Genomic DNA, 101173 nt, shown 5'->3' on the forward strand with positions numbered 1-101173 from the left:
GTCGTACAGGCAGATTATCAGGGTACATATCGTATGGGCACCTGCATATCATGATACAGGTTGTGACATTAGTGTATTGCTCCACCAGCACAGAGCAGAGGGAGGCTGTTCAGAGAGTATAACAGCAGAGGGAGGCTGTTCAGAGAGTATAACAGCCTTCCTTTCTCTTTCTCTTTCTCTACTCCACCAGCAGAGCAGAGGGAGGCTGTTCAGAGAGTATAAGAGCCTCCCTTTCTCTTTCACTGCTCCACCAGCACAGAGCAGAGGGAGGCTGTTCAGAGAGTTTAACAGCCTTCCTATCTCTTTCTCTTTCTCTGCTCCACCAGCAGAGCAGAGGGAGGCTGTTCAGAGAGTATAAGAGCCTCCCTTTCTGATAAGCTGTGCTTCCATGAAGACTCACTTCACTGTTAGCAGACTCTCCAACGAAGGGGGCACAATTCCTTATAATGTAAATGATGTTATACAGTACAGATTCAAAGTTATGTCAATTTTACTGGCAACAGAAAGCAAAATCTAGGGTCTCTGAGGGTGTCCTCTGGTAAAGGCACGGCCGCGTGGTGTGCAGGGTGAATCAGTAAGGGAGCGCAGGTTCTGGGTCCTGGCTGTGTGGAGTCGCTGGTCTTCACTGGGGATTCAGGAGGGTTAGGGAGGCAAAACCAGCAGGGACTGGTTCTCCTCATCGCGCTGCAGCGGACCCGACCGGCCAGGCGTCCAGCAAGCTCAGAGCGGACACCTGCAGGGCTGGCCTTTGTCCCTCCAGAGGGCGGTAGCTCGCTGGCATCCGCTCTCGAGTTCCTGGGGGTAGAAGAGGAAGCTGGCTTGGTCGTGGGGTCGGAGGACGCCCGCTGAACCTTTTCAACTGAGCTGGGCTGGGAACGGCTGCGGTGAGGGGGAAAAAATCTCCATTCTAAATTAGGGAGAAAATCAGGAGAAAACTCCTGGGGGTCAGCGTTCTGGCACTGTCAGCCTCTGGAGCTTGCTGAGGTATTTTTTTCATTTGGGTTCATGTGCGGATAGCCTTAGACAGAGAGAGGGGGCTTGGCAAAGACAAAACCGCCCCTCACAAACATGCACAGATACCCTACCTAAAAATCCACTAATCCCAAGTTATTTTTGTACTGTGGGGTTCAGCGTTGTACTGTACCCCCATAACCCCACTCAAGGAACAGCACTGGTGCAGTCGTTATTTCATCAATAAGCAGTTAAAATATCACGCAAATACTTTGAGTCAGGTTGCTGTAAAATAAAACTAGGTAACAGATCTTTTTGCTATTTCCTAGGAGAAGGGAGGAAAGCTGCTGTGATAAACTGCTGTGATAAACCGCAAAGCCGGCATTATTTCTAAACAACAAGAATAAATGGATTACAGGAATTCAACAAGAACGCATTTGGATAATGCAGCAAATATTGTGCTTTAGCTGCTTGAGCCAAACAGCAGGAATCTTGTCGTGCTGTTTTAAAATGCTGATGTTGCCTTTCTCAGGGAAACTGTAAAAAACACTAAGACTGCACTGACTTTTTGGAGGATTCTGCATGAACTTCGATTAATTAAATTTAACCTTCATAAAAGATGAACGGTAAACCATGGTAAATCTCCAGTCATTTAGCAGTTTTCCCATGCATGGCTATGTTATGCATTTACCATAGCTTACCATGGGAAAATGATCAAAATGGGCAAATTAGTGATTGTATAATTCAACTGATGTCTTTAATAGGCCACACAAGTAATTCATTTCAAATAGTAAGAGAAATGGAACACAGTTAAATGCATTACTGAACAGAAATTGAAATTCTCAGTTCGTTTTTTTTATGCAGGTGGGTATATTAAGGATAGGTTCAAATCCCACCTCAGCCACTGACTCATTGCGTGACCCTGAGCAAGTCACTTAACCTCCTTGTGCTCCGTCTTTCGGGTGAGACGTAATTGTAAGTGACTCTGCAGCTGATGCATAGTTCACACACCCTAGTCTCTGTAAATCGCTTTGGATAAAGGCGTCTGCTAAATAAACAAATAATAATAATAATAATAATATAAATGACAAATCTTACATTTTACAAATAATACATTTGCACAGACACACACACACACACATATATTACATACCACATTTAATATAGGGTACAATGTAAATTGCATGATTTCCATTACGAGAGTAGATGTTAAAATTTCATGCTGATTTGAACTCGGCTCTCGTCAAGATAAGCACCAACTAAGACGTAGCTTTACAGTAAACTAATGTGATCCATATGTGTCTCCATCCATTTACGTTTCCTTCCATATGATGATGTAGATATCCTTCTGTCTGGTGTTGATGGCTGAAGTGTAATGCTGGCTCCAGGGATCAGCTTATTTTGCCTCCCCGGCGCATCAGCACACACAACGGCTGCGATGCTGGCTCCGGGGATCAACCACAGAGCGGTCTCCCCAGCGCATCAGCATGACAACCGTCTGGATTGAGCGAAGTAGGGTACATCTCTGGGGTCTTCAAGTGGACACCTTCCATCCTCGGTAACAACATATCAATCAGTAAGGGTGTGTGTGTGAGTGTTGTATATCGCAAGTGCTTTTTCTTTTTAAATGTTCACAAAACAAAAACAACATTTTGAAAATAACATTAGCTCATGGGTGTGTTTTGATTAATACCTGTCCAGGGCTATGGCTGTCATTGAGTAGATACTGGCAAACACAGTGGCGATGGGGAAGAACAACTAAATAAGAACATAAGAACATAAGAAAGTTTACAAACGAGAGGAGGCCATTCGTCCCATCTTGCTCGTTTGGTTGTTGGTAGCTTATTGATCCCAGAATCTCATCAAGCAGCTTCTTGAAGGATCCCAGGGTGTCAGCTTCAACAACATTACTGGGGAGTTGGTTCCAGAAGCTCACAATTCTCTGTGTAAAAAAGTGCCTCCTATTTTCTGTTCTGAATGCCCCTTTATCTAATCTCCATTTGTGACCCCTGGTCCTTGTTTTTTTTTTCAGGTCGACATTGTTTAAACCTTTTTAGGATTTTGAATGCTTGAATCAGATCACCGCGTAGTCTTCTTTGTTCAAATACATAAATGAATTCATACATAAACACATTGCCATGAGATTTGCAGTCTGTATTTTATTTTAAAATAATAAAATATTGTACAGATAATCATAAGCATATCATATATATATCTACAATAAATAAATATTGTAAATAGCAAACTAGGTTAGTAACACTAAAATTGAAAGATAAAAAAACACTAACAAGTTTTTCTTGAAATACTTCTAAACAGTAAACTTCACTTTTTTTTTAAAAAAACATCCCCACAAGTCCTGTACACGCTTGACCACAAATGACAATAGAATTTACACAACACGATTTTTGCTCCAGGAAATATTCCATGAGAATTTAAATATTCGATGAGAATTTAAATATTCCATGAGAATTTAAATATTCCATGAGAATTTAAATATTCCATGAGAATTTAAACCCTGCATTTAACTAAACGAAAAATAAACAATACGAATGTAAGAATTTGAAAAAGCTGAAATAAACTTTAACTGACTCCAGTAGCAACCAGAGGCAATCAATCTCTCTCTCTCTCTCTCTCTCTCTCTCTCTCTCTCTCTCTCTCTCTCTCTCTCTCTCTCTCTCTCTCTCTCTCTCTCCCTGCCAGGCATTTTCTGCGCTCTCAGCTGGCGTATGATTGATGTAAATCAAGCGCTAGGACATTGTTATGTAAACGACACTTCAAGGCTATGCGGGATTAGTAACATTATACTGTAGACATGTAGAGGCTACATATTCAATATTCCATTATCAGTCCAGTATGAGTAGAACATTTAAAGAGCGTTTGACTAATCTTATGAGCGCCGGGTCTTAATACCGCCACTAGGGAACCAGGGAAATCACGCCTATAGCCAGTTTTCTTTTTATTGATTTGAACGTCGGCGGTATTAAGCTCCGCCACTGTTAAGATTAATTAAATAGACCACAAGAAGGTAAAAAGCTGACGTGTGTGTGTGTGTGTGTGTGTCGGTCTGTCAGTCTCTGTGAGTGCCGCGTTCTTGAGAAAGTTAGCGACAGCTGTTCGGATTGTGAACGCCGTGCTGCTGCGTCAGATACCCCGGGGCGTTTATTTATCTTCTTGACAGTTTATTTAAGTTTCGCTAACTTCAGACTAGACGTTGCAATGACACAATGTCTATTGTAGGGCTAGAAGTGTTACACGCACGACACATGAGATCGCTGAGCAACAGGATTGCTGTAGAACTGTGCAGTGTGTGCATGTTCTGCCATTAAAAACACCAACGTTGCATTTATAAAATGTTATTTTACACTGACAAGCATTATAGTGCCAGGTAGTAATACATTCTTAACGTATCAACGTATTTTTTAACGTAACGTATTTTTTTTCTGACCAAAACCCACATTTCATTCATAAAACAAACCGATGTAACATTTACACATCTATATCACTAAAAGTCTGGATGCAAATGTGTAATACAGAATTACCTGTGGATACAAGCAGATCGCTGCTGAATAACACAGATTTGAGAGAGAGCGTGATAAGGGACCGTCCTCAAAGTGCACATTTCCACACACAAGCAAGGGATCGTCTGCCAATTACCAAAATACAAGGGGATCTATGTCTTTTTTTTTAAATTCTGCACTTTTGCCATGATATACCCCTGTTCCAGGCTCTACATCACTCCCCCCCGACAAACTAAATGTCGCCCTGACATTTCCACTTACACTGCAAAACAATATCTTTGTTTCATCCAATCTAAATCATTAACAAAACTTGTACCCTGGATTTTTCTTTCTCTGTAAGCTGTAATCACCTTCCGAATGCTAGCTTTGTCAACATACTGGGTTTACTGGTCTCGATTGACATACTGATAGATAGAGCACAAAATAAGGCGCTGGATGGTATGGATAGAGCACAAACCCGGGCACATGGACTGACTGAACGGCTGGATTGTAACTCGCATAGCTTGGTATTCCCAAGCGATCATAAATCAACATGCTTTTGACTACTCATTTTGATTCCCCATCGAGATACTTTTGTGATTTTTGATCATTTATTGGTCTCAAGGAATTTAAACATAGCAGAGGGAGGCTGTTCAGAGAACATAACAGCCTTCCTTTCTCTTTCTCTTTCTCTTTCTCTTTCTGTTCTCCACCAGCACAGAGCAGAGGGAGGCTGTTCAGAGAGTATAACAGCCTTCCTTTCTCTTTTTCTGCTCCACCAGCGCAGAGCAGAGGGAGGCTGTTCAGAGAGTATAACAGCCTTCCTTTCTCTTTCTCTGCTCCACCAGCACAGAGCAAAGGGAGGCTGTTCAGAGAGTTTAACAGCCTCCCTTTCTCTTTCTCTTTCTCTTCTCCACCAGCACAGAGCAGAGGGAGGCTGTTCAGAGAGTATAAGACTTTTTTTTGTTACACTGAGTGATTTCGCAAAAAGCAATCTCTGTTCCTGACGATGTAATAATAATTGCCTTGCATGTCTTATTTACAGTGCAAGTTAATCAAACAGGGAGCATGAGTCACACCTGGGGATATTCAGTAATGGAATGAGCCTCCATCTCTGATGAGGTCAATAAACTGTGCCTCTCATGAATACTCAATTCCCTGTTAGCAGGCTATCCAACAAAGGGGACACAATTCCTTATAATGTAAATTATGTTATATATACAGTATAGATTCAAAGTCAATTTTACTGGCAGCAGAGAGCAAAGTATAGGATCCCTGAGGGTCTCCCCTGGTAAAGGCACGGCCGCGTGGTGTGCAGGGTGAGTCATGCAGTCAGGGAGCGCAGGTTCGTGTCCTGGCTGTGTGAAGTCGCTGGTCTTCGCTGATGACTCCAGAGGGTGCGTCGCATTGGCTCTGATGCTCCCCCTGGTTAGGGAGGCAAAACCGACAGGGACTGTTTCTCCGCATCGTGCTACAGCGGACCCGACCGGCCAGGCGTCCAGCGAGCTCAGAGCGGACACCTGCAGGGCTGGCCTGTGTCCTCCAGAGGGCGGTAGCTCGCTGGCATCCGCTCTCGAGTTCCTGGGGGTAGAAGAGGAAGCTGGCTTGGTCGTGGGATCGGAGGACGCCTGCTGAACCTTCAGTTCAACTGAGCTGGGCGGGGAACGGCTGCGGCGAGGGGGGGAAAATAATTGGACATTCTGAATTCGAGAGAAAATCAAGGGTAAATAATTGGGCACTCTAAATAAAAATAGATAAATAGATAAAAAATCTTAATATAACTATTTCCCTTCTTTTTCTAAACTGTTTGCTTATCTACAGGGAGTCATGTTGTGCTTTTGTATCACAATGAAAACGACACAGACTTCCATTACAATACGATATATCATGTAAAGAAAGTATCGCGATTCATTGATACACGATGGATTGTAAGACCCTTAACTGCCAGTAGAATTGATAATTAGAAACCCATAAACGGCAATTAGATCAATAATAATGAATAATAATAATAACAATAGTAATTACTACTAATACTAATTGACGGTCCTTTTTCAACCGTTTTTTCTTTCAAATCAGTTAGATGGCCGTCCTTGTTAGCATCCTCATTGATGATGCTAAATTGAAGTTTATCTACAGCCGTCAAGTGACGGTCATTCAACTATTATTTATTTCTTAGCAGACGCCCTTATCCAGGGCGACTTACAATTGTTACAAAATATCACATTATTTTTACATACAATTACATTGTTTTTTACACATTATTTTTACATACAATTACCCATTTATACAGTTGGGTTTTTTACTGGAGCAATCTAGGTAAAGTACCTTGCTCAAGGGTACAGCAGCAGTGTCCCCACACCTGGGATTGAACCCACGACCCTCCGGTCAAGAGTCCAGAGCCCTAACCACTACTCCACACTGCTGCCCTAAGACTACTAGGACTACTACTACTGCTAATGCATTAATAAAATCTAATCAAATATTTTATTGTGTCATGCAATGCGTTCTTAGTCACCGTTCATTACTGTGTCTGCGCTCAGTGTCATTTAGCATGTTTTATAAAGTCACCAGCGCATTCATGCTTCTTCTGCGACTGCCACCACCCTGAAAGTCATTCGCTTCGCTGTATTTCTTCGGTAACAACAGATCAAACTTCAGGGAGCACGTTTTTGCAATGGTGGTGCTATTAAGAGCCGCCACTGTCAATACCAATGAAATAGACTTGTACAAATGCACAGGCAGGTTTGTATGTGTATGCATGTAAGGTGGGTGGGGTGCGTGTCTGAGACCGAGGTAAGAGACTCTGCAGCAGCAGTTGTTGATGCATAGCTCACCCCCTGGTCTCTGTATGCCGCTTTGGATAAAAGCGTCTGCTAAATGACTAATTACAAGTATGTCGCCATATATGCAGCCATTAACGCGCGGGCGCTAATGGAACGGAATAGGGACGGAGTGTCTGAGTGGTGTTGCTCTCCGATCAGAGGCTCTACTGAGTACACTGCCGTTCAGAGAGACCCATTATTAAGCTGAGGAGTATTACCACGCTTTCCGATTGCAGGCGGCAGGCACAGCAAGCGGGTTAAGCACAAATAGGAGTTCGGAGAGAGTGGAGCAATTAGCCTTTCACCAATTAATAAAGAGGGGAAGAGTGTCTGGTTTGACTTTGACTTTTTCAAAAGCTCCATCAGGTACCTTTTTTTTTTTTTGGTAGGACTCATTTATTTTTTTTAAAGCCCATTTTGTTTAATTAAATCAGGTTTGCAGTTTATTAACCTTTACATCAACATTGTATTATTATTATTTTTGTTTAGAGGGGGTTTTGTTAGAAGTTCATTCTCATTTTTCAAACCTAGGAAAATGTTTAGACTCTCCTTAACTCTTTCATGCACAACAGCCTCATGGGGGACAGATAAAATAACACTCTTTTCTATTCTTTATCTATCTCTGGGTACATGTGGAAGACTAGCAAGCAAATGCATGATGACCTCATATGAGCCTGATGCCATTTTTCCCCCTATAAAGCAAAGGGCGACTTACAATTGTTACAAGATATCACATTATTTTTACATACGATTACCCATTTATACAGTTGGGTTTTGACTGGAGCAATCTAGGTAAAGTACCTTGCTCAAGGGTATAGCAGCAGTGTCCCCCACCTGGGATTGAACCCACGACCCTCCGGTCAAGAGTCCAGAGCCCTAACCACTACTCCACACTGCTGCCCTTTTATAAAAGTTTACAGAGTAAACTAAATGCAAAGTATAACCAGGGGAAAAGCAGAGGGGAAAACTGCAAAAAATACTTTGCAGAAATACAGTGGAACTTTAATAAGGGTACCTTTGAAGTCTAAGGAGATACAGAAATACCAAGGGGGCGTTCGTATGGCACCTGCAGTTCATTAAACTGTCAAGGGCTACTGCAGCCTGACAGGTTAAACTGCTCCACAGAGACTGCAGATTAAACAGTCAAGATATTGTAGAAGAGACAGCGCTCTGGGTAATGTATAGTAAGGTTGGCCGTGTTCCGGGTTTACTCCAGAGCTGAAAGAGAGCCCTGTGCTCCAGCTCCAGAGCTGAAAGAGACCCCCCTGCTCCAGCTCCAGAACTGAAAGAGACCCCCTGCTCCAGCTCCAGAGCTGAAAGAGACCCCCTGCTCCAGCTCCAGAGCTGAAAGAGACCCCCCTGCTCCAGCTCCAGAGCTGAAAGAGACCCCCTGCTCCAGCTCCAGAGCTGAAAGAGACCCCCTGCTCCAGCTCCAGAGCTGAAAGAGACCCCCCTGCTCCAGAGCTGAAAGAGACCCCCTGCGCCAGAGCTGAAAGAGACCCCTTGCTCCAGCTCCAGAGCTGAAAGAGACCCCTTGCTCCAGCTCCAGAGCTGAAAGAGACCCCTTGCTCCAGCTCCAGAGCTGAAAGAGACCCCCCTTCTCCAGCTCCAGAGCTGAAAGAGACCCCCTGCTCCAGCTCCAGAGCTGAAAGAGACCCCCTGCTCCAGCTCCAGAGCTGAAAGAGACCCCCTGCTCCAGCTCCAGAGCTGAAAGAGACCCCCCCTGCTCCAGCTCCAGAGCTGAAAGAGACCCCCTGCTCCACCTCCAGAGCTGAAAGAGACCCCCTGCTCCAGCTCCAGAGCTGAAAGAGACCCCCCTGCTCCATCTCCAGAGCTGAAAGAGACCCCTTGCTCCAGCTCCAGAGCTGAAAGAGACCCCCCTGCTCCAGAGCTGAAAGAGACCCCCTGCGCCAGAGCTGAAAGAGACCCCTTGCTCCAGCTCCAGAGCTGAAAGAGACCCCTTGCTCCAGCTCCAGAGCTGAAAGAGACCCCTTGCTCCAGCTCCAGAGCTGAAAGAGACCCCCCTTCTCCAGCTCCAGAGCTGAAAGAGACCCCCTGCTCCAGCTCCAGAGCTGAAAGAGACCCCCTGCTCCAGCTCCAGAGCTGAAAGAGACCCCCTGCTCCAGCTCCAGAGCTGAAAGAGACCCCCCCTGCTCCAGCTCCAGAGCTGAAAGAGACCCCCTGCTCCAGCTCCAGAGCTGAAAGAGACCCCCTGCTCCAGCTCCAGAGCTGAAAGAGACCCCCCTGCTCCATCTCCAGAGCTGAAAGAGACCCCTTGCTCCAGCTCCAGAGCTGAAAGAGACCCCCCTTCTCCAGCTCCAGAGCTGAAAGAGACCCCCCCTGCTCCAGCTCCAGAGCTGAAAGAGACCCCCCTGCTCCAGCTCCAGAGCTGAAAGAGACCCCCTGCTCCAGCTCCAGAGCTGAAAGAGACCCCCCTGCTCCAGCTCCAGGCTGGCTCCAGAGCTGAAAGGGACCGTTCAAACATAACAAAGTAGAAAATCCTATAATAAATAAAGAGAAACAAAAAACATTTTTTTCCTGTTAAAAGTTAGGGGTAAGGAAAATATTAAATACTAGAGAAAAGAACCTATTTATATGAGATTATTAATTGTAAATACTAACACAACATTTTAATCATAAACATTTTTTCCATTTAGTTTGACCTATTATTTTTGTAAACTCGTGTTCAATTATGGTGCCTTCTAGCAGTTACTCCCTTTGTCTGACACTGAGTGACTTTTTCCAGTTTCCCCTTCCTCAGTCCTTACTCAAGGATAGGTTACGGTTTATCAGAATGATTTTTTCAACACTTGCAGAATTCAGTCTTGTTCTCTGATCTGCGATCAGGTCCCCTGCTTTGGAGAACAGTCTTTCACTTTGCACTGATGTTGCACACAAAAGAAATGATGTGACAGCTGTGCCAAGACAATGAATCTTTGCAATATTTCCAATAATCTTTGCTGCCTACACCTTCAACTCATTGTTCTGTTTATTTATTTATTTTTTTAAGCAGACGCTTTTTATCCAAGGCGACTTACAGAGACTAGGGTGTGTGAACTATGCATCAGCTGCAGAGTCACTTACAACTACGTCTCATCCGAAAGACGGAGCACAAGGAGATTAAGTGACTCGCTCAGGGTCACACAATGAGTCAGTGGCTGAGGTGGGATTTGAACCGGGGACCTCCTGGTTACAAGTCCTTTTCTTTAACCACTGTCTTTCGGGTGAGATGTAGTTGTAAGTGACTCTGCAGCTGATGCATAGTTCACACCCTAGTCTGTAAGTCACCTTGGATAAAGGCATCTGCTAAATAAACAAATAGTAATAATAATTAAAAAGTTGTCTGGACATATAGCACACCCAGTGCACGAACAAAACCACTTACAGGAGTTTAAAACATCTCTGTCCTCCTTAAACGTCTCCCCTGAATTTAAGAGTGTGCTCAGAGTATATATATAAATAAAGAGTATGTGTGATTCTAACAAGTAATATATTAAATATGAAGGTGATGCTTAGAATTGTTTTATGCAATATAACTATGCTTAACAATACTGTAATTACGATTGAAAAGCTTTGTAAATTTTATGAAAAAAAGTTAAATGTGATGATAAAATATTCAATAACAGTGTAGTTCTATCCTTCTAAAATAAACAAAAAAGAGATAATAAACTTTAAAAAAAATCTTAATTTCAACTACAGATGAAAATGACAAATTAAATTAGCTTTTATTTTTTTTCTTAGCAGACGCCCTTATCCAGGGCGACTTACAATTGTTACAAGATATCACATTATTTTTACATCCAATTACCCATTTATACAGTTGGGTTTTTACTGGAGCAATCTAGGTAAAGTACCTTGCTCAAGGTTACAGCAGCAGTGTCCCCCACCTGGGATTGAACCCACGACCCTCCAGTCAAGAGTCCAGAGCCCTAACCACTACTCCACACTACTGCCCAGTTTTTCCAATTAATATTTATGGATCATTTTCTGTTAACAACTAGTTAATAGGGCTGAAAGTTTTTTCAGTAATCCTTTAAAACTACTTATATATCAAAAGTACTGATTATTACAGAAATAACTTTTATTGGTAAATATATAACTTGTTTCCTCTTTATAGAGACAAACACAGTGTTGTGTTGTATTTTTCAGTTGGTTTACTTTTAGTAATGTACAATGTTTAGAATCAGATTTCAGACCTTTAAAGACTTTTAAAATGTAATAAAAACATGAAAGTTTTTATGTTTCAGTTATTAAATAAATAAGCTTTAGAGACTTGTTCACAATTAATACACTAATGTAACAATACTGTAGATTGAGTATTTCAATAATCATTAAATATTCATTAAATTATAATACAATAATTAATATTTATTTCTATATAACAATATGTATTTCTCCAAACTGGGCATATTTACTACATTTAAAAAAAGATCTTTAATATAATAAAGTGAGATGGTTTGCAATTTCTCACCTAAATGAAGGTGTTTCTACAGCACAGAATGGTTGCAGATCAAGAACAGTCCACTCTAGTATAGCTTTGTCAACACCTCGTTGTTTTTCTGATAACATTTTCAAACTCCCAGAGTAGCTGAGGTTGCGATTTTTCTTTTGTTCTTGCTCCTGAAGTATTTTATTTTGTAAACATTTGAGTGATGTCTTTCCAGGTGCCTTTTCTAATTGAAAGACTTCTTACTCAGATTCTCATGGCGCAGCTTGCACTGTGTTTTGCTCTACTGCAAACGTTGGCATTTATAACATTCCACAGTTTGCTGCCTCTGTGCCTCAGCCATGTTGATATGGAGAATACTGAAGTGGTACTGATGCAAAATGTTAAACTGGAGCATCTGGGGGTGGGGCTAATGGGACTGTCCGCTCAAAAGTTGAAAAACAAGTTTCAAATCTTATTTCAAGTATTGAAGTTGTGTGTGGAGTCGGGTGATTTTTGGTTTGGTCAGAAACCTTTATTTATCTTTATTTCTGTAACAAAATCAGGTGCAGGGGGCTCAATGCCCTTTATCACACATGTCTAGAGTACCTCCTCAACCTGCTGACCCGCTATGTCCCTGCCCGCAAGCTGAGGTCCTCCGACTCTGGCCTGCTTGTTATCCCCAAGCAAAAGCGCCCCACACTTGGAGAACGCTCGTTTAGCTTCATGGCTCCGACTCTCTGGAACTCTCTCCCAGCTTTGGTGCGTGATGCTCCCACCGTCGCTCGCTTTAAATCAACTATCAAGACCCACCTGTTCTCTCTTGCTTTCCATGCTCTTTAAACCTGATATCTGCTATTAGCTGCTGTGTTGCTGCTATTTCATGTATTATGCACTTTCCACTGTATTTAATGTATTATGCATTTTTTTGTTTTTTCCCTGTATATCATGTATTATGCATTTCTCTTTATTTAAAGTATTATGGATTTTCCTGTTGTTACTGCATCTTGCATGGTGATCCACATGCTTTCACTGTGCTTTATTACACTTTGCAGTGCTTTTACTATGAGAAACATTTAGAAAGTTCAGACAAGGAACTGCCTCAGAAATCCAAGGGCCATTGTCAAGAATCTCTGTATGTTACCAAGCTGTGAAATAATTCAGCATCCCTGAAGGTATTAGAGGCTGCCTTTAATTATTAAAGAATGAGCAGACACTTCTGAAGCAATATATTTAACTTGCAAGACTCTGTCTGTCTGAATCATTGCCGTGTTCTGGCTGCCCACGTTGACCCTGCTGCACCTGACTGACACTGTTATGACGGGATATTTCTAAGTTTAGCCGTGTAAAAATAACCGGCTGAATAATTAAAGAGATCCCTGCAGGGTCCAATCGGTTGTCATCTCTGTGCATCGCGGGGCATGAAGGCAACAACACCAATAGATTAACAACTCCAGAGGACTTCTAAACAGAAACAAATTAGAGAGAGAGAGAGAGAGAGAGAGAGAGAGAGAGAGAGAGAGAGAGAGAGAGAGAGAGAGAGAATAATAGATGGGCTTCAGTGAGTTACAGGAAAATAATTCCAACTAGGGTTTCTGTGACGTCATAAACTACGAGAGCGAAGGTGGAGTTTATAAACTGTCACAGAAACCCGAGATGGAATTGTTTTCCTGTGACTCACTGAAGAAGCCCATCTGTTATTTTTTTTTATAATACATGGATACCCATGTGATGCTAGTATTAAAGAAGACGAGGTTCAGCAGTACAGTTCTGTGTTTTAATTGGCAGCTATCTGTTCAAACGGGAGCATTCCGATATCTAGGCATGTTTGTTACACCCGGCCCGACACTGACCCCGCCCCCTGCCACGCCCCCGCGCAACTGGCCCCGCCTCCGGTCCCACCCACATATGTGTGTTGCGTCTAACAATGGTACTGAAAACCAGGATCTTTTTCCAACTAGTCAGCAACTAGGTTCAATTATACAATTTAAAGACATGGTTGGAGTAAAGCCCTGGACTGGAATAGATTGAAAGAGCCACCAGTGAGTTCCACTGGCTCTCACATAAATCAGTGGTTCTCAAGCCTGGTCCTGGGACCCTCTGTGTCTGCGGGTTTTCATTCCAACTGAGCTCTCAATTACTTAACTAAACCCTTCATGGAACTGATCATTTGCTTAATTAGACCTTTTTACTTGTTTTCAGCTCTTAAACAGTTGCAGATTTTAAGTTAGCTAAAACTTTTTATAAGTAACTTGAAATCTGTAACTGTTTAAGAGCTGAAAATATCTACAATGACATATTAGCAGTGCGATAGTGCAAGGATAGTGCATCAGCTGAGGATCCAGTAACATGGTGCTGAGGTCAGGCGAGTCCAGTGCAGAGCAGGAGGGGCGGAGCAGGAGATGGTATTGAACCCCTGTATTAGTTTCTGTATCAGAAATGTTTGGAAGTTTAGAGGTTAAATGTTTCGATCCAGGAAGCTGCACAGACACATCATAAAACACAATTGGAGAACAGATTAAATTGTCTGTCCTTTCAGTCTTTGGATTAAAAAAAAAATAATAATTTCATACAATCATTTTCGACATTGGTCAAATCTAATCACAGGCTCCTTTCATTGCCGGTTGGTCTCTGAGGCATAGTACAAGATTGTATCATCAGAGAATGAATGAGCAACGATAGGAACACAATAACCTTATCAAGAGATGGATTCTTTCAGAGCTGAACCTTGATGTGCTCCCGAGAGACCGGCTCAGAGGAGAAAGATCCTCCGATAATGACAGCTTGGAAGCGGGAACGCAGAGAAGGAAGCTAACCCACTTGGTATTACATTCCATCATTTACACTGGAGCTGCCAACTTACTGCCCCCGCCATTCTGAGCTGCCTGAGAGTTATCCTCCATCGTTTGCTCAATATTATTATTATTTATTAGCAGATGCCCTTACTCAGGGCGACTTACAATTGTTACAAGATATCACATTATTTTTGCATACAATTACCCATTTATACAGTTGGGTTTTTACTGAAGCAATCTAGGTAAAGTACCTTGCTCAAGGGTACAGCAGCAGTGTCCTCCACCTGGGATTGAACCCACGACACTCCGGTCAAGAGTCCAGAGTCCTAACCACTACTCCACACTAGCAGGACTCTATATTATACTGAATCTATTCAGTCTTGAACAAAGAAGACTACGTGGTAATCTGATTCAAGCATTCAAAATCCTAAAAGGTATAGACAATGTCGACCGGGGGACTTTTTTGACCTGAAAAAAGAAACAAGGACCAGGGGTCACAAATGGAGATTAGATAAATGGGCATTCAGAACAGAAAATAGGAGGCACTTTTTTACACAGAGAATTGTGAGGGTCTGGAACCAACTCTCCAGTAATGTTGTTGAAGCTGACACCCTGGGATCCTTCAAGAAGCTGCTTGATGAGATTCTGGGATCAATAAGCTACTAACTACCAAACAAGCAAGATGGGCCGAATGGCCTCCTATCGTTTGTAAACTTTCTTATGTTCTTATGTATTATACTAGAATGGGGGGTATCTGATTGTTTAAGAGATGGCCTCTGGATCAGAGAACAGTGAAACGAAGCTGAGAGAGAGAGGAGGTCCCAGGATTGAATGGCTGGCAGGGGTTGCATCATTATAAATTTAACACAGTAAATCTGCAATGTTATTTTGCACTTTTTCCCCATGGCTATACTATGCATTTTCCATTTTATGAGGGACACAGGACATCATACGGTCCTGCGCACCGCTTTGCACAAATGCAGGCTTACAGACTCGTATGCACCGAGCATCTGGGGTCCAACATCCGCCTGTCTCGTACAAACTGATGTTTTACTTCAGTGCAGAAAAATACACTTTTGAAATTATTATTTGTTTATTTAGCAGACGACTTTACAGAGACTAGGGTGTGTGAACTATGCATCAGCTGCAGAGTCACTTACAACTACGTCTCACCCGAAAGACGGAGCACAAGGAGGTTAAGTGACTTGCGCAGGGTCACACAATGAGTCAGTGGCTGAGGTGGGATTTGAACCGGGGACCTCCTGGTTACAAGCTCATTTCTTTAACCACTGGACCACACAGCCTCGGGTTGAAGGAGCTTCTTCGCCAGTTCTTTCTACAGTGGTACACGCTCGCATTGTCAGAACCCAACGCGAAACCAAATGTCAGCCCCGCTAAAAATAGGCTTGAACATCATCTTTTTGCCCGCAGCCTGCAATCACAGACACACACATCAAGGTCACGGTGTGTTTGGATAAAAAAATGTTACACCACCTGTTTACCTTAGGCAACACGTTCCAGCCAGCCTTATTGTTTGTTGATAATGCGGCAAAATTGACGTGTCAGACCCTCGCGGGACGGGTGGTTTTCCACTGGCGAGAACCAAACCGTGAATCTCCGGCCACGCAACACATTTACCTGCAGATCAAGAAGTGTTCTTAACCAGGCATGACGCAACAGCAGCTTTCGATTCTGCAGTACTGTAATCTAACATCGGCATGTCGTAAAACACCGAAAATACAGAACCAAACAAAGGATTTCAACACGAGACGGGGGAGGACCACTGCTGTCGCGCGTGCGAATTATAATAACGAGTTGCATTTAAGTTAATTCGTTCTTCAAACTGGGATCATATTTGAACAGGGGACCTCCTGGTTACAAGCCCTTTTCTTTAACCACTGGACCACACAGCCTTCTATTGCGATCATTTCCACTCTGAAGAGTCAGTGTGCTGGAAAAAAAGCTTAACCATTAGCAATAAAGTTATTCGGTGTTGTTTTACACATGACCGACATGGTCATTAAATACAGACCCAATGCAAATCATAGCAAAACACGTATGGACATATATACCGACAGCAATGTATGTATAAATGCGTGCCGGAATATATTACATAGATATTTCTTCTTTAAAATTACAACATATTACTTTGGGAAGCATGTCTCTGCAATAGATATTACAATTCATTTATGAGCATTGAAACGAGTCGTTAAGTAATTAGCTTTATCATGATGAGGCTATAGACCGAGCTAATTGCCAATTCCACTTATCAAACCTGTGTAAACATTTCTATTAAAGGGTATTCAAGGCTACTTAGCACAAAAAAAAAACGATTTCTGACTGTGAAAGGACTGTCGGGCTTAACCAATAGAGAATCCAATTAAGGCGAGTTACAAACTTGGCTTTCATCCTGTCCATGAATAATAATAAAAAGTGTTCAAAGGGTTCAAAGCGCCAGGGTTCAAAGTACGGTTGGCATAAATTCAGAAGGTAGGGAAATGGGCCAGACAGTGGTGCGCAGGGTTTTCATTTCTGCGTTTAAAGATGTACTCTCAGACGTTCGCTGCACCATTATATCATCGCTGATTAGTCCCGTCCACACCTGGTAGAGCAAAGACAGGAAACAAATATATCTGGGTTTAGCTGCGAGTATAAGACCTTTCTCTTTCTCTTCCTCTTCTCCACCAGCACAGAGGAGAGGGAGGCTGTTCAGAGAGTATAACAGCCTCCCTTTCTGTTTCTCTGCTCCACCAGCACAGAGCAGAGGGAGGCTGATCAGAGAATATAAGAGCCTCCCTTTCTCTTTCTCTGCTCCACCAGCACAGAGCAGAGGGAGGTTGATCAGAGAATATAAGAGCCTCCCTTTCTCTTTCTCTGCTCCACCAGCACAGAGCAGAGGGAGGTTGATCAGAGAATATAAGAGCCTCCCTTTCTCTTTCTCTTCTCCTCCAGCACAGAGCAGAGGGAGGCTGATCAGAGAATATAAGAGCCTCCCTTTCTCTTCTCCACCAGCACAGAGCAGAGGGAGGCTGTTCAGAGAGTATAAGAGCCTCCCTTTCTCTTTCTCTGCTCCACCAGCACAGAGCAGAGGGAGGCTGATCAGAGAGTATAAGAGCCTCCCGTTCTTTCTCTGCTCCACCAGCACAGAGCAGAGGGAGGCTGATCAGAGAATATAAGAGCCTCCCTTTCTGTTTCTCTGCTCCACCAGCACAGAGCAGAGGGAGGCTGATCAGAGAATATAAGAGCCTCCCTTTCTCTTTCTCTTCTCCACCAGCACAGAGCAGAGGGAGGCTGTTCAGAGAGTATAAGAGCCTCCCTTTCTGTTTCTCTTCTCCACTAGCACAGAGCAGAGGGAGGCTGTTCAGAGAGTATAAGAGCCTCCCTTTCTCTTTCTCTTCTCCACCAGCACAGAGCAGAGGGAGGCTTTTCAGAGAGTATAAGAGCATCTCCTTCTCTGCTCCACCAGCACAGAGCAGAGGGAGGCTGTTCAGAGAGTATAAGAGCCTCCCTTTCTGTTTCTCTGCTCCACCAGCACAGAGCAGAGGGTGGCTGTTCAGAGAGTACAAGAGCCTCTATTTCTCTTCTCCACCAGCACAGAGGAGAAGGAGGCTGTTCAGAGAGTACAAGAGCCTCCCTTTCTCTTTCTCTGCTCCACCAGCACAGAGCAGAAGGAGGCTGTTCAGAGAGTATAAGAGCCTCTATTTCTCTTCTCCACCAGCACAGAGGAGAGGGAGGCTGTTCAGAGAGTATAAGAGCCTCCCTTTCTCTTTCTCTGCTCCACCAGCACAGAGCAGAGGGAGGCTGTTCAGAGAGTATAAGAGCTTTCTCTTTCTATGCTCCACCAGCACAGAGAAGAGGGAGGCTGTTCAGAAAGTACAAGAGCCTCCCGTTCTTTCTCTGCTCCACCAGCACAGAGCGGAGGGAGGCTGTTCAGAGATTATAAGAGCCTCCCTTTCTCTTTCTCTTCTCCACCAGCACAGAGGAGAGGGAGGCTGTTCAGAGAGTATAAGAGGTTTCTCTTTCTCTGCTCCACCAGCACAGAGCAGAGGGAGGCTGTTCAGAGAGTATAAGAGCCTCCCTTTCTGTTTCTCTGCTCCACCAGCACAGAGCGGAGGGAGGCTGTTCAGAGAGTATAAGAGCCTCCCTTTCTCTTTCTCTTCTCCACCAGCACAGAGGAGAGGGAGGCTGTTCAGAGAGTATAACAGCCTCCCTTTCTCTGCTCCACCCGCACAGAGCAGAGGGAGGCTGTTCAGAGAGTATAAGAGCCTCCCTTTCTCTTTCTCTGCTCCACCAGCACAGAGCGGAGGGAGGCTGTTCAGAGAGTATAAGAGCCTCCCTTTCTCTTTCTCTGCTCCACCAGCACAGAGCAGAGGGAGGCTGTTCAGAGAGTATAAGAGCCTCCCTTTCTCTTTCTCTTCTCCACCAGCACAGAGGAGAGGGAGGCTGTTCAGAGAGTATAACAGCCTCCCTTTCTCTGCTCCACCCGCACAGAGCAGAGGGAGGCTGTTCAGAGAGTATAAGAGCCTCCCTTTCTCTTTCTATGCTCCACCAGCACAGAGAAGAGGGAGGCTGTTCAGAAAGTACAAGAGCCTCCCGTTCTTTCTCTGCTCCACCAGCACAGAGCAGAGGGAGGCTGTTCAGAGAGTATAAGAGCCTCCCTTTCTCTTTCTCTGCTCCACCAGCGCAGAGCAGAGGGAGGCTGTTCAGAGAGTATAAGAGCTTTCTCTTTCTATGCTCCACCAGCACAGAGAAGAGGGAGGCTGTTCACAGAGTATAAGAGCCTCCCTTTCTCTTTCTCTTCTCCACCAGCACAGAGCAGAGGGAGGCTTTTCAGAGAGTATAAGAGCCTCCCTTTCTCTTGCTCTGCTCCACCAGCGCAGAGCAGAGGGAGGCTGTTCAGTAAGTAGAAGAGCCTCCCTCTCTCATTCTTAAGCTATGTCCCTGAGCAATCAGCTCTGAGATCTTTAGTCAAACAAACAATTTCCTTAAATACATACCAGAGGCTGGGATTCATTTTAACAGTTGACTTTGTGACTGAGCGCAGGTGCGACGGTGAAAAGATACGAACCATAAGATTGCCTTTCAAGTTTGAATTTGCATTTAGTTTTTTTTTCTTCTGTTTTTTTTGTTTCTGTCTGATACATCACACAGGCTTTGCAGTAATAACTAGGGATTTCTTCCTCCCTGGTTTTAAATAGACACAGGTAATAAAAGGTGTAATTTTCCACTTAACGTTTTCAATGACGGACACATGAAAATCCTAAACAGTGATTCTAATAGCCAAAGTGTCTCAATTGAGACACTGTGGCTATTAGAGGGAGGGAGGGAGCAGTTCAGTCTCCATTCCTCAAGCCTGCCCTGGACTGGACTGGAGGGAGCCCCCTTTCTCTTAAGGGGGTGAGGGAGAGAGCAGTTCAGTCTTCATGCCTCAAGCCTGCCCTGGACTGGACTGGAGGGAGCACCCTTTCTCTTAGGGGGTGAGGGAGGGAGGGAGCAGTTCAGTCTCCATGCCTCAAGCCTGCCCTGGACTGGACTGGAGGGAGCACCCTTTCTCTTAGGGGATGAGGGAAGGAGGGAGCAGTTCAGTCTCCATGCCTCAAGCCTGCCCTGGACTGGACTGGACTGGAGGGAACACCCTTTCTCTTAGGGGGGTGAGGGAGGGAGGGAGCAGTTCAGTCTCCATGCCTCAAGCCTGCCCTGGACTGGACTGGACTGGAGGGAGCTCCCTTTCTCTTCTGTCATTTTCTCTTCGAACGGCCCTCGTTGCTTTTGCACAGTGTTGGCTCTGTAACCAAGCATCAAGGAATCAATCCACCTGGAGATAATGTTCCCTCTTTATGTCTGTTGGGCAAACAGGCTGCAGATAATGGATTGCGTTCTGGATGGAGATCATCAGTCAGGTCAGCAGTCAGTCAGCCAGCCAGCCAGCTATCAGAGACACTGTTTGTCTTCCTGGCTGTTGCGTCTGGGCCATTTCTGCTGACATCGCTGCTTCCCTTCCTCCCTCTGAACACAGTATAATTTACAACCACACCATGCTAAAAGCATAGTTACAGTGCTTTATAATCACCAGAGTCTGTGCAACCAGAGCGAGGCACACATTATTATTATTATTATTATTATTATTATTATTATTATTATTATTATTATTATTATTATTATTATTATTATTATTATTATTATTATTATTATTACTATTACTTAGGGCAGCAGTGTGGAGTAGTGGTTTGGGCTCTGGACCCTTTACCGGAGGGTCGTGGGTTCAATCCCAGGTGGGGGACACTGCTGCTGTACCCTTGAGCAAGGTACTTTACCTAGATTGCTCCAGTAAAATCCCAACTGTATAAATGGGTAATTGTATGTAAAAATAATGCAATTGTATGTAAAAATAATGTGATTGTGATCTTGTAACAATTGTAAGTTGCCCTGGATAAGGATGTCTACTAATAAATAAATAAATAAATAATATTAATTACCCTTTTAGCAGACTTACAGAGACTAGGGAGTGAACTATGCACCACAACTGCTGCTGCAGAGTCACTTCCAATAGGACCTCATTTGTTTTACGTCTCATCCAAAGGACGGAGCACAAGGAGGTTCAGTGACTCGCTCAGGGTCACACACACACAGTGAGTCAGTGGCTGAGCTGGAATTTGAACCCGGGACCTCCTGGTATCAAGACCCTTTCTTTAACCAGCAGACCACCAAGCCTCTCTTTTAGTTCATTTTTAAAAGGCTGGCACGGTTATGCAGGAATTGCCTAGGAATGCCAATGGCACTGCAACTGGGCAGGCTGGCTTGATGTTAATATCCACAATGGCAAATATTTACTTTGGGTCAAAATTATCCGATTGGTTAGAACCAGTCGAGAATCTCCTGGCAGCAGTCTGTTTGGGGTTTCCTATTACCAGTACATATTCTACTGCCAGTAACAAGCCCCCAAAAGACTGCTGCCTATAGTTTAACACCATCAGGGCTGAAGAAAGAGAAATACTTCTATTGTGTTGACTTTTAGAGAAAGTGAAATGGGTGGCTATATTAAGATTTTGTTTTGTGCAGATACTGGCAGCAGCGGAATCAGCTGCCTTAGTGCCAGTAACAATCCTACAGGTAGTAACATCTGCCAAAATGTGCAATCGAACACATCAGCCACTTCGTATTTAATACCAACAAATACATACATACAACTAGGACTTGTCTAATCAAAAAGATACAACTGGTTTGCTTGAGAGTTGCAATGCAATGATCATATGCAGCACAGCTGTTATTAAGGTATTGGTTCGGAATACAAAGACATGCCACCGCGTGTAGAATTCACAAAGAAAGCAGCATTTGACCTATTTTCGCAAACAAGACCGTGCAACCACAAGCCCGTACGGCCAACATAAGAAAAAAAAAAGGTCTTTGAAAGTGTCTGATTTTTTTTTTGCCGAGGGACTGTCTCTTTAAATGACGCCAAAAGGGGGGGGGAGAGAGAGAGAGAGAGACAGCGACGCGGAAGTTTGATGAAAAAACTTTTCAACATGTTCAAATTTTAAAGGAATGTGTTTATTTATTTATTTTTATTATTGAAAACGGTCGTCGGACAACAAAACGCATCACCGCTGGCCTGGAAAACTAGCCGTACAAACTGTATTGCAATACAAACATGCCGTCCTTTTCAGAATGGAGCAATAGCATTCAGTATTATTACTTGTTAAAATTCACCTTGAATGTGTACTCCATGCTGTTTTCGGTAAGTAGGTTTTGTTTTTGTTTTTTGTAATATTTCAATTCATTGTTTGCATAGCGAGAAATACCGGAAGTTATGAAAAATAATACAATGGATTCGTCACGACGCAACTTTGGTGTCGTTAAAAAAACAAACGTTTGTATTCCAAATTTTCTGGGCATTTTTTTAATGTCGTTTTATTCTGTAGTTTCAGCGCTGATAAATAATCATTTCAGTACTGTGTGTAGCTGCATTTTAGCATCACAACAGTGTAGTTCTGTGTTCCTTAATTCATTCGTTTAATCCATGTCGTTGTGTTTCTGCTATGGTGGGATTTTAAATATTTCTGTTAGAAAATTCCCCCAGATTTTTTGTTTTTGTTTTGTTTTGTCTGATTCTATCTGTCGGTAGCTTTGTTTGGTTATTCATAAAGGGGAGGCCCATGACCATGTGCATGTTATTTTTTGTCGCCGACGGAAATTTAGTGCCAGCCTATGCAGATAGTACCGTTGGTATAATACTGGTGTTCAGTCACCCTGATTGAACAAAATTGATTTTTTTTTTTCAAATTACAATGTGCAAATATTTACAGTAGTTTACAGCACAGCTAAACACACGCATATCTAAAAGCGAATACATTTTGTTTTAATGCAAACACAAAAGGCTCTCGCTTTTCCGCTCTGGTTGTCTGGGAATGAAAGGTATATTTGTTCAACCAGGCACTTAAAATTACTGCGATGTCTGTATCTCTGTCTATCTGCTAATATTTATTCTGCAACGCAAACATTTTATTCCGTAAATAACCAACCAAGTGTGAATATCAGCACCTTGACAGGTAATTCATGGTCATAAAGCTACACTTATATATATAAACTGAGAACATTTTTTTTTTTTTTTTTTTTTTTTTACTTTTGCCATACCTGCATACCTGTCAACACTGAGTTTTCAAAATACAGGAGCATTAGTAAACTGAAATCTCATACCTGTCCACTTTTAAAAATACAAAATCGTGAAGGGGCTGGGCTGGGCTGGCGGGGGCGGGGCAAACAGGTGCGTGGCTAAGTTATGTGATCTTGCCTCCCGCGCTGAATGCATGCCTGCCACAGGACTCCCCTGGGTCCTAAACCCTGCTTGGTACAGACTGGGATTACAGTAACCACGCACCGGCCATGGATTTTGTAGACATTAAAAGTTTGCTGACATAAGGGGGTTTAACAGTAGAATAAGGGAGAAAATCTGTCCCGGGAGATGTCCGGGAGACTCCCGGTGAGTACGGGAGAGTTGACCGGTCTGCTGATTCCAGACCCTTGTGATGTCATCCTCAGGGTTAGGTGTGAGTTCCTATTTTTCAATTCCTTTTTAAAATCAGTTCCCAGTTCCAGGTTCCCCTTTGAATCAATTCCAACACATCATCGATCAAAATTGCAATTCGCTTTCTACTGTTCAAAATGAGCTTCTCACGGTGGCAACAAATGACTTTAGAAGTCGCTGTTTCTCTGTCAATTGCACTGACTTCAAGTGAATGCAGTTGAACAATTATTACAGCTCTAAAATATCAATTCCAGTTCCTTCGACACAAACACCTGTACTATACAACTTATCAACGACAACAGTGTATTTATATTGAATTGTGCAATTACAGGTGCTGTTGACAAGTCCTATACATGTTTGCTTAATAAAGCCCATGTCTTAAAAGGGACTGGGAATGAAATTGGTTCAAAGGGAATTGAAATTGGAAATTTATTTTAAAATGGAATTGGGTTAACCCCCTACCCTGCTCCCAGAGACTTTAGGGGTCTCTGGTCACAGTATTATTATGTTTATTTAGCAGACGCCTTTATCCAAGGTGACTTACAGAGACTAGGGTGTGTGAACTATGCATCAGCTGCAGAGTCACTTACAACTACGTCTCACCCGAAAGACGGAGCACAAGGAGGTCAAGTGACTTGCTCAGGGTCACACAGTGAGTCAGTGGCTGAGGTGGGATTCGAACCGGGGACCTCCTGGTAAACAGTAATAAACACTAGGCACAACAGCACTACATCCTCACATTTGTTGCAGCGTGTTTTGAAGTTCTGGATAAGGAGAGAAGCGCAGTGCAGAGCGGAGCTGGTTTTCAGCTTGGCTGATGGCGGGCTCTCTCTCTCGGGGAGCTGTGCAGTCGTTTAGGAAGCAAGAGTGGATGCAGCTGATTGAGCTGAGTTAATTTAATGGCCTGAGTGGCAATTCACTGCACTAATCCTGCTGCTGCAGGGGGCAGCTGCTGTACAGTAGCTAACGGTAGCGGTCAGTCTTCATAACGTCTTTCCTGCTTCATGAATGCACGGTCTTCTAGATCTGAAGCAGACACTAGCGCTTGATCATTTGCATACGGTACCACATGCCCATTATATCTGATATTGCCTGTGATGTCTGGCTTGTGGGAAACCCTTTGCATGAGGGAAAAAAATATTTGGGTAGTAGTGAAAATGATGGGTGGGTTATAATTTATAAAATTAATAAAATTTAAATGTTTGGCCTTGTTTCAGTAATTATGATTTGATTTGGTGATTTTTTTTTTTTTTTTTTTTTTTCAGTTCGAGGGATGTGCTGTATACCTTCATATCAATGCTGCAGCGTTTATTTTAACTTGTCTGAAATGACGGAGGCTGTGTGGTCCAGTGGCTAAAGAAAAGGGCTTGTAACCAGGAGGTCCCCGGTTCAAATCCCACCTCGGCCACTGACTCATTGTGTGACCCTGAGCAAGTCACTTAACCTCCTTGTGCTCCGTCTTTCGGGTGAGACGTTGTTGTAAGTGACTCTGCAGCTGATGCATAGTTCACACACCCTAGTCTCTGTAAGTCTCCTTGGATAAAGGCGTCTGCTAAATAAACAAATAATAGTCATAATAATAATAATTCAAGGGTGGCGTTTATTGGAAGTAGTAAAGATTTCGAGGACGGCAGCCGCCTTTGTCCAATATGTTAAATCTGTTAGAAATCTGGTAACTGAGTGCGACACAAACCAAAAGGTGACTTGTCTTAAAACGCAGCAAAGAATTACATCACCGCGGTGGTGGGGATGGGAACAGTGGAAAAGAAATCCAGGAGTGAGAGGAAGAGAGGAGGTGACAAGAAAGTGAGTGACGGAGGGATAGGGGGTAAAGGGGATGAGGAATATGTCTTTATAAAAAAAAAAGAAGCTGTATTCAGGGGTGACGTTTCTTAACAAATGCTGAAGCGTTCATTTTGAAGATATACCGCACATCCCGTGAACTTAAAAAAAAAAAATTATTTGACTAAAACCAAAAGCTGTGGGTCCACTGACGGATAGTATAGATCAGGGGTGTCTAATCCCAGTCCTGGAGGGCCATTCCTCTCCAGGTTTGTTTAATAGGTAAAATTATACAATCAACTACTTCAGAGTGGTTCTCAACCCCGGTCCTCGGGGACCCCCTGTGTCTCTTGGTTATCATTCGAACTGAGCTCTCAGTTACTTAACTAAACCCTTAATTGAACTAACAAACAGCTTAATTAGACCTGTTTAAATTGTTCTCAGCTCTGAAATAGTTGCAGATTTTAAGTTGTAATATTGTTGAAGCTGACACCCTGGGATCCTTCAAGAAGCTGCTTGATGAGATTCTGGGATCAATAAGCTACTAACAACCAAACGAGCAAGATGGGCTGAATGGCCTCCTCTCGTTTGTAAACTTTATGTTCTTATGTTCTTAAGTTACTTCATAGTTAAGATGAAATCTGCAACTGTTTAAGAGCAGAAAACAATTAAATGCCTAATTTAAGCTAATTATTAGTTCAATTAAGGGTTTAGTTAAGTAATTGGGAGCTCAGTTGGAATGAAAACCAGAAGACACGGGGTCCCCGAGGACCAGGGTCTGGTCTAGATGGAGATTTAATTGGTTCAGTTAAACAATTCAGAACAGGGTTGGAACAAAGACTTCGGAGTGGAAGGGCCAGCTTTGTCTGGTATATATGATTAGACGCAGATCTGCTCTTTGCAGAAGTCCCTGCTGCCTCGGAGCTGACATTTGAAAGCCTGTGTCTGCGCTGGCACTGACAGGCAGTGATTTAACAGCACGCCTGGGGGCAGAGTCTTCATTCCGGGCAAGAGAGCCGCAGGGCGGCAGATTCATCAGGATCAAGGTCTTCAGGTGGCTGATCAATCTTCTTATCAATTATTTAGCCGGCCTGGGACTCGGGGCTAGGAAACCAGCAGTGTGGTTCTATTTTTTTCACCTTTTTGCCAGTATGCCTGCAGTCTGTCAAAATAAGTATTCAGACGGCTTGTTACATATGCTCTTGTAGCAGGATAGCACTGTGGCCCGAGATGTTACTGTCAGGATGGGAGACTCGGCATTAGCCTTCACTCGCATATCCTCCTCAGCACCACCCCAACTAAGGGTTTTTTCCTCCCTTTTATTATTATTATTATTTCTTTATTTAGCAGACACCTTTATCCACCTTTATCCCGCCCAGTTTATGCTAAAGTGCTCCAGCCAAAAATGAAACCACCGGCCAATTAAAAAGCTGTAAACAAAATCACCTTAAAAGGAGGACAGCATGGTCACTTTAGAGAGTACAGAACTGTTGTCACTGCCCGCCAGTCTCCTTGACTGCCTGTCTGTCTGTCTGACTGACTGTTTGCCTGCCTGTCTGACTGACTGACTGACTGACTGACTGACTGTCTGTCTGTCTGTCTATCTACCTGCCTGCCTCTCTCCCTGCCTGTCTGTCTGCCTGCCTGCCTGCCTGCTTGTCTGTCTGTCTGCCTCTCTCCCTGCCTGCCTGCAGGACTCAATCTCTCCACACTGAAATCTCCAACTGCAGAATCTAAATATCCAAAAACTAATCAAATTAACCCCCGAGTTCCTTGTAGTATTAATACATAGAAAATTGGCTTTTTATTTCCAGGCATCTCATTGGCTACTACCCCTGGGCGGGGTCGGGTGGTTTCACTATGAGTTTAATAAGACTCACCTGATCTGGTTACCTCTGCACTGTGGCTAATCAAGATCACAGTAAAACCTGGAATGGATTAAAACTGCTATGCAATAGGAGTCTTAATACCAGCTTGATTAGCCCCAGTGTGTCTAGGGAACAAGCTCAGGGGTGTCTTATTGAAACGAAACCTGGAATTGGCGAAACTGCTGTGCAGTGGGAGTCTTATTGCCATCCTTGTACCTCCAAGTACAGCAGGTACCCCAGAGTGTAACCCCTAACCTGTTCCCCCCTGCAACACACCTAGTTCTGCATTTACTGACGGGATTATAAAAGTAACACAACTTTATTTGGGAGTCAGGTTCCCCTTAAGCCCCTCTCTCTCTCTCTCTCTCTCTCTCTCTCTCTCTCTCTCTCTCTCTCTCTCTCTCTCTCTCTCTCTCTCTCTCTCTCTCTCTCTCTCTCTCTCTCTCTCTCTCTCTTTAAGATAGAACGCACCCACTCGCTGAATGCTGAGGCTCCGGATTTTGGTGATTCAGGGAGAAGGAAAGACTCTTTAAAGTTTAATGCAGAGCGCAGCGCTGAGTGATTGGGGCAGAAGACGTTTTGAGAGACTGACACAGAAAAAAATAAAACTGCACGATTGATGATCACCTGGCTTATTGAAATGAAATGCTTAGAGAGAAAAAAAAACAGGATTCTGTTTCATCTTCTCAATCCTTATCATCGTTATTATTATTTGTTTATTTAGCAGACGCCTTTATCCAAGGAGACTTACAGAGACTAGGGTGTGTGAACTATGCATCAGCTGCAGAGTCACTTACAACTACCCGAAAGACGGAGCACAAGGAGGTTAAGTGACTTGCTCAGGGTCACACAATGAGTCAGTGGCCGAGGTGGGATTTGAACCGGGGACCTCCTGGTTACAAGCCCTTTTCTTTAACCACTGGACCACACAGCCTCCTCCTATATACACGTGGCCATTCCCCAATTAGCGCTTGGTTCCCTAATTCAGGAATGGCCACATTCCACCTGAATGTTGGCAGGGGCGGATTTAACCCCGTCCCTGCCAAACTGTACGATATTGATCAAAGTCTGGAATCTGGACTGGAACTTTAAAATTATTTTCTGGTTTTAAAAATAACTATCGTCAGGTTTCACGGACCCTGATCTTGGAATACCTATCGTTACCTTAACGGAAGAGGTTGTCGGAGACATTTTCCGTTTCAACTCAAAACAGTTTCGGTGGGGGGGTGATTCACAGATAGACACCACTTAGTGTCTTTTTTTTTTTTTTTAAAGAAATTCCACCTTGTTCAGTCTTGCTCAGAGACTGTGCCAAAGTTAAAATTGATAAAATATGCTGGATATCCATAAATGCATAAATACAAAATAAAAAAAAGTAATAAATTATTTAGAAGAGATATCATGGTGTAATAGGGCAGCAGTGTGGAGTAGTGGTTAGGGCTCTGGACGCTTGACCGGAGGGTCGTGTGTTCAATCCCAGGTGGGGGACACTGCTGCTGTACCCTTGAGCAGGGTACTTTACCTAGATTGCTCCAGTAAAAACCCAACTGTACAAATGGGTAATTGTATGTAAAAATAATGTGATATCTTGTAACAATTGTAAGTCGTCCTGGATAAGGGCGTCTGCTAAGAAATAAATAATAATAATAAATAAAAATAAGAGACTTCCTCCCTCCTGTGTTCATGTCGTCCCTCACATATTGATTATTTAGACCCATCCTATATCTTCTCTTTGCTACAGTGTGGAGGGGGGCGGCAGAATCTCTAAATCTCCTTGACTTCCAGTTTCACCATGAACTTGACTTTAGCAAGAACTTGGTGTGTATAAATGGGAGGTTCTTTGTGTCCGCGGAGGAGAGGGGTATTGAAAGGGTTTTTCATTATACAAATGTCACGCTGCTGGTTCTTCTAGTTTTTGGAGTGAGGATGGAGTTTGTTTCTTCCTCTCTCGTACGTGGGTTACTGCACAGGTGAAGCCCAGGGATCTTGAGGACAGACAGCTGCGATGTTTAACACTGGAGGTTTGGAGAGAGTAGGGGAGAGACCGGGAGAGAATGGGAGCTTTATTGGTGTAAGAAAGCTGAGGGAACACAACCACTTTTTTCAGAAACAGCGGCTTGAAATCTGGTTCCAGGAGACCGGGAGGTCTAGTTTTGAGGTTGCTGTATCAAACCCCAAGTCTCCCCTGGTATACCGTGCAGTGGCCTGAAACCTAGTCTCCTGAAACCAAGTTCCAAGCCTTCGCGTTCTCTCGGCTTAAGAGAAGGGGAGAAAGACACAGAAATGCATACCCAGACTGGTCCCTGATTATGAGCTGATTACATACATTCAGGCTTTCAGTGCGACTGTGCAACCGGGGAGAAATCAGTGCCTATTTAGGTTTTTATATACCTGCTTTTTTATTTTATTTATAAAAATACAAAAAATTGAAAGAAAATGCAAATTGGGGTGAAAGAAAACCGTGAGAAGTGAATTTAATGATTTTTTGTTTTTCAAAGTGTTTTGCGAATGCTGGCAGGGAGTCAATGTGCTCGGATTATGACGCCCCCCCAGTATTAGCGCCTCTTCCTGTTATCATGAAAGGTAAAGAGCTCTCGTTTTCTTTGCACTACCATTATTACAGCCGGCTGAATTAAATCATCTCGGCTAATGACAGGGTAGTTTCAAACCAAATATTGGCGCACTGCCGTGATTTACAGAAAGTAAAGCAGGCACGCTGGGAGAATGAATAATCTTTCTTTTTTTTATCTCTCAAAATGATACAGCCATCTGAAATGTCTTTAGAATATATAGCAGGCCCTGGTATTGATGTGATCCACCCATCTGCAATTTCCTTAGAATATAGTAGACCCTGATATTGACGTGCTACAGCCATCTCTTCCTTTTTTTTTATACCAAGATGAACCTGGTTCAGATTGAACTCTTTGTTAGCTTTTAAATTGATTTATTTTGAACATTGTACCCACGAGCGCTCCCGGGTGTTGTAAATGGCATTTTCCACAGCTCTGATTCTTGTAGTGGTTAAGTCCCCAGACTGTCGGCTGACGTTTGGAAATCAATAAAGGGATTATGCAGAAGAGAGAAGAGATGGGTGAAGATGGGACAAGGTTGAAGTTATTTTCACCTGGATTCCTGTAGAGACATGTTCACTGCTAAAGGATTTTTTACATCATGCGTTACACTAGCGACTCTGTCTGCTATACTTGATTGAGAAGCTGGTTAGTTTCATAGAATCCAATCCCCGTATGATTTCCTCTTGACCTGCTTGTGTTTTTCCCTGTGAACCCTTATAAAAGTTTCCCTTGGTAAAAGCATAGCGAAGTGTAATAAAGCACAGTGAAAGCATGGTAAAGCATAGGGAAGCATTATAAAGCACAGAGAGGTGTGGTAAAGCATAGGGAAGCATTGTAAAGCACAGAGAGGTCTGGTAAAGCATAGGGAAGCATTGTAAAGCACAGAGAGGTCTGGTAAAGCATAGGGAAGCATTGTAAAGCACAGAGAGGTCTGGTAAAGCACAGGGAAGCATTGTAAAGCACAGAGAGGTATGGTAAAGCATTGGGAAGCATCGTAAAGCACAGAGAGGTATGGTAAAGCATAGGGAAGCATTGTAAAGCACAGAGAGGTCTGGTAAAGCATAGGGAAGCATTGTAAAGCACGGAGAGGTCTGGTAAAGCATAGGGAAGCATCGTAAAGCACAGAGAGGTATGGTAAAGCATATTAATAAATGTAACTGTTAGTTCTGTGAACATAGCCCTTCAGATGCTTACATGATAAATGTCTTGTTCTTTTCCTACCCTCAGTGGTGATAAAGCTCCATTTTCTATGTGTTGAGCTTCATAGCAGCAGTGAAATTTCACTGCTCTGTATGGACTCGACTAACTGGACTGTCCTCAAAACAGGACGCTGGGGATATACGTTGTAAATATGCAGTCATTTTCTACACTTCTAAAAGATTGAAAACTTTAGAATAGGTAGCATATTGATTTAGAATGTATCACATTGCTGAACACAAATAAAGCTTGTGTAATGATTTTTGAAAGAAAAATGTGTTTGGTACTTAATGCACAGCATAGCGACAGCAGCTTAGAGTCTCAAGTTGCATCTTTTTTTTTTTTTTTTGTTCTTGTAATTCAGTAGAGTTTGCCTGGCCCTTCTGCATTAAAGATTGTTTAATTTTAAAGATCCAGGCTGGCTGCTTCTTAATTGCATTTCCCACATTTAACAAGACTGGCTTTGTGGGGAATAGTCCTTTTTTGCTTTTTATTTATTTATTTATTTATTTATTTATTTATTTATTAGTTTTATTTGTACCTGAAACGCAGTTTGAGGTGAGGTGAATTCCTCAGAAAGGTTGTGTTTAAGTTTCGCTTACACTATTAATAATAATAATAATAATAATAATAATAATAATAATAATAATAATAATAATAATAATAATAATAATAATAAGAAGAAGAATATTTATTTTTATTTATTTATTTAAATCTTGCAGACTTGTATAAAAGGAAAGGTGTTTTCTGTATGCAATCGTGGTCTTGCTGGGTGTCTGTTTTCTTTTAATATTGCCTAACGTTATAAAGCCTTACGTTTGTATATAACAAGGCAAAGCGTAGTAAAGCAAGGTAAGCCACGGTGACTCGCTGCTCAGTTTATCCATCTCTGATCTGAGAAGATCACAATCTCCAATACCTCTTTTGAATCCGCTTGCCTAGACCCCCTCCCGACCTTTTTGTTTTTGATCAACTAAACCCTCCTCTAAATGTACACTGCAAAGAGCTTCATGTCCATTTTAATGTCACTTATCTTTCAAGCCAAGACAAATAGTTAAGGCTGCTGATAGTCCTGAGCTGAAGACAGATTTGTATCTTCTTAACAAGCCACATGAGGAAGCAACAGCTTGCCCATTAGAGTCCCTGCCAGAGTGCTTTCTCAGTGTTTCGCAGCGTCTCAACCATCACACAGCACCGACCCTCCTTCCACAGTCGTATAACCCCTTACACCAGCTGGACTATTGTTACCTGTCCCTTGCAAAACAAATGCTGTTGATTTACCATTTTGTTATGCAGCGTTACTCGTACTATTTAAAAAGTATTGATCTATCGGCAGGTTGTTCAATCAGTCGTTAACTTGTTGATTTCAAAACAAGAAAAGCCATCCTTCGAGCACCTTTCCAGCTGAGTACTGATCAATGGCGATTAACTGGAGTAATGAGTTTTTGCACACCCCTAGTTAATATCACACAGTTTATCACACTCTAGCTGTTTGGTATTTCGTACTTCACTGAAGCGCTAGGAAAGACAACTAACAGGCATAATAAAGTGCTGATCTGAAATTCATAAGTTGCGTTTTCTTTTTTTTTTATTTCTGTGGTTCATTTCTTGGTGCTTTTGCTTGGTGTGTTTGTATTGAGGTATTACTGAGTGTTAGTTATTTGTTCATTAGTAAAATCGTTGGCCACTTTTGCAGAATAGGAACGATAACTCCACTCAAAACAGCAAGGCAGAGCAGACTTATCTTGTGCATGACCTTGTATATGAAAGAGCTACTGTACACGCAACTGTGCAGCTCCACACTAGAGATCAAACTTCTGTGCATCAGTGTAACCAACAGTTTCATAGGACGGGCCTACTGGGCAATATTACATTAAGTGCTGCTTTTAACTGCTCAGTATGTTATTGCTAAGTGGCACAATCACTTGTACAATCACTTTCTAACTAATGAGTTATTTCATAGTACCTTGTGGTAATCTAACGTCAGTATTTTGCATTTGTTTCAGTAGCGTTCGATCACGGTGCAAGTGAAAAATGTCGACTCCCAAATGGTAAATGCAGGTTTATCACTGCTAGGCTGGGAGCCAGCAACTTTACAAGCAAGGGAGGGGTAAAAACTAATACTGGCTTAAAAGGCTGTCCTGCCTGCTTTCTGTATCTTAATGCAAAATCAGTGGAGCTCAGCAATCATTTTTAGAGCTGTGCAGAACCTTCCCAGTCTTTATATAGATCGTGATGCTCCATCAAGGGCTTATGGGTAAGGAAGAGCCCAATCACGTTTTGCGTTTTTAGGTACACCAGAATAAATGAAGCGCCGCTGTACAGCTGCGGGCAAAAATGTTCACCTAGAATTTTAGGATTGAGACATTTAATAAAAACAAAATAAACTATATGAACATAATTTAGGTATTTTATTTAACGTCATGTAATCAAATAAACGATTAAATGATAACGCAAAAGTCTGCCGGAAGTCATGATAAGTAGTACAGTAGTAGTTCATGTTAGATTTCACGTTATTTGATTTTTGTCGTGCTTTTCGTTGTATGGAAAACTACAAAGTGGTGTGTAATATAGGAGGCTGTGTGGTCCAGTGGTTAAAGAAAAGGGCTTGTAACCAGGAGGTCCCCGGTTCAAATCCCACCTCAGCCACTGACTCACTGTGTGACCCTGAGCAAGTCACTTCACCTCCTTGTGCTCCGTCTTTCGGGTGAGACGTAGTTGTAAGTGACTCTGCAGCTGATGCATAGTTCACACACCCTAGTCTTTGTAAGTCGCCTTGGATAAAGGCATCTGCTAAATAAACAAATAATAATAATAATAATTCAATATGTTAACATCACATTATATCTTTGAAATGTATTTATTTTATGTTCTTTAACCATCTGTTGATGCTGTTGCTGGCAGTTTGATTGAGACATGTGTATATGCATGCACTGGTAGCGTTATTCAGGAGGATGACATTACATCCATCAATCAATCAATCAATCAATCAATATTTATTTTATATAGCGGACCACCTTTCATAGTGGACCACCATCACAAAGCGCTTTACAAGATAGTGAGGAACAATGCAAATACATTACATACAGTGAAATACAGGGCATAGTGCCTTAAATACAAACAGTAAAAAACAATGCAAGTACATTAAATACAGTCATAATACATTAAATACAAGGCTAGGATTCTAAACACTGTGGGTGCGTGTGTCATGCAGAATCATATGGATAAGATGGAGTGAAAAACGTGATATAGCAATTTAGACAACAGCTAATAACAGATATCAGGCTTAACAAATGTCCGGTTAGTAAGGTTTTTTATTTTTTGTTACAGCGCTATTTAGTAAAATAAAAAATAAAAAAATCAAATTTTATTCCCTTGTATGGGGTGGGGCGTAGAAATCAAATTTGTGGTTAAAGACCCTGAAATCAGAACCAACTCTTACCTATCATCAGAGTTGAGGTCAATTCCTGTTTTTCAATTCCAATTCCTTTTTAAAATCAATTTCCAATTTCCGTTCCTTCAAAGGGAATGAAATTGGGATTTAAATTTTAGAGACATCATAATGGTTGTGATTGTTCAAGCGCTTTCAGTTGAATTGATAAATGTGAGAAGCTCATCTGAACAGAATTCTGCTGATTTGTAGTTTTGATCACTGACGTGTTTGGAATTGATTTAAAAGGGAATCGGAATTGAGAATTGATTTAAAAAAATTAACTGGGATTGAAAACCAGGACCCCAATCCAGCCTCCCTCTTTCCAGTACCTTCTTCAAAAACAGACAGCGATTGCAAAGTGATTACTGCTCCTTTAATCACCCCTGTGCTGCAGATTGCAATCCTGACCTCCGGGGGGCTCTGTTGAGCTGCAGGGCATTGCAGTTTGGGCAGCTCAGGCAGCGCAGTAGAATGGGTGGAAGAGCCGTTTTCAAATCCAGTCATTTTAAATCAAGCTATTACCGGACCCGGTCTTTTGGGGCAATTGAGAGTTTGATGACTTCTGAGATATGAAACCAGGCTGTAATTTCGAGGGACCCCGAGCGAGCTGTGAAACATATTGGGGTCGTGGATAGTAGACTGTATATCTTTTTTATATTGCATTATGTATTCATCACTCAGCGTGTATTTAAAGTAAAGTGGAGGGGGGGTGAATCCCTGTGCAGAGACCGCTTTTGATTTTCTATCTGTCTGTTTCACCTCCTAGTTGGTGTATGTCAGACCTATTGATATTCATCGGAAATCAATTCTCCGCAACACAGTCCGCAGATGTGATCCATGCTGTTTTCATTAAAGGGTTCAGAGAAATTAGTTTTCTCCCTTTTCACTCCCTCTTTCTCTTCTCTCCTCTCTCTCTCTCTCTTCTCTCCTCTCTCTCTCTCTCTCTCTCTTGCACTCTCTCTTCTCTCTCTCTTCCCTTGCTGTATGGCTCTGTGTGTCCCTCCTCTCCTCTCTCTCTCTCTCTCTCTCTCTCTCTCTCTCTCTCTCTCTCTCTCTCTCTCTCCAAAAGGATAATTCAGTTTCTAGAGTCAGTCTTATTCTTCCTTGCATGCAAAACTCTACAGCTGTGGCCAAAGGTTTTGCATCACCCTATAGAATGAACTCATTTTGCTTCTCAAAGTCTAATTAAACCTGCTGAATAATGTTACGTTAACATACTGAATTACACGCCGCTTTGTAGTTTTCCATATACTTAACGAAAAACGGACAAAAACAAAACATTTTGAAATCTAACATGAAATACTGTACTACTGTTATTGCTTCCAGAAGACTTTTTGCGATATTATTTTGTAGTTTATTTGATTGCATGGCGTTCAATAAAATATCTAAATTATGTTCATATAGTTTAAAAAAAAAAAAAAAATGGTCTCAATCCTAAAATTCTAGGTTATGCAAAACATTTGGCCATAGCTGTACAGCAGGGGTCTCCCACCCTGGTCCTGGAGAGCCCCTATCCAGCAGGGTTTATAGGTGTCTTTACATCATCAATGGCTAAAGATCTGGAACACATCTTAATCTGGACTAATGAAGCCAATACTTGGTTCAGTTTAAGTAACTGACAAATGGTTGAAACGAAAAGCCCCAGTAACTCTCCAGGACCAGGGATGGAGACCCCTGCTATACGGTCCAGAGAAGGGAAAAGATCATAAGCAATCAAATGGCCTTGAGATAGTAATCCAGCCTACTTTGATGTAGCGTAGTAAAGTACTGGCAAGAATGGTATTAATGATCAAGACTATTTTTAACTAAACCTATTATAGTGGTTTAAAATAAGTATTGAATGTGTAAGAAACTGCAGGTCAGGGCCCTTCCACTCCTGGTCTTTGTTCCAACCCTGTTCTGAATTGTTCAACTGAACCAATTACACCTCCAGTTCATCGTCTCATTTTACCTGTTAAAACCTGGAGTGGAAACAGCCATCCAGGACCGGGATTGGACCCCCCCTGCGGTACTCTTGCTAATCCGAGGCGGTTGGGACCCAAATCTCTTCTGATTATTGGTGTGTCCAGATCTGTTCCTTCCTAAAAATACACCGTCTTCCATTGTGTTTCTGTTGCTTTCAAATTCGATTTCAGATTAATAAAATGGTATTGATAAAAATGACTAGCAGCATGCAGTGGCTTGAAAAATGACCAGGTCAAAGCAGGGATTAGGGGGGATGGTGGCCCAACTGAACATTAGATTCAGGTCATTCTAACAAGGCCAGGCTGTGTGTGTGTGTGTCTGTAGGCATGCTGTATACACTGCTATATAACAGCTATGGCCAAAAGTTTTGCATCACCTAGAATTTTAGGATTGTAATCAAAGAAACTACAAAAGGATATCGCAAAAGTCTACTGGAAGCTATAATAGTAGTATTTCATGTTATATTCTGAAATGTCACATTTTTCAATTTGTCAGTTTTGTGTTATGTGGGAAAACTACAAAGCGGTGCGTAATTCAGTATGTTAACGTAACATTATTCAGCAGGTTTCATTCAACTTCGTGAAGCAAAATTAGTTCATTCTATAGGGTGATGCAAAACTTTTGGCCATAGCTGTGTGCATATATATATATGTTTGTGTGTATATGCATATGTATATGTATATATTGAGCAGCATATACAGGGAGCCGTCAGAGGGGTTTAACAGAAGCTGTGTCTCACAAGGTGACATGACTGCCACTGCTGTTTGGTAAGATGTGTCCGCTCCCATGAAGCATTCCAGACAGATAAGTCCTTCCCTGTCATACCCTGACTCCTGCCGTCTCCGGAGCAGAATACATTACTGCGCTGTGCTGAGCTGCTCCTTCCTAGGGCAGCGCGGGAGCCTTATAATCCCCGGGTCCTGGCCTCCGCTCTGATAAAGGTGCTGATGGTGTGCTCTTGCCTGTAACCGCGTTGACAAATCGAGTGAATAAATGCATCAGACAGATGATCAGACCATGTACGTTTCTGTCGCTCCTGCTTTTGACAGAGGGCAGCAAGTCGCAGGGTGGGTTGCAGCTGCGTAAAGTGCTTTATTATTATTATTTATTTCTTAGCAGATGCCATTATTATTATTATTATTATTATTATTATTATTTTTTTTTTTTTTTATTTATTTATTTCTTAGTAGACGCCCTTATCCAGGACGACTTACAATTGTTACAAGATATCACATTATTTTTACATACAATTACGCATTTATAGAGTTGGGTTTTTAGTGGAGCAATCTAGGTAAAGTACCTTGCTCAAGGGTACAGCAGCAGTGTCCCCCACCTGGGATTGAACCCACGACCCTCCGGTCAAGAGTCCAGAGCCCTAACCACTACTCCACACTGCTGCCCATGCAAAGAGACCCACTGAGCTGCTCAACCTGCGTGGTTTTGATGCTTCTAAATCCTTCTGTTCTTCACCTGCCTGTCAGTAGAGACCCAGAGTCTGTGTGCTGACACCGGGGGCTATTTTAATGATTGTAGTGCAGCAGGAAATCGTGTCGGGTTGTCCAGTGTAAAGACAGGGCAGTGTCTGTGTAGGAAATGAAACCCCTGCTCCAAATAAACGTAAAGAGAAATAATGAACAGGAAATACGTTTTTGTGATTCGTACACTTGTATTGGGCTGAGACCAGCAGGATTGTCATACTGGCCCCCAAGGATTGTATGGAGACTTGACTGCTCCCTCCCTCACCCTCCTAAGAGAAAGGGGGCTCCCTCCAGTCCAGTCCAGTCCAGGGCAGGCTTGAGGCATGGAGACTGAACTGCTCCCTCCCTCCCTCCCTCACCCCCCTGAGAGAAAGGGTGCTCCCTCCAGTCCAGTCCAGTGCAGGGCAGGCTGGAGGCACGGAGACTGAATTGCTCCTTCCCTCCTTCCCTCATCCCCTAAGAGAAAGGGTGCTCCCTCCAGTCCAGTCCAGGGCAGGCTTGAGGCATGGAGACTGAACTGCTCCCTCCCTCCCTCCCTCTCCTAAGAGAAAGGAAGTTCCCTCAAGTCCAGTCCAGGGCAGGGCAGGCTTGAGGCATGGAGACTGAACTGCTCCCTCCCTCCCTCACCCCCCTGAGAGAAATATATATGTATATACATTATACACACAAAAAATATCAACACTTTACCAATAATAATCATAAAAAAATTCTAAGCTAGATGGTGGTTTTAAATGGAAAGATCAGAGGGTTTAAGTGTACAAGCAAGCCTCCCACAAACACACCTCTCACTGTGGGCAGACTGTCAGGGGCAGTACGGGCACGGGCACAGTCCCTGCTGCAGATATATGCATACGTGTCACTTTTATAGGCATGGGTTTTGTTTGCATATAAAACACAATTATTAAAGTCTTGTTTAAAATGTGATGCATTGGTCTGTAAAGAAAATATTATTACCCCTGTCTTGCAATCATTTTTGACAATATATTTTGGAGGTTACAAAACCATGCATCATAGCGGGAGCACTGGGTGAAATGTAGAGAGATTGTGCTTCAGTGATTAGTATTCAGTTATATGATGATTACAAAACTGCAAAGTTAACGAGCAGCACAGCAGAACTCTCCATAGGAGCAGAACTCTCCATAGGAAGTGATTTTTGGGGGCTCGTTCGAGTCCAGGCTATTCCACAGCCGACCGAGGATGGGAGGTCCCAGGGGGCGGCGCTCAATTGGCCGAGCGTTGCCCGGGGGGAGGGAGGGTTAGGTCGGCCAGGGTGTCCTCGGCTCACCAGCGACCCCTGTATTCTGGCTGAGCGCCTGCGGGCTTGCCTGTAAGCTGCCCGAGAGCTGCGTTGTCCTCCGACGCTGTAGCTCTGAGGCGGCTGCACGGTGAGTCCGCAGTGTGAAAAAAAGCGGTCGGCTGACGGCACACGCTTCGCAGGACAACGTGTGTTCGTCTTCGCCCTCCCGAGTCAGCGCAGGGGTGGTAGCGGTGAGCTGAGCTTAAAAAATAATTGGCCATTCTAAATTGGGAGAAAATAATGAAAATAATTGGCAACGACTAAATTTATAAAAGAAAAAAAAAAAAAAGAACTCTCCTTAGGAGCAGAACTCCCTGACTCCTTGTTTGCTCACCCTACCCTACTTAAGGTATTACAATGGGAATATCACAATATCCCCTGCTGTGTGTGTGTGTGTGTGTGTGTGTGTGTGTGTGTGTGTGTATAGAAAAGCAAATAACTTGATACACCTCCCCCCGTTTCTTGACAAGCTGCATGTACAGATGGAATCGGAATGAGAGCTAAATGAGACAAGCTGTGTTCTTCAGTTCCGTTTGTTTCAGTTCCAATCGCTAGCTGGAAATTCTATCAAACCCCGCAGAGAGGGCCTGCAACCCGTCACCACTGAGATAATAAGCATCTGAACAAAAATAAAATGATCAAAGAGTCCCCGAAATGCATCAGCCGCAGAAGAGATCACTCCAAGGTGTATCGGCGCGGGGGCAGGGTCGGGGCTAGCTGGTGCGGAGACTGTAACACACTCCCGCTGGGCTGCGGCTCCCTGCATTAACCCCTTCATCCCCAGAGCGTCCGGTATCCAGAACCATCGCTGTGTCACATCTAGAGTAAAAGTTACACATTCAATGACAGACTAGAATTATTTTTCAATGCCTTCAATAGAAACACTAAAAGAAAATTCAATATCAGATATTTTGAATAGAAGTCTTTTTCAATGCCTTCAATAGAAACACTAAAAGAAACTTAATAAATTCAATGACAGCCAATTTTACTAGAAGTCTTTTTCAGTGCCTTCAGACGTTTTGAAGATGTTGAAAAAGACTTCGGCTTCTCGTCAAAATGTTTGTCATTTGAATATATTTATGGTTATTTTAGTGTTTCTATTAGACATGAGAACGCATCAAGATTTGTCATTGATATCCTTTATATACCCGCCTGCATGGAAACCTCTGGGTGTGAGAATTTCAATCTCCGCTCAGTAATCGGTGATATAGAAACAGTAGGCACTTGCATGTGAAAATGATAGACCGCTTTGTGCTTTAATCAGGCATTTTAAACAACTAAAACGCCCTAATGGATATTACCATTTGTGGCTCTGTGTTCCTTTTCTCTTACTATTTTGAATGAATTGCATGTAAGTCATCAATTCCACAATCACTTTGCCTATCTTCCAAGATTTTCAGTAACAGTGATTTGATTCGATATTCACAACAAATCAAAACTACAGAAGCAATGGGCTGTTCTAACAAAATTGCACACCCTGTTGATCTTGATGCCAATCCAACTCGTTGCAATGGGTGTAGAGACAGAAGATGTTCTCCTGTTTACCTCCTTTTCATTTCTTAGAAAGGCGCTGTTGAATTTGATTAGCATTACTTGCAGCAATGTGTTTATGTAGCGCATTGCAGATTGCTACAAAATCTGCAATCTCCCAATCGGCTAAGAGGAGGCAGCTGCAGGATGAAACCAGGGACTTGAAAACCACCCATTCATCATTCCGCTCAGCAACGACACAAAACCCCAAACCGCGTTCAATCCAGCCGTAATGACTTTCCCGAAAACACTGGGAACCAATTGGGTTTTGTTTTTGCGTCCGCCAAATTAAGAGTCAATTTATTTCTTAGCAGACGCCCTTATCCAGGGCGACTTACAATTGTTACAAGATATTGCATTATTTTTACATACAATTACCCATTTATACAGTTGGCTTTTTACTGGAGCAATCTAGGTAAAGCACCTTGCTCAAGGGTACAGCAGCATTGTCTCCCCCACCTGGGATTGAACCCACGACCCTCCGGTCAAGAGTCCAGAGCCCTAACCACTACTCCACACTGCTTTGCTACTGGTTACTTTGCACAAATTGCTGAAGGCGCAGTTTTTCATCCAATCAGTGTGATTTGTGCCCCCCCTCTCGTGATTGCCAAACACTGGGTGTATTATTGTCTATAATCACTGTGCAGATGAGTATCTTGTATAGGGCTTGTAATTAAAACTCAATAACCTACTCACCTGAGCGTGTGATTATATATATATATTACGGAACAGCATACTGAAGGATTAAGGTAAAGTAATTGGGAAGGGATTTGCTGTGAAGCGAAGTGTAATGTCTAGCTTAGGTCCTATATAAAACATTACCTGCTGTCTACAATGAACAGAAGGACAGTATGCAGAGTAAAGTCTAAACCCCAAGCATAACTACCATTGATAACTGCAAAAAAAGAACCGTGGGGCTCCTGAGTGGCGCATCCAGTAAAGGCTCTCCGTGTGGAGTGCAGGATGTGCCCTATAGTCTGGATGTTGCCGGTTCGAGGCCAGGCTATTCCTTTGCCGACTGAGGACTGGAGCTCCCAGGGGGCGGTGCTCGGCCAGGGTGTCCTCGGCTCACAGTGCACCAGCGACCCCTGTGGTCTGACCGGGCGTCTGCAGGCTGCCCGAGAGCTGCGTTGTCCTCCGACGCTGTAACTCTTAGGTAGCTGCATGGTGAGTCCGCAATGTGAAAAAAAGCGGTCTGCTGACGGCACACGCTTTGGAGGACAGCGTGTGTTCATCTTCACCCCTCCCGAGTCAGCGCAGGGGTGGTAGTGGTGAGCTGAGCCTAAAAATAATTGGACATTACTAAATTGGGGGGAAAACAATAAAAATAATTGGCGACCACTAAATTAAAAAAAAAAAAAAAAGAACCATGCACTTTTTCTGTGCTTCACTTTACATGAGTCGAGTTTTTAATATTGACAGTTTATTCTTTATTATTGAGTGAAATGGCGCAGAACTACAACCAGTGTGTTTTAAGTGAAGCACAAGTGAAGTGATTAACTTTAGCAGACACATGCCTAAACTGGACTGGACTGGAGGGAGCTCCCTTTCTCTTAGGGGGTGAGGGAGGGAGGGAGGGAGCAGTTCAGTCTCCATGCCTCAAGCCTGCCCTGGCCTGGACTGGAGGGAGCTCCCTTTCTCTTAGAGAATTCCATGCCCAACCAATCCATGGCTGCTTCTTTTAAGATTGCCCGGTGCCTTTGCGCTGACTGACATATCGGTCAAATTACAGAAGTAAAAATCGAATTGGTTTCTACGGTACGGTGTTGCAATTTTAAGGACTTGATGTCCTTGAAAAATGGAATAAAATTAGCATGCAGAGGACGGAACCCAATCTGATGATCAAAATGATGCACCTGTTACCGAGTAAGTATTTGAGTCAGGATTGTTTCCCAGAAGGTTTAAAAAGAAACTTATTCCTCAACCCCATTATTAACCTCTGTGCGGGCATGTATATTTTGTATTAGTTGGAGCTCAATTATGCAGAAATATTCTATCCTGGATGTGACTCCTCTCTCAGCTGAACACTGTGATAGGATTAGTGCATACTGACTTTTAATAAGATAGTCTGCTGTAGGTGGACTCTGCATTAATTCTGCAATGTTAGCACAGGGTCTAAAATGATTTTGAATTACATTTTGACCTCAACATTCATGCCAGAGCAGAGAAGGACTTGTGGGGTCTTATGGAGGCTTGCTGGTCCAGTGGTTAACGAAAGGGGCTTTTTACCTGGTTCAATCCCAACTCAGCCACTGACTCTAGGTGATGCAAAACGTTTGGCCATAGCTGTACAATATTTAGGCACCACACCCACAATCTGTTCTAATGACTTATCAACCTCCCTTTAACGCTGTGTTAATCCAGTCTGTTACAAAGCTCTATTCAAAATGTCCGCTCTAGTGCACTGATAGCGTCAGGATTATTTCCCACATTGTCAAACAGGTAACAGCAATAACAATCCATGATGTGGTACGGAACAGAAAAGCCAGAGCATTTGTTGTTATGTTGTTTTTTTAATTTTATTTTTTTAATCGCTCTTCCTGCAGTGATTTAGAGGACAGATCTCAAACCCCAGTGCACTAGAGCGGACATTTTGAAAAGAGCTTTGAAACAGACTTTTTAAAGTTCTAAAGTGTAAAAAGTTGTCAGGATGTGAACAATGAAAACAACAATGACAGGTACATTATTTAAACAGTTGTAGCAACACGTGGGGACGGGTAACGCTGTATTTTTCAGAACCCTGCTATTTACTCTTTTAAGACTATTTAAATTGCCCCTGGTATAATTTTCTGCTAACCGTGCGCACATCTCAGCACAGGCACAGTTAATAAATATTCAGAGAGAAAAAAATAAAATAATAAAATTGCCACGGGGACGTCGCAACACATTTACAATTCGCTATGAATCTCTGTCGAACAGGGTTCATTAATAAAAGAAAGTCTTGCTTCGATCTTTGACACCTCTTAAATGTTAATGCAAGGGAAAGGGAAATTGCTTTTGGTGCCGTATCTTGGATTTGTAATCCTCTCAGTGGGGAGCAAAGGGCTGTCTTCTGCAAGCACTAGAATCTGTTTGAGAATCTCATTTGGATATGATAAGCTGATTAATAGCAACACGCTGTGAGCTGATGAATGAGCTCAGTGTCTGCAGTGCACTGTGTGCTGGTACAAAGCCTGGAAGCTGCAGTGATAGGGGTGCTGCTGATCTCTCGGAAATTATTTTAGCATCAAGGCTATAGGAGGCTGTGTGGTCCAGTGGTTAAAGAAAAGGGCTTGTAACCAGGAGGTCCCCGGTTCAAATCCCACCTCAGCCACTGACTCATTGTGTGACCCTGAGCAAGTCACTTAACCTCCTTGTGCTCTGTCTTTCGGGTGAGACGTAGTTATTAGTGACTCTGCAGCTGCTGCATAGTTCACACACCCTAGTCTCTGTAAGGTCGCCTTGGATAAAGGTGTCTGCTAAATAAACAAATAATAATAATAATCAAGCGCAGGCTGGTAATCGCCTTTTAAGAAGTCAGCAGGTGTTAAATAAACCCATTCATTAATGTGTTGATTTCAAAATGAGAAAAGCTGGCCTTCCCTCACCTTTACAACGGAATACCAATAAATTGGCAATTGGCTTCCGCATTGCGTTGTTTTAAAAGCCGATTTTGAAGTGTAAACGGCAGGGAAAAAAAGTCAGCGCCCCAGACAAGGAAAAGAAAGCAACAAAATGAACCCACGAAAAGTAATGAATTTCAGATCAGCCCAGAACAACGCTCTTTGTTCTTCCTGTTAGTCGTCATTCCTACAGATTTTATTGAAGTACAAAATACCAGCAGCTACAGTGATAAACTGCGTGGTATTAATTAGGCAATGAAAAGTCAGTTTACAGCCTCGGTACTGCAGTAAACGGGTCAGCACCGCTGATGAGAGGAACATTCGCTTCCAAGCGGCTGTTGAAACAGTGCAGAAGTTAATTTCCATTGGTCGGTTTTCCGTTGTAAAGGTGAGGGAAGGACTTTTCTTGTTTTGAAATCAACACGTTAATGAATGGATTTATTTAATACCTCTCGATTTTAAATACTTATTAAAGTATTTAAGAAGTGTGTTCAGGATTGGTAGTGTGCAATTGTACCGCATTCACACATCCTAGAAAAAGGATATGAAGACATTGAGAAAGTCCAGTCTCCATAGTTGTTAAACCACTCGATGGAAGGCAAGTAAGAACATAAGAACATAAGAAAGTTTACAAACGAGAGGAGGCCATTCAGCCCATCTTGCTCGTTTGGTTGTTAGTAGCTTATTGATCCCAGAATCTCATCAAGCAGCTTCTTGAAGGATCCCAGGGTGTCAGCTTCAACAACATTACTGGGGAGTTGGTTCCAGACCCTCACAATTCTCTGTGTAAAAAAGTGCCTCCTATTTTCTGTTCTGAATGCCCCTTTATCTAATCTCCATTTATGACCCCTGGTCCTTTTTTCTTTTTTCAAGTCAAAGAAGTCCCCCGGGTTGACATTGTCTATACCTTTTAGGATTTTGAATGTTTGAATCAGATCGCCGCGTAGTCTTCTTTGTTCAAGACTGAATAGATTCAATTATTTTAGCCTGTCTGCATACGACATGCCTTTTAAACCCGGGATAAAAAGTGCTACATTTTGAAATACTGAACAATAATACATTCAATGACAAACGTTTCGACTAGAAGGCGTTGAGAAAAAGTGGAAACGCTTGTCATTTATTTTGTGTGTCCATTGTTTGTGTTTTACTAGTTCCTTTTGTTATTTCGGTGTAAGCTATAAATGAAAGAAACAAAAGCTGATGCTTGCTACTGCCACCTGGTGAGAGCCCAGGGAAATGCAGTTGGCATTTCCTTTGTGTACAGCAGGTATCTATTGTGTTGGAGGGCAAGCTTCATTAATGGGTGAAACAGAAGAACAACAAAGTGAACGTGATCGTGTGCAAAATACAATCAATACAGACAGACCCCTACTGTGATAACAAAACAAAAAAAACATGAAAAGCAGCGAGCACACTGATTAACAAGATTTGCATTGAGCTTGGCGCAGCCGTGCCTGTGAAATGTAAAGTCTGTGGTGCTGTCTTCTCGTTTGATGACTGTATGACTCCGGGGTACATGTTTCCATGCCTTGACACAGTAATTAAATAAACCTGCAGTACTTCAAAGTAGACCAATAAATAAATGAATGCCTCAGAAACGTTTACTGGTAGACTAAGGGCTTGCCTGTTTTATTTTGAGGCCCCGGCAGCGAGACAGAGTTAATTACATATTGTTAATTTCCTCTGTGTATTGAATGCGTGTCTCTTGGATTTAGGATTGGTTTCTGATGTGTTTCTGAAGGCAATGAAAAGAGGTTAAAAAAACAACAAAAAAAAGGTGTTCTCATACACAGAAGGCGGCACTATCCAAGTGCTTGTCTACTCGGGTTAGATTCTTGTAGTTTTATCTTAGAAGTCTCATCTTGCCTTCTCGGAGCTGTTCTGCCCTTTTAGACTGCCTTTCAGCGTCCTAAAGTGTAAACATTTAAAACAAGAAAAAAAAAAAGTTAATGAAAGCGAGCAGGTTTGGAGAAGCTCGCTGTCGAAGTTCATTTCAATTTCATTTCTGGGGCGACGAGGGAAGAGGCGCAGCTCCCAGGTATCGCAAAATCTCAAAACCACTTCTGGCTGCAAAATTGTAATTAGTCTGCGAGAGGAAGTGTTCATTTGTATCGCTGCCAGGCTGCGTCAGTGTTATCTGCCAAACGGAGGACCCAGGAAATCATTCTGCTGTGTTTTTATCACCCTGTGAGACCATTGCAGGAGGCGATCTCTTGCCATGCATATGAAATAACAAAAAAAAAAACCTCTATTGAAGGAACAGTGTGTGGTGTTTTGTTAGCTAGCAAAACTGGACTAAAGCCATATTCAATACCAACATTTTGCACAAATGGCGAGAAGGCTAGTCACTTGTGTTTCTTTATTTGATCCCATTTGCATGCTTTTCCTCGGCACTAGATGTGTTGTGAACAAGGCTTTTTGTGCAACAGGTGTTGGCTGTCATTTTCCTCTCTGCTGGCTTTAATGCTAATTCTAACACACTTTTATCTTTTCTTGCTTTCTCAGTAACTCTCTTACTAATGTGTTAACGAATGTGCTTTCTTATTTGTTAATGGTTTGTCAATTTGTAGTGACTGGTTTATCCTTTTCAGCTACAGTGTGCTACCCTGCTTGCACCAGACCAGGGGCCATCTACACTTGTAATTGTGCAATATCATCACAGGGATGGAAATAAGACTCCCATTGCATCGCAGTCTGATCCGTTCCTGGTTTTACCATGAGTCTAATAAGACACACCCGAGCTTGTTACCTGACACGCTGTGGCTTAGTAAGCTAGTAGTAAAACCTGGAAGGGGTGAAACTGCTGTGCAGTAGGAGTCTTATTTCAATCCCTGCAATAATAATGCTGGTTATCCTCACAGGGATGGAAATAAGACTCCCATTGCATCGCAGTCTGATCCATTCCTGGTTTTACCATGAGTCTAAGAACACACTGAGCTTGTTACCTAGACACTGTGTCTCTAATCAAGCTCATAGTAAAACTTGGAAGGGGTGAAACTGCTATCCCTGAATATTGTCCCATCGCTCTGGTATTGCCTAGCCCTGTAGCGATACCAGCACGGGAGTTGCTGTCTGCTCTAACCCAGCGGTTTTCAACCTTTTCCAGTACCGGTGCTTCCAGCAGGGACCACCAGAGTGGCTGCTTTGATTCCCCATCAGTAGCTTTGAAAGCTCGCAACAAATACCCCCATCATAATTTCTCCTTCCTCTGTGATTCAGTGGTGCAAAGAGATTGACACATTACAACTGAGGGAGCGTTGTGGTTGAGGAATTGTATCGTCCTAGAGAACGACTGCCGGCACGTACCAGTTGCAACCCTGTCACGTACCGGTTGAAAACCAGTGCGCTAACCCGCCCCTCCCTGTGCTTCCCCTGCAGTTGCTGGGGCTGCTGGTCCTGTGTGTGGGGATCTACGCGGAGGTGGAGAGGCAGAAGAACAAGACCATGGAGGGGCTGTTCCTGGCCCCCGCTGTGCTGCTCATCCTGCTCGGTCTGGCCATGTTCAGCGTGTCTCTGGTGGGCATGCTGGGCTCTCTGCGGGACAACAGGACGCTGCTGCACATCGTGAGTGGAGCCGGGGTGCAGCCTGAGCACAGCACTGTCAAAACTGGGGTGTAGATACCGGGGTGTAGATTTGACTATGTGAAGCAAAAATGTTAATTCTATAGGGTGATGCAAAACTTTTGGCCATAGCTGTAGATTACTGGAGGGAGGCTGGGGGTGTAGGTTGGGATTGCACATGGTGTTAACAGTGCGTATTGGAAGTGTGACTGGGGTTGATATAGAGATTAAATTATAGGGGCATTGCTGTATGATATGAGTAGAGCTGGGGTGCAGATGGAGCACAAGTACAACTGGGGTGTATATACTGAAACACTGCTGCACAGCGTGAATGCTTTCTGGGGTGTAAATTAAATCTTTCCTTAATCTTGTATCATTCTTTCATAGTTCTTGCATTTGTGGTCTTCCAGATCATCCTTGATCCTAGCATGCTCCTTGCATTTCTATTGGCATGGGATATTGCAAGTACAGATGGGGTGCAGACAGAGATACTTGTTGCACATTAGGAGTAGAACTGGGCTTCCCTTCTTTCCCCCCAGTCCTTCAGCTCTAACCACTAGAGCCACACTGCTTCCCTCCCTCCCAGTCCCTCCTCAGCTCTAATCATTAGAGCCACACTGCTTCCCTCCCTCCCAGTCCCTCAGGTCTAACCACTAGAGCCACACTGCTTCCCTCTTTACCTCCCAGTCCCTCAGGTCTAACCACTAGAGCCACACTGCCTTCATCCCTCCCAGTCTCTCAGCTCTAACCAGTAGAGCCACACTGCCTCCCTCCCTCCCAGTCACAGCTCTAACCAGTAGAGCCACACTGCCTCCCTCCCTCCCAGTCCCTCAGCTGTAACCACTAGAGCCACACTGCCTCCCTTCCTCCCAGTCTCTCAGCTCTAACCAGTAGAGCCACACTGCCTCCCTCCCTCCCTCCCAGTCACAGCTCTAACCAGTAGAGCCACACTGCCTCCCTCCCTCCCAGTCCCAGCTCTAACCAGTAGAGCCACACTGCCTCCCTCCCTCCCAGTCACAGCTCTAACCAGTAGAGCCACACTGCCTCCCTTCCTCCCAGTCTCTCAGCTCTAACCAGTAGAGCCACACTGCATCCCTCCCTCCCAGTCCCAGCTCTAACCAGTAGAGCCACACTGCCTCCCTCCCTCCCAGTCCCAGCTCTAACCAGTAGAGCCACACTGCCTCCCTCCCTCCCAGTCACAGCTTTAACCAGTAGAGCCACACTGCCTCCCTCCCTCCCAGTCACAGCTCTAACCAGTAGAGCCACACTGCCTCCCTCCCTCCCAGTCTCTCAGCTCTAACCAGTAGAGCCACACTGCCTCCCTCCTTGCCTCCCATGTAACAGTATTTCTTCTGTATGATTCTCCTGACCTCCTGGATGAGTTCACAAGGTGAAAGTTTGAAATGAGAAAAGTAAGAACAAGTGAAAGTAAACAAATAAGAAGTTGCGTCCGTCCTTCCTTCCAACTCGCTGATCTTTCGAATAAAAAGAAAAAAAAACCTTGTTAAAGGCTTCAGAGTGGGAGCAGGGAGCCAGGAAATTGAAGCAGAGTCACAGGCTGCTTGTGATTAAGACGGGTGGCGGTCTGTCAGTCAGGGGGCTGTTCGAATGGAGCCACTTGGAGCATGTGTCACTCACCCGGTCACCTGACTGCTAACTCCGCACATCTCTGACGTTTTGTCAGTTCCGCCGTCAATCCCAGGGGAGCCATGCTTGGGAATCTCAGAGAAAGAGCAGCCTGAAGCTCTCCTGGCAAATTGTTTGTCACTGCGCAAACCTTCACTCAATACTGTTTTATCTTTCTGAGCTCACAAGCTCATACACAATGTTCTAAGGGGTCGATTTAATGGACTTGTACCCTGATAAGGCCTAGCTTTTCGACAGACACTTGTTTTGAATTTGCAGCAGCAGATAGCTGGAATGTTTTTACAGAGGGATTTAAAATCTGGTTTCTGTTAATCTTGCTACACTACCAACTGGCACTTTGAATAGTTAAATATGCATTGAATGGTCTGGATTGCATTGCTTTATTTGACTTATTTTGGTGTTGTGTTTTAATGTGTGTATTTAAAAAAAAAAGCTCTGTGTTCCCTCTCTCTGACTATTTTATATGAATTGCATGTGTGGCCTATTAAAGTCATCAATTAAGTTAGACAATCACTTGCCTGTTTTGACAGTTTTCCACACTGCTGCACGCGTCATCTTGGCCCGGTCACCATTTTAAATGAGAACTACTTCTTCTCAACTGTAATTTTTTTTTACCTGGTTAAAGAATTGATTTGAATAGCCGGATTTTAGAGCATTTTACAGCACTGATGCATCACCCTGGATTTCAGTACCCCTTAATTAAGCGGTTGGCACCTCTGGATTCCCCAGTGCTGTAAGATGCTCTAAAATCCAGCTGTGGCTTGTCAGGATATATATAGAGTGATCAAATCAACCCCCTAAGATACACGCCTAAGAAATACCTTGTTTGAACCCTTAGCCTTAGACATTGTATTACCTCAATCAACACAACAGAGACTAAGGGATGCATCAAATACTAAAGTTTAGTTTTGCTGAGAAGTCTTTGTCAATGTTCCTCAAAACGAAATGTTGTTCTAATTTTATTTAGCTTCATTTATTTATTTATTTATTTATTAGTTTTTTTAAATAACTTTTTATTTCCATATTCCAAATTATAGGTTCATTTTTACTGTTGATTTTTTTTGTTTTTTGGGGGGATATTATTATTATTATTATTTATTATTATTATTATTATTATTTATTTCTTAGCAGATCCCCTTATCTGGGGCGACTTACAATTCTTACAAGATATCACATTATTTTTACATACAATTACCCATTTATACAGTTGGGTTTTTACTGGAGCAATCTAGGTAAAGTACCTTGCTCAAGGGTACAGTGGCAGTGTCCCCCACCTGGGATTGAACCCACAACCCTCCGGTCAAGAGTCCAGAGCCCTAACCACTACTCCACACTGCTGTAAGAGATAACACGTCTATATAACTTTCAAAGTAAATGAAGGCAAGTGTAATAAAAAACGAATCGCTTCATCAATCCTCAGCTCATAGTGACTGAACATCCCTTTTGAAACTCTTGAGGATGGATCCTGAATAAATGTCTACTGGTGATCATAAAAAAATATGAATTATGCACACGTTATCTTCATGCAAAGGTGGAAAGGGACGTATTGTCTGCAATCACACGAGTTTGGGAACAGCAACTGAATCGTAATTGAGAATGTCTTAGTAGGGCCAGCGTTCGAGATGAAAGAAAGTTAGTTTATTCACCAGCTGTTTATGCATTTCACTTCTGGAGGCCTTTAGTTTTAGGTACTTTAAACACAGAAAGAGTGTCAAGCCCAGAGAAGACATTCCCTGTTTGCTTATGGTTAGGGTAAATTATTATTATTATTATTATTATTATTATTATTATTATTATTATTATTATTATTATTTATTTCTTAGCAGACGCCCTTATCCAGGGCGACTTACAATCGTAAGCAAATACATTTCAAGTATCACAGTACAAGTAATAATACAATTAAGAGCAAGATAAATACAATGACTTTGGTTCAAGCAAGTACAAGTGTGACACAATACAATTCAATAATACAGCAGATAAGTGTCAGTGATAGTTACATCAAGATATGATTAAATACAGAATACTACAGATTAAACACTTGGCAGATTCTGGATGAACCTTGAGGGTTTGGGGTAAGGGTAATTTGTTGTCCTTTTAATATTATTATTATTATTATTATTATTATTATTATTATTATTATTATTATTATTATTATTAATTGTTGTTGTATTCAGTTGATCCCTCGTTACTGTTTATTTCTTTGCAGTTTTTCTGTGTCCTGAGTGTGTTGCTGGCGTTGCAGACCATCGCTGTGATCATCGCTCTGCTCTTTGAGAACAACGTAAGTCAACAGGAAGTATAAAATGTGTCTGCCTTGGATGGCTGGCTCCCCTTGCACTGCTGTTTGCAGGCCTGGTTCATATCACGTCTGCTGGGGGCTGGGAACTCGCATTGCGTAGGGTTTTACGCTCCAGCAGGGTTCGAGAAGACCGGTGGCTGGGATAGTTTCTTATCATGTTTCTGGATAGCGACCCCTACTGGTCAGGAGGTCTAGATGGAGACTTCCCAGGCTGGACCTCGCCTCCAGGGTTCAGTCCCCCCAGTAATGTCCACTGCTTATTAGGTCAGTGAATGGAGGTCATGGGCTTGATCTTTGATTTGGTAGAAAAAACAGGGAGTAAAATAGTGGAAGAATTTATAAAAAAAATCAATAAACAGCTTGGGTTTTAGGAGTTCTGCCAGGTTTTATTGTTTTGTCTGACAATCGTTGCAGGGATGGAAATATATAATACACATGTTAAAAGATACAGTCAAACTTTCTCAATGCCACCCTCTGCTTATTATCAACACATTGAAATACTGGAATATTATGGGAGTCAATCACTACAAGATGATGATGATGATGATGGTTATTTATAATAATAATATCACTTGCGTAATTATCACGTTTATCAGACTGATAACTGATTTCCACCCCACTTAATATCGCAAAAATAAAAGCATGCGATTAGAAAGTTAAGTAGCTGTAGCGACTGAAGCGTTCTGACATACAAGTACATACAGAGAACACTGCGCAGTGTTATCAAGTACATACAGAGAACACTGCGCAGTGTTATCAAGTACATACAGAGAACACTGCGCAGTGTTATCAAGTACATACAGAGAACACTGCGCAGTGTTATCAAGTACATACAGAGTATACTAGTTTGATCCATTTCGGGTTTTACTGTGAGTTTAATAAAACACACATGAGCTTGTTGCCCATGCACTGGGGCTAATCAAGCACATAATAAAACCTGGAATGGGTGAAACTGATCTGGAATAGGAGTTTTATTCCCATCCCTGCATTGCCCGAGCACTAGTCTTGGATTGCTTTCAGTCTGTGAAACCAGCTGTTCCTATTTCTGAACTGGAAATTCCCGTAAAAGACTTGTTTCAAGATCCCAGACAGTACTAATTCTGGACTGCTGGGGTCTGTGGCTATTAGTTGAAGAGCCCCAACGTCTAAAATATCTGCATGTGTAATGCACTTGGAAAATGTAAGCAGGTAATTGATGCTAAGTGGGGTGACAAGCAAGGGTTAAGAGTCCTGTGCCGGTTTCAATAACAAGCCTGGCTGCCTTCAGCACTTCATCTCCCACATGTCGTTAGCAGAGTAACTCCAAAAGCATTAAGCACCAGACTTGACATTATGACTGCGATGGTTAAAAGCGCCTGGCCTGTTTGTTGAGTTCCCCTTGTAATGCGCGCTAGAGCCTGTTATCCATATTAAACTTTCCAGCACTGTCATTACCCTGCACCTTAATAATAATGAGCGCTAGTCTAAACACTCCACTCTCAGCTCTCCAGCGCTGTCATTACCCTGCACCTTAATAATAATGAGCCCTAGCCTAAACACTCCACTCTCAGCTCTCCAGCGCTGTCATTACCAGCACCTTAATAATAATGAGCGCTAGTCTACACACTCCACTCTCAGCTCTCCAGCGCTGTCATTACCAGCACCTTAATAATAATGAGCCCTAGCCTAAACACTCCACTCTCAGCTCTCCAGCACTGTCATTACCAGCACCTTAATAATAATGAGCGCTAGTCTACACACTCCACTCTCAGCTCTCCAGCGCTGTCATTACCAGCACCTTAATAATAATGAGCACTAGTCTACACACTCCACTCTCAGCTCTGCAGCGCTGTCATTACCAGCACCTTAATAATAATGAGCCCTAGCCTAAACACTCCACTCTCAGCTCTCCAGCACTGTCATTACCAGCACCTTAATAATAATGAGCGCTAGTCTACACACTCCACTCTCAGCTCTCCAGCGCTGTCATTACCAGCACCTTAATAATAATGAGCACTAGCCTAAACACTCCACTCTCAGCTCTCCAGCGCTGTCATTACCAGCACCTTAATAATAATGAGCGCTAGTCTAAACACTCCACTCTCAGCTTTGTAGCGCTGTCATTACCAGCACCTTAATAATAATGAGCACTAGTCTACACACTCCACTCTCAGCTCTCCAGCACTGTCATTACCAGCACCTTAATAATAATGAGCCATAGTCTACACACTCCACTCTCAGCTCTCCAGCGCTGTCATTACCAGCACCTTAATAATAATGAGCCATAGTCTACACACTCCACTCTCCGCTCTCCAGCGCTGTCATTACCAGCACCTTAATAATAATGAGCCCTAGTCTACACACTCCACTCTCAGCGCTGTCATTACCCTGCACCTTAATAATAATGAGCGCTAGTCTACACACTCCACTCTCAGCTCTCCAGCACTGTCATTACCAGCACCTTAATAATAATGAGCCCTAGTCTACACACTCCACTCTCAGCTCTCCAGCGCTGTCATTACCAGCAGCTTAATAATAATGAGCGCTAGTCTACACACTCCACTCTCAGCTCTGCAGCGCTGTCATTACCAGCACCTTAATAATAATGAGCCCTAGTCTACACACTCCACTCTCAGCTCTCCAGCGCTGTCATTACCAGCACCTTAATAATAATGAGCACTAGTCTACACACTTCTTAATCTAATACTGTACTAGTCACTTGGAGGTCCCACCTGTATGACACCAGACAGGTTGGGTTCTGTCCCTGTTTAAAGATGACCCTAATAAAAGCATGTCGATATGTAATAAAGCATAGTGAAAGCATCGGCAAGACATGTAGTATAATCATGAGAAAGCGATAACATTACTGTGCAGATTTAGTGCAGTAAACTTCCATAAGGGGTTGGACTGTGCTGCGGCTTTAGGCTGCTTTGCTCATTGTGGTCTGTGGACTGAGATACAGGAAATATGAAGCCCAGCTGTGCCGCTGGCTTTTCCGCTCGTGTGATTTGTGTGTATCAGTATGCAGTTTGCAGGCGCTATGTCTGGACCTGCATGGCTAGGGATACGGCATTAGAAATGAGCCACCTGCCATAGCGCTGTCAATGGGCTCTTGCATCGCATCACAGCCCTTTTAAAAGTTTACCATAGCAGAAGCAGAGCAAAGTGTAACAAAGCATTGATGGTGAAGAATGTGGATAGGATATAATGATGCATGGGCAGCCAAGACAGCACAGATTCTACTTGACAAGTCTGGACAAAACTTTTTAAGGTCCTTTTTGTTGATTTTACCTGAATCAAGTTTTCAATTCACGCAAACTCTCCTTTCTACTGTTTTTTTTTCCAAGAGAGGGTTAGAAGCTTATTCTCGATTTTTTTTCCAACCCGCTGTTTCACCCTTCAAAAACGATCCCTTAAAACAGTCTTGAAAGTTTTTGTGATCAGAGCTCCTAAAAAACCGCTGTTTTTACCGATTTTTATTTTTAGGTAACTCCCTAACCTCCAGACTAAAGCAGAAATGCTCCCAGCTTCCGAGTGGGGTGGCTTTGTTGTGCCTGTGTTTAGCAGGCTCTTCACATCTCTGGATTGCTGTCTGGAATCTCATTCGAGCAGTCCCTGCTTCCCATGGCACTTCAGACCAGCTTGTTTGCAGCATTGTCTTCCATCTCCATTTTATTTTTTAGTCATTTTAGCAGACGCTTTTATCCAAAGCGACTTACAGAGGTGAGGGGGTGAACTGAGCATCACATCTGAAGTCTCATAGGACACCACACTCTGAAAAAGAGAGTGCTGTGATCTCTCGGAAATTATTTTACATTGAGGCTATAGGAGGCTGTGTGGTCCAGTGGTTAAAGAAAAGGGCTTGTAACCAGGAGGTCCCCGGTTTAAATCCCACCTCAGCTACTGACTCATTGTGTGACCCTGAGCAAGTCACTTAACCTCCTTGTGCTCCGTCTTTCGGGTGAGACGTAGTTGTAAGTGACTCTGCAGCTGATGCATAGTTCACACACTCTAGTCTCTGTAAGTCGCCTTGGATAAAGGTGTCTGCTAAATAAACAAATAATAATAATAATCAAGCACAGGCTGGTAACACTATGTAACACAATTTTTGTTCCTGGGTAGTAAGTGCTATTTCCTAATTGCTTATGCCTCAAAAGTATAGAAAATGGCTATTATTCCCCACAAACTTTGCTTTTGTGACCAGGAGTGATATTTTGAAATGTACCTATTTCCAATGAGAAAACAGGTGAATTTGTGTCTTTTCATTCACATAAAGTCAGAAAAAAACAACATATGAATCCAAATTAACATGTATTTATACTAAAGTAATACAAAAATGACTACAAAAGATTTAGAAGTGAGTAGTTTTTCGAGATTTACGATTATACTGTAAATCACTTTCACGAATCAGCTCCGAAATGTAGTCTCCCATCATGTTCTCGTTATACTGTCCTTCATTGACAGGTCATCCAGGAGCCTCAAAGCCGTGCTGCGCCATAATGGTAACAAGTACCCGTCTCTTCCCCTGGCTCACTCGGTGCACCTCAAAGAGGATTACAACAGCATCAAGACCTTGCTGGACGCCTTGAAGTATGATGAGTACGACTGGGACCCCCGGAAGGTGCTGATGCCACCACTGCACATCAAATTGGGCCTTATGAAACAATTTGTCAGAGCTCTAGATAAGGAGTCGGCAGCCTTCAAGTACCTTCAAGACTTCTTCCCTAAGCTGTCTGAGGCAAAGGTCAAAGCCGGTGGCTTCGTCTGACCACAGATAAAGAAGATCCTGGAGTGCAATGAATTCCCCAAGAAGCTCACTAGTAAGGAGAAAGCGGCTTGGAACAGCTTTGTCGCAGTGGTTCGGGGCTTCCTGGGCAATCACAAGGCCGAAAACTATGTGGAGCTGGTTGAGACTCTGGTGAAGAACTACGGCACAATGGGCTGTAGGATGTCCCTCAAAGTCCATATCCTTGATGCTCATCTTGATAAATTCAAGGAGAACATGGGAGCGTACTCGGAGGAGCAAGGCGAGCGCTTCCACCAGGATATACTGGACTTTGAACGCCGCTACTAAGGACAGTATAACGAGAACATGATGCAAGACTACATTTGGGGGCTAATTCGTGAAAGTGATTTACAGTATAATCGTAAATCTCGAAAAACTACTCACTTCTAAATCTTTTGTAGTCATTTTTGTATTACTTTAGTATACATACATGTTAATTTGGATTCATATGTTGTTTTTTTCTGACTTTATGTGAACGAAAAGACACAAATTCGCCCGTTTTCTCATTGGAAATAGGTAAATTTCAAAATATCACTGTCCTGGTCACAAAAGCAAAGTTTGTGGGGAATAATAGCCATTTTCTATACTTTTGAGGCATAAGCAATTAGGAAATAACACTTACTACCCAGGAACCAAAAAAAAAAAAAATGTGTTACACAGTGTAATCGCCTTTTAAGAAGTCGGCAGGTGTTAAATAAACCCATTCATTAATGTGTTGGTTTCAAAACAAGAAAAGCTGTCCTTCCCTCACCTTTACAATTGTACCAGCACACTCCTAGGAGCAACTGAAGCCATTTTCTTTATTATTGCCATAATGAGTGCCCCTAGTGGTTGTTTCTAAAACCACCTCCTTCAGAAAACCAGCTGCTAGGAGTCTTTTCAGAAGCAGCTCCCGTGGTTTTAAAAAAAATTAAAAATTAAAAAATAAAACCTGGTAAGTAATGATCTGGTATAGAACTCTACAAAAAAAAAAAAAAAACCACCTAACAAAAACCAGGATATGAAACTGTAGTCATACAGTGTCGATGGTGTTTTTTTATTTGAACAGTATCGGAAGTGAATTGCTTTGCCCCTGTCTTGCTGTGTTTGGTGAGAGAGGTTTTTTTCTGCCTTGTTTGAATTTCAAAGAGCGAGGGGTCGCGTTTCATCTGTGAAGCAGCCACGACAAGCTCAAATGAAAGTCCAGACTAAAAAAATATTTATATATATTTGAAAAAAACAGTTTTTACAGACATAACAGTGGAGCACAAGCAAAGGTTTAGCTCAGTATATTAATTAAATGCAGGTTGATCTCTATTGAAAGTTGAACACAGTAAATGTTCTCTTTTCAGACGAGCTCCGTGTTTCAGAGCAGTATTCGCGAAGGGATTAAGCATTACTACGACGACCTGGACTTCAAGAACATCTTGGACTTTGTACAGGAAAAGGTTGGTGACTAAACTTTCCGACTCCCTTGTCGAAGGACCTGACTACTCTGTCCACTTCCTAAGAAATGACTACCTTACATCGTGGTACCCTCAATAGAATGGATAGTGGCACAGGGATGGGAATAAGACTCCCATTGCATAGCAGTTTGATCCATTCCTGGTTTTATCATGAGTCTAATAACACACTGAGCTTGTTACCTAGACACTGTCTCAAATCAAGATCATAGTAAAACCTGGAAGGGGTGAAACTGCTATGCAATAGGAGTCTTATTTCAATCCCTGCAATAATAACACTGGTTATCCTGGTTTTACTAGGAGCTTAAAGACACACCCAAGCTTGTTACCTACACATTGGGGCTAATCAAGCTTGTAGTAAAACCTGGAATGGGTGAAACTGCTCTGCATCAGGAGGCTTATTCCCATCCCTGTGGCACACAAGCTCACTCGTTTTTCCAGACGCCTTATCATCGAATCCAGTAAACAAAAACATTTAGAAGCGAATGCCAAAACCCAAATCATTTACCAATAGTTGAGCAGGGAATCAAATCCAATGAACTTTCGGGTCTCAAGAGGATAGCCTCTGCTGGGAGAGTTGGAGACCCCGGGGGATCTGGGTAATACACTGCATCTCTGCAAAGCAATGATGTCATGCCAAGGTCTGCTAATGGATTTTTCTAGCTGGCATTGCCACAGGTTAACGGACTGAGATTATAATGGGATCGTCTCTGGCTTTTCTCCTAAAGGTTAACAAAACAGATACAGTAGCTCCCACCAGGCAGTTTCTTGGAGGGAGAAGTTGGGGTTTAACACAATAGTCATCGCTCACAAAGAGTGACAGGAGATGATCTATTATTGTATGAGTCAGCCCTAGTCTCGGTATTTTTGGAAATGCCCTCTGCCGGGCATTAAATCATCCGGCTTTTCTAATTCCTTTGAGTGCTATTTTTAAAAGAAATGTAGCCGTTTTTCAATTTCTGATAGATCAGAGAGATTAAATGTATCCTCTACTGTATTTCAATAAATAGACTTTCAGAGGAAAGTATCATAAAACAAATAAACGCGTAGTCTCAATGGTGGGACCAAGGTGTTGCAGCAATGCCCCTAAGATAAAACCAAAAAACACGTGTTACTAAGTTTGTTTTCAGTGCTACGAGTGCAAATTCAAGACTTGTCAAACGTTTTGCATCACCTTTAGGATTGAGACTTATTTAAAAAAAAAAAAAAGATGAACATAATTTGATTTTTTATTTAACATCATGTAATCTGAGGAAATTATATCTCAAAAGTCTACCTGAAGCCATAATAGTAACAATACAGTATTTTGCATTAGATTTCACATTTTTTTCAATTTGTGTCAGTTTTTCATTAAGTATATGGACAACCACAAAACGGTGTGTAATTCAATATGTTAGCGTAACATTACTCAGCAGGTTTCGACTTTATGAAGCAAAATGAGTTCTTTCTATAGGGATGCAATGCCTTTGGCCATAGCTGTAGGTTTACTGTACAACAGCATGGTACATTGTAATAGTAACTTTGATCCTTACAACGTTCCTTAAAACAGCCCTTACTTTTTACAAATATTCCTGCAAACATACTGTACAGTTATAACATAAAGAATAAAAAAACACAAGAAAATTCACCAACGAGAGGACATCATTCAGCCCATAAGCGCTCGTCCTGTTCCTAGCAGCTGATTGATCTCAAAACTTTGTCAAGCTGGGTCTTAAAAATATCTCAGCGATTCAGCCGCAACAACAGGATGCCTCTCTCTGTGTCAAGAAGTGTCCCCTTCCCTCTGTCCTAAGTCTATCTCCACTTAACTGTGTCCCTTGGTCCTGGTTAGTGTTGGTCAGGGTAACTTTGGCAGCTCCTTTTAAGATTTTAAAGACTTTAATCATGCCACCCCTCCTTATCCTAATTGAAACCGAACTCCTTGGTTTTTACAGGACCTACCACACTGGCAGGTCAGCAGCGTGTGTCGATCGTATGTATACAGAGTCACTAGCCAGCCATGCCACCTGAGCTTTGAGCTGGTTAACTTGAGAAGGGGCAGAAACGAAACCACAGCAGGTACAATGAGATAATGAACTACTTCAGGGTCTGTGTGGAGGTTTAATTGGCTCAGTTAAACAATTTAGAACAGGGTTGGAACAAAAACTAATCTATCTTTCTTTCTTTCTTTCTTTCTTTCTTTCTTTCTTTCTTTCTTTTTTTCTTTCATAGCCCCTATGTGTCCCATAGATTAAAAGGCTCACAAACATCACTTTAGCAGTGTGTGTGTGTGTGTGTTTTGTTTTGTTTTTCAGATGGGCAGTGGAAGATTTTGCGTTGATGTGAAACGAATGCGAGGCAGCTCATCATGATAGATACCAAAACTATACATTCCGTAGAGCGAATTTAATTTATACCAAAAGTGGTTTCTTTTGTGTAATTTAATATTTTTTTTTTTTGTCGTAAACTGTGTACAGGCAATAACCACACACACACAGAGACACTGACACACACACACACCGTGACACACACACACACCGTGACACACAGACACACACTGACACACACACACGCAGACACTGACACACACACACGCAGACACTGACACACACACACGCAGACACTGACACACACACACTGACACGTGCGCGCACACACACACACACAGTACATTAAATGCAAGTTGATCCCTATTGAAAGCACAGTATATTAAATGCTCACACGGCTGAAGACCAGTGATATTTTAAGCCTCAATTCTTCGGATGCGTCGATGTAAACGAGATGAAAGCTTTTCCCCCTGGGTCTAACATCAGTAGTTAAGAGATTAAAAATCAATCTGTTCTTGTGCATTAATCTGTATATCTAATAATCTGATCATCGAAGAATGCATTCATCGCGTTTAGAGATTCGCTGTTGGGTTTTGGAATTGGAATCAATAAATAAAACACTGCCCTGCTTCCTAATCAGCGGTTCTGTATTCCCCTGCTCTGAGGGCAGCTGGGTATAGGGGTGAAATACCAGAGTTAACGTTATTCTAGTTCACTTTGTATCACAGGGATGGAAATAAGACTCCCGTTGCCTGGTGGGAGCTACTGCATCTGTTTTGTTAACCTTTAGAGAAAAGCCAGAGACGATCCCCGTATAATCTCGGTCTGTTAACCTGTGGCAATGCCAGCTAGAAAAATCCATTAGCAGACCTTGGCATGACATCATTGCTTTGCAGAGATGCAGTGTATTACCCAGATCCCCCGGGGTCTCCAACTCTCCCAGCAGAGGCTATCCTCTTGAGACCCGAAAGTTCATTGGATTTGATTCCCTGCTCAACTGTTGGTAAATGATTTGGGTTTTGGTATAAGCTTCTAAATGTTTTTCTTTACTGGATTCCATGATAAGGTGAAAGGAAAAACGAGTGAGCTTGTGTGCCACAGGGATGGGAATAAGACTCCTGATGCAGAGCAGTTTCACCCATTCCAGGTTTTACTACGAGCTTGATTAGCCACAGTGTGTAGGTAACAAGCTTGGGTGTGTCTTTATTAAACTCATAGTAAAACCTGGAATGGATCGTATACTAATGATAATATTATACTGCGGACGTCATCTTTGCATCGCCTCATTAGAAATTGATTTTGGCAGCCGTGGGTGACAGATTTAAAAGAGTGATCTTTATCTAGAGGAGCCCTTTTCACATTTACATCAAAAGTACGTCCGATTCATCTCATGCTGTTAATGTTCCCTTCTCTCTCTCTTTTTTTTCTTCAGGCTAGTTAAAATACTATTCTTTGCAAAAAAGTCAATGATGTATAACATGCTATATACAGCTCTGGCCAAAGGTTTTGCGTCCCCCTATAGAATTAACTAATTCAGCTTCATAAAGATGAATGAAACCTGCTGAATGATGTTACGCTAACATATTGAATTACACGTCGCTTTGTAGTTTGCAATATGCTTAACAAAAAATGACAAAAATTGAAAAATGTGACATTTCGAAATCTAACATGAAATACTGTACTACTATTATGGCTTCTGGCAGACTAATGCAATTTGTAGTTTCTTTGATTACATGATATACAGCCTTTCATGGCCAGCCATCCCAAAGCGCTTTACAAACCAAGCAACAGTTAAAACATTAATTTCAACAATTAAAAATGCTAACAGTTAGGTTAAACAAAAGATCAAAATTATGTTCATATAGTTTTTTTTATTTATTTTTATATCCCTTATATGCCATACCTCTATGTGCTTTACAATGCTTCCCTATGCTTTACCAGACCTCTATGTGCTTTACCATGCTTCCCTATGCTTTACCAGACCTCTCTGTGCTTTACAATGCTTCCCTATGCTTTACCAGACCTCTCTGTGCTTTACAATGCTTCCCTATGCTTTACCAGACCTCTCTGTGCTTTACAATGCTTCCCTATGCTTTACCAGACCTCTCTGTGCTTTACAATGCTTCCCTATGCTTTACCACACCTCTCTGTGCTTTACAATGCTTCCCTATGCTTTACCATACCTCTATGTGCTTTACAATGCTTCCCTATGCTTTACCAGACCTCTCTGTGCTTTACAATGCTTCCCTATGCTTTACCAGACCTCTCTGTGCTTTACAATGCTTCCCTATGCTTTACCATACCTCTATGTGCTTTACCATGCTTACTTATGCTTGCACTGTACTCTGTTACACTTTGCTATGCTTTTACTATGGGGAAGCCTTTATAAGGGTGCAGTCAGAGGGTCTATGGATAAATTATATTTTTTCAAATGGTGTTATAAGGGATCCATTGCTCCTAACTAACCTGCTTGCTGGTTTCCTTGTCCCCGGTTTCAGTTCTCGTGCTGTGGAGGGGATGAGTACCGCGACTGGGCGGTGAATCAGTACCACTCCTGCAACGGGACGGGCCCGCGGGCCTGTGGAGTCCCCTACACCTGCTGCCCAAGGAGAAAGGTAACACGAAAAACGCTATAACCCAGAGGTTCCCAAACTGTGTCCTGCGACCAGTCCTGAGTGGGCTGTGGGAGCAACGACATTCTGTGTATTTTTATATGCATATAATAACGAAAAGCTACAATAAAATGCTAATGAAGACCATTTAGATTAACTTGATTTAGTGTTACAGGTTAAATGTTTTTAATGTGTTCTTTTTCTTAAGAAATGCTAATAGTGTGCCGCAGTGCCTAATGAACAGGTGCCCCAGGTAATAAAGTTCAGGAACCCCAGGTGTAATCATTTCTTTCAAATTCAGTTTCTTACCCCGTAATGGCTTTGCTGACATCATTCCTGGCTCCCCTTTTTACTTGGTAATTGTTTTATCTACACATCGATTACAATGCCTTTGCAATGCTACCCTGACCTTTTCAAGAGAGTAACCCGCCCCTCCACCGCACACAGAGTTGTGTGCGGGTGGTTTGAGGAGCATGGCAGAGACTTCGGGCATCGTCCAACTGAGCATGTGCGGGATGAACTTGAACGACCCTCATCACAATCCTATGCCCACCGACTGAATGAAATAATAATGACTGAATGGATTCAGATCCAAGGAGACACCTTCCGACACCTTGTGGAGTCTGTGCCACGTTGTGTCAAAGCTGTGATCGGGGGCAAAAAGTGGCTCTATCCGATATTGGGTACAGGTCCTAATAAAGTGGCCGGGCGGTGTGTGAAAGGGAGCGTTAGGGCTGTTTTTGCTGTGTGTCCTGGATAAAGATTACGGTTCGATATTCATTTATTTTCCTCATTTCCCGCAATTCTGTCTTTTTATTTGGGTAATTGTCGTCCGTGTCTTTTTTTCAAGTCGAGTTTTTACTGGTAGTCATCGTGTTTCCTTTTTGGAACCACTCCACGCTTTATTTTGTTCGATTTCAATTCCTGGAAGTCAATTATGTCATTATGTCATTAAATCATTATGTCGTTTGGTTGGGGGCGTTGGGGGGGGGGTTGGGGGCGTGGGGGGGGTTGGGGGCGTTGGAAGGGGTGGGGGGGTGACTGCTGCAAACTCAGTGGCCGTGTTTCTGAATTCGAAGGACTGTCTCCTGAATTTAAAAGAAAAAAAGGCAGGACAAATTGACTGGAGGGAAAGGACCAACGGCAAAACAACGATGAGGTTGAAAGAATATTGTTTTTAAGCCGTGGTAATATGACCCCTTTAAAGTTTCCATGGCAACAGAATTTGTTTAGCAAATGCGACTCTCTGTAGCATTACTTCTCACCCCAGTGCATAGAGAAATGACAACCAAACCTCATTATTATTATTTGTTTATTTAGCAGACACCTTTATCCAAGGCGACTTACAGAGACTAGAGTGTGTGAACTATGCATCAGCTGCAGAGTCACTTACAACTACGTCTCACCCGAAAGACGGAGCACAAGGAGGTTAAGTGACTTGCTCAGGGTCACACAATGAGTCAGTGGCTGAGGTGGAATTTGAACCGGAGACCTCCTGGTTACAAGCCCTTTTCTTTAACCACTGGACCACACAGCCTCCTATGAAAGCCATGATTATTCAGCTGGGAGTGCTGGCAAGGAGATATTATTCCTGGGACAGGTGTTTCATAGAATTAGGATGGGAGCATTGTGTCTCTCAGAGATTAGTGTGAGAGAGGGAAAAAAATCCCATTGCACTTACAGAAACTCCTTACATCTTACATGTATTTTCAAATAATATTGTATTATTTTTGTATCTTTTTATATAGATTTATTTTCTGTATTGATTTGGTATGATTATATATATATATTTTTTATTAGTAGTATTTTGTAATTGCTTTGGCAGTACTTCTGATCTAGTCTTATCGGTAGTGCATCTTTGAATTTGCACTGCGATGGGTGCGCTTGCCGAACGCAAAGGAAATTAGATTTTCAAAAATAATCAAAAGATTGCATGCATGTGTTAAGAATGAATCAGCAGCCTTTTTCAGGTCCAGGCACAGACTGGAGTACCACATATTTAATTTGATTTAGAATTTTTTTTTTTTTTTTTTTGGGGGGGTGGGGGGTGTTAGGGTTAGGTTAACCCTTTCAGAACTGAATCCCTTTATCTTATCTGCGTATATTAACACTTTGTCGGAAATCACGTTGAAACCTCACGGGACTCCTAGCTCCCAGTCTAAGTTCGTGTATAACCATATTTAAACAAAAACAATGTATGCTCAATCCAGTGGTTTATTCTTCAGCTTCACAAAAATAATTCAGGACTGAAAGGGTTCATTTGAAATGCCCGCACCGGGGGTCGCCTCGCTTGTTATAGCTGGTTGATCCCAAAACTTCAGGTTTTTACAGTATCCCAGTGATTCAGCATCAACAACATGGCTAGCTACCCGTCCCATACCCCCTCACCCCTCTCTGTGCATTTCAGTGTCTCCTGCCCTCTGTCCTGTCTCAGGATGGCTCACCCTGCACTCCACGTGACGCTGAGGAACCCCTATTTTGATGTAGAGGTTTTATTGTATTTTTGTGCAATGCAGTACCCTCTCTCTAATTGGCTCTGTTCTTTGTTTTTATAAGGTATAAATGAGGAAATGGGATTTCTGACAGCGCAGCATTAAGCTTAGAGGTTCCTCTGCCTGTGGAGTCTGTTCCTTAAGACAAACCCTGCTTCCAGTAGCGTGTGCATCGACTTCAGCTCCTCCTAGCCCAGCGTACATTGCCTCTAATTGATGCTAACCGCATGTGAGAGGAGGTTGTTGGGTGCCAGTGTGGTCTGTTCATTTCTTGTACAAGGATGGTATTTGATTAGACACATCGGTATTAGCCTCATGCCTTTGCTCATCATTTTTGCTCCAGGGCAGGCTTGAGGCATGGAGACTGAACTGCTCTCTCGCTTGCTCGATCTCTTGCTCTCTGTCCCCCTAAGAGAAAGGGTACTCCCTTCAGTCCAAGGCAGGCTTAAAGCATGGAGACAGAACTGCTCTCTCCCTCCCTCACCAAGAGAGAAGGTGCTCCCTCCAGTCCAAGGCAGGCTTGAGGCATGGAGACTGAACTGCTCCCTCCCTCAACCCCCTAAGAGAAAGGGGTGCTCCCTCCAGTCCAAGGCAGGCTTGAGGCATGGAGACTGAACTGCTCCCTCCCTCAACCCCCTAAGAGAAAGGGGTGCTCCCTCCAGTCCAAGGAAGGCTTGAGGCATGGAGACTGAACTGCTCCCTCCCTCACCCCTTAAGAGAAAGGGTGCTTCCTCCAGTCCAGGGCAGGCTTGAGGCATGGAGACTGAACTTCTCTCTCCCTCCCTCAACCCCCTAAGAGAAAGGGATGCTCCCTCCAGTCCAGGGCAGTATAAACATCTTGAAATCTTTTCTCAAATGTTCTAAATTCTCATTTTCTCATCTTCATTGACCTTGAAACTTCTGAACTCAACAAGTTAGAGAACAAACTTTTTGTTCTGATGTTCTTTTCCCCTGTTTTGAAATTGCTTCTGTTTTTTTTGTGTGCCTCCTAATAGCACATTTTCTCTGGGAAATGGAAAGCCTGGTCGACATTACCACAGCTAAGCTATTCTAAAGAGGAAGGGAGATTGTGGTGTTGCTTCACTTGTCCTGCTCTCTTGCATCCTCTCCGATCTCGAGTGTCTCAGAACGGCGGCCGCGGTCGTAGTTGAGTGTCGCTTTTTTGGCGGACAATCAAAATGTCATTAACCCCGTGTCAGCTTGTTACTCCCGCGCTCTCTCGATTTCTCATCTTCTCTTTTGGCAGGGACGTGCTGTTCTGTATGTGATATGCAAGTACGATCTATAGGACTGGGATAAGCGGGTTCTCTTTTAGATGATCAATTACGTTTTCAGGTTACAGACGTTTTGAATTGTGTCGCCCTGTTCCTTACCGCATCTCTTTAAAGAAGGACTAAATAGCAATAAAAAAAACTTGGTACTACAACTTAGACAGCAGCTCCATAATGTAAATACAATTTCAGACTTTTGTGTATAGCTATGAGGAGTACTTTGGTAACACTTTTCATCGTCTCTAATTGCTGTGTATTTACAGAGCAGTTACTTAGTAAATACATTATTATTATTTTATTATTATTATTTATTTCTTAGCAGACGCCCTTATCCAGGGCGACTTACAATTGTTACAAGATATCACATTATTTTTACATACAATTACCCATTTATACAGTTGGGTTTTTACTGGAGCAATCTAGGTAAAGTACCTTGCTCAGGGGTACAGCAGCAGTGTCCCCCACTGGGGATTGAACCCACGACCCTCCGGTCAAGAGTCCAGAGCCCTAACCACTACTCCACACTGCTGCTCCAAATACATGCATGCTTACACATCATTACAGTGTTATTATGCATAGTTACAAAGTACTGAATGTGTAAATACTTTTGCATGATATATGTAAGTACACAATTGTATCAGAAAATGATTGGGGTTAGAGTTAAGGGTTAGGGTGAGGGTTATATCATGCAAATAGATTTTCACATTTAAGTGCATTGCAGTTATGTGTAAGTATACCTGTATTTACTAAGTAACTGCTCTGTAAATACACAACAATTAGAGACACAATGTGCAGTAAAATGTTGCCATACTGCGCCTCATAGCTAAGAGATTGGGTTAAGGTTAGTGTAACCGGGTCTTACGTCACGTGCGTGGATAGCCGCTGTTTAAGCAACACAGAGAGACATTGGGGGTGGAGTTGAAACGCCGGCACAGAAAAGAAAGTTGATCATGTGACGTTACCAGCCATGGTAACGCACAGAGGACACATACAGCAAGCTGTACAAAAGGCAAAATAAAACACAGTACAAAAACTACAAATAAAAGGTGCCCCAGAGGGCGAGCGCTAGCCTTAAAACGAGGCGTCCCGCTCCAGGAACCGGCTACACCACGTAACCCTCGCTATACATCACATGGGATCACAATCCCCTAAACTAACCTACTCATGAGCCGGTATTCATACAACGACTCCTGCTGCTTCATACGGCCTTGGCTGGGCATTGCCTTCACAAGCACCGCTTGCAGTCTCAGGGTTGCGTAGCTGTCGTTCCGAGTATACGCTGGCATGGCGTTGCAGTCGCCTCGAACCATCTCCCACGGATGCTTTTGAAATGACGGACACTCAGTCAAGACCTGCCCACCTGCTGATTGCTGCCCTTCCCCTCAACCAAGCCTAGCAGGCAGCAAGTCTCAATCGAGCGCCCGTCTGTAAACAATAATGTAATTAAACAAATCAACTCCAAAACGACACACAATAAACCCATTTCCCCATAAAATGATACCCACACTAAATACACACGTGGAGGGCAATCGCCCTGCTACAGTTAGGGACAGGTGTTTTTTCGCCAATACGAAATGAAATGAAATGCAACATATAAAAGGAAATGCAAATATAAAATGAAAATGCATTGTAAAGCGATCATAGACTGACATTTTTAAATCGGGAGGTTTATACAAAAAACACTTTTTAAATAAATACTTGCAATCGTAGTTGTCAAGGCTCAGACGTTACCATAGACACGGTCTGAAGGGAACGTGACCTACACACCTCGTTTTTCAAGGGGGTCCCAGAGAGAAACAACATTATAAAACCAATGGCCAAAAAAAGAAAAAAAATCGACAGGTCATTCAAGCAGGAATAAAACATGTTACAACTCGTGAGCCAGCTTGCTTGTTAAAATCTATTGCATGCAATACGATCTCTCAACACAGACAGCAAGATGTTTAGTGAGCACAAACAACATTCGCCACGTCCACAGTTTTCAATCCTTCGGATGAGGCGTAAAACCAAGGTCCTATTGTAAATGACTGTGCAGCAGTTGTTGATGCACAGTTCACCCCCTAGTCTCTGGATAAACGCAAGAAGCTGCTTGATAAGATTCTGGGATCAATAAGCTACTAACAACCAAACGAGCAAGATGGGCTGAATGGCCTCCTCTCGTTTGTAAACTTTCTTATGTTCTTATCTGCTAAATGACTAAATAATAATAATAATAATAATAATAATAATAATAATAATAATAATAATAATATCTTTGCCAAAGTAGCTACAGATTAAAGAGGTTCCTGCTGCTACAGGAACCGTGCTAATAAAGAATCTCCAGGTCAAAGTGCGCAGGCTCTTCAGACAGTGACAGGGTGCTGTGACTGGTGTTGCTTTTTGTTCTGGGCAGAGCGTTTCTTCGACCTCTCTTTCATCTCGCTCTCTGTTGGCGTGAGGATCAGCGGCGAGCTCTTCACTGGAGAGTGCATTAGCGCTTGATCTCTAAGAGCTTTGCTGGAACCGGCTTCTTGTTGCGCTCCTGCAGCACTCCAGTCCTTGAGTGTTCTCATCTGTGAGTCGAATCTCACAGCTTCGGTACTTCACAGTTTAAAGTGTTTGATGTACTGAATACTCTGTGTGTGTGCATTATTATCAAAGTCATCCACAAGCTGAATTAGACAGAAATAAGAAGAACTCAATAAATCATGGATTTGAATATAATCAATAACAAGTCGTTGTCATGCCGTCAAAAAACTATAAATACCTCCAATACTTTGATTCAAACACAGGCTCCCTTGAGAAAGATATGTGCAACATATCGAAACGTTGGGCAGCTGGCTCTTTGAGCTCAATATTATATATATATATATATATATATATATATATATATATATATATATATATATATATATATATATATATATACATACAGTATTGTGGCAGAGCAGAGCTCTGCCCTTAGAAATACTAGCAGGGAAGGGGTTAAATTCTCCTCCCTGCCCAGATTGATTGCGTCAGGTGGGAGCAATCAACCCATTAATCATCCAATTAAGGACCCAGCCACCTGGCATAAAAGGAGGCCTCAGCCTCTCATTTAGGGGAGAGAGTTCTAGAAAGAGGAAGCAAGTGGTTTTTCTGTGTGTGCTGTGTTTTCTGGTTTTTTGAATCCAGTGAAGGCAACGCCCAGCCTGGAAACCTTATTTTGTAAGTTTCGTTTTGTGTTTATTTTGTGCCTTAAAAACCTTTTTGTTTGGCCCTCGTGCCGATTTATTTGGAATTTTTGTATATTAAAAACTTTATTTTTGAACTTTATACTGTCTCTGAGTCTCAAACCTCTGTCATCTTGTCACAAGTATATATATATATATATATATATATATATATATATATATTATACACTGCAAGACCTTGTAACTCAAGGATTTTTTGTGACAAAACGGTGTACATAACTGCAGCAGCTCTGGATTGTATTTCACCAGTCAATAAATATGTTAACTGGACTTGTAGATTCTTTAGCGTGGCTGTGTGCTGCGCTCTACCTTTTGAATTTTAAGCTTGCCTAATTGTAAACGTAATCTAGCTACCTAATGTTAATAATATCTGTAATTTCCCTGCCTGCTTTGGCCAAAAGTTTTGCAACACCTAGAATTTTAGGATTGAGACAGTGTCACATTTCTACATTTTTGTCAGTTTTTCATTAAGTATATGGGAAAACTACAAAGCAGTATGAAATACTGTGTATAATATAAATGAAGATTAGTTTAACTGCTTTATTACATAAAATTGTTAAGAATTAAAACACAAGCAAAGTTTAAAATGTACATAAATTGATTTCTTTTCAAAGTTCAGGGCTACTGCGACAGTATGTCCATCAACTGAATGCAATTCAAATGCTGGTTTCCAATTTAGAATTTTATGAATCGTGGCATCAAAGAATATTTTGGTTACAACAGATTGTTCATCCCTGTTTCAAAGCGCTCTCTCTCTCTTTTCCATCCCGCCGCAGAAGGACTTTTAGTCCGAAATGCCAAACCGATATCATTGATTTTTTATTTATCAATTATTCACATTTTTGTGCACCTACATTACCTTTTTCTTTATATATATATATATATACAGTGTATATACAGTATATATACTATGTGTGTGTGTATATATACAGTGTGTATATATATATATATATATATATATAATGAAAAATGTCTTTCTTTCTTTCTTTCATTCAAAGCAGCCAGATCAAAAAGGCTATCTTTTTGAACAAAGGTTTCCAGCAGTATAAGCAGTGTCTGAGTTTGAGAAGGGCTCCTAGCCGGCGACACAGAGAGATCTCACTCTCGATTGGTATTGATCTCAGACTCCCTCCTGTGCAAGGATTGCTCTCTCCTGCCTTTCTAGTGAAGAGCACTTCACAGAAAACACCTGTAATCCACGCAGCGCTTTCATGTCCAAGCCAGGCTTCAGGCTTTTTTATAATTTCATCCATAGCTTTAAACACTCAATCGAAATACATCTGTTTTAGTTTCTTATAAATGTGTTGACCTGGTCACTTTATTAGGATCTGGGCCAGCACCAAGGGGGTGGGATTAGGGGTCCATGCTCACCTGTTTAGATCAATTACCCCCCCCCCCCCGGCCCAAATTCAGATCCCAGATTGAGATAAAAAAATAAAAAATCTATGACAAATCATAAACTATAATTTTCTGAAAAATGTCCAAGGTTGTGTATTTGTTACAAATTTGTACCAGTAATACCCGCCCCCCCCGTTAGCAACCCCCTTCGTGGGATCCTCTTTTCTCACAGTATGTGACGTGCATTTCTAGGGCGGGGTCATATTGCAGGTCAAATTATTCCACTTGGGTGACCTTTTCCATAAAAAAAATCACCCCCCCCCCAAAAAAAACAACTTAGTTGTCCCCCCCCCCGTCCCCCCAGCGGGCCTGCCTGTCTACCTGACCTGGATGTAGCATCGTTCTGCATGAGAGATAAAAGCTAGGTCGGTCATGTTGTGTTACAGTGTCCCAGCTTGCCTTTCCCTGGGGAAAGGCAAGCTTCTCATTCGAAAGAGGAGGCATGGTAGTGGGGGCAGGTGAGCGCACAGCAGCAAGGACAGGCGTGTCGGTTAGGCTGCTGCAAGAGCCAGCAGACTGCATCAGCAACGGGAAATTAGCTGCACACAGTTAGCAACGGACAGAAGGAAAAGATGTAATACTGAGATATTAATGACCGAATGGATCCCTCGAGACACCTTCCAGCACCTTGTGGAGTCAGTACCTCATCCTGTAAAAGCTGTGATTATTATTTATTTATTTATTTATTTATTTATTTGGCAGACGCCTTTATCCAAGGCGACTTACAGGTGTTCCAGGGCAGCACAGGGTTACAATGCAAGCTTCATATTTAAATACAGTGTAGTTTACAGTAAGTGCAAATAATAATAATACTACTAGAATACAATATGAACTAGGATGCAGCTAGTTAGGATCACAGCAAGTTATATCTACAGTGACATCTTAGCAGTGCAATAGTGCAAGGATAGCGCATCAGCTGAGGATCCAGTAACGCGGTGCTGAGGTCAGGCGAGTGCAGTGCAGAGTAGATCAGAGCTAGCAGTAGTCCTTTCCTAATGAAGTGTCCCGGCAGTGTGTGGTTTTATTGTGCTTGTGTGGCAGGTTGAAAGCCTTGCCGCTGCACGGGTGTGTGTGTGTGTGTGTGTGTGGAAAATTGGTTGGCAGGGAGGGGTTTAAATTCCTTCCTGCAAAATCACAGATGTATAAAAAGGGTGCTCACGGGTGTTAGTTGAGGTTTTTGTGATGGAGCAGTGCTGGAACGCGTACACGGCAGCATTCTGCTTTCTCGTCTCTTTGCCGACGCTACCCAGCAACACCTTGGCAGGGTGAAAATGAGCGCTAATGGAAACTCGCTGAGCCTGTACAGTACAGCGCTCCACAGGGGTAATTGCTGGTGTCTCAGAGCCTCTGTGTTAAAGCTAAACTGGATCTTCGCTGTGTCAGCTTGCCATGTGCACACGGTCAGCCTGCCCCTCACCAGCTCTAAAGCACAGTCTATAAACCATCACTGTAAACATGACTGCAAATATACAGGAGATAATACCAACAGAAACTTCTGTGAAGAAGTCTTTCTCAGCGTGTAAGTATAGGAGTATACTTAGGCTAATTCTGCATGCAGTACAGTTGGTAAGAGTTAATAAAGAATGATAGATGGGCTGCAGTGAATTATAAGGTTATAATTGCATCGAGGGGTTCTGGTGACGCCGTAAACCACGAGAGCAAAGCTTAAATGGTTTATGATGAATTCCCCAGAACTCTGAGATGCGCTCATAACCTAAAGTCATTAATTTCAGTCACTTTTCGTTTGTTTTTTTTGGTTTTATACTATGTGGATCCCACGACTTTCAAGATTTCTGTCGAAGGCAGTTTTCTTTGCTCAGTTTTTATTTTCTTGGTCTCCGATGAACGATTCTCTGGTTTCCAGTGTGGGGATTTCAAAACGGGAAGTTTTCAGCACTTGAAATAAAAACAGCAGCCAGCAGTTTAAAAGATGTACAGGGAATGAATAGTTAGGAAAATAGTTGGGAAAAGTCACATTGCTTAATTATGACTTTCTGAGGTATCATTGCATATTTCTGACTTTTTTTTTTCATGTGGGCTGAGATGCAATTGCAGTACTTTGCATTTATTTAGTTGTATTGTATTTTATTCAGAGTTAAAATCTGCAGTCTGTTCCCCAGATGGGCGCAGCGTCTTTTGAGACAAAATGTCCACGTTTTTGACAGTTTTGAATCATTCGTCAGATACTTTTCAAAATCAAAAATATTTTTACTGTCAGAACGTCGTCCCTTGATGCAGCGATGCAGAATAGACTCGCTTAGCAGCCAGCAGCCTCCAGCAAAAAACAAAACCGAAAAAAATAAAAACATAAAAGTCCATTCTAGATGGAACTCGGTGGCAAGCAGCTGTTAATCACATAAAAATGATGGATGCTTTAGCTGTTGCAAGTGTAACACAAGCTTTGCTGACCTGATTTTCCATGTGTATAAAGCTGAAGGTGCTAATGTATGCACCCCTAAATGTACAATGCTGAAACGAATTGCCTTTAAGAAATTTGAAGTTGTTAGGTATTAAGTAAACGGAATAAAATGTTTTAATTACTCAACACAAAACAATGCAGTCCCTCGGTTTGCCTGCCCCTACCCCACCCCACGTCACCGGACACCGTACCCCAAAAAGGCAAGCCAAGTAGTATGACTACTCCTTACCCTAAGTCATTAGACATTACACCCCACAAAGGTTCTAAGAGTCAAGTGAAGTGACTTCTCCCAATCCTAACCCCAACCCCTAGTCGTCGGACACAGTACCCCTTAAATGGACAAGCCACGTAGAGCGATCTCCCCTAACCCAAACCCCAGGTCACCCGACAGAGTACCTCACAAAGGGGCTCAAGCCAAGGGGAGGCCCTTAGCCTATACCAAACCCTCCTCCCTTCCTATAAAATGTACCATAACGTTGTTTGGAGATCAGTGTGCTGGCCTGTGCAAAACAGTGAGGGTACACAAAGAGCCCTACCCCAACCCTAATGAAAACCTAACTCTCACCCTAACTCTAAACCTAACCCTAACCCTTTTCTTATACTGACATATATCGAACAAGCAACAATTTTCACAAGGGCATGGGGGCCTGGTGTTCAGACTGCTGACGCCAGTAAAGAAGCAATATGAATATTTGTTGAAGCGTTGGTTGACTCCGTCCTGCGGGATTCCTTCATCCTGATTGATCGTTGCAGGCGCAGCTCGTGGTGTCGGGGGAGGGGATCTGATTGGCTCTTGGAAGTTGTTCCATTGATCGGTCATTTCTTTGATTAGTTGTCTTGAACTACAGCAATGGCAGGTTGGTGGGGGGTGGGGGGGGGGGGTAAACTTTTTAACTTCAGCTGACATTTCGGGCTGCGTGCCTGATGTGGTTGAAAAGACCTCTTCCGTTGGAGAGATTCATCCTGCAGAAATCAAAAGGAGACGGGGAGTATGACAGGCATTGTGCAGGAGGATGATTGCTTGCCAGACAAATGCTGTCAGATTGAAGCATTGTATTATTCCTGGCTTGCATAGTTCAATATCTCTTAGCTCTAATAACACAATCAATGCTGTGCCCTGCTCTAGTGCAGAGTATAATCCTGTACCAGCCAACTTTCTGTTGTTCTGCACGGCAGATGCCTGGCATATTGAGTCTGTCTGTCTACCTGTCTGTCTGCCTAGCTATCTGCCTGCATATCTATCTATGCATGTCTGTCTATCTATCTATCTATCTATCTATCTATCTATCTATCTATCTATCTATCTATCTATCTATCTATCTATCTATCTGTCTTTAAGTCTGTCTGTCTACCTGTCTGTCTGTCTATTTGCCTGCATATCTATCTATGTCTGTCTGTCTGTCTCTATATATATATCTATCTCTCTATAAGTCACTCTGTCTACCTGTCTGCATGTCTATCTATCTATCTATCTATCTATCTATCTATCTATCTATCTATCTATCTATCTATCTATCTATCTCATCTATCTATCTGTCTATGTCTCTCTCTATCTGCCTGCATATCTATCTATGTCTGTCTGTCTCTATCTATCTGTCTAAGTCTCTGTCTACCTGTCTGTCTGTCTGTCTGCCTGCATATCTGTCTATGTCTGTCTGTCTATCGATCTGTCTATAAGTTTCACTGTCTACCTGTCTGCCTGTCTATCTGCATGCATATCTATCTATGTCTGTCTGTCTGTCTGTCTCTGTCTGTCTGTCTGTCTGTCTCTATCTATCTGTCTAAGTCTCTGTCTACCTGTCTGTCTGTCTATCTGCATGCATATCTATCTATCTATCTATGTCTGTCTGTCTGTCTGTCTATCGATCTATCTGTCTGTCTACCTGCTATTTTCCAAGGGCTGTTGTTCAGTGACGTGTTTGACATGCAAATTTTTTTTTGGGTTATTGTTCTGACGCTGTAATAATTTCCCATGGTGTATCTATCGGTTTAATGGGCTGGCTGCAGTCAGGCAGGCAGCCAGCCTCCAGGAGAACTCTCCCCTCACAGCTCTCTGTGCAGTGCAGAGTGAGTGAGGGGTCCAGCACACCTGACCAGTGGATTTCTGCTGAGGTTTATCGCCATAGAAAAAGCGTAGTGGAAGTGAAGTGGAAACATGGTAAAGCATAGGTAAGCATTGTAAAAACCCAGAGAGATATGTTAAAGCATATTCATAAACAAACCATGGGAGCCTAACCCTTATGACAGTTGCCCATAGTAAAAGCACAGCAGAGTCTATTAAAGCAGATCTCTAGCATAGAGAGGTATGGTAAAGCATATTATTAAATATGGTAAACTGTGGTAAATGCATAGTAAAAAACGAGGGAAAAGCATGGGGGAAAAACTGCAAAACTACCGTGCAAAAATACTGTGGTAAACATTTATAAGGGATAGCGCAGAATGGTAAGGTAGACCCACAGGAATCCTGGCTAATGCCTGTCTAAATCTGAACTCTGTCTGTCTCTCTGTTTGTCTGTCTGTGCAGGTGGAGGGAGTGGTGAACACACTGTGCGGATACAAGACCCTTGATAAAGAGGTGAGCTCACACGCTGGGTTTGAAACAGGAAGGGGGAGGCGGGGTTAACCCTTTGTTATATTTCCTCCTGTACGCTGGACAGTCCATGCTGTCGCCTAGGCTGTGAATTTGATTTCTGATGTATTTATTTGTTATTGTATTCTGCGACCCGAATGAAGGAAGTCTCTATGCATTATTTAGTTTTTAGTTTATTCACTTTGTGCCCGCAGGCAGGGCAGGCACAGGTACATCTCAATAGAGCAGCAGTGATACAGAGAGAGACCTAAACAGTCCATACTCAATCAAATCTAACAACGATATGAAATGTAATAACAATCAATCAGATTGAACTCTATGGCAGTTTCATTGCAGGTCCATGAATCAGTTGGGCTTAACCAGTAATGCTATTTATAACCAGTTGAGGGTTACTTTTCAATGTAAAATAAAAAATAAAAAAGCAATCCCATTTAACAGAGAAGGACTGAACATTCAGTACATGTAAGTTGAAATGTGCAAATACCCCCTAACTGCAAGTACCATTATTATTATTATTATTATTATTATTATTATTATTATTATTATTTGTTTATTTAGCAGACACCTTTATCCAAGGCGACTTACAGAGACTAGAGTGTGTGAACTATGCATCAGCTGCAGAGTCACTTACAACTACGTCTCACCCGAAAGACGGAGCACAAGGAGGTTAAGTGACTTGCTCAGGGTCACACAGTGAGTCAGTGGCTGAGGTGGGATTTGAACCGGGGACCTCCTGGTTACAAGCCCCTTTCTTTAACCACTGGACCACACAGCCTGCTATACATCACAAGGGTGGGGGTTGTAAGGAGATTGTGTTCATTGCGTGATGCCTACGTTTACAAGTATCACGTTATACCACAGAGATGGTTAAAAGAGCCATACGGATTAGCAGGGGGGGGGTCATGTAGTCCAGGGGTGGCCAAAGCTGCTCATTAAAAAAAAAAAGATGAAATATGCTGCATTTTGACTCTACTTGCTTCTACCTATGACTACTGACCTGGCCTTGAAAACCCATTTTTAAAACCCATTAAAAACCTTTCAACTTCAAAGGAGCCATATTGTAGAGCTCAGCGACCCTTCTAGGGCACAAGAGCCACTCGCTGGGCAGCCCTGCTCTACTGTATATAATGGTGTAGCTCTGAAGAGGTGCTCTACACTGATTGGTTGATATCTTCCCACCCCCTGCCTCCCTCCGTCCCCAGCGTCTGGAGCTTGGTGATGTCATCTACGTGCGTGGCTGCATCCACGCGGTGTACCTGTGGTTCGGGGATAACATCGGCGCCACCATCGGACTGTGCTGTGCCCTGTTCCTGCCGCAGGTAAATACACTTACCGGGACCTATATACACAGTGTGCTACAGAATACTTGTAGAATGAGAAATGGCAGCAATGTATCATTGGTACACAGGGGTGTCCTGACACTCATGCTTGCTTTTAAGAAATATTTATCGACAGGCACTAAATAAATCCATTCATTAACGTGTTCATTTCGAAACAAGAAAGCTGTCCTTCTCTCGCCTTTACAATGGAGGACCAATCGATTGCCATTATTATTATTATTATTATTATTATTATTATTATTATTTTTTTTTTTTATTTCTTAGCAGACGCCCTTATCCAGGGTGACTTACACTTGTTAAAAGATATCACATTATTTTTACATAAAATTACCCATTTATACAGTTGGGTTTTTACTGGAGCAATCTAGGTAAAGTACCTTGCTCAAGGGTACAGCAGCAGTGTCCCCCACCTGGGATTGAACCCACGATCCTCTACCACTACTCCACCCTGCTGCATTAACATTTTGGGAGACTGGCATTTTTGCTGCCGTACCGAGGCATCAGTGCAGGGAGTTAATTGTTATTGGTCAGTGTTCTGTTGTAAAGGCGAGAGAAGGACAGCTTTTCGTTAATGAATGGATTTCTTTAGTGCCTGCTGATACATACTTCTAAAAGTCAATTACTAGTATGCTGTCTAGTTCAGTTTTACAGAATATCTGTAAGTGGGCTGGCCTTTGTCCTCCAGAAGCCGGTAGCTCACTGGCGTCCGCTCTCGAGTCCTTGGGGGTAGAAGAGGAAGCTGGCTTGGTCGTGGGATCAGAGGACGCCCGCTGAACCGAGTTTCATAAACATGACAGTACATCACACCCACACAATCTAGTTCACTTCCACGAGATACTGAAAGAGCTGCAATTTAAGATCACTGCGCTAACCATGTAAGACCCACAGGGCCTGATTCAGCAATTTGCCACATTTATCTCAGCAGGAATGGCTCTAAAGTGAATAAAATAAAAAATATGGACTTGCAAGCCTCATAATTCAACGTCTGACTTGTTTATTTCTGGTTTGGGAACTTTATTGCGTTGCTTTCTGAAAATAAACATGTTGCTGATGGTTCGCAGTAAACAGCTTTTTCAAGGTCTTTGCGCTAAAGTTTAATTTGCATTACTATTGGGGGGCGTTACAAGCTAAAAAATTAGTAAGAAAGACAACAGCGCTGTGGAGGCTGGCTGTTCTACTTCCTCATTATTCAGCACTGAGCAGCCAGTTGTCTGGAGAACTTTTGTGGACTTTCAACGCTATCATTCACTTTGCACACCAATAAAACAGCCTCAGTAATTGCCCTGAGACTGTAACTCCACACGGGACTCATTTTTACATCTCCTGTATTATTACGCAGACAGCTGGCCAGGTTTAATCAGCCTGTGCCAAGCTTGTGTTATCCCTGGCCAGTAGCCACGCTCAATCTCGCAGGCTGCCAGAGCTAATTACCATGCTGCTCTGCTGGCGGTTATGGATATGAAATATTATCGTGCATTCATTCATTTATTCTTGTTTGGATGCACTTTGTATAATTTTCCGTTTCGCACTGTGCCGACTTTTTCAAATGTAAAATGTGATGCAGTCAGGGGGCGCAGTCTCGAGTCCTGGCTGTGCAAAGCTGTCGGTCTTTGCTGGGCATTCCACAAGAAGCGTTGGCTCTGGCGATCATGCAGGTTGGGGAGGTAAAGCCGACAGGGGCTGATTCACCTCTCCACAATACAGTGACCCCTGCTGGCCAGGCGCCGGGTGAGCTCAAAGGGGACACCTGCAGGGCTGGCCTTCATCCTCCTGCAGAGCTGGGTGTAAAGTGGCGGTTGGCTTGGGGATCGGAGGACGTCCGTGTGACATTCAGTTCTTTGTCTCCTGCAGGGAGTTGCTGTGGAGAAGGATCGTAAATCCGATTAGGGATGGTAAATTCTGACGGCACGATAACCTTCCAAAAAATATACCCCAGTTATCATCGTGCTGCTGTGTCATGTGTTTTTATTATACAGCTGTTAAAACTAGTATAAAAGGCGCTTTTAGCATTTTTTGAAGTAGCTATTTAAAGAAATACACAGAAGTCCAAACTTTATGTAACTTTTTAAATGGCTTTACATAGCTGGATGTGTTGTATACCCCTCATTTAATATGTTGAGCATGCTTTCCAATTCTCGCTACAACTACACTATACAATGAGCTGCCTGTACAAAACAATTGGTTTTTAATAAGCTTCCGTTACAGTTTTGATCGTTACGATTCTGATCAGGGCTGCTCTCTTGCTGCTCTGCCTGATTGAGTCTTATCTCCCTCTCTGAGTTACAGACTCTCCTAATTGCCAGTGAGTCCTGGAGGAGAGCGTGCCTTGGTTAGCTAGACAGGGCTACAAGCCTTTACTGGATGCGCCACTCGGGAGCCACAGCAATCCTTTTTTTTAATGGTCTCCGCTGTTTCTCTTGAGAAATATACCATCTTAAAACGGTCATCACACCGCACAGCACAGACTTGCACCCACTCCCATCCTCCTCTTCCCCCCCCCCCAGTCCTTCCCCAGTACTCCCTGACTTCAACCCGCTCCCCCTCCGTCCTCCCCCACTTCCCTCACGCTTCCCTGAGTCTCATCAGCCTTGGCTGTCCACTCGTCAGTGTGTTGGTGTTTGGAGACATTGACTTGCATTGAAGAGCCACCTGTTCTTCAGTAGATAGCCTTGTTACTGTGGGGCAGCTGATTCTCATTCACAGCGTGAGAGGAGTGTGGGCGGCTATTCACTGGATCAAACGCTGCAGATGGTGTCCCACAATCCCTTTCACACTCAGATAGAACTCCTTGCCATCTGTCTTCTGCAGTCTGCCATACTTTTAAAAAATCAAATCAGATGTTAATTATATAGCGCCTTTCATGCAATCTCAAAGCGCTGTACAATACAAAGCAGAGAAAATCACAGTGCAAGCCATTTGGGATCCCAAGCAGCATCACACACACACACAAAACGGCCAACAATTGTAGACCATTCAATCAAACACAGTCTAATAAAAGATGCATGCTGAAAACCACAATTAAAAAAAAAAAATTAAAAAATGCATTTGTATCAATAAAATAATAAAAAGAGTTTTAAAGAAAAATGGAATCAAATTCGAATTTTAAAAAACGTGGTGCACGCACATACCGTACCGAGGGTCCTGGCAATCGCAGAACAATCGCACACAACCTGAAAAGGTCAATATATTTATACAAAATTGATTTTATTTATTTATTTATTTTTTTTAATAGCCAAGTGCAATCCGAAACTTCTACAGGGGGTGGGCAGTGTCCCTTGTAAAAGTTTAACGCGTTCATTTTGCAGTTTTGCCCCTGTGCTTTTCACATGGTTTACCCTGGTTTGCCAAGTTTATTATTATTATTTTATTATTATTTATTTCTTAGCAGACGCCCTTATCCAGGGCGACTTACAATTGTTACAAGATATCACATTATTTTTACATACAATTACATTATTTTTTACACCTTATTTTACATAGTTACCCATTTATACAGTTGTTTTTTTACTGGAGCAATCTAGGTAAAGTACCTTGCTCAAGGGTACAGCAGCAGTGTCCCCCCCACCTGGGATTGAACCCACGACCCTCCAGTCAAGAGTACAGAGTCCAGAGCCCTAACCACTACTCCACACTGCTGCCACACCTCGCTATTCTTTACAATGCTTCCCTATGCTTAACAAGCTTTCACTGTGCTTTATTACACACTGCTGTGTTTTTACTACAGGAAACATTTATAAGGGTTAGTTTTTCTTTCTTTCTTTCTTTCACACCTGATAGCTCCCTGTTTTTTTGTCTCTCCCTATGGAAGCTGAATATTGGTTCGCTGCATGGTTTATTACATAGTCTCTGTTTCTTTTATTTTTTATCACTATTAATATTGTTTTTTCACACGCCATTAAGCACAGCAGTCTCTGCAATAGAAACTCCCTGTCTAAGTAGCTGCTTCACTGCCCTGCAGAGTCCTATAAAAGAGCCATTTGCTGCTGCTGCTGCTGCTGCACACGTGGCATGGCTGACGTTTATTTGCAGCACAGAATTGAGTGTTTGAGGGCCTTCAGTGTCATTATAGCGGGGTATTGGGAGGTCTCCTCAATTACTCCCGGGGCACCAGCAGGATTAACAGAGAGTTAAAGAGCGGCATTATTTAGACCCGCCACTGCTTAGATCATTAAAATAGCCCCCGGTGTCCGCACACAGACTCTGGGTCTCTACTGACAGGCAGGTGAAGAACAGAAAGATTTAGAAGCACTCTTGACCGGAGGGTCGTGGGTTCAGTCCCAGGGGGGGACACTGCTGCTGTACCCTTGAGCAAGGTACTTTACCTAGATTGCTCCAGTAAAAAACCAACTGTATAAATGGGTAATTGTATGTAAAAATAATGTGCTATCTTCTAACAATTGTAAGTCGCCCTGGATAAGGGCGTCTGCTAAGAAATAAATAATAAAATGATAATAATCTCCGACGCTGTCAGAAGATTTCAGTTCTCGCCTTAACTCTTTTTCAGCGACTGCTTTACTCCAGTAATGTGCTGTATTCATCTTTGTCACAAGTCTGCTTTAAGATACTCTGAGTAAGTGTAACAGGGCGGAGGCTGGGTGCGACCCGGCGACCCGACGCACTGCAAGTGAGCATCTTAACCGCTGTGCAAAAGAGCCAGGCTCGTCTGCGTTTGAGCTTTCATCTCACCAACAGGGGGCAGAGTCCGTAACGGCAGTGCATCACATGCCACTGCCTGTTGCATAAGGAGCTGCCCCCCTGCTCTCCTGCTCCCTGCCGCGCGCCCCATGGGTCCTCGTTAGCTCTGTAGACAGGTCCGCAGTACAAGTGGTGCCAGTCTGGGCACTCGCAGCAAGATTACCTGATTAGGGGTGGCTCTCTCAGCAGCATGGCATTCTCCACACAGAGAGTTACTGTCATCTGGAAGTCAGTTCTCATTGCAGTGCCAAAGACTGGCAGGGGGCGATACTAACTTCGAAACAAAGCCATTAACTATTGAGATCACGCTGCAACTGGGAGGGGGGTGGCTGTACTGCAGTCTCTTACAGCGTCTACCGCGTCACATGCTGTGGTAAAAGTGTAGTAAATGCATTGTGGAATAGGTTTGGGTACAGTAAAGTGTTTTTCGTCTGTATATTATTAAACTTGGTCAGGATGTTCTTTATCTGTCAACAGAACCAGAAGGGCATGTGGAGTTGGTCTGTCTGTCTCTCCGTCTGTAAGTTTTAACATAGAAATGAAACTTGCTCCAGATATTCACGCAAGCTTAATCTTTGTCATCTGTCCATACGTCTTTAAGTCTTATTTGTACACGTGTAAGAGAATTTTGCTCGTCACAAAGTGTCTTTTATATTACTAAGCGCCATCTAGTGCACAGCTGGTGTATTGCCAGCAAACCAAAGGAAACTTGTTTCCAAAGTGGCAGATCACTAGATGGCGCTAGCTCTTGCTTCTATAAATGCACGTTGACTGGTCTAGCCCGTGTAACATATAACCTAAAAAAAAAAAAGTTTGCTCCAGGCAGGCTTGCTTTCTGCACACTTAATAACTGAACATTTTAAACATAATCAAATAACTGCAGCATCAAAATACATTTTCAAATAAAGAAAAATGCAGCGGTTACACTTGGCTCAGTATACATGTGCATCCAGCTGGATGGAAGTCATTGCTATGTACTTGTCTATGTTACTAATTTTGACTTCTTGGCCGGAGATGGATGTCTCTGACAAGCTCCTTGTATTGGTTGTTACTATTTCTTTGATATAAACAGGGCTCATTTTTTTAGAAATGAATACGTTCTTTGAATAGACGTGCTGCACTCTTAATGAGTTTAGCAGGGGAATTATACCTCCTAAAAGCCCCATCACAGCCAGGCCATTGACGTCTGCAGAAGTCAGTTTTTGTTCATGTGTTTTTCATGAATCACCTCTCGTTTTCCACCCGGGGTGGGGGTGGGGGGGGGGGGTCGCTTGTGTCATTTGCCAAATGGAGAAGTCATTCAAAAAGATGACGCTCTCTTTGCAGTGCTGCTGTTTAGTTAAAAAGCAAGCAGCTCCAAATGACATGTTCATTTTTTTTTTCCCACTGTTCCTTTGCCTTTTCGCTGCGTTTGCAGTGATCGTATTGCTTTTTGGTCCTGTGTTAAGTTGCTTTGGCTTTGAGTTCAGTAGCTGCTCTCTGGTTTTAGTCACCTGCCATAGACTCGTGCAATACTCAGTAGAGTGGAAGTGTATTGAACCTCAAGATTTGTCATTTGAGCTTTGCACACACAAAAAAAAAATGCAATCATTTACTACAGAAATTAGTTATTATTTTTTGCAAACTCATGAAACTTATTCAAAACAATAAAAAAACTCAGCGATGTCTAAAAATGTTTTTATTGCTAATATTTAGTCTGGCCACCATTTGGCATCAGCCTGGCATGTTTTTGGCTTTGTGTCTGTATACTTTCTCAAGTCTCTGGTGTAATTTGATTCCCTTTTTCTTTGTTGTATCCACAGACTTACTTTTGTCAAGTCCAATAGACTTCGAAGCAATGGGGTGTTCTAATAAGTGTGCACACTTCTCTAGACTAGATAATCCACAGTGTCCTTTATATTGATGAGCGCCATCTAGTGCACAGCTGGTGTATTGCCAGCAAACTAAAGGAAACTTGTTTCCAAAGTGGCTGATCACTAGATGGCGCTATCTCTTGCTTCTATAAAGACCTTTTGACTGATCTAGCCTGTTTTACAGCCAGCTAGAACTGAAGAGCAGATGCTGAGCTTGAGTGAAAGAACCTTTGCACACATGCGCACACACACACGCACGCTCGCACGCACACATACACACACGCATGCTTGCACGCACACATACACACACACACACACACTCTGACACGCACGCACACACACACACGCAGGCACATGCACACACATGCACACGCACACTGACACATACACACACATATACACACGCACACACACGCACACGCACACACATACATACACACACACATACACACACACAAGCACGCACACAGTATTTTAGTAATTGAAATTCGAAGCACATCAATGCAAGGGGAAAATAAATTTACTTTTTTTATGTAAGTGAATTGAATTTAGCAGACTGCTACCTAGAACTGCTTTTTGAAACGAGTCCCTTGATCTCCTCGATTTTTGACAGCATTCAGATTGATGATGAGTAATAACCCGCATTTCTTTCTTTTGTGTCCTGGTGTTAGCAACTCAGTAACAGCCTGACAAGTTCATTTTGGATGCGTTTTATTTCGTCACAAACTTTTTTTGGTTTTGTTCTGTTGCTATTTTAGTTGCGTTTTAGATGTCGAAGCTATGGTTTGTGCTAATGGTTTAATGGGATTGTACCCTGAGCAACGCTCCCATCTGTGAAATTTCACAAATAGCAAACGGTCCTAATTAAATGATGCATTATCTCCGGTCCTTTCGTGCAGATTTTAATGACCCACCTTCCGTTCTAGTGTAAATAAAACTATTCAGACATTTTTAATGTTAATAATTACTTCCCAGCATTTAATCAATTAATTTGTAAGCAATTGGTAGAATGCACAAGATCCACAAGCAGGAAACTCCAGTAATAATGTTAATTGAAGCAATTAGGTAAGAAATACATTTTAACTAATTAGCATGCCTTTTGTAAGCCTTAAAAATGATGGTAAACCTGGAATTAACTACTTAGTGATGCTATAAGGATGAGACCAAACCCTGTTTCAAATCTTAACAATGCTTGCCATTTATTAGTTCCAAATGCCCACATTACATTCTACATGGAACGCTATGGATTAGATACAATACGTGCCGCTAGCATGAACTGGAGAGACAGCCTCAGACTGATACACAGATGGTCCTGATGATCTGGAGGCATTGGGAGCTTCTCTGTCTGTGTTGCCTCTATACCAGCTATTACTGATGATCTGGAGGTATTGGGAGCTTCTCTGTGTGTGTCGCCTCTATACCAGCTATTACTGATGATCTGGAGGCATTGGGAGCTTCTCTGTCTGTGTCGCCTCTATACCAGCTATTACTGATGATCTGGAGGCATTGGGAGCTTCTCTGTGTGTGTCGCCTCTATACCAGCTATTACTGATGATCTGGAGGCATTGGGAGCTTCTCTGTCTGTGTCGCCTCTATACCAGCTATTACTGATGATCTGGAGGCATTGGGAGCTTCTCTGTCTGTGTCGCCTCTATACCAGCTATGTATACTCTATCAGCTCAGAGCGTACGTGACTACAGTGTGTTTCTGTTATCTTACTAATTATAATAGAAATTTGTTATTCAGCAGTTACTCCATGCAGGTGCAACCAACCACTAACTACTCTCTGTTACAAGGCTACTGTGGTTCATTCTTTACCATAGGCCTCCTTTCAAATACATTCTTACACATGCTTTAGCACTCCAATCATTCTAAGACAAAGGCCAAGCGGAATTGCATTAGCAACTCTACTCATGGCAAAGTCACCTCTGGTTACCAACGTATTTTCTTTCATATGATTACCAATGCATTTTCCCTCTACACTTTAAGTAAAGGTGGATTGACACTGGAAGCAAGCGATGCAAGCGAATAATTTAGAAGTGACTGGAATGTATGGATGCGTCTACACCAGCTGCGAGCGGCCAGTCTGGGTGAAGTGAGCGACTCCACAGGAATAGAATTCTGTTCTGTTTTCCCCGCCAGTCGCGAGTGACCTAGAGTGAAATGGACCAATCGGAAGCGAAGTCAGTTTCCCAACCCACTCACAAAACCACACCCAGGATCAGCTTCAGTCCTGTTTGCAGGCACAGCCCCAGGGTCAGTCCCAGTGCCTGCCCCAACCCATCCCAGGATAAACTCCACCTGCAGCAGTTTTGGTGCAGTATGGACTGTGGGAGAGGATGGACGAGAAGGGGAATTCTGTAAATAGTTTTGTGAACGCCGGGGGTGTATTGTGTTGTATTACTGCAGGCGTGATTGCGTGTGTTTGATCTCTTCCCTCTGTCAGCAGGACCTCTCTCCTGGGTGTGTGGCCACTTCGCTCTCTCTTTGGTGTGTATTGGCTTAGCTTGCTTGTTCTGTAGTCTGAGCTGTGCGAGTGGTGTTGTGAATAGGCCTTGTGTGGGATTGGGTGGGAGAACAGCGAGAGGGATAAGGACAGTTTCTGCTAAAATATTTGCTTTTGTAGACACTAACATCGCTTGCTTCCAGTGTAGATCCACCTTTAGGGTTAAGCGATACCTGGGGAAGAATCGTTTTTTCGACACTCGCCACTTTTGAGTGGTTTTTCCCTCCTAAAGCATTTTCTAATTCAGCTGAAATTCACAACATCATTGCCGAAACATCACTGATACTATAAATATGAGAGATCTCAAGTATTGCAATCAAAGTTTCGACAGCTCCTAGACGCGCGGATGCACTTGAACTGCTGAAATCAATCTCTCGGATTGTAAGAAGTGTTATAAAACCATGTAATGAATACCGTGTCGGTTTTCAAAGCGATTTGATATTCAGAGAGGAACACAAGCGATCTAATTAATCCACAGTTCTCTAATCTTTAATTGGACACTCTAAATGTATTTGAAAAAAGGAAAGAAGGAAGGAAGGAGTTGCGAGTAGTTCCTTGCTAGCTGATTGCTGTTGTAATTGTTTGAATGCGTCTCTGAAGGACTCTGTAGTGCTGTGTGAACAGCATGCAGGATTTCTACAGTGACACGGGCGGCCACACTGCTGCCTGGCTGAAAAACGTCCTTGAGAATTAGATAGAAATCTTGAAGGACTTTGCCTCATTAATCGTTTCCAAATAAAACACAAAGGCGAAGGCATACTGATTATTCCATTGAGAATGAACTCCCGCTTCTTGTTGCTGTGTTTGCCCCCGGATCAGGTAATTGCCTCTAGGGCAAAGTCATCTTTTTTTTCAATTTGATCTAAACAGATCTAAATATCGCCTCTGTTTTGGGCCCAGAGAAATCGCAAACATCCAACAATGCATGTTAGTCTATTTTAGTTGATTTCTGTATGTAAAAAAAAAAAAAAGGAAAAAACTCAGGAAGGTTCATATTTTAGTTTGGTGATTTTAACAGCATTAGATATTTTTTTTTGTTTTGTTTTCATTGCACATGTGTGTCATGCACATGTCTACTTTACACTCCTGCACATCAATGCATTGCACTGCACTGCAGAGGCCAGCTTTAGTGTGTCTGCACTGAAGAAAAACTAATCCACATCAACTGCGGGATTAGACTGCGCTTGTAGATCTTTTGATCCGCCCTTCCTGCTCTGCACTGGACTCTCCTGACCTCAGCACCGCGTTACTGGATCCTCAGCTGATGCACTATCCTTGCACTATTGCACTGCTAACATGTCACTGTAGATATAACTTGCTGTGATCCTAACTGGCTGCATCCTAGTTCATATTGTATTATAGTAGTATTATTATTATTTGCACTTACTGTAAACTACACTGTATTTAAATATTAATTTTGCATTGTAACCCTGTACTGCCCTGCAACACTTGTAACTCACCTTGGATAAAGGCATATGCCAAATAAATAATAATAATAATAATAATAATGAGCAAAGCTGCATTGACTAGTGGCAGATTTGAATATCAGATTTGACTCCGGGCTTCATTTTGCTCGAGTGTGAAAGCAGTGTTGTGGAGTTACTGATCCCTCTCTCTCCTCACAGCTCTTCGGTATCATCTTGACCTGTCTGTTCTGGACCAAGCTGAAGGAACTGAGTCTGTACAGGACGGACCAGGTGGATTTCAAAGCCCTGCGGCAGGCCGGGTTCCAGTACAGTGAGCTCGACCTGTCTGGGGCAGGGTGGTGCCTCTGCCTGCCGCGGGACGGAGGGTACTTGCCCGTCCCAGAATCCGAACTTGATCTCTGGTCTCCGGAACCTGAAAACCCGGACGAGCCTCCGATCGAAATCGTGCCGGGCCCCCGAACCTCACCGGACCTCTCCAGAACCGGGTCAAAGCAAAACCTCGGACTGGATGAAGTGGACTTCAGGGTGTAGCGAGCCCTGGGCTCAGTGCTGTGCCTCTACTGCTGTAAGGGAGTGGCTGTTTCCTGGACTCGAGGTTCCTGTAAGCTTGCTTCGAGTCTTCAGTGCAGGTTCAGGTACATTTAAGCCTTAAGCTGAGGGAACATGAAACCACTTTTTCAGGGTTAGGATTAGGGTTAGTGTTCCTAACCAGGAGACCGGGAGACCTAGTTTGAGGTTGCTGTATCAAACCCCAAGTCTCCCTGCCTGGTGTGCCGTGCAGTGGCCTGAAACCTAGTCTCCTGAAAGACAAGTTCCAAGCCATTGGCTTCGTGTTCCCTCAACTTCAGAAATACTGTGAGTATCTTAATACTTGGACTTTTTTTTTTTTTAATTTATTGTCAAAAAGGGACTGATTAGTGCGAATGAGAGATTTTTAGCAGAGCGGATCTTGCTATTCAGGTTTGTTGTTTGTCTAGGGTTGGGTTCACGAACGAGGGACTGAAAAGCGACTTTTCATTTAAATTGACCAACATTCTAGAATTTCCAATTCGCTCCGTTGCGATTGGTTTAGCAGATCCAGTAACTTCAGGTAGAGATTAGTGCTAATCAGGGTTTGTGAAACCAAACGTTCTAGTGATGTTTTTTTTAATACATGTGTTTGTACTTTTGGGGTGGGGAGGGGGGAATGAATGGATCTTTTTGGAGAATTTGTTTCGATGTTGCAGCCACTATGTATGCATTTGTTTATGTTGTTAAAATAAGATATTTAATTTCAAAATAATACTGTATTGTTAATATTTTTTGTATGCTAGGACTAGAAGAAAACGATTGATGTAATCATTTTAATGATTAGCAGCACTAATTTGAATCTGTGTTTTTTATTTTTACCTGACCTGTAAATGATAATGTTATTTATATTTTTATAGGTGAATAATTTCAAATATGGTTTTGAAATGTGTAAATATAGGTTTTTTGTCTTATTTTTGAATGGTAAAATACTGTACTGGGCAAAACGAAATACTGCTTCCAAAACTATTTCAATTCTAAGGTACAAAATCCTAAGGAACTGCTCCTGGTAAGTACAGTACACCCTCGCTGTAACGAACCGGTCAGGGTCCAAGCCTTTTGTTAGTTTATATCGAGGGGTTTGTTATAGCGAAAGGACAATCAGAATGAACGATAAACTGTTGGAGTAAGTTAATGAGATTGTGAATACAAGTAGAATTGCATGTACCTGTTCGTCTCATGCATGCAGTATTCTGCCTTTGCTTTATCCTATTCGCTAAAGAATTAAAACGCAGCACAAAAATCCTGAATTGAAGATGAACTTTTATTCAAAATCAGTCTGACACGAATCGTTTCAGAAAGCACCAAATCTCATTCCGCAGGAATCCCAAACTGAGCTTTTATTCCTAATCAACTCGACATGAAAAGTTTTTATTTATTTATTTTTTTTCTTTAATCAATTTTGCTTTGCCGCATGGATGCTGAACAAGCCAAAAAAACAGAGTGCCTTTTAACAACCTGTATTCACGACAGAGATATGCCTGCGTTACTCTTTTTTTTTTTTTTCAAAACGACCAATATAGTTTCCAGCTTTGTTGCAACATAAAATGATTTTCGTTTCAGCTTCACAGCTCGCTTTTTACGAAGACAAAAGAGTTGACTTCACTGCGGAGGTGGCATCTAGTGCGTATGGACTGGGATGTTGACAGCGTGTGTTTATATTCTCTTTTTTCGTTTTTTTATTTGGTCCAGGGTCCAGGTTCGTTATAGCCGAAGGTTCGTTATAATGTGTTGTAGCGAAGGTGTACTGTATGTCTACTTGGCTTGGGCCAAGAACATTGTCAAAGCTATGCACCCCAAATCGCCCCCCCAAAAACACTAAAAAACCATGCACCACTCACAAGCCCCTAAATGAAATGTGTTGTTTATTTGTGGTTTGCTAATTTTATTGGGAGCGTTTTTTATTTTTTTTTTACTGCTGCACGAACTGATTATTCAAGCTCTCCGCAGGTGAGGGTCTCTGGTGTTGATCGGACTGATTTACCCGTTCAGAGTGAATTAAGAAACAGCTGCTTGGGTTTGTGTGGATCGCTGTTCTCCACAGTGTCTTAAGAAAAGCAGCGATCATCTCAAACCCAAGCAGCTGTTTCTTAATTCACTCTGAACGGGGAATCCGCCCCGATCGACACCAGCGACCCTGCCCTGAGGAGAGCTGGATCCGAATCATGGAATGATCGGTTTGTGCATCTCAAGTTGTTTTGGAGTAAGTGTCTTTGAAAATGCAGCCCTTAGTTTTGCTCTAAATCCACACCGCTTCCACTAGCTGTTGAATCCACACTCTGGTCTGCACAGTTTTAACTTGTGTGTTTCTGAAAGAGGCTGTTTGTGTGACTAAAATAGGGTTTGATGTTCGGAAAGCAGACCTCAGGCCCTCCCGGTACTTGAAAAGCTGTGCTGTGCCGCAGGGTGTGAGTCTTGTGTGGTATTGCAGGCTCCCTGCATTCACTGCTCAAAACCCTCATTGCATTTCACACAAAAAATAAACTGAACTGAAATCGGGCTTTGCGTCTCTTTGTTTTGTTGTTGGGTATTATTTTACTGTTGCAGCCAGCCCTTAGAAAAGTTTGCCAGGATATTTGTGGACTTTTACAATGCTTTCCACATGGTTATACAATGCATTTACCATAGTTTCCCATGCTTTCACTGTGCTTTATTACACTTTGCTGTGCTTTTACCATCAGGAACTTTTTATAAAGGTGTGTTTTTTAATATGCTTTGCTGTACCTCTCTGTGCTTTATTACACTGTGCTGTGCTTTTATTGTGGGGAAACTTTTATAAGGGAGGTGAAACCACAAGGCTACCGTTCCCCAATGTGTCATGCATGAAATATTGAATTTTCCCGGGCAACGTCGGCTACTTCAGCTATATATATACACAGTATGTAGTATGCTGACCTGTATGGTAAGGCAAAAGTGTGTGTGGTGCATGGTAGAATTTGCTACAAAATGGGCTGCTTTTTTTATTTTAAATGTGTTCAAAATATATTCAAAATAAAAAATAAGATAGTTTAATGTAGACACAGATATCAGTCCGGAGTTCAGGGCGAGTCGTGCCCAGGTGTGTGGGGGTGCTGTCGTGTGTCTTGCAGCGCTGGACCGCAGGGTTTGCTGGTGGTATTGCTCTGACAGGTAAACAGCTTCACTGTCCAGTACGCAGTAAGGTTCCTGTGTGTGTTAGCTAGCGCTCCAGTGTGAGCTAGGCTTCTGTTCGGTTTTTGTTTGGTTTAATTTGTGTATATAAACAGTCTATTCCCAAATATGCCATGGAATTTAAAATCTTAAAACACATTCATGAAGAATGTAGATCCACTCCGTCAATCACTAGACATATCGATTCAGTGTACTTGTTTAACCAGGATAGGACCCTTGAGATATATAAAGACTGCTCTTCCAAATCGTTCCAGCTGGCAATGAGAGCGCGAGGCTGGCGTGTTTCAAATTAACACTGTGGATTACAGCTGTATGATCATTGACGTGTTTCAATCGCAGCACGTCTGGAGCAGCTGTGTAACACCCCGTGTCTCCCCTGCCGATTCTGCAATCGACAATAAACCCATCACTCAGGGTAGCCTGCCTAAAAAAGCAGTTTGTTTGAAGGTCGAATCTCCCCAACCGTCACACTGTCATGTCTGCTTGCTGTCTTGCTCATTGTGACTGAAACTGCTGTGTAATGGGGAGATGCAGCTTTTTTATACTGCAGGGGAAAACAGATGAATCTGTTACGTGAGGGGCAGCCAGTTTGCACACAAGTGTGTGCTACATGTGTCATGTATTTTTAAACTTTTTTGGTTTTTTGTTTGTAACACCTGTGTAGCAGGAGATGGGACATGACGACCAAGTGGCAACGTTTAGGAGCACATAAGTGTCGCCGGTATAATTTTATATGACAAGGACATCACTTGCAGTTTAACCCACAGGCTACTCCCATGACAGTGAGAGATGCTCCTGTTGCAATCGTGCTGTTTTACTGTGTGGGTTTTTTGTGGCCCTTTGGCGACATCTAGTGGGCGCTTTGAAAATTGCAGGCGTTAGTTTTACTGGCTGGCCGATGTTACGATTTACAGAAACGCAACACGTTTGCTTTGGTCTCGCCTCAGACATCATTTCAGCCTTCAGTCCTCAATTATACAATAATAACACTTTAAATCAAGGAGAAAATGTGAGGCAGCTAATGTTTGGACCATTTCATCAAAAACAAAATACACTATGTACATGCTCATATATATTTAATCTGTCACACAATATACCATTCTGCCTCTATGCCCCGGTGCAATGCATAGCACTATAGAATTAACCACAATGAAATAACTTATTTCTTGGTTTTTAACTTTATGTTTCTATCGTTCTTAATTAATTTCTTGTTTGCTTCAATTGTATTTATTATTATTATTATTATTATTATTATTATTATTATTATTTACTGTGATTTTGTAATGTTCACTTCTTGATACGGCGCACTTTTGTTTTCACCGATAAAGCGCTTTGAGATATTGTGGTAGAAAATGCGTTGTTATAAATAAACTTAATTGAATTGAGTTGAACTAATTTCTCCACCGGCCGCTAGGTGTCACCATTTGACAAATATTTGAAAACGTGCCGTTCGAGTTTTAACCAAGGAAGTTCACCATTGAAACAAAAAAGCTGTCCTTACAAAGGTACCACCAAATGCGCCTGTCAGGACACTGCACTCTGATTGGTTATCATATTATTGTTAATAAAACCATGAATAACCCTCTTCCAACACCGAACCCCTAAACCTAAGGTCAGGTACCAATAAAAACACACACGCCAGGCAGCGCATGTTAGTCTCGTTACTTTATCCCTGTGTATATGAAACAAGAAATTGAGTTTTGTTAATCCTGTGTTTTAAAGGACGGCAGTATTTGGAGAATATGTTTGAGTGCTTCACAGAGACCACAGGGATGGAAATAAGACTCCTATTGCAAAGCAGTTTCACCCATTCCAGGTTTTATTAAGAGCTTGGTTAGCCCCAGTGTGTATCGGTAACAAGCCCAGGTGTGTCTGATTTAAACTCCTAGCGAAACCAGGAACGGATCAAACTGCTGTGGAACGGGAGTCTTATTCCCATCTCTGTAAAGATGAAACAAACCTGTTACATTTTGATAAATAATTAAATGAGAAATCTCTCGTGCTAGCTAGCTACCCAGCTAGCTACTAGAGGTGTCGCAATGCGGTTTGGGTCACGATACTTATCATGATGTGCAGGTTGTCACAATACGATATCTATTGCAATACATGCTGTGGTCTCTGTTGTCAGAAATGAAGAGCGATGGAGAATACAAGCAATAGGATATTAAACTGGTAAAGAATTAGAAATTCTTGACAGTATTCAGTACATTATCTCTTGGGGTTTTTTTTTTTTTTTAAAACACCCCACGCATCGTCAAGCGAATTCCTACGTGAAGAATTCTATTACATTTATTAAGTTCGGATTTGGTCCAGTATTTCTCATATTGGAACCAGGAATGGATCAAACTGTTATGCACTAGGAGTCTAATGTCCATCCCTGGCCATAGGGGTGCCATATATAATAAAAAGTCACTGTGGCTGAAACAGAAAATGATATGCAAAAGTTTAAACTCTCTTTTATAAATCCTCTATTCATCCAATAGGAAACACTGCTACTATTAATACTATAGTCTTGACAACAGATTAATATTGCGCGTCTCTTACAGTAATATTGCACCCTGATGTTTCTAACTTGTCCTCTGTTTATGGTCCTGGTGTTTAGTGTCCCGGTAGGCATATTAAATTCCCGGGACGCCTTCCTCAAAACCGGGACAATCCAGGGAAAACAGGGACAGGTGGCGACCCTACCCTGCACCCCAATGACAATGTTCTGGCAGGTGTTTCTAATTTATTGTCCGGGGCATGCATACAGATAGGGCCAAAAGTTTTGAGTCACCTGCAATTTTATGATTGAGTCATTATTTAAAAAAAAAAAAAAAAACTTTATGAACTTAATTTAGATGTTTTATTTGACGTCATGTAATCAAACAAACTACAAAATGATGTCTCTAAAGTATATACCGGAAGCCATAATAGTAGTACAGTAGTATTTCATGTCAGATGTTTTCAATTTATGTCAGGTATATGTGGGGAAAACTACAACGTGGTGTGTAATTCAATATGTTAACGTAACTGTTTTCAGCAGGTTTCATTCCACTTTCATGACGCAAAACCTGGTCCTGGAGAGTCCATATCCAGCTGATAATTGGTTCAGTTAAGTAACTGAGAGATTGGTTGAAACGAAAACCAGCAGCCACAGTAGCTCTCCGGGACCAGGGTGGAGACCCCTGCTATATTATTATTATTATTTGTTTATTTAGCAGACGCCTTTATCCAAGGCAACTTACAGAGACTAGGGTGTGTGAACTATGCATCAGCTGCAGAGTCACTTACAACTACGTCTCACCCGAAAGACGGAGCACAAGGAGGTTAAGTGACTTGCTCAGGATCACACAGTGAGTCAGTGGCTGAGGTGGGATTTGAACCGAAGACCTCCTGGTTACAAGCCAGTTTCTTTAACCACTGGACCACACAGCCTCCTATATATAGCAGGTTTCATTCGACTTTATGAAGCAAAATTAGTCAGTTCTATAGGATGATGCAAAACTGATGCAAAGATCTTAATTATCTTCATACAGTGTTTTTTTTTTTTTAATTATGTCTCAGTTCTAGGTGATGCAAAACCTTTGGTCAGAGCTATATATTTTCTTATGAGATTTCCCTCAAGGAAAACTAAACGCTATGTTAAACCACAGTAAAAGCACTGGTAAATGCGAGAGAGATTTTGTAAAAGTTACAAAACGCCAATCCTTTTGACAGCAAGAAGCCTGGTGTCACCCTACTTCGGCTCGGCTGGCTCACAGTATGAGAGGACAGAATTGGAGACGCGCAAATTCCTCGCCCGGGGAAGTAACGAGGGTGAGAGAGAGAGAGGCTGGAAAGTGTATTGATCCGCGGCACGGATGCATGTAATGGAAATTTAATAAACAATGCAGGAAACAGGGCAAGCGTCATCTTAATACTTTTCTAAATTCCTAAAAATAAATAATGCGTTGTGTTCGCCGTTTTGCGCATTCCCGTGTGTGATTAACAATCCCGGGGGGCAGAACTAAGTGACAGTCACTCGGATTGTTTTAGGAATTACACAACAAGACAGCAATCTACGTGAATGAATGTTTAGAATCATTTAGTAAACTTTTTTGCAGGCATTAGACTTAATAGCTCGCTTACGAACTACAGCAAGCAGTATGTTTCAGCGCACCTGTTTATTATTTTACAGTATGTTAATACATCTCCAATTCTTATTTTATATATAAATGTAGGTCAGCTATGTCTGGGTCGACTCACATGTTTTAGGACCACATTTGGGCTAAACTGCAATATCAATACACTAGTGCGATTGACCGCAGTAAACAGACAGGCCATGTACTGAAATCCAGAGGGTTTGCATCACCCTATAGAATGAACACATTTTGCTTCATAAAGTCGAATGAAACCTGCTGAGTAATGTTACGTTAACATATTGAATTACACACCGCTTTTGTAGTTTCCCACATACTTAATGAAAAACTGACAAAAATTGAAAAAAATCTAGCATGAAATACTGATGTACTACTAAGGTTTCTGGTAGCTTAGTTTCTTTTGATTACAGGATGTTGAATAAAACAAATCTAAATTATGTTCATATTTATTTATTTTTAAATGTCTCAATCCTAAAATTCTAGGTGATGCTAAACTTTTGGTCCAGAGCTGTTTGTTTTAAGGATTGTCTATCACAGCCAGAGAGACTCTAGCTGTCTGTGGATCTTTCAACCTGCTAGAATGGGAGGGTTGTAATATTTATGTATCTGTTTGATTGTTATTATTGCTATATGAGAAGAGAAAAGAAAAGGGAGGATCTTATACTCTCTGAACAGCCTCCCTCTGCTCTGTGCTGGTGGAGAAGAGAAAGGGGGGCTGTTATACTCTTATACTCTCTGAACAGCCTCCCGCTGCTCTGTGCTGGTGGAGCAGAGAAAGAGAAAGGGAGGCTCTTATAGTCTCTGAACAGCCTCCCTCTGCTCTGTGCTGGTGGAACAGAGAAAGAGAAAGGGAGGCTCTTATAGTCTCTGAACAGCCTCCCTCTGCTCTGTGCTGGTGGAGCAGAGAAAGAGAAAGGGAGGCTTTTATACTCTCTGAACAGCCTCCCTCTGCTTTTGTGCTGGTGTGGCAGAGAAAGGGAGGCTCTTATACTCTCTGAACAGCCTCCCTCTGCTCTGTGCTGGCATCATCCAAAACCCACCGGAGCTATCACCGGGATGGGAATAAGACTCCTATTGCATAGCAGTTTCACCCATTCCAGGTTTTACTGCAAGCTTGATTAACCGCAGTGTGCAGGCAACAACCTCAGCTGTGTCTTATTAAAGTCGGAGTAAAACCAGGAATGGATCAAACCATTCCTGCTTCTCAATCCCTTTCTTTTAAAGAGGGATATTTCACTGCTGCTTATTCCCAGCTGATACAATATCCCGCGACCCCATTCGCTGCCTCCAAGTTCGCGGATCCGTGTGCGCTGATCCCAAATGAGTTTCATTGGTATTGACAGTCGATAGACACCGCGTCGGTGCAACTGGGGGCTTCGAAAAGCACAGCGCAGATTCAGCTCCCCTCTTAACACGCCTCACAGACAACAAGTACTGAAGGTAAGTTTTTCTGTGTCTTGCTGCTTTTGAGTCTGTCTGTAGTAAAAAGGGCGCGTTCTTATTAATTAAAAGTCGGATTTTCATAATGCTCGTAATGTTACTTGTGAGTTATAATCTGGAATGATGTCTCACAATTCTCACACTTTACATGCATCCCTAGCTAATATAGGAAAACGCCATGGTGGAATACAAAGCAAACCACGAAAGAAAACCACATTGAAATGACATGCCAGAATATAATACGATGGCACCCTGTTCATATTAAATATCTTTTAGTGTTTAATGTTGCATGCAGGGAATACATACTTCAATATCACAAAAAAAAGCATGCGATTAGAAAGTTAAGTAGCTGTACCGACTGAAGCGTACTGACATACAAGTACATACAGAGAACACTGCGCAGTGTTATCAAGTACATACAGAGAACACTGCGCAGTGTTATCAAGTACATACAGAGAACACTGCAAAAGGGATATTGTTACTCTAGAAAGAGTGCTAAGAAGAGCGACCAGAATTATCCCGGGTTTAAAAGGCATGTCGTATGCAGACAGGCTAAAATAATTGAATCTATTCAGTCTTGAACAAAGAAGACTACGCGGCGATCTGATTCAAACATTCAAAATCCTAAAAGGTATAGACAGTGTCGACCCAGGGGACTTTTTCGACCTGAAAAAAGAAACAAGGACCAGGGGTCACAAATGGAGATTAGATAAAGGGGCTTTCAGAACAGAAAATAGGAGGCACTTTTTTACACAGAGAATTGTGAGGGTCTGGAACCAACTCCCCAGTAATGTTGTTGAAGCTGACACCCTGAGATCCTTCAAGAAGCTGCTTGATGAGATTCTGGGATCAATAAGTTACTAACAACCAAACGAGCAAGATGGGCTGAATGGCCTCCTCTCATTTGTAAACTTTCTTATGTTATCAAGTACATACAGAGAGCAGTCCAAAGCACCTTTGACCGTTGTTCCATAGTCCAATTTCTGTGTTCTTGTGCATGTTTGAGCCTATTAGTCTTGTTCCTCTTTCTTAACAGAGGTATTCTTACTGCAACACATCCTTTAAGTCCTGATTTCAAGAGTCACCTTCGTACTGTTGATTTGATGGATAACGACACCTGTGCCTCCTGCCAGCTCTGTTGTCAATTCAACGCTTGTCTTCTTTCTATTCCTTAAGGATATTATCTTCAAGTATTGCTCATCCTTGTTAGACAGATTTTTGGGTCTTCCAGTCCTGCAATTACAGATGATGTTTCACTGTGCTTGTTGATTATGCTTCGGATACCACACCTTGAAAATCGAGCGATGCAAGCTATTTCACTCAATGTGTTTCCTTCTTTATGAAAGTCAAGGTTGTTATAATAGTAGAAAACACTAGTGGAGGCTTTGAGTAAATTGTTGATGCTCATAATGCATCAGAGTAGAAAAATGCAACATGTCTAAGACTTTTGCACAGCAGTGTGTGTGTGTGTGTATATGTGTATATATATACAGTATATAATTTAACCTTTATTCAACTAGGAAAGTCCCATTGAGATTAAAATCTCTTCAAGGGAGACCTGGTCAAGAAGGAAACATCTAATACAAAAATCAAAAAACACACACATTGAAATGAGCACAAGCAATACAAACAAGTGAATCAAATTACGAAAAAAAAACTATTCAGGAGTGTCGGCCAAAACAAAAACCCGTCAGCTACATAGATGTCAATCTTTTGTTTAAACTCCTGTAGAGAGATTGAAACACTGAGTTTCAGATCATCCTGGAGTTTATTCCAAGAGCACAGAGCAAGAAAACTGATCAAGCCACGTCCCCTCGTTGACCCAGTTTTTGCTCAGCCCCTCTGAGCAGCGTGTCTGTACCGTGCTGGTGTAGTTTCCGCTGGGCAGGGCAGTGTGTTTCTGGGTGTCGGTGAAGTGATTCAGAGAGCCATTGATTGAGCTGTCAGTGCAGATATCCAGCGCACTGCACCCAGCCAAGCGTGAAGGACACTCGTTAAACACAGACGCTAATGAGGGAGGGAGGCAGGGGGTGGGGTTTGGACCCCACAGACAAACTAGGAACCTTGCAGTAATAAAACATGACCCCACAAATTAAAACAAAAATTACTTGTAATGTTGTTACTGAATTATTATTAGTAGTAATATTATTTGTTTATTTAGCAGACGCCTTTATCCAAGGCGACTTACAGAGACTAGGGTGTGTGAACTATGCATCAGCTGCAGAGTCACTTACAACTACGTCTCACCCGAAAGACGGAGCACAAGGAGGTTAAGTGACTTGCTCAGGGTCACACAATGAGTCAGTAACTGAGGTGGGATTTGAACCGGGGACCTCCTGGTTACAAGCCCTTTTCTTTAACCACTGGACCACACAGACATTATTATTATTATTATTATTATTATTATTATTATTATTATTATTATTATTATTATTATTATTATTATTATTATTATTATTATTATTATTATTATTATTATTATTTTATTTATTTATTCATTAACAGCAAAAATACATTTCAAGAGTCACAGTACAAGTATTTGCAGGCCTTCATTCTATTTATTCTCAAATAAAGTTTACCCATGATAGACAGATAAAATATATATATATATATATATATATATATATATATATATATATATATATATATATATATATATATATATATATATATGACATTCAAATGAGCTGCTGCTTAAGTTTTGTGAACCAGTTATAGTAGTAGTAGTAGTTGTAGTATAATAGACAACTCTAAAATATTATAAATATGCATATGGGGGGGGAGGGGATAGGGTTGGATTAATACCCTCACGTTTCTTATAGTTTGCACAGCAGATGGGGGGTAATGCTGGTGTGACGTGGTTGCAATGGGCTTCGAAAGACTGCATAACGTCATTGTGAATGCAAATGTGTGATTCCAATTTGATGAAGAGCCTAGCTGTCGTTGCAATCTCACTGCTTCTTAACAGCTTCAATTAACTACGTTAGAACCTGCTTGGAGTAAAAACCTGGACTGGATTTGATCTCGAGGACCGGAGTTGAGGACCTCTGGACTGGAGTCTCAAAGCTATATCGGATTTGACCTTCTTTGTTAGAGATGCTGCTTCGGTCGATATTTTAAAGTCAAGATCAAAGAGCTGTTTTAAAAGTTCAACATTTTTAACCACCCGAATTACAAATATAATAGTTTTTATCTATTATTATTATTATTATTATTATTATTATTATTATTTTATAATCTGTACTATTTCTTGATATTGCATACTTATTGCTGTTTTAGCCGACATGTAAAGCGCTTTGAGATACCGTGGAATGAAAGACGCTATAGAAATAAAATAAATTAAAATACATTAAATTAAATTGTCATTAACACCGTTTTCTTCTGCCACCAAAAGCACTCCCAATAAAGTGACCAAATCAGAAATAAACTCAGGGGTTTGGGAGCAGTCTGAAGTTGCTTCTTCTTCGCTTTGAATTATAATGACAGCTTGGAGCAACTAGCTTTGAGGATCTGCAAATCAAGCAGACAAACGTTTCGTCCAGTGCTTTCCCCAAGCTTATGGGAAATAGACATTTTATATTTTAACTGTTAGTATTTTTAATTGTTGCATTTAATGTTTGATATTATAGTTTCATTTTTGCTTGTTTTGTAAAGCGCTTTGGGATGGCTTGCCATGAAAGGAGCTATATATTATTATTATTTGTTTATTTAGCAGACGCCTGAACTCTGACCCCCAGGGGTCAACAATTCGGGAAATAGTTTTCCTTGTCATTTCCAGTCACATCGACAGGTGTCTGTGGTGTGGTGCATCGATCTCTGTCT

The 101173-nt window shown here is 42.3% G+C and overlaps 1 protein-coding gene across 2 annotated transcripts; it reads left to right on the forward strand.

Moving 5' to 3' along the window:
- The first annotated feature begins 21941 nt into the window (after positions 1 to 21941).
- LOC117966065 (tetraspanin-15-like) lies at positions 21942 to 91354 on the forward strand. 2 transcript variants are annotated; one of them, XM_059008640.1, is made up of 8 exons: positions 21944 to 22226; positions 47617 to 47802; positions 51653 to 51727; positions 57842 to 57937; positions 62757 to 62873; positions 76187 to 76237; positions 77455 to 77571; positions 88272 to 91354. In XM_059008640.1, exons 1-8 carry the CDS (start codon positions 22140 to 22142, stop codon positions 88602 to 88604), a joined length of 1062 nt encoding a protein of 353 aa, XP_058864623.1. In that variant the 5' UTR covers positions 21944 to 22139; the 3' UTR covers positions 88605 to 91354. The 2 variants fall into 2 exon arrangements, with proteins under 2 accessions (XP_058864624.1, XP_058864623.1); XM_059008641.1 differs by lacking the exon at positions 77455 to 77571 and having other exon boundaries at positions 21942 to 22226.
- The last annotated feature ends 9819 nt before the right edge of the window (positions 91355 to 101173 follow it).

This window comes from Acipenser ruthenus, chromosome 37 (genome assembly GCF_902713425.1).
Source record: "Acipenser ruthenus chromosome 37, fAciRut3.2 maternal haplotype, whole genome shotgun sequence".
NCBI lineage: Eukaryota > Metazoa > Chordata > Actinopteri > Acipenseriformes > Acipenseridae > Acipenser > Acipenser ruthenus.

Bases quoted from the DNA above. Each gene is read 5' to 3' on its own strand.
- LOC117966065 (XM_059008640.1), top strand. From the start codon at position 22,140: ATGCCGTCCTTTTCAGAATGGAGCAATAGCATTCAGTATTATTACTTG. The intron at 22,227-47,616 runs GTAAGTAGGTTT...CTTCCCCTGCAG, and splicing joins TGTACTCCATGCTGTTTTCG to TTGCTGGGGCTGCTGGTCCT. The intron at 76,238-77,454 runs GTGAGCTCACAC...CTCCGTCCCCAG, and splicing joins ACAAGACCCTTGATAAAGAG to CGTCTGGAGCTTGGTGATGT.